The sequence below is a fragment of the Amia ocellicauda genome, chromosome 10 (genome assembly GCF_036373705.1).
Source record: "Amia ocellicauda isolate fAmiCal2 chromosome 10, fAmiCal2.hap1, whole genome shotgun sequence".
NCBI classification, from domain to species: Eukaryota; Metazoa; Chordata; class Actinopteri; order Amiiformes; family Amiidae; genus Amia; species Amia ocellicauda.
Window position 1 is genome coordinate 21,437,208 of NC_089859.1, and position 144,179 is coordinate 21,581,386.

Sequence of the window (144,179 nt, forward strand, 5' to 3'; positions counted from 1 at the left end):
TGCAGTCGTGTACGCTCTTAAACACTTCATTAAGCGTGCACTGATCCGCATCCCAAAGCTCATTTATGCTCCACATCCGTACTTTGTTATTAAATGGCCAAAGTATCAATACAGATTAATCCCAGCCAATCAGCGGCTGAGCCCGCAGCACCGCTGCCTCCTTACTCTCCGGCTCGGCCCGCTTACCATGTGGCCTGTCACTGCGGCCGCTTAGCCAATAGCCTGTCAACGAGAAGCACATGCCCCGCCTTCCGGAAACCTCAGTGAACCTATTGGCCACTTCTAGTGTCACTGTCCTCGGATCAGCCTATAGTCGGGCGTGCCGTGTGGACGAGCCACCAATCAGATCGTCACAGCCTATGATAGTGTCCCACCCCCTTGTGGCAGCGGCTGGGCGCAGCGGCGCAGCTGTCATTTGGAGTAAAGACGGGCAGAGGGAGGAGGGCTGCGCTGCGGACGGGAACACTGCCCGGCACTTCAACTCGAAACCTGCCCCCATTGACAGCGAGCACAGCGGGGGGACCCTGGCAGAGATGACGTGCGGGGTTGGGGCAGTGCGGACGCGCTCGCCACCTCTATGAATGTGCCAAAGAAGAAGGAAAAAAACAAGCCGCTGGCCCTTTAACTGTTGTTGATACACGCACACCTCTAACTCCAGCCCGTCCAGGGGAAGTTTCGATGCCCCCCCGCCGGCCCTCGGGTTCATCATCCTCCGGGCCCTGAGTGAGATCTGCCCACTGTGTCCCTCAAGGGGGGGACAGTACACATCATGTCCGCATCCACAACCAACCCGTCGCACCATCATCAGCAGCAGCAGCAGCAGCAGCAGAGGATGAGGCGCAGCAATGCGGGCTCTCCCACCTCGGCCCCCGCCGCCGCCGGCAGCGTCAGCAGCGTCAACAGCCGGCTGCAGCCCATCCGGGCCACCGTCCCCTACCAGCTCCTGCGCGGCAGCCAACCCAGCCCGACCCGCTCGCCATCGTCCTTCTCGGTTGGCAGCAACACGGGACCCACGTCGTCCGCCTCGTCGCGCTGCCCGAGCCCTCCCAGCCCGACCCAGTTGCTGGCCGCCCCCGGGGGAAGCGCCGCCGCGGAAGGGAGGCTCTCGGTCGGGAGGCAGAGACGGTCCCCAGACAGCAGGAGCTCCCCAGAGAGGAGCCCCAACTCGCCCGTCTACAGAGGTACCGTGCACCGCTTGATTTGTCGTTGTATGCGTGTTTTTTTTTAAGTCAATTTAAATAAATAAAGGTGGTAGGGAGGAATGGTGGCCACATTAAACGCCACTCCGTGCCGCTGAGCACCTGGTCTGTCGTGCCAGCTGCGCCTAATTGGTTTTGTGCGTTAATTGCGCGCAGGTGAATTGGACTGGATGCCTACGGTGTCCGCCCGGGGCCATTCGCGTTTTATGGTCTCTGCGGCGGTCCTGCGCAGCTGTCTGATGGGGATGAGACTCGGAGCCGGCGACCTTGCCGTGCAGTATTGATCCCCGTAAAGGATACAGCAGCGTCTGCTTCTCAGAGCTGATACAGTTTCGCTTCATATAAAGGCTACCTCTCTCTCTGTTTGCAACCCTACGATCCCGGGGCTGCACTCCGTCCCTGGGCATCAGTTGCCCGGTGTTAGTAGCAGGAAGCGGATTGTGGATGTGAGCTCATCCCGGGTTGCCAGCTTTGCTCTGCTCTTCTCGGGCTGAACCATAGAGAGGGAGAGCAGGAGAAGATGGGTTTACCTGAGGCCTGGCCTAGCATCCTCCCCCACAGCTCACAGGACAACCCAACCAAGGAAACTTATATTTGTATTATTGATTACTGCAATATTATCCAGTCTGTCTAAATGCAATTGTATTTACCCCATGCATTGTGAGATAGGAGTGTTTCACAGTCGCATGGAATTATAAATTAACTAAACTGATGTATCATAGATTGTCAGATGTGTTATGCATGTCAGGGAGATATTGACCAAGGTGGGCATCCTAAAATCATCTTAGTGGAAGATTATGCCCATGAACTAGTGTCAAGAACAGCAGCATGACTGGGAGGTGTTTTGAGAGATTTTTCACAATGAGAATAGTGCCCCCCCCTGCACACAAACACAATAATGAATGAATATAATGAACAGTTAATGTATGATTAAAACCCGATGGCTGTGCTTGTACAGTACATTACTGTTTGGAGCTTGTAGCAATATATCACACCGGGCTTTAATTTACTGGAGAGCAGCTGGACACCGACCTCTGGACGCTGCTGTGAATGAACGGCTTTCCACTAATGTGAATGTAGTCCAAAATGTTTGCTATTGTGAAAAAAGGGTATTATGAGTGACCAGTAACAGACTGGACCCTTTTGGATCGGGATCGGGACCTCATTCTTCACTGACAGCTGTGAAATCTGTGTGGGGGCGTGGGGGGTGCAGGGATGACCCATACCACATTGTTCTGATCTCGGACTCTGAACCCCGTTTTCGCATTGCGACATTTTTGTATGTTGGAGATGCTCCTGCGTCAGTGCGACGCGGCTGCGCAGGCGTAGGTATTTCTTCCCCCTCTTTCCCCAAAGACTCAACAGGAATGTAGGGATACTGTGGGAGGTGTGGACCGAAATATGCCCTTCTGTGACAATGACATGCCTAGCATTCTTCGGTGTGGCCCGTGACCTCTGCCTCATTGAGCCACTTGGGGACATGGTCCATTCGTGGCCAGATATGAGTGACCCCGAAGCCCCTCCAGGAGCAGGTTTGTAAAGGCGAAGTCGGGGCGGATGGTTGGAAGGAACCATACTGCACGAACGAACTGAACAGAAGCTGTTTTTAAATTCGGCACAGATAAGCGTACGTTCTTGGCACAGCCCTCGTGGTTTTGGCTTTTAAACTTAAGAAATGTATGTGCTCTGATTCTGTTCTATGAGGTAGATAGGTTGCATTTATCTCCGTGTACCCCTAGGGAATTAGCGAAAACAAAACTGTTTTATTCTTGGACAGGTGGCAAGGTTTTCAAATGTTGTTTTAATGTGAAACGAGTCTGATTGAGATGCTGCATTCCTGACCCCACACAGTGGACCAGGCAGGGTTGTGTAGGATGTGAACTCCAGGGTCAACCCTGTAAAGCTGGAATGTCACTGTGACATCCGTGGTGCTCAAATGCCACAATAATCCCCATATGCCATTGTAATTTAGGATTCCTGCACCCCTAGATAAACGGATCTGGCGGGATTTGCGGGGGGGGGGGGGGAATTTAAATGTTCCCATATCAAGTTCAATTTGGTGTTGTTATTAACATACTTGAATGTTTTCTGATGCCTATGCACCATCGGCTGTAAACAAAATCGATTTAAAATAAAACCACACAAGAATAAAACGATGCTATATTAATTAATACAAGATACTGTAAAACTCCATTTAGGTTCTAATTAGTATTTAAGCCATGCAGACGTTTTAATTACTTTGTTTTATTCAGAGTACTTGTACATATTGTTTACATACATTAAAGCATTCGGAAGTACAGCTTTGTTAGAATTGATGTGTATTTCAGTAGGTTTTCTAGTGCAAATAAACATGAATGTCAAATGATGCTCGTTTATGTGCGGTGCACCGTTGATAACTGGACACTGTGAAATGTGTCCCAGGTCTGCATCATGATTTGATTTACACTCTGCTCCAGGGTTCGAGGGCTTTGGGACAAGATGCTTTTCATCTGTCTTTCTCTGATGCCTCGTTAAATGTCTTGGGACAGCGAGTGAAATCGGAGATCACCGCGAAAATGTGACGGGCTGCTTTTGACATGTTCGATTTGTATTTGATAGTTTGTTCATCCTAGAGAAAGACATCCCCTGAGGTGGAATATATGCAGCCTATTTTAATCAGTATAATATATAATGAAATGCAGTTAATTTAACGCAGACATGGATGCTACAAATTTAAAAAGCAGTTGTGTTCTAAAAATGTAGAGCGATAGTCATTAAAACTTGGGTAAATCTGGGGGACCAAAACCAGACGGCATTTACAGAACTGCACGGTCTCATCCGGTTTGTTTCGGTGTTTGGATTAAGTTCCAGTAAATGTATAAAATAATCCTTCACTTCAACACCACAGCGGTTTAACAGCATTAGGCGAATGTGTCGGCCTGATCATATTAGTGATGCTTATTGGAGATTGTGACGATCAGTTCTGCTGGCTTCGCAGCTGCTTCATTAACTTTAACGGCCACCTTAAGATGATTAGGGGCCTTTTGCCGAATATGCAGGATACCTTACCTTAAATATGAATTAATGTATTGAGGTCGTTGCTTGTTTGTAATTCAGTAATCGAGTCAATTCACCCAGAATTAAAGTGATTTAAGGTTTATTTTGCGGCCAACTTTCCTACCAGCACGCTGTCCTGCTCACAGGATCGCTTTTGATCACAGTACGCTTTTGACATATGATTAGTGTCCTTGCAGTCCAGATGTTGGCAGATCCTCCGTTGGCATTCTTTTTAGGATGCGATGGTGCTTCCTGTGGCCTTCTGATTGGTTCAGCCTCTTCTCTGTGAAGGAGGTCTGTCTACTCTTGAGTGGACCCCCCAGCTCCTCAGGGTAGCTGGTGAAGTTGTCATCTTATATCCCTGGATTAAGACCTGGATATTAGGCCCCTATCTATCTATCTATCTATCCGTCCTTTGTCGTTTGGCCATAGACTTGACTGTGTACTTCGGACTGTTATCCTGGTAGAAGGTATATTTGCCTCCTGGCTTGAGCTTGTCTAGACGGTACTATTTTGTTTGGGGGCTAAACTACCCAGTGATCTTTGGAATCTGTACATTTGGATTCTGTACTTTCAGTTCGTAGTTGTTTAAGCGATTATTCTGCCCACTTTTTGCGTACCAGGTTGAGCTGGGGAGGAGTGGCAGGGTCGTGTGTCGGAGTTGTCGGTTTCACAGGATGGACTAGGAGCACATGGGACTTTTGGAGAACAGAACATATTATTTGTACGTTTTAATCTGAGAATATGATGATTGATAACAATTGCTCAAGCAGTGGTGCTGTGGTTTCTGTTTTCTGTTAATTGTAACCAGTGCCCCTTCTGTAGTGTTCATTATTTTTATCATAGAGGAAGTGGAATTGGAAGTGGAAGAAGAAACCGAAAGGTAAAAAAAAATAAAAACAGGGACTGGTCATTCACTTAGAGAGCCGATCATAAATACTAAGAGGGCATCCAGTAATTACTTAATATCGTAAATCCACTCTTATCAACTGTGAGTAAACATGGCTGTCTTCATCATTTCATTTCCATGTGAACATTCAGAGCAGTTCTGACGACACTGAAGTCATTAGTTTATATCCCTTCCCCAGTTGATGACTTCAGTTATAAAGAATTATTTGTGTTTCCTATGGTTTTGCATTTCCAGAGTCTGATGAGTCTGTTCATGATCTCTCCTCGCAGGAAGGTATATTTTATAACCTCATTAAAGTGTGAAACTAAACAACCCTAATCTAATGCACTAAAGAGTCATTATCATTTGCAGTTTTTAATTCTTATTGTGGAGACAAACTGAAGTCCCACAACTGATACAGTTAGAGACACATTAAATACCAGGCTGAGTGTCGTATCGAAGGCTGATGTGTGAATGGATGTATTTTGATCTGTACCTGTGGTCAAAAAAATATATTACGGTTTCATGAGAGGCAAGATCTTAACAATGATTTTTTTCAGCAATTATTGATTTAGAGCCGGGATCAGAACACAACTGGCGTACATAATCAGTGATGCCATTAGGAAGACTTGCCCTCAGCGATCTGGCGGATTTCCTGCCATCCATGTGTCTCCGCTTTATAAACTGTGGGATGCTTGTGAGGAAGAACCTGGGAGAGAAAAAGCATCTTTAATGATTCAATGTTCTTCTGTATGTGGAACCTAAACTCAGTCAGTTTTGTAACGATTGTAAGTCTCCCTGGATAAGGTTGTCTGGTAAGAAGGAAATCTGCACCAGCACAACTTACACAATCAATACTATGTTTTTTCTAGCATACTGTAGCCTGTACTCTCTTTAATGTTTTGTACAGTTGTATGTATTGCTTGTTTCCACATAGCAGAGTTAATTCTTGTTATCTCTGTGGTGTAGCTATGTCAGTTTGTACCCAAAGGCCACATGACACCGCCTGGATGAATAGTGGCATTTCTGTGTTTTGCTCTTTAGTGCAGCCTGATATTTTTTGACCAGATGTTCAATATTCTGGAGTAGCCGAGTATTGCGATTATGTATTCCTATAATGTCTGTCGTAAGTGTGCTGTGCTGCAGTATTCATTAACATGCTCAGAAGCAGGCCTGGTAATCGCTGATTAATTAAGATGTGCTGGATGGAAATCGTATATTTCCCTGTTTGCTTTACAGCGCCAGTTCAGAGTTAGAAACTGAATAAATGTAGTCGGTTTCCCTGCTGGGGGGAAAGGGTGAACAGTGGGGTTTTCTCTTCACCTGGATTTCAGATCTGGCAGCTCTTAGGCCATTTTGTATTTCCTGCCATCTAGCTGAGCATCAGTGGCCGATGGTTATTTGCATTTTAAACAATTCGCTGCTTACAAAAGGTTCTGCAGCATTTCTCCTGGTAATCTGCAAGTGAATGAAATGCACTGCTATAGATAAATGGTTTTGTTTTCATTGAAAGGTGTGTAGATGGATTTTGAGTAGGCTTAGTGCGAGAGAGATGGCAGCGGCTGCAATTTTAAAGTGTTTTCCAGGAAAAGAAAATGTTTTCTTTGTTCAGTATATATTTCACCTGTGTATCATTTAAGTTTTCTTTGCAGAAGAGAAATCTGTGACTTTGAATAATCCAAATTACCATTTAATCATTGATTTGTTCTCCTTATTTGAGTGGGTCTGTTTAAAAAGACTGTAATAATACTAAAAATAATACTTTTACAAACATCCAGATAGTGAACATTAATTTATTTCATTTTGAAATTGAGTTAATCTCAATTTAAACACTTTGTTTTTGTTAAGAGTTATGAAATAAGAATGATATATTGTTTTTCTTGCCACATCTAATTTTGCAAGATTTCCTGCCGTGTTAAACAGCCAAGGGATTTTCTCTGAGACAAAAGGGAATTTCAGCCTGTGAGACAAATGTAAACAACTTGCATATTTTGGTTGCATTTCCTATCTGCAAATTATGTTCCTGAAACATCTATAGGTATCTGCCTTGCTATTGATCCTGTGAGTATTGATCCAGGCAGATAGTGTTCCCACCCAGGCCCTACTTGCCTTAAGGCCTATTTGTCTGGTGGTTAGTATAGTGTGATACGTTATTCTGAAACCAGAGACACTCTTACTGCGCTGGTTTCAGCTAGTGACAGAAGACGCTGTTTTGCTGACAGAACTGTGTTTCTGAGGTGTCTGTGCCGAGCGTCTGAGAGCATTAATGGATTTGACCACCGCGTGCCGACGGTGCCATTTCAGCTGCAGGAACAGAGCTGAAAAGAAACAGTTTTGGATCCCGACTCTCTTGGCCCATAGGAAGGTATGTTGGCAACCCGTCACAGCAGTCTACTGTACCGCCGAGTTCTCAACCGTCTGCTCTTGGCACCGGCGCGCGGTGGACGCGGACCAACTGTTTCCATCTGCGCTGATTCAGAGATTCAGGCGAATTCGAAGACCGAGTGCCGTACTGACGAGGTGCACAAAATCTGCTGCTCTCCTTCTGTTTCTCGATAAATATTCCATCTCTGCTGTAGCTGATGAGAAACAATCAAGAGATTACAGTTGGTATGTTTTTTTGCAGGTCACAGAAAATGCCGAACCATATTGTTTTAATGTAGACTCGCTTTCTCAGCCAAAGTCTAATGCACCGATATGGTAAACGCTTCCAATGCACCTTTGTAGAAGTTCAGTCTTGAATTATAATGTTCTTCAGTTTTGGTTTGATTTTGTACGCATTTTGGCATTCACCGAGGATCTTCCACGTGAAAAACAGTGTCTTCTAGAGCAGTTAACACACAGACAATAGAAAGAACAGGGTATTCAAAAGACTTAAAATGATAAGTGTTTTTAAGGAGCAGGTGTCTACTGCACATGTTTGAGTCTCCTGCTTTAGCGCTTCACTTTATTTTGTTTTTCAAGCTCTGTCTTCCATGTTTTTGATTATTATTTGTTTGTATAACCCTATACACACAATTAGAGCAAAATAAATAGACTGTTTCTCACATGCTGTATTTGTTGGTTTGTTTTGGAGATTCAGGTGATGAATGGCATCCTATATTTTCCATGCTGGTTCGCCTTGCTCTCCGTAAGTCACTTTGCATTTTCCGAGACATGGGACCAGAACACTTCAAGAAAGCGAGTTTGTGGTTTTGAAGATTTAATCTGTCGAGCCACTGCCAGATGTAGTTCACAAGATTGTTTTTCAGGATGTCATGTCAAAAAAAAAAAAAAACACCCTTTACAAGAAAGGCAGACTGGAGTTAACCCTTGGGTAAGCAGTGGAACTGGCAGTCACAAGAATGACACACGCATGGCGCTGGCATGGGAGTCCTTCATTGAATAAAGAGTTGATCATATGTTCTGTTGGGTTAATTTGCATGTGTCTCGCATCCATAGATCTGTCAAATGTTTACGTGCTTTAATTAAGAGACCCTTTGCATGAAGGAAATAATTAGCCAGAGTATTTTCTGAGACTTTTGCAACTAATTCTACTTGGGATCAGCCGAGGGATTAGAGCAAACCTCCGAGTTCCTTGAAGTGTTTGTTGGTGTTGTTGATTCGGGGTCAGAGGTCGGCTAATTCCTGTACGCTGTGCATATTTGTAGAGCTGTTCTCCGTTACGGCTTTCATAGCCGCCTCTGCAGGAGTGGAGGAGATCTGGAGCCGAGAGCTCAAAGCTGCTTCGCTGTGCTGATTGTGTATTTATGTAATGTGTGTGTATTGACTGCAGGTCAGGGTTTGGGATGGACGAGGACTTGTGGCATCAATCCATAGAGTATTCGTGCTCTGTTGTGTAATAGTTAGGTTAGTTTGTTAAATAAAGTTAGCAATGATTTCCCGTGTGTGTCAGACCTCATTCTCAGTTCTTACTTATCGAATTATTTTTATTTATGCATTTAAAATTGGCTCTGTATGTTGCTGAACATTTCTTTCCAATGAGTTTTTTTTTTTTTTTTTTTTTTTTTTTTTTTCCTCTACAGCACATAGACCTAAATTATTACCATTAGTCATTGTTTGATGCTTTTATCCAAAGTAACTTAACATGGGAACCCCTTTGAGCAGGTAGGTTTGTACTGAGGAAATCTGCTCTACTGTTTCACCTAAGATCTGAACACAGGCCTCCACTTATAAGTCCAGAGCCTCTGCTCCACTCATGAGCAGAAAGCTTGAATTGAAACCTAAAAAAATAAAAACAGTCTAGTCTCGCAGTACCACCCGTTAGCTCTCTGATTGGCCCGTGAAAGGTCCGGTTTGTGTGCCAGGATTACAAGATATTTCCCCCCCGGCATGGCGGTCTTCCTCTGTTCCGGCTCGCGCTGCACTAATGAGGTGTTTTTCTTCACCTAGCTAAAACCTAAAGCACTGCTTATGCATAAATGGCTTTACTGTAACACAAAGCAATTGAAAGTGCTTTAGATTTAATGGCGGTTGGGTGCAGCTGGGATGTGAAACTGTGTACAGTGTATATATATACGTTTTCTGTTTTCAGTTTTTCTGTGGATCCCGTCTGCATTACTGGCCAGCAAACCCCTTTCCTTGGGGAAAAAGGAAATAAATAAGTGGTCTGGTGGATTGCCAGGGCTTCATGGGAGTGTTTTTTCTGTTGCATGCATGAATTTGTGTCCTTGTTTTTTTTCTTCTGGGCATATTTTAAGGAACACGCTAGTCATAATTGTAATATCCACTGCTATACGCACTTCCATTTTTATATTATGTTTGTTATTTGTTGTTACTGTTGGGCTTGTACACTTGACTGGTCTGAAATGCTCCTCCGTCGGTCTCTATTATGGTTACTCGTCCTCAGCTGTGTGCTCAAGGTGTGCAGAGGAGGAGACGTCAGCCATCTCCTGGCACCCAGCCCTGCTTTGTTTGCGATTACAGTCCAGTGCCTAGAAACCCATCCTGTTTGGTCAACCGTGGCAGGCGGCCTTTTATTCGAAGGGCCAATTTCGCTGGGACTGTCGTAAGATTAAGCCCATCTCTAGAATTACGACTGACGGCCCATTCTTACAAAATTATGTAGGCCCTCTGAGTGAAAACGCCTCTCTGTGGCATACAGTTGCCTTTGTCTAAGATGTGTTTTCACTGGGAATATGTCATTCTGAGGACACACACATTCCCTTGAGCCGCTGTGGCTATTTCTGTTCTACTGTGCTCTAATTAGAAATCTTGCTTCAGTGTCAAATGATGATTTGCTCTGGACTGGGCGATACTACAGTGCTTTATCCTCACTGAGGTGATTGTGCATTATGACTAGGGTGCCACATGCAAGTCTAAATGGAGCCACACAATAGTGTGGTATTAGAATTTGCCGTATACACATGTCCTGCTGGTTGAGAGGAAAAACTGGAAGATGTTCTGCTCAGAAATGTTGAATGGGACACCTGGAGGGGCGATTTACTCTCGCTACGAAGATCTAAGAAGCAGAGGTACAAAATATTTTTGGATGCATGTCTCAGAACTTGGAAATAAAGAAATCTGTTGAATCTGTCCCTTGATGAGAGAGACAATCTTTGATTCATACGTTGCTGTGTTCGATGGTCGTAAAAAGCTGTCACTGGGCACTTAGGAGATGCATGTTGTAGACTTAAAATCATTCACAGATTTATAATGATTCACAAACCGCCTCAGTTTATAGATTTTATTAGTCTTGTGCCAATCCCCCCGTGTGTTAATGACAGGTTAGTCAGAGGTGTGTGAGCGAGGGGGTGGAGGGGTGCAGGTCATAAGGACAGCTGCAGAAGAGCCCAGAGACCAAAGCGTTGGAGAACCAGTGCCTTCTTCCCATTTCCCGCTGCGTAATTATTTTCATACTTCTGGGTGTTGTAAGTTTCCTGCTGCACGAGATATTAAAAAAAAAAAAGGAAACGAAACTCAATACACAGGCTAGATGTGCTAATTCAATAACAGTGCCATTACTGAGGCCAGGCTGCTGTTTTCAGAGCCTCCTCCTCTTGCCACTGAAGGGGCTGTTGAAAGATCTCGTTGGCACTGGGGGACGTGGGTTCAAACCTCGTCCTGGTCTTATTTGAGGGCTGTTGTCCGGCAGCACCTTGGGGGAAATGGCTGATGTCTGGGGAGCCAATAAGAGGCTGCCGTTGAGATTTATAAGGGCAGACGTAGCTGCTGTTTGATCTATTTTAAGTCCGTCTGCGATCCAGACGAGCTCGGTCCCTGTTAAGGTAACAGAGTGAGTGGGGAGGCAGCATGGGGGGGTGTTTGTAAGTAAGCAGAGGGACGGAAGAGCCTCTCAGTCCATGTGTGATGCTATCTCTGCGCTTCAACTGTGTTTCCCCCCCTCGTTTCCACAGTTGAGAGAGCGAAGTCGCAGCAGATCCGGACAGCCAACACCATCCGACGGACCTCCTCCCTGGACACGATCACGGGGCCCTACCTCACCGGACAGTGGCCCCGGGACCCCCACGTGCACTACCCCTCCTGCATGAAAGACAAATCCACGCAGGTAACCTCCGACCCCCACAGCACACCGCCACACTCGCCCCCACTGAGACCCCGCGACCGTGTGTGTAAGGAATGTCAACCTCGGACTGAATCGGGTTGATTGACGGTTCGGCCGCTGATAATCGCTGACAAAATGGTTGTGTGTCTCCGTTTGTGGACGTGGTTTGTTTCCCAGGCAGCGTCTGCTGTCTCTCCTGTCTGGCGAGTGATTGTTTTTACTTCCCTGGAAATAGTTCTTTGTTCTGTGAAATGTTTTTTTTTATACTTTGATAAATAAATGTAGTTCTGATTGCGTTTATGCAAAACCACAAAGACAGGTCAGAGAGCCTGACTGTATGTATATAAAACCTATGAAAACATATTCCTCCGCATGGGTGTAGCAAGATACTCCTCGACACACAGAACATAGGGGGTGGGGGGGCACTGAATACCCAGCTTAAGATTAAATGAACAAAAAGACTGCCCAGCCTTTCTCTGTGTTTGAAATGATCAAAGTTGAGAGAACGTTTTCCACAGTGAAAAGGTAACGGACCCCTGAGGACAGACCCCCGAACACGCCTTGTTCTCCTCCACCGCCTCGACACCTGCCTGTCTTTGTGCGCTCAGCAGACGCGCCCGTGGGGGAGAGCTGTGGAGACGGGCGTCTGGGACGCCATGCTGTCCGTGGGTTTGCGTGTCCGTTGCTTTCAATAACAACACTCTGGGCGTCGGGAGTAAATGAATGATTACTGTAAATATTAATTGGCGCTTTCACAGTTTTACTTGTTCAATAAACAGTAAAGCGAAAGGGCGGCGGTGTTGTGAGAACCTCGGCTTCATGATATTCATACGACGATAGACAGGGAAACGGTCTGAACGCTGATATCTGTGGTACCGCATGTCTTCCAGTGTGCGCCATGCTATCGAACACACGTAGAAATAAGTAATCGATGACGTGAGTTCGGATACAACAATGGTTCGCCTGTGTTTGAGTCCATACTGTAACTGTCACTTCATGTTGTCATTATCAACACACGTAGTCACAGCTGCTCTCGTGATGGAAAATAATTACAATATTTCCCAACAGATAATGTGGAGGAACTCCTCGAAGAGCTTTATTGACAGCCCCACTCTGTTCCTCTTTCATAAAGCCAGAGAGAGAGTATAGTTAAACATGTTTCAAGGCTTGGCTAATAATACAACTAGTTAGGCAATGACCTGTTTTGTTTTTTAAAGATCTCCACATTGGAAATTAGAATTTTTAAGGGTTGTTGTTGGTTGTTGTTCTGAGTTAAGAATCTTTTGTGATTTTAAAAGCAATTTAAGAGCAGCTCAGAATCACGGACTGTGTATTTACACATCGCTGTTACTTAACTTTCATATACGTGTGTTAATAAGAGTGCACGGGATGTGAACGTGAAACAGTTTTATTACTTAATCCGATTCTCCAGACATCACCTTCAGTACAATTGATACTCTGCCGCATAAATGTCACAGTTCCTCAATGCACGCATAAACCGAAACTGCGTAGGCTGCGATACTGTCCAGAAAACCTCAGAGTGAGCGCAGTTCACCGTGCATCTCCATTCATCCCCGTGTGGTTTTGGGATATCTTTCACATCTAAAGCTGGAGGACGGTTTTGCACAGTTTCGACTCAAGTGTCAGTATGGCTTTTGGTGTTTTTTCGTAGGTAGGAAAGGCACTTCAAAGCATAGAATTGATTTAGACTCCCCATGTTTCTCTGACGTGCTGATGTGGTCCCACATCTGCCTGCGTTTAGGGGTCGGACAAGGAAATCCCCTTCAGCTTTGTGTAATGAGTTCCAGAGGACCGACGCATCCCAAGGCAAGCTGTGGAGCCTAGAAGTTTCTATGAAGGGTTAAAATGAATAGTTTCTTAAAGAACATACAGACCTGTACCCCCCTCCACTCTCCTTGCATCGAGGAGCTTGTTAGAATTGTATCTGAAGAGAAAGTAGATCATGCAAGAAACAAAAACGCTTCACACACAATCTCCAATCGTCTGTGGCACTCCAGGTTTTACGCAACATTTTACACGGTCAGCTCTGTGTTCAGGTCATGTGGTGAACCGCACTGAACACATGATCTGTACACATTTTCTCATACTTCATAGACTTTATATATTTTGTGTTTTGTTTTTATGGCCGGTGTGTTTGTCGACTGGACTATAGAGAAAGCATTGCTTGGAAGGAGTTGTGTGTGCCGCCTGATACCGATATTTGAGGGCTAGTTTTCCAAAAAAACTACAGTTAAAGTTATCTTTTTCCTGTCACCTCACGCTCTTAACATGGTCAAAAAAATGGATAAATAAATAGTTACATCAGTATTTCGAGGTCGAGTTTTTATTTTATTTCTCGCTTGTGATATGGGTATTTATAGTCTGCAGATAAAAGATGGTATGTGTCGATTGTGTGTTAATTATCTTCACGCACCCTTGCGATCAGATAAGCGGAGGAAGTAGGTTTCTCACCCTCCTTTTTAATATCTAATAAATAACTTTTTCAGTTTGACAGCTGCAGCTCGTTTTCCTGGTTGTGTAGCTGAGCAAGCCGTCATCTGCTATCAGTTGCGGCTTTGTGTTTGCCGTGTCAAGGACTCTGTTTCAGCGAAGGCCAATTCTGTATCTCCTCGTGCTGCCAATCAGCAAAATATCGCTTGCACTACTGTACCCTGGCAGTGTGTGAAAGGCGTTCTCGGTGTAATTATAGACTGGGTGTTTTTTTTTTTTTCTCCCCTCAGTCTCCGAAAATACATTTCAAAAACACAGCTCTTTTCTGAGGCCGAACGTTGTGATATGTAAAGCATCGGTGTTTCGTTAGAGGCCCACAGCTTTTCCGATTTGAATTTGCCCGTGTTGTCGTACCGGAGGCAGCCATAGTAACTAACGTGTGGTGTGGCGTGGTGCGGTGAAAACAGTCCAAACCGGTCCCACCAGTTAGTTTAGGCCGTGTGTGAGAGTAGGTCTATTTACTGTGTTTTGTCATGTAGTTTTGTAGAAAATTGATTCCCTTGCTTTTGTGTTTGAAAGCAGTGCAATGAATTTGAAACAAAGGTCATCATTTGATGAGGAAACACCCCATGTGATTGGACACTATTTAGGCTAGTGATGTCTTTCTTAGTTTGACTGAAATGCACAGAGGAGAGACTTTTGCATGAGTTTGATCACTGGCTTGGGGTGTTTCCCCCTCAGACATTGTGTGTATTTGATTTAAAAACAGGAAATGAATGCAGAAAACTTGGCGTTCGGTTTGGAAGTAGTCACAAACCAGTTATTGTTTTTAATTTGTGTGTAGGCCACGAAATAATAAAGTTCTCTATATTGTTTCACCGGGGATTACCCTATATAATGAGTCGGTCAGTTTGTTTTCTTTGTCTGTTGGGCGTAAGAGACTCTCTCAATATTGTCATAAGTCAATTGATACAGAACCGTGATACGATCTGAGATCTTATCAGAAGTCTGTCTTCGTTGTAGGATGTGTGTAGAGAGAAGTAATTGTATAACCTGCTGGCAACGGGTTTGTTTATGCGTTACAGGATCTGGTTTCAGCTTTTGCTTTTGTTGCTTTTTGTACTGAGGAACTGTTGTGTAATTATTCCAGCCTTGTGTTTTTGCATTCCGTGGAGGGTTGTTAGCTCTGAGCAACACACAGATACATTGTGGAGTTTCTTGAACGGAGTTTAAAATTGGTTTTATTGGGTGTGATGTTACATGGTTTGTTTCATGTAAATATTATGCAATAAGTTTCATTGTCTTTCAGAAAACAATCTCCACAAGTGTTTTTAGTGTGACGTTTCATTGTTATTTTTGTACTAATATAGGTAATTTGGGCCATTTGTGCTGCTGAAGGTCAATTTGTATCTGTCAAATTGCATCACGTATTATTGATGCAACCACAAGCATCCTGTTGTGCAGAGTGCATTCAACACCTTCTTTGTCTAAGAAGAGCTTTCGTGCAATCAATTCCCTTTACTCTACTGTTTATCCTTCAGTTACTGCAAATGTGTGTTTTTATTTTTAAAAAATGCATATACATTGGACATGGGCATGCTGCAATTCAAATGACACTTCAGCCAGGCTAACTTTCTATCTCATTATGATCAGTGAAGAGATTATAATTGTGTTTTAATTCCAAGGTGCCACACTCAGTTGTGGATAACTTATCAATATGCAGATGCATATTAGTCACACAAAACAATAGATGTAGCTGTTGGGGGCATGTCTCCAGGTAGGATCCAGCCACTGCGCTGAATGGGATGAGGAATTCATGCCGTTTTGCTGCAGGCGTGGCAGAGGGCTGCATTGAATTCTCTGAATGGAGATCTGTATACTGAGATTACTGAGGAGAGGGGGATAATGGACCAGGCCGCCGGCTGCAGGCTGGGGGAGAAGAGAGACACACACTGGTGCTTGAGGATTGTGTCAGTGTGTAAATATAGCTGCATTTGTCAAGGCGTTCATTACTGAACCAGGAATCATTTTGCAAGGGTATTAAAGTGCATCGACTAATATTTAAAATGTTTTCTTCTGGGGTGTTTTTGCTGGTATAAAATAGCCCACTGGTACTGAAGATATTGGAAACCTTGATTTTTCTAATTGATTTCCACCCCCATTCATAATGTTCCTGCTGAACTCCAGTGTTCATTATTTTGGAGCACACAGTTTCTAATCTTAGGACATGCATTTATAAAAATATAAAATCTGCATACTTGTGTAAATTGGGCAGAATTATGGTTGGGGTTTCAGTGATTCATTGTAAGATTTGTGAGCTTCGTTGACCAGTGACTGTTTCCATCCCCCTGCCCAGCTTCAGTGCCAGCACCTTCTCGACAGAACTGCATGTCCCTGCCGAGCGGCGTGCTATCCGGTGTGTGTGTTCTGTCCTAGATCAGCCACACTGGAGACAAACTGTAGTGATAGACTGTGTTACTGTCGAGTGAAGGATGTTAAGAATGTGTTAAACAAATAAACACATCAGAGCCATGAGAATTGTTAAACCTGTTTCACAGACCACCAATTTCCACTTTTTTTTTTTTTACCAGAATTTTCTGAATCTTAACCGTAAAAAGCTTAAATCGAACCTAATCTCTTGCTTTAGTTGTGCTCGAGGAAAAAGCTTTGCTTTTGTGTGAAAATTAAGTTGCGCTGGGTGAGAACGTCGGCTTAGAAACCAAACAAACAAGTAAATACGAGGAAATAAACTATTTAACCGAAGTTGTTTTCGGTCTGATGTGTTCTGATTAGCATTGGCGGTGGAGAAAGAACAGGTTTATTAAAAATAATAAAACCATGGGGAACTTTTTGACATTTTGCCAAAGTAATTTTGCTGTAGCTTACTGACAGAAAGGAACCAAACTGGGATCCGATTGCTCAATGGGTCTGGATTGAAACTGGGTTGAAACAAGTTTGTAGTTTTTCTTTCCAGCACAAACTTGTAAATTTTACTTTCAATGCCTGATCATAGACGGCACTTCCATGAAATTATGCACATTTGTAGCAAGACGGCTACACGCAGTTGTGTTCATCAGTCTGTACTATTGTGTGAGCTTAGTTTTCTCTTATTTGTTGCACTTTCTCGCATTTCTATAAAGCGCCCAGCCCTCACGAGCACAGTAAGCCGATTATTCTTAGACTTCACACATTTCAGGTCCGTCTAAACGGTGGTGCATTATAGATTTTGGTTCTTGTTGTGTTGTGTGCCAAGACTTGCATGAGTAACACATGCTAACCTTGGTGTGGCAACAGTGTCGTCTGTGGTTTTTGCTGACACCAGAACTATTGCCGCTTGCAATAAAAGTTGTTTCAGGCTTGTGCAGCAAACCTTCAAATGTTTTCCAAAGAGCCACTGACATCGATCGAATTTTTCACGGAACTGCGGTCGTATTCTGCTGGGTTTGCGTGACTGAACTCCTCAGTTTCACAGTACAGGTTCTTCAGGTCCCAAGATAACTGGTCCAGTCTTTTCCTCCTGAACTGTCTTGCTTCAGTACGTTGGCTTGGTTTTCTTGGGGAAAGTCGAGCGCTGAGGACAGTGTCTGCTGTGTCATGCCAGAGGAAAGCGTATCCCATTGTTTCCTTAATTCCTGGCCCTGCTTCAGTAGCACTAAGGTGCAGATGTGCTTTGAGGCACACAGGGGCTAGATCCTTGAAGCGTGCTTTCCTAACAGTCTTTGTGTTTCTCAACAAAGGCCTTGTACGACAACCCTGCAGCATTACTAGCATCCATATGTGGAATTAAGTCTAAAACGAAAACCCATCATTTTCCACTTGATCTAAAACTGCTTATTTTAATAGTGTAACTTTTCTCTCATAAGAAACCTTTTCTTTGTTTTGGTTTTCATTTGGTTAACGATTTCCTGTGTGACCAATCCTTCTGAGTTGTAAGACCTATTTTCCCTTTCTAGTACTCTTTTAGTTTAGCATGAATGTTGTAAATTACAGAGCAAATAAAAAAAGGGAATTTGTGAGGTTTATTTTTAATTTATTTAGCAGCTGCTATCCCAGCATGCATTGCCGTACGCAACCATCCGCTCCTCTATGCTGTTCGCACAGTTTGATGCGCTGCCACTCAGGAGGCGTTCAGTGCACTGCAAATTCTTTTCTCTTAATGCTACAGCGCAACATCAACCCCCATTTCCTGTGGCTTACCTTTCATATTCCTATCTCAGTCTTGACACGTACCGACACTGTGAGTAATCGCCCCTGCAAGGCAAGTCATAAAGCGAAAGGCATCGCTGGATTGTCGGACTTCAAGGCGAACGGAAAGCCGAGGGGCAGGATTTATTTACGAGTAATCTTTGCGAGATATTACCTGTCGAAGTTGCTGACCTTCGCGATATATAAGGCACGGCCACAGAGCGAATTTACAAAGTCAAATCTCCTTTAAACGGAGACCTGCACACAGCGCTGCCTTCCAGATTTCTGAAGCAATAAACTAGTATATGTCAACCGTAAAATACGAACCCGTAGAAAAACAACACAAACTGATTCTGCGAAGAGCATTTTTTGAGCATATATTGAGAATTTACAACGTGGCTGAAAACAGATCTTTTATTTTGTCAGTTACCAGAATCTTTGGTTAGCTTCCTCAAATAAACTGTAGCATTCATGCTTTTAAATGCAGTTTTAAAATAGTTAGACTAAAAAGAAACTGCCCTACTCGTTGATTCGGCCAGATCGGTGGGGAATTTAAATGCACAAGCATGCATACATCCTCGCTCAGTGTAAGAAAAGGCTTGTCACCTGATCAGGAAGCCGCAAAGGTAACAAACACTACGGTCTATTGAGTCGAGAACTGGCTTGGTGGGAATTTCCAGCAAATGTAAGCGCGTAAATTAACTGCTGAATTTAATGACCAGCCGGGGTCCAGTTTCACACTCTGGCCACTAGTTCGGTATGAAACGTGGCATTCGTTACCACCGGTCCTCTTAGGTTTGTGTGTTAAAAAATAAATAAATAAAAATCCCATTTCAGTGTTCCCATAACCATAGCGGTGACCCTAGATAGTCACGAGAGTGAAAAATCCTACAAATCAATAGCCTCCCTAACAGGATATGGCACATTTTCCCCTCTGCAGCCCAGGCTTGTTTACAGGCCGATCCCTTTACGGTGCCTAGCGTTTAGGCGGGCTGAATGGAGGATTTTGTCCGTTTTATGACACTGTTGGCAAAAGCCTGACTTGTAATTCCGTAGGTGCCACTGAAAACAGCTGGATGCGACGGGGTTGGCATTCATGCGGCTCTCCGGATCCCCAACGCACACTGCCTCCTTTGTGTAACTACATCCAGTCATTCTCCAACTCCACTGCGTCTACACTTTTCAGTTACTATATTCAGGGCTGTCTTTTGTGCGTTTGCTCTCGCCATTAAACATCATTCCTTCCGAGAGGTCAGCCAGGAGTCAGTTTCAGAGCTCTTCTCTTTTTTCCCTTCCTCCCTTGCTTGCATGTTCCTTTTCCCACTGATGAATCATAATTACATACGTGTCCAAGCATCTTTTGTTTAGCTACGTGACACAAACAACAGGCTCACAACATTTCCCACGTCCGAGATTCCTTATGAAGTCTGATCCGTACGCTAAGGGCGCAATGCCAGGTGCTGCCCACTGTGCCCGTTCTGTGGGCGTATCGGAGGAGTCCTCGCTTTTTGCACAACGCTAATGTCAGAATAGGACCCAGGAGGTTATTTTGTAACATTTGCAAGGTTGTGCGTTTGCCGTTGTCAAATTGAACCTTATCTCCCTCACAGATTAGTCCGAGCAACGCTTACATGTTCAAAGCTGCAGCGTTTTCAGTCTGCTGCTGTTGAGATCGCACACTGTGCTTTCCAAGGACTCAGCATATTGTGTGCGGTTTTTTTTGTGGGGTCATGCCGTGTTAAGGCCGATGTACTACGAGAGGTTTTGCACTCCTCTTTAGGCAGAATTCAGCATCTTCAGTTCTAAACTGTAAAGAAAAAAAAAGACATACTGCTACACCATTTGTCTCTTGATTTCATCTCTGTAATATGGTGGGGATTTTTCTCATGGGCTTTTGTGGCTGTCGAGTCTTTTCGCTCTGCCTCTGCTGCAGCACGTGTGAAGACGGCGAGAATGGAGGTTGGGGGGGAGGAATCGGGGTGGATGGGGTTTTTGTGACTCCTGTCTCGGGTCATCTGAGCAGGATGCGTTGTGTGTCTGTCACCCTGAACGCGACACCCTCCTCTCCTGCACTCTCTGCGTAGGAGTGAGTGACCCCCATAATGCAATATTTTATTCAGTATTTTTGTCGTATTTTTTAATTGTGATGTGAAAACTATTACATTTTGAGATCTGGCCTAGTCATTGCACTATTGGGCTGAATCCCACAAACGTCTGGCTGGGAGACCCACAGGAGGGGTTTCTGACAATCCCATTGACTTGGAGAGTGGAGGAGAGCCGGTGCAGCAAACCAGCCAAAGCACTGAAATGACCGCGATTGCGTCCACTTCCTGTCAAATGACTTCGCCGATCACATACAGACTGTTGGGTGACTTGAGCATCAGCGTATTTGTTTTAATCTATTTCGTTTTATTCCCCCAGACTCCCGGTCGTTGGACAGAAGAAGGAACCGAAAAGCGATGCACGCACCAGCGCTCAGCGTCCTGGGGAAGTGCTGACCAGCTGAAGGAGGTAAGTGATCGACGGTGATCACCACGGGGCAATGTTCACATTTCATTGCGTGTCCTCATTGTGTATCGACGTCTTAATCAAAGCAGACAAAGACTGAAGCGTGTCTATAAATAAAACCTGACTGTACCAGCTGTGATGACATCTTGTTGACCTGATTGGGGGGGTGCTAGGAATAGAATCAAAATCCAATACCCCAAACAAAAAAACAAAAAAAGAATCTAAATGGTAGACACTGACTTTTTAAACCTGCCCCCCCCATACTCCTCCACCTCTGAAGTTTGTGGGCAGCTCGAAACCACAGTGTGCTCGCAGCTCGTACCAAAACTGAAGTCTGTTTCCACTATCCTGTGTGACCAAGTCTTTGAGCCCTTCGGGGGGGGTGTTGCCAACAGAGTGACGACCAAGAAAGGTCTCTGTCTATCGTCTCTCTCTCACCTTGGCCACTGATACAGTAATCGGCCGCCCCTGTTGTGGGTGTATCTGCTCTAGCGGTCCTGTCAGATAGCCGTCACTTGTGGCCCGATCTTCGTACCTCCTTCTGGGGCTAATGGTGTGCTTCCAATACAGGGATTCCAGAACCATTTTAATGTCGCAGAATAAAAACGAAAAGTTTTCTTCTTCTTCTTAGAGTGTGACACTGCATAGATGGTCTTTCAAATAAATATCTGCATCACTAATGTATGTACCTTCAGCTCCCTGCTAGTTATTCTGCCAGTGGCTGTGAAAAGCACTTGTGGTGTCACTGTGGTGCAATGGCAGGTGCTATACTTCTCAGTTTCTGCTTTTAATCGACCGTGACGGTCATTAGCAGCAGAACGTGACGGTACGTTCTCCACAAGGCTTTTAACTGTAAGCGCTGGTTCTGTCCCTGCAGTCTTCCCATCGATCATCTGTTTTACCGGACGCACTGTGTGTTACTATGGCAGAAGTCGTGGAGGGTGAAATCTCGCTCGCTTCTTTCCCGAGAGAGAGACGTGCCCGGACTTGTTCTGGCTGAATTGGAAAGGCACTGAAAGCATGTCGGGGAATCTAAACAGACCATGCCGAAGTGTACCACTGTTTACACCAGATAAGTGCGGTCGAGAAACGCAGATAAGCCCCTGCCTTTACAGTTTGTCTTTGTTTGAGATATCGAATCACGTTTCGAAGGCCGGTGTCGGTTAGGAATATAACAGAGCATTTAAACCGTGTGTGAAAGAGGTGGTTAATCTTGAGGAAAAGTAGTAATAGTAATAGTTTTTACAGTAATAGTATTAGTAAGAATAATCATAAACCTACAATGATGAGCTGATGTATTTACTATGTCTTGGCTGTCCCTCTGCAGTACTGAGTTAATGGTCTGTTGTCTGTACTAGTAACAGCTTTGCAACCAGGTTGGGGTTCTTGCTCCTCCAATCCTCCGGCCTGTGAGTCGGTACTATACAATGGCTATTATGAAACCAAAGCCTTGGTAGTATCTGCTTCACAGTGCCAGCGATAGCCTCTGACGTCTCTCATTATTCAGACGGACGTTCACACGAGTCTAATATCCGTCTCCTCTCCGTGGCCGGGGAGAGAGTGTGCCACTTAAAGCAGTCATCTGAAAAATACAATCTAAAAAGGTATAATATCCAGAGGAGAGCACTGTGTGTGACACACATCTGCGGCCAGAGACCCCCTTTGTGTTGAGTCCCCTGCTCTCCCTCAGAGTGTGCGAGATAATTTATGCACCTTAAGCGTTTCAATGGTCTGTGCGTTTCTATTATCTGATGGATTTGCGCAGAGAACATGGCACCACCTGGTGGCACGACGGCGACATAAAGATCTCCTGCTCCTGCCCTGGAAGGAACTGTAAAGCTGCAGTCGTGGGTCTCTGTTGTTGAGCTGCAGGCGGCCTCCCAGCGCCATTGTGTGTGTGCGGCAGGGGGGGGATCGTAACCGTTTAGAGTCCAGTTTGCGAGTTCCGGTCCGTCCCTGTGCCGCGCTAAGGGCCTCCCTCTCCTCTCCCCAGCAGATTGCAAAGCTTCGGCAGCAGCTTCAGCGCAGCAAGCAGGGCAGCCGGCACAGCAAAGACAAGGAGCACCATTCGCTGCTGCACGGGAACCACGCGGCCACCGGCAGCCAGACGCAGGTGGGTCCCGGTCCGGGGTCTCGTACAGTCGTGTGACCCTTGCTTTTAATCTATATTTGTACTTGTATGTTTAAATGTTTTCAGCAAAAACACAGTAGGCCCATAGAACCTTAACATAAGGAATCTGCAGGACGACACAGTGAACGTCTGTTCTCCTGAATCTCCCTGTGTGTCTGACCAGCGTGGGTTTGTTTTGTGAATTAACCTCTTTCCTTCGTCCAGTTTTCTCCCATTGAAAGCTTTCTCTACCTGCCAGGACCCTCCTTAATCGTGATGACTTCACTCCATGTCCCCCCGCTCAAAGCAGCAGCAGCCCCCCAAAGCCCATTAATAAGGCACTTAATCGTGGCTTTACTGCGGCTCTTATTTGTGTGGAACTGATTGGCACGGTGTCAGGTTTTCATTAGCAGTGGTACGTTCCCTGTGACCGATCTGAGCCGTGAGAGACGTGTTGCGAGTCCAGGGGATTTAACTTTAAAAGAAAAATGAATTATTTGCTGCTCTGACAGAAGTATGTTTCAGTGTGCAGAATCACACACACACTGAAAGCTATTTACTGAAATCTCAAACGACAAACCTTAAGCCACGGTTTTTGCACGGAGAAGAATCCACCTCTTTTTAAAGCCAAATCTGTCTCGAGTTTCTGTTTCCAGTTTCCAATACTCTTTCCCGACTCAAAACCGCCCACGAAGGGATCTGCTTTCTTCCCGGCGGTTTCCAGGGTTCATGTTCCTCAGCTGTAGTCATACCTTTTGTATGATGCGTTTTTGTGTGTAAAAACCTAGTCTGCCGTCTTTTGTGCTGCTGTACAAATGATAGAAAAACTAGGAGAGAAACCGATCGCGTCCAGACCTGCCTGTTTTTGTTCGGAGACTCGACAGGTGTCCTTAGAAAAGTCCGAACTCGTTTCAGAAGCGGGGCCGAGTCCGAGTACTTGGGCTACATTTTCACATTTGACTTTGAAGTACGATCATCAGTTTCTGTTATTGTAAAATAGACAAATGGAATAGTTTTAGATTAGAACTGTATCCTTTTAATGTTTGATTTTCTCTTTTTAATTTGTCTCCTGGAGGTTGTGAACCTCTGAAAATGGGGTGTATACTTCACCAGTTGTGCAGACTCTTATCTGTCACGTCAGCACTTCTGCTCAGTCAGTCTCGTCTGTGTTCGTTCAGTGTCATTGTGTCGATATGCTGTAGGTCGTTAATTGTATGTCAGGTTCTCATCTGTGCTGCCAGATAAAACGGGCCTGTATTTGCTGAGGTAGTTAGGGTCGTGCGCTACGTGCCGGGTAACCTCACCTCTGTTCTGTCACTCTCTTGCTATTTACAGTTCCTCTGCTAAACCTGTGTAGGACCTTACCATTAAATATGGTATAGGGCAGGGGTGCCCAAACATGGGCCTGCAGAGCCCCTATCCAGTAGGTTTTCAGTCACTCTAAATTGCTAATTTCAACAGACTGGGACCACATGGAAGTTATTGATCAATTAAGCAATTAACATGCTCGGTTAAGGGAATTCTGGTCATTCAGGGCTGGAAAGGGATGTTAATTTTCTTTATCCGAAATCTCTACAGGACTTGCTTTGACAAATTGCCTGCTTAATTGATCAAGTTGAAATGGTTCCAGGTGTTTAGAAATTGATAATTAAAGGTTACGTATAAAACCTGTTGGATTGGGTTTAGGCAGCACTGGTATAGGGCATTGAAATGGTTCAATCCTAAATGCCACACTACATGCTCAGCCTTACAGATGTGGCAATTTTCTGTATGCATTTCACAAATATTATGAAATCTAGGTTTGAAAAAGAGAAACTAAAGATGTTATTTCCATAACAGAAATTACTACAAGAGTTCTGTTTTTGTGGAGAGTTTTGACCGCTCCATCTCCGTCTCTCTCCGCCCTCAATCTTCTTCCCTTTTCCTTCGAACCGTGCAGGCGGCTGTTTCCAGATCGGTCCCGATGCCATTGACAAACATTCCAGTGCCAAAGTCTGCGATCTCCAGGGTGCCCAGCAGCATGGAGGGCATCAACCACGAGCTTGAGAAGGTCTTCATCCGAGACGGCGGAGAGAAAGACGAACTCAAGGTAATATCCGAGACTTGTTTAGTATATAGGACTCCGTTCTCCTATGCTTTGTGAGGGGTGTTGGGCTATGTACAGTATCATTCATGATGCAGAAAGATAAACCTAATCCAGGGAAATGTGGTACCAATGTCATATTTTGTTTCGTTTTGCTGTTCTTCATTTAACTGTGTGGGAAATGACTGAAGTGTCAGGAAGTCCGTTTATATATTTTCCGGTTCTTCTCCGCCGAGACTCTTAAGTTTTCACCAATCACGAAGGGGTGGTTCGAGCACGGAGACCGGCGGTAGCAAGGCGCCACAAAGCAGTCTGTGTTGTGACGCCTACTGTACAGTGCGGTGCCGGCAGTACTGTGCTACAGAAGTGCAGGTTATCTTGCCAACTTCAAATCTTTAATGACTTTGAAGACAGTGGATTAATTGTAATAAATAGAGAGAGAAGAGGCTCGATGCCAAGTGGATTGAAAGTGTCTTCCGGAAGTTTATGCCGCAGACACGGAGGCCACAGTGCGTCTCGAATTTCTGGAGAACAAGTTAGGTGCTGTGAGTTGAACATCCACCCGGGTCCGACGGTTTTGTGTGAAAGCATCTATTTTGATTATCATGAAATTCTACGTATTTAAAAGCATTATTTATGACCAGGAGAGAGGCCTTCAGCCAAGGAATACCAGCGGAGTATTTATAGTCTTTTCTCTGCTGACAAGAATACTATTTTTATTGAGAATTTTAAGACTAATGTTATTTATTCTTATTTAATATTTATACATACATTCCTTTCCGTCTCTCTTGCTTGATACGTGTGAAGGCTTTGAGAAACGTGATTGATGAACTTATCAGTGTTGGGAGAGGGAGTGTGGGGTCAATCCCATGCTAAAGCAACAGCAGCTGTCAGAGGTGGTTTTAACGGCGTGTTAACATGTCTCGTGGCTCAGAGTATCAATATCCCTGCATCACTTCCCATCAGTGGAAGACGGAGAGCCACTGTGAACTTGTTGCAAAGGTTGCTTGCTCTTAAACCTGACAATATGATGAACGGCTTAATACGCCGCAGCAAATGACTTTCCCGAGGACCGGCACTTGGGTCATTTTCATATTATTCACCGGCTTTACGAGCTGCAAATGAGAAGATTGGTTTTGCTCCATTGTTATTCAAGGCAGGTCGGTCGTTTGCCTCCTGGTAACTAAAGCTGCTGCTGGTGTCTTTTCCGAACGGTCCACAGCTCATGTTCCTATTGTTCCTCAGAATGACGAGAAAGAGAAATATCTGTGTGTACAGGAAAGTGTAGAATTGAGAACAAGGGCAGTGATGTTCAGACTGTACAATGCACTAGTTAGAGCTCATCTGGATACTGTGTGCAGTTCTGGGCTCCACACTTCAAGAAAGATATCGCTGCTCTAGAGGCAGTTCAGAGGAGAGCAACCAGACTTATTCCAGGTCTGAAGGGAATGTCCTACTGAGAGACTGAGGGAACTGAACCTTTTCACCCTGGAACAGAGGAGACTATGTGGGGACTTGATTCAAGTCTTCAAAATCATTAAGCACATTGACCACATCAAACCAGAGGAGCTTTTCCAGATCAGCAGGGACACACGCACACAAATGGAAATTGGGCTTCAAAGCATTCAAGACAGAAAACAGGAGACACTTCTTCACACAGAGCGTTGTCACAATCTGAACAAACTCCCCAAATTTTCAGCTTCAACCACATCGCTGGGTACATTTAAAAATAGACTGGATAGGATCCTTGGATCACTCGGTTATTAATGGACACCAAACAAACACGATGGGACGAATGGCCTCCTCTCGATTGGACACTTTGTTCTTATGATTCACCATACTGTCCTGGACTTGTCGCCCATATCAGTGTCTGAGCTGCGGACGGCTGGGATTCCCCGAGAGGAACTATCTCTCCATTGTGGCATACGGCTCTGCTCATGAAGAATGGATTCACACAGGCGTTGCTTTTCTTTGTGGTTTTCTGTGGCACAGAGGTGATAAAAAGAGAACCATATTCGTGTCCGTATGTAACCCTTGAGTGTTTAGAGGCACTGTTTTTGTTTTCTTAATCAGTAATGCTATTTAATGTTGACTCAGCAGCTGTGTAAGTTGTGGATAGGATTTTTAAATAGGGGGTGTTGTTCCTGCTCGGACCGCAGGTTTTATCGCATCCTCTTTTAAAGTAGATCGGTTCGATCAGACCTCGTAGGGATCGGTCAGATTTGATGTGCGTTAGATTGATATTGACCCATGAAAAACGACGGGAAGACGTGGATCAGTGCACTTAATTTGTGTCCTCTGGAAAAGCTTATTTGCGTGTCTAACCAGGAAGTACGTGGCAACGACCTTTAGTCTGTTGAATTAAACTGTTTTATTGTGAGGTGAAAATCATGTCAAGTGTGTTTTGATTTCTTCTATAACATTACTATGAAATTAATCTCACAGATTTTACATATTTTTAAAACTTTTTTTTTTCGTACAACAAATGTAGCTATGGAGGCTTTAATTGTTATTTTATATATGCAAGTAGATAAGGTTTTCCCTGCCAGTTCATTATCCTTATGCAAGTGTCGTCATTAGTCATGTCCTGCTTTAAGACGAGCCCTGTTGTGCTTTATTTGGAAAGCGCCCAAACTTTTTTGGTGTCGTAAGACTTGATTAATTAAAACTTGGATTAAAAATGATCAAATGCATGATTTATTGCAGAGCTTCATTTTCAAGTTTTCAAGTATTTAATCTTGTAAAACAAAGACCCTGAATCTGTTTTAACTGCCTTTAATCAGTTCTGTAAAACCTCATGGAAATATGACCCTGTTCTGTGTCTGTAAACATTGTGAAAGTAACAGTGTATGCTTTGAGTAATCGTAAACTTTACAAATTGTCTAACTGTCTCTGCATGAATATATAACCATCTTAGATTCCTGCAGATGTAATTTTGCTCTCTTCCTGCCAGATCCAGACCTGGTTCTCAGGTGGGTTTTAAATCCAGGTCTGAATTGACATTAGAGGCCACCGAGCTCCGGTCTGTGCTGTGTGGCCTCCTGCAGTTCCGGTCCGGAGCGCGATGACGGCCTCCTGCCAGCGTAACACCCTTCTCTCTGCCCCCCCAGCCCCTGGACGTCCCGGACGGCCGGCGCGCTCCGTTCCCCCCACAGCACCGCAGCAGCAGCACGCGCAGCATCGACACGCAGACTCCCTCGGTGCCGGAGCGCAGTAGCAGCTGCAGCAGCCACTCGCCCTCGCCCTTCTGCCCCCCCGGCTCTCAGGACGGCAGCCCCTGCTCTGCAGAGGACCTCCTCTACGACCGGGACAAAGGTGAGCGCCGAACTCAGCACCGAACTCTCCCCGGCTCTGCCGCCACATCGGCGGATTAATTGGCGTGTCGGTTTTGTGTTGTTTTGGTGTTGTGTGAGCTGTGTTGCCGGGGTCCTGTACCAGGTTCTGTCATGTCTTGTGTGTGTGTGTGTGTGTGTGTGTGTATATATATATACACACACACACACACACATACACAGACATAGTGTGTATATTTCATAGATGTGGCGAGACATCACTGCTGTTCTTTCCTGTTATATCTGGTTTCTTCTCTGATCGGTGAAAACGTTCTTGGTTCGACTGGTTTTCTTTTGACAAAACCCAGATTACAGATAGACCCTCCTTGTCTACGTTAGAAAACGTGATCACTGTGCAAAGTGTGACGTCCGTACAGTGCCATCTGAGACTCTTATTTTGAATAAAGGTCCATGTTTTCATGCCATATGAAAGCCTTGATGCTTTTAGCAGGGTGACCAGTGTCAAAATGATTTAACTTCAGGATTAAATTGTCTTTACTTTTCGTTAGTTGCAAATTATACACACACCTACTATGTAAACCTCTGGCAGCGATTAGGAGTATCCAGTCCAACTCTCGCTGTGCCATTTAAAAACCCTGGCACTTTGTGTGGTAGAACATTATCAGGTGCTGAAGGCAAGGTTAGTCTAGAGGCTGAACACAGTCTTCCTTAGCTGATTGAATTAAGGGTTTCCATGTGCAAGAGAAGGAACCTACTTCTCACAAATGAACTCTCGAAGTGCCATCCACGTCTCACACTTTGGCTTCAGCAGTCCCAGTCGTGCAGTCCTGTGTGTGTGCTGTGAACCGAAAGAAAATCAAATTCGAAATAGACAAAACGTGGAACAGTTTGCTTCCATGTCGACATGCGACAAACATCTCTAACGGGACTCGTGCAAAGAGACTTAATGAGTGGCGAGCATGCTTTCTCAAAGTGGAGCTTTAGCTCCGCAACCACTGAAATCTCTGTTGAAATCTCGCATCGTCTGCTACCCATCAGTCTTCAAATCGCTGTGATCAAGGATTGGCAAGAGTTTCTATAGAAAGATTAATTGAAATGTGCCAAAAAAACAAGAGTCTGCTTGTAATGAGTAAATGTAGAAATGTTTCCCGTCAGCATTTAAGTGCCACTTCTACAAGAATTACACAAGCAATAATGTCTTCTATTCCTGGTACAGTGGTTAAATGTCACCCTTGTAGAGTTTTCTCAAAGTAAATGAGGAGCTAAATGTGTCTTATGGTTTATTATCGAAATGTATTGAATCTTCTGCTAATTTAGGGCTGTTTACGGTTTGCGTCATGGCAAACTTAAAATTATTGGATCCAAGCAAGCAGATAAAAAATAAACTCTCACAATGGATAGGATGGATAGAATGGATGGTAGGTGCTCGGTACTGTGGTGCTTTAGCGATCGTATCTGAGAAAGTGTGTAGAGGCGGTCTTGCTGACGGGTGTTTTGAGAAATGCACAATTGAACAGGTCCCATTGTGGGCCCATGGTGAACCCCTGTGATGACCTCTTGAAGGATAGTTTCAGCAGCAGGCATCCCATGTTCAATAGAGAAGACAACTTCCCTTTTATTTAGGTGTAAAACCTCACAGAAATGCAACACAGCAGTGACTTAACGTAGCGATTTAACCCTAGTTCTCTAGTGGAAGTTTCTGCCATATGTGTGGGCTTGAAGTTGTGGATTTTAAGGCCTTGGTTTGGACCCCTTTAGTTCCTGTTTTGTGGTGTTACAGCGCATGTACTTTCCCTGTGGTTTATCTGTCCTGACTCAGGCTTCCTAGACTAATGCTGAGCTCATATTTGTCGAAAATCGAGCATCTGTTTTGTGCTAGAGTGTTTGCAAGCACGTCAACACTGAGCAGTGCAGCCAAGTCAGGGGCTGGGTTTCATCATTAAAAACACAAGCTCCATTCCACTCTTTAGTCAGATGTTGCTTTCTGGACAGTCAAGAAGCTCTGGAGATTTATTTTTCTCTGTATAGCTGGAGTCTGGTGCTGTTTGAAGCTAAATTGGGACAGAATAGATTGAGTTGCTTGTGGAAAACCGTGAACAAAACATGCAGTATCTTTCATAGAAAGCCTTTTCTGTGAGTGAACACAGGGCATCTCTGGCAGCAGTACAGTGGAATAATGCTTCGTATAAAGATTTCTAACCTGCCCCACATGTCTGTGTCCGCCTAATACTATCACAGATATTGCTTTTAAATGCACCCTTTTAACTCCTCCTATTCCAAGATCAAGGTTTTTCAGGACTTGAGCTGATGTTAACTTTAACACTAGATTAATGGGGGTGATTTAGGAACAAAGGGGTATTTCTGTCTCTTGCAAAACATCCACCGAGGGCCCTGAAACATTGACATAAATTGTATTCTCTTTTCCTGTAGGATTGCGTAGTAACATCTAAAAGTTTCACAGTAAAGAACGAGAGCTGTGTTTGTGTAGTTCGTTGTTTATCCAGTACAGTGGGGGAGGTTAGTTATTAGTTATATAAATTATATAAGCAGAGTTTTACCAGAGAGGGGTAAGTTCCTGTTGTTTACTTTGTGTCTGTACACTTCTGACAGTCCCCTCCTGCTGCAGAACATTTACTGCAGGAGTTTTCTCTCCCTTTGTGGCTCAATATCTTCAGAAAGAGTCCCGATCTATTTTTATTAGCAAACGCTGACGTATTGAGCTTTTATAAATGTGGTGATCTCGCCATCTTGGTAAGAGTTCAACCAATGAGAGCAGCGAAGCTTGAACATGAAATTCAGAGAATCTAATCTCACGGAGCACTGAAATAATCCAATCTAAATCGACCATCTTGAGAATTGAGCGGTGCTGTAGCTGTAATTGAGAAGTGATCAGTGTTTGTATCGGAGTCCCTACAGCGCTGTGGCCTGCCCCGTCCATGGCACAGGCCTGAGTGACTCCACTGAAATGTGCTCCTTTCCATTTTCAGACAGTGGCAGTAGCTCTCCTCTGCCTAAGTTTGCCTCCTCGCCCAAACCAAACAACAGCTACATGTTCAAACGCGAGCCCCCGGAGGGATGCGAGAGGGTCAAGGTGTTTGAGGAGATGGCGTAAGTAATGCTTTGTGTGCCGGCCGTTCTGCAACCCAGTACACTTCACCTTCTTTCACCGGAGGCAGGGGGAGCAGGAACTGGTTTTAATATGCACCCCTCCTCAAGGCAACTTCACATGATTTTATAAATTATAATTACAAAACCTCATCAGATGTCCTTTGGTAGTTGTTAAATATGAACAGAATATGCATAGGACTGTAATTTCCACAGGCGAACCTTATACTTACCTGCACAGGTGCTCTTGTAATATTAACATTGTTTGTTGCTATTTAAATATGGCAAATATTGTAGTGTTTGTGCTGTCCGATTGAATTGTGCAGAAGCTGTACATTTCTATGAATCACACCAGTTCGCTTGTGGTTTGTAGTTCTGGAGACAAATGTAACTAGCAGTAATAAAGGCACCAGCCTATTAGAAATATGTCAGTGGAGGTCCCCAAAAGAATTTGGGTTCTTGTGTATAAGAATTAATGCGAGTGCACACTGGATTTCCGTAATCTGTTCAAGAGTCTTGAATAATGTGACTCTATATATAATATACAGCAGTAACTTTTTGTATTCATCCCAACACAGCAGTGAGTCGCGTGGAGAGACCAGGCCGTCTGCAGTGAAATGGAGGCCAAGTGTACAATGGACTGTAGAGTTAGACGTTTGTTGTGCTTCGATAGGTCGTGTTTTTAGCTCGAACTTCCTGTTCTGATCCCACAGACCCTGCTGTCCGTTTCTGTCTTGAACTTTTCCTTTTCCTTTTCCTTTTTTGCTGCTCTGACAAGATGGGCTCTTCAAAACTGCTGTAGTTGCAATAAAGGACTTCCCTTTGATCAAATACTTTTTTTAATTGGGCAAGAGCTCAGTTGCAGATCAGTTACCTTTTTTTTTTTTTTTTTTGTATAGTTTTTATAGATAGCCAAGTCTGCAACCCCTCCACTCAGTCTGTTTGGGATCATGCAGGTCAGACAGTTATTAGAATGAATGACTTTAAAGCTATGAATCTCCAGATCATGTATATAAAAAACGATTATTTGAATCGGGTTCTTACTGTACATATAGGCTATCAGACTCTATTATAAAAACCCTGTTCTTGCTATTTCATCACAGGCAATTGTAAAATGTTGATGTCCTTTTATTTCAAAAGCTTAAATTATGAGGCTTTTTGATCCATCGAGTGGTGCAGAATGTATTTTAATACTCAAAGGGATATGCAAAACCTTGCATTTGTGCAGCACGTCTCTGCTGGTTTATCTTGCAGTTCTGTGGTTTCTTGGGAAAATGTTGCTCTTAAATGAACATGGCATTGAATTGACATATGAAACCTATAAACTCTATTTCGTAGATATGGAATATCATTCGAGAGGCTTCCTGTATCGACAGCAGCGCAGTGAAATTAAGTTGCCATTTTTTTCTTCTCTCTCTCGTTCGTTTTCATGGATATATATATTTTTTCTTTCTCCCCGCAGCTCTCGTCAGTCCAGCTCAGTCCCACTGTTTTCGTGTCCCGACAAAAACAAGGTAAACTTCATCCCCACCGGCTCCGCGTTCTGCCCCGTCCGCCTGCCCGGCGCATCGCTGTCCATGTCGCCCCCCAGTGGCCCGGACCCCGCGGCAGACAACGGCGCCGCCTCGAGCACCGCGCCGGCTGAGCTGCCCCCCCCTCAGGTGTCCGTGTCCGTCTCCGTCAGCACCAGCACAGAAGACCCTGACGAGGCCGCTGAGCTGAGCCCCCTTCAGGACCCGGCGCCGGACGAGCACGCACCGCCCCCCCAATACGCGGTGCTTTAGTCCCTGGCAGAGCGGGCCTCTGCCCAACACCGGCCCGGTCCCGCTTAATCACCTGCATGGAGTAGCGGCAACATCCAGAACAAACCCTTCTCGAGTCGTTAGCATCGTTATAAACTGTTCTTAGCAGGGAATGGGACTCGTCTCTGAACTGTGTCTGTAATCAGCAGTCATGCTCGCGTAACAAAGAAAAAAAACATGCTTCATTAAGTGTTTGAAGTGGGAAGGCAGGGAGGGTCTGTGGGGAGGGGGGGAGGGAGGGAAACGCATCTCGTACTCATCGTGGGTCGGATCATTCGAGTTCTCTGTCCTGTGTCCCGTCTCCACATCCACAGTATGAATAAGCTCTATATCCAATGGCAAACAAAAACCTTAATTGAAATTGTGTATTGCTGTGTCATGTATGTAAAGAAAAAAAAATGCTGTACTCTTCAGGATTATGTTTACACTCAATCCAGGTTATGTTTCTAAACTTCAAGACATACAATGCAAAAAAGAAAAAAAAAGGCCACAACCATTTCACACAGACTGCCCTCAGACTGGCCGCTTCAGGTACTTCTCACGAAGTCTAAACTCAGGTAATCTGGAATGTATCGAACCCGTCCGTGGCTCCGGACACCGGGGAGGGAGTCCACAATAAGCACCGCTCTCTCTATCTCTCTCGCTCTCGCCTTTCCTCGTCTCTCGCCCTGACCCGTCTCCTCCTGCCACTCTGCTCTCCTGGAATAAGTGCTCTCTGTGTGTGGGGGGGGCGCTGCCCGGACTGGAGGCCGGCATGGCGCTGACCAGCAGGACCGCGCTGTCCGAACATCACAGCTACAAGAAGAAGAGAAGTGTGGCGTTCGGAGATATTCAGGTGTTGCTCATTCTATGACTGTTAAGACGTTGTGAATAAGTGTGCGGTACTCGGCTGTGCATTAAAACATTCCACGTGTGTCCGGTGTAGCTCGACATGACCCGGCTCGACGGAAACGGAGAGGTTTGGGCGCTCAGCGTAATTTCAGTCCTCGCCCGCATGCGACGACGGCCCCTGGAATTAAATGCTAAATTTCTTTAAAAAGACTTGTTTCTCAGCAGGTCTTCACGCCTGTTTCTCCGCCTGCAATGGTTCATATATCAGTTCGCTAATTGGGTTGCCGGGCCGTGAGACTCGGTGTCCTTGCTCAGATCTCCCCGTCACGACGGACTTTAAACCGACGGCATCGGAACTCGACACAGTGCTGACATGCTTCATAAGCCCCAACGCTCTCCCTGCACAAGACGTTGAATAACTGACAGTCCTGGGTTTTGATCTCGGTAGGCAGTTTATGAAATCTTCAGTCGTACCAGGTTAGAAATGGCTTTAAATCGGATCAGGCTGATGCAATTTTAGCGAGCACTTTCCTGTTTTCTCTCTCTCTCTCGAGTGATGCTCTGTTGTCCATTAACGTTTTCTCTTTCTTTGGTCAAGTAGTTTGTGTGCAATAAAAATAACGTTGTTCTGAGTTTTAAAAGTAACCGAATGTTACTCTAAATTGATAATAATGGATTTATATCAACATGCAGGAACTAAATAGAGGTTTTATTACACCCTTTCCTTGCTTATGTCTCCTTGGATGAATGGCAATGGATTTAGTTTGTCTTGCTCACACAGTTACATTTTCTTTTCACTAAATATAGAGCAACTTTGCTACAAGTGTCTATTGGCCACTACTTCACGTCCAGTTTGATTTTAGCGCACAGACTGTGAACCATATGCACGTTTTAAAAGTTTTATTCTAAAGTTATGATATGCAAATCAAATGAACTCACACAAGTGAAAAGCAATATGGTGTCGCTGCATATTGTTCCAAAACTTGAAGCGTTTCAGTCCCTGTTTGTGTTTCATTCATGTTCAGTCTCATAAAGGGTGTAATAAAGCAAACTACTCTTTATTTTTATTTTGGTGGTGGTTGTTGAGAGAGGTGGGTGTGTGTGTGTGGAGGGGTGGGGGGTATACAATTAGAGATTTGCAAACCTAAATTCACGAATATATTGGGCCCTTCAGCACAATTTGGTATCTTCTGCAGCCCAGCCAGAGACCTCCAAAACGAGTGGCTTGGTGACGATAAAGTCACTGTGGCGAGATTAATATCATGTCAGATCAACAAAACTCATAGTTTGTCCTCCATCAACCGAAGCTATTTTACGATGTCTCCTACATCAAGGTGTAGACATTTAAAACCCGATGTTTAAAAGCTTGTCTGGAGTCTGTATATAGTCCCACTGTAATATCAAGCCACTGTGCTGAACAGTATTGATGAGTTGCCACACAGCGCCGGTTTAATTAATGCCGTGTGTGGCTTTTGTTTTGTATTTTTCAGTATAGCGCTCTTGTGTCTTATTTAAATAAAGTTATTCGCAGAACCAAAACCACAGTGGGTAGATGAGTTTATATCACACCTTTCCACTTTCTATTTGATTTGTGTGTATGTGTCTATAGGCTACACACACACACACACAACAGGACAAATCATAGGCTGATTAACACACGTACTTTTCTACTACTTAAATGTGTGTGCATTGATCTTTGCAACTGGAGATTTGATTTACTATTTTTAAACCACTGTTGCTGTCAGACTGTGTGGAAGGTTTGTATCTCTTGAATTCAGGATTTAAAAACAATGTATAAGTGAATAATTAGGGAGATGGAATCTGAAAAGGCTTTGATTAAATTTCATTAAAAGGAAGGTCGACAGACCATGCTGCCAATTAATATTACAATTAAATGTGCTCTGAGGAAAACAAAACTCTATTAGAAACGTTTTTCAAACCCACTGTTAATTCAGTCAAGTGTTCTACCAAACAACAAACACAATTTTGAGCTTGTTTTACATTTAGAAATGCATAAAAAAACATAAAGTATATATATTTTAAGTAAAATGATTTATATAAAAAAGCAAAAAACACTATTTTTTTTTTTTAAAGTATGCATCCTGAGGCTTGCATATTACAAGTGCTTTAGATATTAATTTTTATTTGTTGTTGATTTGTTTATTTACACAAAGATATCTGGCCACATCATATATACATATATACACAGCTCTGGAAAAAATGTAGACCACTGCAAAATTATCAGTTTCTCTGGTTTTATATTTGTATTTGTATTTATAGGTATGTGTTTGGGTAAAATGAACATTTTTGTTTAATGCTATAAACTACTGACAACATTTCTCCCAAATTCCAAATAAAAATATGAATGGAGTGGAATGGCTGCCATACATGTAGAGATGCTGATTTAAAACAATTGCAGTGGTCTAAATTTTTTCCAGAGCTGTGTGTGTGTGTATGTGTATGTATGTATGATATATACACTCACCTAAAGGATTATTAGGAACACCATACTAATACTGTGTTTGACCCCCTTTCGCCTTCAGAACTGCCTTCATTCTACGTGGCATTGATTCAACAAGGTGCTGAAAGCATTCTTTAGAAATGTTGGCCCATATTGATAGGATAGCATCTTGCAGTTGATGGAGATTTGTGGGATGCACATCCAGGGCACGAAGCTCCCGTTCCACCACATCCCAAAGATGCTCTATTGGGTTGAGATCTGGTGACTGTGGGGGCCAGTTTAGTACAGTGAACTCATTGTCATGTTCAAGAAACCAATTTGAAATGATTTGACCTTTGTGACATGGTGCATTATCCTGCTGGAAGTAGCCATCAGAGGATGGGTACATGGTGGTCATAAAGGGATGGACATGGTCAGAAACAATGCTCAGGTAGGCCGTGGAATTTAAACGATGCCCAATTGGCACTAAGGGGCCTAAAGTGTGCCAAGAAAACATCCCCCACACCATTACACCACCACCACCAGCCTGCATAGTGGTAACAAGACATGATGGATCCATGTTCTCATTCTGTTTACGCCAAATTCTGACTCTACCATCTGAATGTCTCAACAGAAATCGAGACTCATCGGACCAGGCAACATTTTTACAGTCTTTAACTGTCCAATTTTGGTGAGCTTGTGCAAATTGTAGCCTCTTTTTCCTATTTGTAGTGGAGATGAGTGGTACCCGGTGGGGTCTTCTGCTGTTGTAGCCCATCCGCCTCAAGGTTGTACGTGTTGTGGCTTCACAAATGCTTTGCTGCATACCTCGGTTGTAACGAGTGGTTATTTCAGTCAAAGTTGCTCTTCTATCAGCTTGAATCAGTCGGCCCATTCTCCTCTGACCTCTAGCATCAACAAGGCATTTTCGCCCACAGGACTTCCGCATACTGGATGTTTTTTCCTTTTCACACCATTCTTTGTAAACCCTAGAAATGGTTGTGCGTGAAAATCCCAGTAACTGAGCAGATTGTGAAATACTCAGACCGGCCTGTCTGGCACCAACAACCATGCCACGCTCAAAATTGCTTAAATCACCTTTCTTTCCCATTCAGACATTCAGTTTGGAGTTCAGGAGATTGTCTTGACCAGGACCACACCCCTAAATGCATTGAAGCAACTGCCATGTGATTGGTTGGTTAGATAATTGCATTAATGAGAAATTGAACAGGTGTTCCTAATAATCCTTAAGGTGAGTGTATATGTATATATATATATATATATATATATATATATATAATATAATGATATTTGTTTACAAATTGCTATCAAATCAGGAATTCTGGTCATGTTTTGGCTGCATCATATTAATTTAATATACACTTAATAAAATAGTTATTAATACACATTATAAACCATAAGAAATTAAAATCAAAGATACATTTAATGGCAGGCAAAACTCATTTAAAGAATGATACAGCTTCAGATGAAAATGTCCATCACATGGGTGTATAGGAGAAATTAAATGCATTTTTGGCATAGTGTTGACATGATTAAATAATTATTACTCTTAATATGTATATCCTGTATATCCACATATTCACATCTCTTTAATAATATTGGCTCGAAATGCATCCTTCGAGTATTACAAACCTGCTAATTGACAGTTGGTGTTAAGCTGACATCAATGTGAATGTACACGAGACTATTCTAAAACTTCTTCTGATTTTACTGTTAAAAAAAGTAATGAGCCTAAAGCAAACTTACTGTATCAATGCGAGCTAAAAAACTAAAACTATAATCCATGCTTTTGGACATGCAGGAGGATTTGGTATTTATCACAACCTCTTGTTCACGTCTGAAACCCAAAAAGACTAGTTGTTCATGTAGGCACTGTTGTGGGACATTGTGGATTTAATGTCTTGAAGATTGAGCAGTTTTATTAATGAAGTGCATTTGATCTTTATACTGAATATCCTCAAAGTAAACCCACAGACAAAGTTCCTAGATCTACAATACAGTCAGTTCAGCTCATGTAAATTAGGGTCTTAAAGAATGGTTCCCCGTCGCGTCCCCCAGCTCTGCGTTGTGAATTCAAGTCTACTAGCATGTGTGTTAACAAACGCACACGAAATAAATTAATTAAAAACAGAAAGTGTGCAGTTAAGATGCACACATACAAACCTAACCTGCCGTCAGTTTGAGATCTAAGGAGCTATAACTTCCTTATCCTTATCTGAACATTAGGTTTGAACTTTAAGAAGGCGCTGCTTTAGAAACTATAACAGCAGCTCAATATAACTGACCAGGCCTGACGGACAGTGATGTCACACTCGCTCGTCTCCATCATCGATGTCAACGGCACTGAATTTCTCTCACACGAGGGGAGCCGACAGCCGGCCTACATCAACGCAAAGCAGGGGAACAGTATCGAGAGACAAGAAATGTATAATAGTGCAGACAAACATTTGTTTTAGGGAAGAACTGGGGTTATATTCATAAACGCTTGACTGCCGTGCCACGTCAACACCCCAATGAGGAATGAAAAGGCAACGCAGTGGCCAAGAGACGCATACAACTTTCAAACGCCAAACTTAAAAAGCAAATTAAATGCTTACGTTTTTGTTTGTGCTTGTGGGGGGTTGTTTTTCATCTTTTAAAAAACAGGTGCTAAATTGTACACGATGATAAAGATTTATGAATATGGGCATGCATGTCTTTTGACAAATATACAGGCAACAGGGTGAGAAGAACAGATTCTGCCTGTTCTGATATTCGGTGGTGAAACTCTGAAACAGTTTTGGGATGGGGGGTGAAGTGTGCTTTTCTCTACAGATCTCCAAAACAAAGACACAATGGCTTTTGTGGATGTCCAGTCATCAGTGATGCAACACCTGGATGGCACATCAAAAGTTTCCAAGCAATACAGGAAGTTGGATACGATGTTTCATTTGGCACTGGAAATACACTCAGAATTGTGCATCTGCTCTCCCTCCCTCAGAACATGTATTTTATGACATAACAGGTTTGACTAATGACCTTTATCTGTGTACAAATGATAAGACCCTCTATATCTTCAGCAGGAGCGGTACTTTTTTAAGTGACATGACATCAAAGATAGAGTTTTACCCTCCATCCCTCCTACAGCAAACACGGACATGGCAAGAACCGAGAGCGGAGGTCATGCGTTGAGCAGCTCGTGCTCTCGGTCAGTCCTGCCCACCGCGTCCGGGTTCGACAGCGGATCCAGGTCTGCGAACAGGTTGAACCAAGCCGACAGGTCTTTAGCCGGTTTGGGGGTTTCTAGAAGTACAAGGGAGATGCTGAGTTAACATTCATATAGGACTGGCACACAGTCACTTTTGCAGGACAGACATCTAATTTATTCCTCTCTAGATTGCTCTCTCCTCCTTAGAAGGTTCTCATCAAGGTCTCTGCCAGTGTGTTTTTTTTTGGAAATACATTCTGGCAGACCACCCTGCCAAAGTCATGCTGCCTTGTAGTGCTTCATCAGAGAGGCATCAAAAAACATTTAGCTGCGTAGCTGAGGCCTGGATTAAGAAAGAGTGCGGTAAATGGACTGTTTGGAAATTTCTTGTCCCCAGACTGTGCCTGAATATTTACATAAAAATAAATAAAATTGGGACAGAGCAACATGATCAATTCCAAGGTAAAGACTTGAAGAGCTAAATGTGTAAATAGTGGTGTCAGAATTCGCCAAACAAAATGTGTTTATGACACAGAGAGGACCATCTCTTCTCCTGGATTGAAAAGAGGCGAAACAAACATGCGTGTGTGTGTGATGGGATGAAGACTCATTACCTGGGAACAGATATATACACGCACTCACCTCTCACCGACGGCTTGCTTTCACTCTCATTGGTTCCCGCCGCGCGTTCGGCCGTCTGGGCCGCCGTCTCCGCGTTGCTCAGGGCCCACTCTGTAACCGAGAGAACGCACAGGTCTGTTTTATGATAATTTGCAAACTGCCCACTAACAGTTCCTTCTTCACGGAAACCTGGCCCATCCCGGTCTGGATACGGACCCTGACGGATGCTGCCAATACCGTAGTCCACAACACCACGGGGGCTGGATGAATGGCACTGATCTTGGGCTCTCGAGGGTCTCACCCGCGAATGAGGACTGCAGATTGTTCATGTTCTGGTCCAGGAGCTGCGAGGGCAGGAACCCAGAGGCTGAGTCCTCTTGCGCTGGGTCTCCGGCGCCGGTCGGGCCCGCCACCCCCACGCACTCTTCCTCCCCGAAGGCGGCCTGCCACTCCCGGCCGAAGTCGCCCTCCTGCAAACAGGAGCCGCTCAGGATCTCGCTCAGCAGGGCCATGTCGTCGCGCTCCCCAACGTCCGGCTCCCGCGGGTCAGAGAGCAGGTCCAGTGGGGCTGAGGGAGGGAGGGAGTGTAGGGTTATAAAACACTGCGATAGATCTTAAAACTCATTCAGCAATGTAATAAAGGAGGAACCCTGCTTGAGGACATTGCCTTGTGATGGGGTTTTGAATGGCACTTGAAGAGCAGCAGAACAGTTTTTTCTTAGAATCCATTCAAACTAATTTAGTCTCTTCAATGTCTGATCCACTGATGGAAACACAAGGTCTTATGTGGCAGGTAATGGTTGCCATGGAGCGTCCCTGTGCAGCAAAATGAGTTTTTGTTTTTAATTTCAGGTAAAATAGCAGAACTAAATTAATAAAGAAGCCCACCTAAAAAGAGTCACCGATATCGAAAGATTGGGGAGGCAGACGATATGAATCAGAATCTCAGGAACCGAACACTTGCTAGACATTTTAAAATGATTTCTTACAGATGCTGTGCTGCTCTCGAGGCAAATAAAGCAAACAACAACCCAACAACCATGATCAAGTTCAGCTTTTAAACAAAACCTGGCTTATTTCAAATAACCTGCTCTACTGTAATATATACAGACGGGTGACAAATTAAAGGAATAACCCACATAAAGTGTCTCAGTGAGGTGTTGGGCACCATGAGCCCCAGAACAGCTTCAATGCTCTTGGCACAGATTCTACGAGTCTCTGGACTCTACTGGAGGGATGAACACCATTCTTCCAAAATATCTTCCCTCATTTGGGGTTTTGATGATGGTGGTGGAGAGCACTGTCTAACACGTCGGTCCACAATCTCCCATAGGTGTTCAACTGGGTTGAGATCTGGTGACTGCGAAGGCCATAGCATATGATTCACATCATTTTCATACTCATCACACCATTCAGTGACCCTCGTGTCCTGTGGATGGGGGCATTGTCATCCTGGAAGAGACCCCTCCCATCAGGATAGAAATGTGTCACCATAGGATAAAGGTGATCACTCAGAATAACTTTGTAATGATTTGCAGTGACCCTTCCCTCTAAGGGGACAAATGGACCCAAACCATGCCAGGAAAATGCCCCCCACAGCATAACAGAGCCTCCGGACCCCCTCACTGTAGGGGTCAAGCAGGCAGGCCTGTATCGTTCTCTTGGTGTCCCACACATGCACTCGCACACTTGTCGAGAACACGAGCCAGTTGAGTGTCTGTGACTGAAGCTCTGCCATTCATGCCCCAATAATGACCCCTCTTTCAAAGACTCTTAGATCTTTCCTCTTGCCATCTTGATCCAAAATCGAGGTCAGCTGGGCCTGCTCAGCATTTGTATACATGCCACACAGCAGGATAGGATGTTAATTGCATAATTGTATCATGCAGTACACCTGTTTGGAGGCATCTGCATTCGTTATGATCCTCCATTCATTTATTCAGGTTTTTAATTTGTCACTCGCTGTGTGTCAGGAATGACTGGTTGTAAAAACAGCTTCACCTGAACTACATGTATTGATTCACCTGTATTTCTTTTTCCACTTAAATTAATCTCTTCAAAGCCGGGTAACAGATCGGTGCCATGGATCTTCTGAGCTGCAGAATCAAACGGAACAACAACATAATCCAGTTGCACAAATGTGTTAAGCCCTTGATACAATGTACCTTAATTACATTTTGACATCATGTTAGTAAACTTTAGTATTGTCTGTTTTCAAGTGAAACAATAATTTTCATTGAAATATTTTCATTTGAAGTGGGTGACAACATTATTTGTGTAGTTTGTGCAGATTAAATCATAATAAAAGGAAAATATTGATATGATCTATAATGCCCGATACCTGCATCATAAGTCTCTTCGTTGTGATTTTCATCATCTAATGAAATGAGTCTGAAGGAGGAAGAACAGACAGATATTATTATGTCATCAACAGTTAAGACATTGGACCCAAATATTCATATACACACACTTCTACCACATTAGGTTATCGCCATTTAATTATTGTCACAGTAAACAAATATATTGTATTTAGCTACACAATTACAGATAATTTGATCAGGCATCAATATGAGTTGACGGTCAGGATTAAAACGTACTTGTCATCTGTGTCAGCCATCGTCTCAGAATCATCTTTCTTGCCTTTCATTTTCCGTTTGCTCTTCTTCTTGGCCCCCGTCTCCAGCAGTTTGTTCACGGGCCCCTGCAAGTTCTGAGAACCAGATAACAGATTAGCACAACAAAACAAAGCTCCAATCATGTCAATCCTGTTTCCAATTCAATGCTTTACTCATATAATACACACTTGAAAAGGTCACATTTTGGTCAATTGTTGTTATTTTTAAACACGTTTACAATGACAAACATCTGTCTTTTTATTTCTCTCTGGGGACAAAAGAGTTTGGTCTTTTTCTCCAGAGAGACCAAACCCAGCAGTTTGCGATTACAGATCTCGAGTGATTTTTCCAGACAGATTCATTACCCGTTCATGCTCTCGCTGCTGTTTGCTGCTGGCAATAACACGCCACATGCTCCGCGCACCGAGACATTTCTGGATGACGTGAGCCGTGAACACAGCGGTACACGCCAGCATCACGCAGGGACCAGTTCAGTGCGCAGGGACAGGAATGAGCTTCATTTTCATCTAGACAAAACAGTCTACAAAGATGAAACTACAAAACCTCCACTAATCATTCTGCACCTAGTGGTCCTGGTTCAATACATTGCCATTTATCATTTTTACAATTCAACCCAATGTATCAATAATACTAATCTTCATCATCATCAAAATACAACATCTGTATGTACAAATGTGTAAGACTTGTTTTTCAACTTAATTTCCAACCTGCTTCTTCCTATCAAAGCGATTGAATCAGCTGCTAAAGACCAGCAGATTGCCAGTATAAGGTCATGGTGTTTATGCCATAACTATTTAAATAATCATAATCACAGGAAGCAGAATCTCTCAAACCCCAGGGAGATCATCAGAGGAAATCTGTCATAATATAATGCCATATGCCTTCTTTAAACAGTGATTATATATATATAATTTGTTTAAGAATTAATTGCACCCAAGAAAGCTCAAAAGAACTATGAAAGTACAGCCGTATCAAAAACTCAAAAGCATTGGTTTCTGCTGCACTTCCTGTCTGCATATCTTTGAGATGAATCGAGCAACACAGACCAGCATTACTGTCTGTCTGTTATATTTCACTTGACAGAAGCAAAACAAGCAGCATCATATTGGAATCTGGGCTCGATATCTTTTTAAATGACCTGTAATAATTTCTCAGAAACATCCGGAGCGAAGCATGTGGAGTCGACCAGTCACTGGACTATTTTTGTCACTTTAATAAGATTTCTTCTCATACAACTACCACGATGGAGCCTCACTGAGGTTCAAATCCTCAGATAATTAAGGAGACGGATTCTCCCAGTGTGAAAGTCGGGCCCAGTGAATAACGAATCCCATCCCTTTGAGCGTCTGGGACCCAGCAAAACACTTGTAGCGGAGGAATGTAGTTCATTTGGAAGCCAATGGGACAACAATAACCTAGAGGTCATACCTTCAGTGTGGTGAAGTCATACGGCTGGTAGCCCTTGAAACTTTCGTGGATGGCCGCCATGGTGTGAGACGTCTTTTCCCAGAAGTGAAGTAGTGTGGTCTACAAACCAGGACAAAAACACAATTAACTGGAAAAAAAAACACCTTAGCAATACCAATACCTGTAGTAACTGACAAAAGTAGAATCAGTGTCACATGATAATTCTGTAATGGATACATCACACTGAGAACATCCCTGGACAATATACATTCTAAATTGCTGGAATATCTGCATATCTATTGCCTGATAACAAATACACAATTACTGAATTACTGAAATTACTGAACCAAAAAGATATAGGTGTCTAAGACTTCTTGTTTATAAGACTCTCCAGTATCTGAGAATCGCCACAGTTTGTTTCCCATCTCTTTATCAACCATGGAAGACAGACCTCACTCAGACTCTCTTTCTTCCACAAAGTTCACAGAGATCTCTGAATCGTGTGTCTCTGATACCTGGTAGGTTGTGAGCACGTGAGACAGCAGGTTGCAGCGACTGGCGCCGAGGAGATCCACTTTCTGGCACACGTCGTTCTTCAGTTTGTCAAAGCTGGTTTTGGAGAGACGGACCTGAGCTTGGACCTGAGAGACGAAGAGAAGACATCGAAGATGATATGTGAGCGAACACGTCTATGACTCTTGTAATCCAGGCGTGTTTAACCAACTGCAGTTTTAACAGCAACATGAATAAACCGTGAGATGTAGGACTGATCCAACCGCACCGAAGAGCAGTGAAGCATCTCGGCGCAAAACTCTCCACCCTCTCACTCTGGTCTTAACAAACATTTATGATCTCTTGTTGAAAGGCAGAAGGTGTCAAAGGGTCTGGTAGTGATGATAATAACAATAAATACGTTGGTGCATCTTTATTTAGTTGCGATTCAAGTTGTGTACGAGAGGCGTTAACGAGGCCTGAAGGCAAAGGCACCTCATTTCATAATGACTATTTTTGCTGTGATTTTGACGGTGGGGAATTAATCATTTGCAGCTGCAAGGAGATACAATTCTGAGTGTATAATAAATAAATACATCTTGCCTACACTTTTAAAGTCCTGTACATCCAGTAGCACATCCATATTTTCTTTGTTATTTCCTTGTGTTTTCACATTGAAAACAAACACTCTAAAAGTCCTGCAAAGCTGAGAATTGTTTCTTCTTGAACCCTAACCTTGTTTTTTTCTTTTCACTTCTGTACTTCACTGTCTTGTTTTCCTGTATTTTTGGTCGGTTTGTTTGTTTGTTTGGCCGCACTGTGCCTTATTAAAAACGCTCACGATGAATATTAATGGCGCTTCTAACGAAGCAGCTCGCATTAATCAGCCCACCGGAGCCACAAGTGGCCTCTTTTGTTCACAAAATGTCAATGAGTGGCAGAAAACCCGCCTTGCGCTGCCAAAAAGTAGCCAGAAACACACAGCTTCCCCCCCACAAAGATCTACAAAACATGCCCGGCTTCGGCTCCATGCAGCTGAAACCTGTTAGAGGTGAATTCAGAGCTGACCTCAGTCATTAACTGCTCAAAACGCTTAAAACTCTCTCTGCCGCACATACTGTCTACTGTGACTTTATGAATAACCAATTTAGATAAACATGCAAAGGAAGGTCACTTGTTCTTTTAAACAAATCTGCAGTCTTTGGAGTGTTCAAATCTGCTGCCATTTCATCATACGCATTATAACATCCCTCCGATGTTCTCGGTTTCCATGAAAGTGGATTCATCTACACATAAAGCCAAAGTTAAGGAGCCAAATTGGAGCCCAGAACATGAATCCAAACAGACCAGAGAGACTCGTATGTTACTTTATGCAGAGTAACCTTTTTAGTGCGGAAAAACATCATCAAGACTTGGACTCGAGCCAGGCCTCAAGAAGTTACTATGAGTGCGAACAGATGTTGCGACCGAGTGTCACAATCTCTGGGTGAAACATTTACGCACTAATGTGTTACAGTTTCACTCCTCTGACGCACTGCTTGCACCCTCTAGTGGAAAGGACACACAACTGCAGCAGCACTCGTCTGCGGTAAACAAAACCTGTGCAGAGTGTAAAATCGGCACCGCAGAGCGTGTTTGATCTGCGGTTTCTGTACAGCTGCAGGGCTATAGACACGGGGGAATAGTGTTGAGCAGTGTGTGAACTCTACTGCTGTCTGGAGCTCCTCAGGCCACAATAATCAGGGGACGGGGGAGAGAATCCACACCTTCCTGAATTTCTCCATCTGCTTGGAAGTGTCAGGATCCAGTTCCTGGGAGACGTCCTTCATCCACAGCAGCGCCCCCCGGTACTCGGTGCGGCTCTGCTCCATCCTGTTCACCGTCAGCCAGGTGTCGGAGATGGCCCTGTACCTGAACGTCTCCACCTCCTGATACAGGCGGCACAGCGGGTTACGCAGAGACAGCCTGCGGGTTTCCCAACGCGAGGAAAATAAAGAGAAAGACAGAAAGGAACTCAGTGCTGGGGGGTTTAAATATTCGGGAAACTATTTAAAAACCAAAGTGCCCAGCGTGCGTCATACTGGGGTCAAGACACGGACAGTGTCGATGGGGGTGGGTTTACGCCGGGGGGCTCGGGGAATAGTTCTAGAGCGAGAACATCTGTTCATTTCTGGGTGGCAGCCAAGCGGAGAACAAGTTGCGATGATTTAAATACTTTTCTGGCTTTCCATTGGAGGGAGACCCTACAACCTTTTCATGCCCAGTGTGTCTGGGTTGGAAAACAAAAACTCAAATGAAACGCCGCGCTCTAAACATCCACCCCCAGGGCGAAAGCAGCCATCGCACAGGAAATGAAAAGCACTGGTCGTCCACTCGTGAGTTTTCCCTGTGAATGGAGACGGATAGTGATAAAATGGATTCTGTGACTTGATACAGAGTCTAAGCCCAGAGTATAGTGCACCCCCACAGGCAGAGATTTCTAACTCAGACTCATACGCTTCTGCCTTGCATAAAATACTTATGACTAACTGAAAATTGGACATTGTCACAGGAAGACATTAATAATCTCTCACAGACAGACTGAACACAATGATAAAAAGTCTGTATTTAAGCGAGGCTGCGGGACAGTTTTACGGCATTACTCACCTCTGCTGGGAAGAGAAACACAGGGCCTTCCCCGTGGCCTGCATGATCTTCCCGGCTCGAGTTTTGTCTTGTGTCCCCTGTGACCTCAGAAATCTTCCCAGTTCGTTTTCTTCCTGCGATAAAACTAGCAGTAGAAGACGATGTTATAGCACATTGTTTACTACAAAAGTACCGGATGATGAATTGCTTTCATTGAATAAAAACAGAAGCCTCTTCAATAAAAAAAACAAACGAATGATCTTGGCATTTCTTCTTCTTGTTCAGATGACTGCATCTGAACTCTAACCACTTACGGCTTTCCCTGAAATATTTGCCTAATGCCACACAAGGTAAACATACATTTATCTTGCGTAGGCGTTTAAATTCAAGAGTAGGGCTGGTGTAACACACACTACTCACAGCAAATCCTCCTCTGATACTGCTCAATGACTTTCAGAAGCTCCATACAGGTCCTTTGTATTGAATGAAACACCTGGAGTGAGAGAAAAATAAATTACATCCTCAGATTTCACACAGTAGTTAGTTGTTAGCTGTTTTTTTGGGGATCTCTGCCGCTGCCTCGATAAACACTGAAGACTCACCTCCAGCTTGGCGTCAAGATCAGCGTCGGAGGCAACAACGTGCTCATCCTCCTTCTTGCCCGTGACTTTAATGAGCGTCTGCTTGGTCTTCCAGTATTTCTGCTGAAACTTATTTACGACAGACGTGTCTTGGCTTTGGAGGTAGCGGTCGTAATATTCCCGGGAATATCCACTGCACAAACACAACAAAGGCACTTTCTGAGATCAGATACGCGCTTGGGACCAAATCCAAAACAATGCTCGATAATATTTGAGTTTCTGTATTGTATCCGTAGGTATTACATGTCAATCAATGTCCGATTTCACATCAATCATCACGGATTTTGCAAATTTGGCCACATTTCTGATTAATCTCTCCAAATATGTTTCAATGTAACCTTTTTGCATCACATGGGATACAAAATCTAAAGAAAAGCAAGCGAGAAGCATGCTGTGAAACTATAAAAGGAATTAAAATCTTTCAGGGCGTGATATTTATCCAGTGGAAATACAGAACTGGGTGCCACTAAAGCGGACAAACTGATAAGAGCGTTCAGCCAGCAGTGAACAATATTAGCTCTGAGAATCGAGGGCAATTAAATCAACTATTGACTTAACCACAATGACAAGGAAAAATACTGAATATGAGGAGTTGAGGATGTTTTCCAATTATTATTGTTCTCTTACTCTATATCAGGAGTGCTTTAGGGAATTTAAAAATCTTAATCCCTGTGTCTAATGCATCCCATATACATTATACACCGATCAGCCATAACATTATGGCCACTGACAGGTGAAGTGAATAACACTTATAATCTCGTTATCATGGCACCTGTCAGTGGGTGGGATATATTAGGCAGCAAGTGAACATTTTATCCTCAAAGTTGATGTGTTAGAAGCAGGAAAAATGGGCAGCGTAAGAATCTGAGCGACTTTGACAAGGGCCAAATTGTGATGGTAGACGACTGGGTCAGAGCATCTCCAAAACTGCAGCTCTTGTGGGGTGTTCCCGGTCTGCAGTGGTCAGTACTATCAAAAGTGGTCCAAGGAAGGAAAAGCGGTGAACCGGCGACAGGGTCATGGGCGGCCAAGGCTCACTGATGCACGTGGGGAGCGAAGGCTGGCCCGTGTGGTCTGATCCAACAGACGAGCTACTGTAGCTCAAATTGCTGAAAAAGTGAATGCTGGTTCTGATAGAAAGGTGTCAGAACACAGTGCATCGCAGTTTGTTGCGTATGGGGCTGCGTAGCCGCAGACCAGTCAGGGTGCCCATGCTGACCCCTGTCCACTGCCGAAAGCATCTACAATGGGCACGTGAGCATCAGAACTGGACCATGGAGCAATGGAAGAAGGTGGCCTAGTCTGATGAATCACGAGTTCAAGGTGTTGACTTGGCCTCCAAATTCCCCAGATCCCAATCCAATCGAGCATCTGTGGGATGTGCTGGACAAACAAGTCCGATCCATGGAGGCCCCACCTCACAACTTACAGGACTTAAAGGATCTGCTGTTAACGTCTTGGTGTCAGATACCACAGCACACCTTCAGAGGTCTAGTGGAGTCCACGCCTCGACGGGTCAGGGCTGTTTTGGAGGCAATAGGGGGACCTACACAATATTAGGCAGGTGGTCATAATGTTATGGCTGATCGGTGCATATACAGATGAACTATCCTATGTCAGTTGTATATCCCCATGTCGATTTAATCACACAAAAATAACTGCAGTCCCTTAATTTCTAGAGAAGCTTTAGTCAAATACATTCTGTGCACTGAAACACACTTACAAATTGCGTCTGTCCATATTGTCCATCGTTTTTCTCCAGACCTGAAACATAAGTGATTCAAATTATTATTTTAGTACAAAACCGCAGAGTGCCCAACACGGGTGACTCTTCACACTACAGAATATACAGGCCATATAAGGAAATTAATAAACACAAAAGGTTCAGCTCTTTAAACAGTCACAACTTTGATGCTCCAGCCTTTTCTCCCAACATAACCAGTCTCTGTCCTGACATTCAATACACAGATAATCCCACTAACCAGAGGAGGAACAAAGACCTTGTTTTTGCTTCATACTCTCATGAAGTAAATTATTTATTGGATGTTAAATACACACACACACACACACACACACACACACACAGGCTGATATCTTTCCCCAGTTTCTGTCAGCTGGTAAAGGTCAGAACAGTTAGTCACAGAGGAAAACTAATTCCATTTTTGAATAATTCATCCCTTTAACTCGATGCCAGTTAGTCAAACAGACAACTCGCCTCAACCGCAGAGAGCTGCAGTGCACGCATACGCACACACACATATACACACAGCTCAGTTGCGCTATCAATTATCTAGTTGCTTTCTAATAATAGTAATAATTGGAACAAACATGTGACCCATTATATTGGAGGGCCATCTTCCTGAACGACAATAACAGTCCAAAAGCTTTGTATGATTATTGAACAGCCTCATTGTTATGATCACATAAGCAGAAGTTTAGGAAACCTTCACAAAGCAAAGGCCCTGCATTGACCAGGAGAGATCACTTCTCATGTACGCCACACATAACAGATGTGAACAGTTCAGGCCTCACACCCTTGTGACACACACACTGCCCTGCCTCTGCCTCTGCCCCCCCGTCTGTAAATGAGAGTCATGCTACACACACAGTACAGTTCATTCGCATTAAAAACACTACAGCTATAGCACAGTAGGAGCAGGCCCGTCTATCTACCCTGTATAAACTCATTCCTACACACAGGTGTGCACAGAGACCCCAGCAGCTGCACTGCATCCATGCACGGCTACCAAATGCAATGCAAGGCCTCCTGCTGCCAGTTCTGCAACCCCCACCCCCAACACACACACCCTCCTCTCCTGCTTATGTCACATCAGCACTTGGCACACCATTGCCACATTGACACATCGGGGCATCGGTGTGGCCTGTATTGAGCCGCACCAAAACCAACGCAGAGAGTGGGCACAGCCTGGATTTCTGCAGCAGCCTAAATAAGGCCCCACCACAGTGCAGAGCCAAAGACACGCTAATTATACATATCTGTACAAGAGAACAACGACTCTGCTCTTCTCTCCATAACGCATTACAGGCAGACTCACCGGAGAGCGAGTATGAGCCCCGGAGACGCGTCCTGTAGGCGCTGCTAGCCGCCCTGCTCGTCCATTGCTGCGCCGCGGAGCTGCAGGTGATGCGGCGACTCTCCGCCAGCGCAGCGGTGCTGAATGGCTGCTGACGTCATCGTGACGCGGCGCGCCGTGGCTTTACCCTGGGAGGGACCCGGGCCGCACCTGGGCTGAGCAAACAGCCCGAGTGCACACAGCCAGGGCGGCTCTGCGGCACGAAAGCGGCAGTTTTGAGATGCTGGAGATAAAAGCACACAGAGATCCTGACAGGCTTGCCAGCCACTGTGCAGATGTGAACTCACATCTGCACAGTGGCTGGCAAGCCTGTCAGGATCGCGGTGCTTTTATTGAGTAGCGCACAGTGTAGGTGCTCGAACGACATGCCAGTGCTGTACAATTGAACTGGTTTGTGTGGAGACAACGCGTCCGGTTGTGTGTGTGTGTGTGTGTGGAAACTGGGTCTGGTGACGTTGCATCGTGTGTGTCTTTTTGCACGTTACTGCAGTTATGAAACATACATTAAATGCATTTTAATCTCCTCCCTGTGCAGCACTAGAAGGAAGCCATAGAACAGTTGTTGAAACATGGGGGTGCACCTGTCCTCATGCTGAATTACTTTTCAATGCGTATTAAATGACTTAGAGAGGTTGTAGTTTTGATATATTCTTGCAGTCAGGGTATCCCTTCTCTCAGACGGTAGGGGGCGCCATGTGGTTGTGGATCTTGGGAGGGTTGTGTTGGTTGAAAGTCAGACAGGGGGTCTCCAGTTTGCCACACAACAGACACTCCCCTGGCGCTGTGCCACTTCTCAACACAAGTGTGTCAGTTCTCTGTATATGGACATGGTGTAAATGTGTTTGGTTTGATATTAAAAGCATTGTCTTTAAGATGGTATTATACAGTATATCTTCAAAAGACAAACCAAGCACAATTAATGAAATTATCTATTTCAAATATACTGCTCAGTAAAGGCATGTATGGGATAACACTGAGGGTTTCATTCCTGTAAAAATGTGTGTAATCTATAATGTCTTACAGCATACATCTCTGCCTGTATTTGATATGCCCCCCAATGTAATTCGCAGTGCAACTCCTTGTGCACTTCCCTGGAAAAAAAAAAAACCAACAACTTAATAATGCATTATCGCAGTCAGAAAACATGTAATGTAAGCCCGCCAATAAAAGATTGATTTCCCTTCTTCAGCACAACCATTTTTCCTGAACAGCACTAATGTCATTTGAATATCTGCGGTCGGTAATGTGTGGGATCACTGTTTTCCGAAGGCAAACTATGTCAATGAAATGAAAAGTACATGCAACACGAAAAGGTCATTATTCCAGAAGAATGACTTTATCTTTAATTTCGTCAAACAAATTGAAATTGATATGTGGATAATGGAATGGATGCATATTGCGGTGGCGCATAGCTTCCATTTCATTTCAACCATGGCGAGAGAGAAGAGAGGTTGCAGGGAAAGTGGGCTACATTTCCCAAAAACCACAGACAAAAGCAACTATAGTGACTGGCATACTTGGGTTACTTATCAATAATTATTTTTCAGAAGTAAATTGTCAATACATAGATATTTAGTACAAATGCAATCCACACACTCTGTAAATTCTCCATGGTGCTGGGAGACCAATTTCCAAAGCAGAGCATTGACCACACTTGAACTGCTCTCCAAAAAGTTTTTATTATTAAAATCATTGAACTTTTGTCAAGAGGAGTTTGTGCATGTGTGTGCACTCAGGTGTGTTTAGGTGTGTGTAGATGTTTAATGCCAATACAATGTTTTCCCATGGGAACATGCAGGAAGTGCAGTATAAGTACAGATCAATATTTGTGATTTTATTTCAAGTGGAGTCCTTTTCTTTGAGGTTTTTCCCTTATTACTTGTCTGTATGTGCTGCGCATGATTCTCTGGTGTTTTTGGTCAGAGAGATATTTGCCAAGATAATGAACTCTTCTAGAGAAATATGTCCGGACACGACTTCTCCAGACTGAATGAAAGGAAAAGCAGTGGGAGTGCCTTCAGTTCATTATATTGACCGTATTGATCCCAGCGCCGCAGGACGTGACTCTGCTTCACTTCCTCCTCGATCCCAACTGTCCACGACTGGTAGATCTTTCTGTCTGTATGGATTCAATTGTATCTCTATAATGATTTTCTTACATTGTAACCGTCTCCTGTGCTGCAGTGGGAGGTGAGGTCAGTCCTCAGGGCCTGGCTCCTACCTGGACCACAGGTATCTCTCAATGAGCAACTGTTTATGATCGGGAAAAAGCAAGTTGTGTGAGTTTGAATCCTAAGAATCACTTCAGTCATCTAATGAAGACCTGACATGGACAGAAAACCAGAAGCCCTCAAAGACCCTCTGCTGGGGCCCGACCTGACCCTGTTGTGCTTCTCTTTAGCTGCGACTCAGTAGGCCGCAGGTTCAATTATCTGCCATTTGTAAACCGTAACACACCTGGGAAGCTTTCTATGCAATTCAAGATTACAATGTCATGGTCAAGATCCCCCCACTGGTACAGTATTTTTTTACGCACGCCTTCTTTCTCCAGTAACAGGCCTTTGCTTCTGACATGCTCTGGTTCATACTATAGGCGTGTTAGTCAGACAGTCATGGGTCTTGCCTCCTCCTGTTCCCCTTTGTTACTCGACACGTTTTAATATTCAACAGCGCCACCCAATACCAGTTAAAACAGTTAGACTGGTCTCCTCTGCGTTGATAAATGCCTGTCACTTGTTTGTAAAATTCACGATAATTCATACACAACACGTCCTCGTCTGGAAGCTCATTGATCATATTTATGGTCTGAACTGCAACGCTTGGTGCGTCTCATGCAAGACGAAGTGTCTGATATCATGATGTATGAAAGGGCTGTAAATCGGGTCATGCAAAATAAAATGTATCCCGTAGGCTCAATACCAGTACTCTCCGGAGTTTGATTTCCAAATGTACATAACTGCGAGCAAATATTTTTGTGTGCTATGTCTTCTGAAAAAAATGACAAAGTAATACAAGATTAGACAGATAACATTATTATTCATGTATGAAGAGCAGGCAATTGAACATTATCTTGAATATTTCAACATGAATAACTGTAATAATGAATATATGTGCATATTCTATCAGCGTTTATGAGTTATGATGCGTTTTTGAAGTGATTAAATCCTGCTTCCTTTAATGAAACACTTGTTTGCGCTGATTTCGGTTGGCAAAATGCATATTGACATTTGTAATTTTGATTTCCTCTTCCTTTCACTGTTTAAAAACGATCTGCTTGAGTAGCTTATTAAAGTCATTAAAATCTGGCAATCAATACTTTGCTATCTTGACTTATTTAGCGTAGCTTTAGTATTGGCAGAAAGCGTATTGGAAAGCAACAGTAATTTGATTAAAAACAAAGACAAAAAATGTATATGGCAATAACAGCAACAACAACATTAAACATTGGGAATATTTATACATGAAGAAATGTTCATAATATAAAAATAATACTAATAAATAAAAAGGGTGTCTTATTTTGACGATTGCGGATGGAAATAATATGTGTAACCACTGGGTGGCGCAAAAAGACAGCAAAATCGTTTTTTTCTTTTGCTTTAAAAAAACGGAAGCTTTAAAAGCATTCAAAAAACAACAACATATAAAGACATTATAAAGTTGAACACGTAAGCAACAATATAGACTCACATTATATCAACATTTTATTTGTATATTTTGGACTTTGATGTGATATCTGCATAGGATTGTCTGAAGGATTAAATACTGCAAAGCACTCTATATATGCACAGGAGTAACTGTGAGTAAATAATGGGGGGGGGGGGGGGTTATCAATATCTATTGTGACAAATAATCAATAATGTACATGCTTACTGTCACACCTACTAAATTATGGACAACAGTGTCAAGTAGAGATGGAAGTGTACTGAGAAGCCCTACCAGAAAAACACTAACACAACGCCATGTCAAGTGAGTAATACAGGGGTTCAAGGAAAATGTCGAAAACCTTAAATTTTCCGTGACCTCGACTCATCAGGAAAGAAGACAGAGATCATTATCTCTCACCGCACGGCAGCGTACTTCAGGAGGAGTGGTGCACACATCTTTCCCTCAAAAAGTCTGTGTAACAGAAGAGCAGGACAACCAAAAAGGAAGACAGAAGGAACAGAATGAGATGAAAAAGATACAACTACCAGATTCATACGATTCAAAACAAGTCACTTTATTTACTCTCTCTCTGTTTCTCTTTATGTCTCTCTGTATCTCTCTGTCTCTCTCTCTGTATATATGTACACTGAATATGTCATCTCTGTGACAGCATGTTTCGCTGGACCCTTGGAAACTGAAGAGGGACCTTCCAGAAACCATGTGAACTCCAGTCCATGTTGAAGTGTTTGAATGAAGATGTGGACTTCAGCAAAACACAGCTTTTCATGGTCCAAGCTCACGTCCTTGTACACAGGGCCGGACCTCTGCGGTGGACTGAAATATCTGGCACAGACGTGAACCGTTTTAGTTGACTAAAGCAGAAAGTGCAAAGAGTCACGTGCGCTGAGAAGCGAGATCCTCCTAAACCGGGGTCAGAGAGCGGAGGAGAAGAGACAGGGGGTCAAACTGTGGGACTGGAGAGGGAGGGGAGCTGTCAGCACAAATAAATAAATAAACAAACAAACATGAGCAAAACATATCGGCCCTGCCATCAAAGTAAGCACTTTTCTTTCTTTTTTCTACAGCATCTGCAAAAGTCTTACCAACACTAGGCAACAGAAATAATAAATATAGAAAATATGACAAGTGACTTCAGTCACCTCATCTTACTTAGTTACTTACTTCATTGTAAGCATCAGTAAATATGTGGAAGAAAATGCAATTAGCGACATTGACTTCTTGGAACCTGTAGCCATTAATCTTGTGGCGTTTGAAAGATAGAGCTCGCCTCGGGCTGGTCTCTAACTTTGCAAGGATTTACAGGCAATCATTTGAATTTGACTCCCTTATCAGTGACAGAACTCATGCATTTTAGGAATAATTCCAACTGATTTATTGTATTACTTGCATAGTTTCTTGTAATATGAAAACTAATACAATTAATGCAGTATATTATAAATGTGTTGACATAAACCACTGCCTGTTCCCATTTGTAGTCTACTGACATCAGTGATGTAGTGGTCTCCTCCAATAGTTGGTCAAGAGCAACCAGACTTATTCCAGGTCTGAAGGGAATGTCCTACTGAGAGACTGAGGGACCTGAACCTTTTCACCCTGGAACAGAGGAGACTACGTGGGGACTTGATTCAAGTCTTCAAAATCATGAAAGGCATCGAGCACATCAAACCAGAGGAGCTTTTCCAGATCAGCAGGGACACACGCACCCGGGGACACAAATGGAAATTGGGCTTCAAGGCATTCAAAACGGAAAACAGGAGACACTTCTTCACACAGAGAGGCGTCACAATCTGAACAAACTCCCCAGTGATGAGGTTGAAGAGACAATTTGGGAACATTTAAAAACAGACTGGATAGGATCCTAGGATCACTTAGTTATTAATGGACACCAAACGAGCACAATGGGGAGAATGGCCTCCTCTTGACTGGACACTTGACTTGTATGTTCTTATGTTCTTAAGATATTAAACTATATGATCATACCACACTAATATCTATCTATCTATCTATCTATCTATCTATCTATCTATCTATCTATCTATCTATCTATTTATCTATCTATACCTTATCCTTTAGCTCTGATGTTTAATTAGGTGATCAAATTCCTACATAGGCTAAGATGACCACAGCAATACAGTAAAGTCTTTTGAAAATGACCGTGGGCATCATGCTGTTTTATATTTTATTCTGTATTTTATGATTTACCTTGTGATTTCTGGCTGCGTGAAAAGACGAGTGGCACCAGAAACAACCCTCTGCCACATGAGTTTCTGTCTCATCAGGACAAATAGTTTTGAACCTTTCAGTTTCACTCCAACGTATGAGCTTTCGTAGGAAAAATACATCACATCCCAAATTAAATCTGCCGAAGGCCCGGGCGCCCAAATCACACAGCGTGCATTTTCTCTCTAACAAGTCAGTACAATTCAATAAGTGTGTTTTGCTCAGCAAGTCAAGTGGATATAGATTCCAGTGGAATGGGCTCACGTCTGTGTTAAGAGGTAAATAGAGAGCTGAATAAATTAACATTTGGCTATGTGACACATACGTAATTAATTGCAGATTACTTGCTGATTCCTGAAGGAGCCAATATGATTCTTAATAATTACATTTGTTAAAGGATATTACCCACAGCACAGAAAAGGGAGGAGGCATAATTACCCCTTTCGAGAATACATCCCCCTCAGCTTCTCAACAGGGTTAACTGCCACAACGCTGAGGACTGTACACCGATAAAGATGGATTCCCAAATAGTATAATTACACCATGATGAGTAAAAACAGTACTATGAAGAAATATAAGTTTAATAAGATTTAAGAATTAGTTTCAAGTATCAACCCACAGCAAGTGTGCCTCCTATAGTCAATGATGAATCTGCTTTGGATTCAGTTGGAATAACATCCTTAGGGTCTTGATTCCTTGTGGGATTTGGATAATAACTGCTTGTAGGTTTTGAAAATCTCACTCCGAACCTGTAAGAGGCTTTCCCATTGTAACCGACACAGGTTCCCATTGCCTAATCCACTCCCTGTAATTCTCACTCATCAGCAGGGAGACTCCTCTGCTTGGCCTTACAGCTCTCCGGAGCTACCCTGTCTCTCAGTGCTATACTAGATGACTTTAAAACAAAACACGAAACCCAAACCAGAGAAGCCCTGCGGTCACAACGAGGACACAATGACCTGCTTGGGATGAACAGGTACATCAGAAGATGATTGCTCATTCCCAAAAGTCTCCTTCATCTGTGCCACCCAAGGTCGACAGCGCTGGTGGCTCCTGGTGGCTCTCAGGACAGTGGGTGAGATGTTTGGACACCAGTTCTCTTTTCACAGCTGCTGTCTCTGAATCCTCTCTGGTCTCCAGGAAGTCACATGCTTTTCCAGTGAAGCACAGAGGAGCAGAGACCTATCAGACTGAGATCTGAATTACAGTGCGACAAGGCAGCCGCTGAAATGCTCACACTCTCTCTGCTGCCTGGATGGATCGACCACTAGAGCTGGAGGATTTTGCTATATTCCTCCTGGAGGTTTCAAAAAAAGACAACCAAAATAAGCTAAAGAAAAGAAAACGAGATGAATTGAATCTGTTGTAAACATTAAAGACACAACTTAATCTGTGGTGCCGGAGCAGAATGTTTTTCATTATTAACATTATAATGTGTGTGATTTACTTTCCTCTGATACATATGTTTTGTTTTCCTGCTTGACCCATTTGACAGCAACCCTACATTGAGCAGACTCTCACACTCTCAAGCAGAGCTGTGAGCGTTGTGTAGGTGCACATCCACAGACCGAGTCGAGGCAGAACCCTTAGACCGATAAAAGCTGATCATAAATCTGCACACGACAAATGAGACACACACATTGTAGCAGAAGTGAAGAGCAAAACAAGAAGAGACAGAGACCGGTGCAATCGCAGTGCGTCAGGTTCAGCCCCCAACTACAGCTTGTCAGCTTGGTAACAGATGTGCCAAGATACTGCTACACTTTATTTCCCTTTTCACCCGCAGAATCAGTCAAGTTTTGTTATACTGAACTGCAGGCTTGGTCTTAAGATCTCCCTTTAGAAAGGGTTTCTGCTCTGAACATGGCACTTTAATCCTTCAGAGGAAGGGAAGGAGAAGCATTGAACTCACTGACAAAGAGAACTACAGAACGACACGAGCTGCATCTTCAAAATATCACATTGAAACCATGTTCACTGGTTGACTTTTTAAAATTGACATTTAAAAAAACAAACCACCACATGAGGAAAATATAAAACATGGATCAAACCTTTCTCTGATTACTGTTCCCTAAAACACATCTTCATAAACCTTGTAAGTATCCTTAATTCAGATTTCTTTAAGTTGCAATTGTGAATGAAGTGTGGAGATTATTGTGTTAATGTTCTGGATCATATTTTGTTACTGCTCTCATTTAAGATACAATGATTGTTGATGACACACAATTGCAATACAATAAAATACCTCATGGATTTCTTCTAATAAGGGAAATAAACTGTATTATTGTTTTCTAAAATATATCACTCTACAGTTCAAATAACTCAGAGCTACTTTAATTATAATTTACCTAATAATAATTATAATTAATTGAGGCCGACAACCTTATAGCCAAAACGGTCCCGTTGCAATGCGTTTTTATTCTGTTAAAAGGTGTTATTCACATTCATTTTCAGGTCAAGGATCCAGTTGTGAAAAAATGATAATTAAAGCTGTAGCTGTTGCATGGCAAAATTAAAATATTGTTCTGCGGTTTTATGTTTAAAAAGTGCTGAACCGTTTAAATACCTTCAATCTTGCAAGCTTGTCAACCAAAACATATGTCTTTTTCAGTGCTGTTTGCAAACCCGACAGTGGTATAAAAACATGCATTTAAAAAAAAACAGTGTTTAAATGTCGGGATTCGTGTGATAAACCGCTATAGCTTCAGCTGCACACATTGTGAGCCGGGTTCATATGTGCGGGTAGAAAACGTTGTCCTTCCAGATTTGTAAAGCATGTCTGTGGTGCATTATTGCCTCTCACAGGTCTCTCTCGGTCTCTGATCTTTACGTCTTGAACAAGTCTCAGCCTGCTCCTTAATCCTGTCCTCCCTGTCTCTCTCTCTCCCTCCCTCCCTCTCTCTCTCTCTCTCTCTGCCCCTCTGTGTGTGTGCAATGGTTTATCAGGATGTGCTGGCAGTCTGCATGGCAGTGTGCGATATAAAACACTAAGGCAGTGCTCGCTCTCAGTGCCACTAAAGCTCTGTCCCTGTCAGGAAAGGACTGCACCTCCAACCCTGCGCCTCGCCACAGCAAGATCGCGACAGATCCTCCTGAACTGAATCTCAGCTCCCACACAATTATGAGATTGCTTCACTCTCTGTCGGGATCTATTCGTATTTAAGCGCTTAGTTTGTTTTTTCCTCCCTTTTCCTTTGTCTTCACACATATAAGCTTGCTCTCTGGCCATGGGGTCTATAATGTCATTTTTGCCCAGGCTGGTGAGTGTTTTCCCTGTCCTGTAAAGCGGATGCCAGGTGGATCTATGTTCTTGCAAGACAAAAGACCAAGCGAAGGGAAATCAGTGGAAGTTTAAGATCAAGGAGGATGCAGGCTACGTGTTGGTGCACAGTCCTTATCCTCTTACCTGCGGTCTACCTGGTAAGTTTGTCTTTGTTTGATAACTTCTTGATATATATCCATACAATATACATATCTACTTTTGGGAGGATGCTCGTGTTGGGCGAGCAATTCATACGAGATCATTATGCATGCTTAACACTTGTCCTGCCATCCATGTGTTTTAGGAAACTGCTAATGGAATTACCCAGCTTCACGAATAAGAGGATGCATGAAAAAACGTTTTCTTACTGGTTTCAAATACCCACACGCTATTAGTGAAAATGCGCCAAACTTTCATAGATTGTATACATCGACTATATATTAATAATATATACATATATTGAGGGTTTCACGCCTGTGCCTGAAACACACAGTCGGGGAACAGAAAGTTAGTGTAAATGTAATCACCACACTAGGACTAAACAGATGTATAAAGATCTCATTGTTTTGCATTTATGGGACAAGTATGTACATATCGTGGCATTTAAACGCAATTGCCAAGGTAATTGGGGATATTGTCTCAGAAGAGCTATACCAGTCTGCATACTTAATTCCGTTGACGGCTGAGCTCCTGCCACGGACACGCAGGACAGCCCGGCTTCTGCGTTTTAAATGGAAATGATTGCATTGCGCCGCACACACGGAGCTCTACCTCTACCTGACAGGTCGGTCCAGGGTGCAGGTAACACGCAGCTCCTGTAGAGGGCGCCCCGCATTGCACTAATCGCCCATAGGGCTGCACTGGACAGGATTGGGCAGCTCGCCTGTTTAAATCGTGTGCAGGGTTACTTTGCGTCGTTTTAAAGAGATATGAAAGTATTTCATTTATTGTACAATGATTTCCCTCAAAACGTGGTTCTGAACCAATACTGCGAAATATATATACACTGAAGACCGAAAGTGGAGGCAATATCTCAGCAAAAACAAGCCGTTTAATGGGAAGGAACGGATTAATTTCTCAAACGTGTAAAATGCTGAAGTGCGGCTTCTATTCACCACAAAGTAGTAGTAGTAGAAGAAGAAATGTATGAGTTTATGTTTTTAAAAAGCTATAGGAATGAAATATCCAGATATGCCAAATCTTGAACAACGTGCGTTCATTCTGCCTTTATCTTATCATTGGATGGATAAACCGCTCTATAGCACAATACACTTCCACACTTCATTCCCTGAATCCCTTTGGCTGCTTTCACAGACCCAGATGAGCACTAGTCCAGCACTACTCTGCCTCAAATCACACTGGGTAGTGCACAACTAATGTGGGTCTGTGAAACCAGCCCTTTATGTTAGGTATTGTTTCATACCAGCTATACTATATATCTTCTAATGGGACAAGTTCATAATTACATAATTACAATTCAATTAAATTGTAAATTAAAATAAGTCAATTGAAATATGATTGTGTTAGTTTGGATTCCCTCAATAATATGTAATACTACGTGAATGAAAACAACTTTATATTTTCTTACGCTCAAAGATACAATTTACAAATACACATGAAAGATGATTCACCCTAAATCGTACAAAAAGCAGCCATGTGCGGTATTTATATTTGTTGTTTTTTCTTAATCTGTGTGGCAAATGCCGTGATACAGCCACTGGAATTCACAAGTATAAGTTTGAAACCATTGACCATCAAATACCTTAATATTATAACAGGCCCTCAAACAGATTTTCATTACATTTGTTTTACAAAATAATTCTTTAGTCTTATTCGCCTGGATTTCGCAATATGATGAGATTAAAATGACTTGTGTGCTACAGCTAACTCAACGTCAAGCGTTTTAGCTTTTAATCAGTGATTTTAATATTAATAATAATATTCAATCATCATCATCGTCGTCAGAGAGTCAATCCCTTTAGCAGAATATGCGACTATATTCTGGAGTTGGAAAGTTTAAAAAGCAGTCTGTCTTTAGGCCCGAAAATATAATCCGTGGCCAACCTGCCAATACACAACACAACATCATGCCAGACGTGTTGAGGCCAGTATAATGTGAGCGTTTTCTGTTAAAAACACACCAAGAATACTTGCTAAGTGATATCAGTGATAATAATTGTATAGGGTAATTAAGATTGGTCCAAGTTTCTTTCCTTTCGCTTATTGGAGTCTGTTTGTTCGGGTGAAATAACGGTACAATACAATGGACAACTAAAGCTTTTTATTGAGACTATAACAAACCAAGTGCGTTATGAAGGGACAAAGGAGACGAGGAATAGACAGTTAATATGAAAGGGCTCGGTCAATATGAAATGTCCCTCGGTCTGCATCAGAAAATTAGGAAAATGCCATTATAATAATTACATGCAGTTATTTAAGATGTAGGATAATAATAATAATAATAATAATAATAATAATAATAATAATAATAATAATAATATTTTCACATAAGAAAATATCAATTCAATAATAATAATTATTATTATTGTAGTCATTATTATGATAAAGATGATTTGAAATGTAAGCCAAATAATCAATCACACTCTGTTAGTGTTTCTAAACTAATTTGGATCAAGTTAGTCAGGACAATATTAATAAATGAACCCCACAGACAGCACTGCAGCGCTGGGCACAATACAACCGTGCGCCCATTGCTGTGGGGAAACGAAGTCACCAACATTTAATCAAGTTAAACGCACAATTTTAACGATGGATATACATTCAAAATAATAACTATGATGAGAAAAATATATAAAGGTATTTACAATCTCCATTCAAAATGACCCAGCCCGCTTATTTGGAGATGGAAAAGCCTGTGTCTCCGACAACACACACACACACACACACACACACACACACACACACACACACACACACACACACACATATATATATATATATATATATATATATATATATATATATATATATATATATATATATATATATATATAAATATATACCACATTTCTGTATGTGTTCTTACTATATACAACTCTGGTTCAAGTAATGTGACAACAGTATGAATCCCTCATCCACCATAAATATAGTGCAGTGTTAGGGTGTCACTCACTTTATTGTTAAAGTCGATTGAATAACGTTTAATAGAAGTGCTCCCCAGACGAATATTACCACCGGTTTAGTTCGCCGACCCGTTCAGTTTGAAGTGAGGATGAATTATTGAATATGTACAATCCACACTGTTATAAGTGCTTTCCAATAACCTCCGAAGATGAATTTTAGGCATTGTTCGTATTAATACACTTCATACAATCTGACGTCATCCCCATCCTTGAATAATATTCTCATATATGTTTCCCTCAGCATAACAAACCGCCCAACCAAGACACATACATGAACAATAATAACTCCTATAATAACTTTTCTCTTGGAAAGAACAGTATTGGAAAACCTAAATTCACGCACAGTCGCTATTAAACTGCTGCGGGACTGTTCTGTCCGTCAGTAAAATGCATGTTGTAATGAAGTGAGAGAGTCTGGTTAGATTAACGCATTTGTTTCTATATCGATTCCCAGCGCTGGACAAATCCCGACAAAACGCAACTTCCAATAGTGATATTAGGATTTTTTTTTCTTTAAACAACAGAGTCATCTACACTTTGTTACCCATGCATTCAGAGGATGGTACCTAAACAGAAATATGTCAGTCTTTGGGTGTGTATGTATGTATATATGTATGTATGCATGTATGAATGTATGTATGTATCATTATTATTAATAGTATGATATTTGTAACCACTGTTTCTAGTGGCAAAACATCGAAACATCAACCAAAGTATATTCTACCAATGACGCTTATTGTAATTCAGAAATATTTAATATACATTATATTTCATATAGAATATAAGTATACAAATTAGTATAACGCTGTGTTAACAATGGGCTATATTATTTTAAATACAAACATTTTAAATAACTTATTTGAGCCAAGATATAAGAACTTGTCATTGCCCTTCGTTTTAAAATGTTTATTTTCAAACGGTCACCTTGTACACAGCTCATAAAACCCACTAGACGTTCAATAATAATAATAATAATAATAATAATAATAATAATAATAATAATAATAATAATAATAATAATATACAGTTTGGTTTCATTATTTCACAGTAAAGTAATGAAAGCAGACTACAGTAATACTATAGAAAAAATAAAATTAAGGCGGAGATTATTTCAGCACCAAGGACAGCGAATTTAGGGCAACCTTTAGAGACCCTGGTTTTTCACCTGTGATTTGGCTCTCAAAAATATTTAATTACATACAAACATACGTACAAGCATACAAACATACATACATACATACATACATACATACATACATACATACATACATACATACATACCTACATACATACATACATACATACATACACAATGAGTACTTTTGACAGTATGTATGCAAGTAAACCAATTTGCATCCCATCCTGTCCTTACATAAACTAAAGCTAAAGTTGTCAGTATTGATGAAATGATGTGCATTTTCACATAGTCTTGCAGGATGTAAGGGAGAAGATATGATTACTATTCTGGTCTGTCATATGGACAAGAATTACATTTCCAAAATCACTGAGACGCAGACCTTGCTTGGACAGAGAGTTTAAAATTATGGTTTATTTATTTATTTATTTATTTATTTATTCATCTATCTATCTATCTATCTATCTATCTATCTATCTATCTATCTATCTATCTATCTATCTATCTATCTATCTACGCTTAACACCCATTAATCATAACGGAACCTTCTTCAGGACTTTTATTAAACATTAAAAAAGCACACTGGTTTGCGTAGAACAAAAATATAATTTCCATTTCCGTGTTTTCTGCCTACAGGTCTGTACTGTGGTCTGTTTTCTTTAGTAACGTTTGACCTTTATTTCTTTCTGAGAATTAAACGCGGAATTATTGATCGATTGACTTCAAACAATGGCGTTTCAGAATAGATTACTTGACTGGAAGTTTCCTTTGCATTTTTAAATAAAATGACAGTTATATATTTATTAAAGGAGGAGTGAAACATACATTTCGCAGTACCAATGCAGCAAAACAAATACAAATTGTGACAGAAGCCCGAGAAATGGCCAAGGGTCGTGTTGAACACCTGCCTCATATTCGATGTATTTATAATATAAAGATTTTTTTCTGTCTTCTATTCAGCCTTTTCTTCTAAGAAAACAAGGTAAAATACAAATATTTTATGTAATTTGTCCTCATGTTATTTATGTTTCAGTGGATCGTTGTGACACTTTCCTGTATTTACAATTGTTTAATGCTGCGATGCTGATCAGCAAAAAGGGCTTAGCCAATAAACACTGATGGATAAGGTGTTAAAATATGATTGATAACCGTCAGCCAATCCATAGGGGTGATGAGAATTGATTATCTCATAAACACACATCAACTCTTTTATCCTCATTAAGAACAACAGTTTCGATTGTGTGTGCCTGTCTAATGCTCTACTTCTTTTCAAACATACTATCAGAATTAAACTGTTCTTACTTATAGAGAAGTCACTAATATAGCAATAGTAATTTGCAACTGGCTACATACATATATTACATGCTGTATTGAGTGATAGCTTGTTCAAATAGTTAATTTCCCAGTAGCAATTTAATCCTTGTATTAGAGAATAATACATTGCATATATAAAAAACATTTAGAAGTATTACTAAGGAGGTTATACTCACCAACATGTAGATTTGAACATATATGTTCTTAATAAACAATGCATAGGAATCATGCAAACTGTATTAACATATCCAAACTGACATGCTTTTAAGCGGTCATCTGACATATTTGATCTATTGTAAGACATACTCTGCAACCAAGTCTTACATTTTGCATTAAGTGATGTTTACATTTAGTGATTAATACTACATATAATTATGGTAATTAAATTATGATTTAATTATATCCTTCAATTCTGTGCTGGGGGCAATTATTGAATCTTATATATCTTGTGGATGTATGCTAAAGTTTAGGTTTTAAAAGCGATGTTTACAATCCCACTTTTTGAGTTTAGTTTCCAAAGCTGCTGAAGATGTAAGAAAAATGAGCAAACAATCAAGCAAACAAACAAACAAACAAAAACCACAAACTGTGTTGTAATCAAATGCAATTACAGATGCCTAGATCTCAAGACTCATCACACAGTAGCCAGTTTTAACATCCCTAATTCGGGTGTTAGCGCAGATGAGAAGTGCTTACGTTGGTGTCTTGTAAAGAATATTTGTACTTTCAAAGAATGGACCTTTTATGAAGATAAGGATAGGGATCTCTCTGAAGCAACAACGTAACACCTAGCATGACAGACTGAAGGGGGTAATTAGCAGTTGTTTACGAGGAGTCAACCCTCAGCCTAGTGCTTGTAGCCTATGAGGTGAAAGTATAACTTTTGCTAGATGTAGCAAGTGGGATTAAGTGGTGTAAGGGGTTGTGTGGGGCAATCAAGTGCATGACAAAAAAAACAACAACATGAAATCTGATGCTGGTAAATACAAACAAACTCAGCTGCTCTCTGGGTTCGGTGCTGGAGTTTCACCTGCTCTCCTATCATATAACCTCCAGGTCTGTGGAATTACAGTAGGAACCCCCGTCCTGAGATAATTAGGAGCTCCAGGCCACCCCATAGAGTTTGAGTGCATCGGCAGTTGGAAATACTGTGGCCTTAACCCGCCTGGCTGATGGAATAGCAGCCCGGCCATGAGGACAAGGCAATTGGAAACCCCTCCCCCAGTAGGAGGAATGAGCCGAGGAGATGCGGCAGGACAGTGACTGGGGAGGAGGGATGGAGGGATTTGGAGAGCAGGAGGGATGGGAAATGAGGAATGCTGGGCTGGGGAGTTTGTCTCTCATATCTATGCTTAGGTTAACATGCAGCTGTGGGCGAGATGGTGCTTGGCTTCCCTCCTGAAGCTCTTATACAGTACGATACAATAAAGCCCTTGAAAAGGAATGATAAATTATATAGCACAGTTACCCGTACGCTTCTGGAATAAGGAATGCAAATGGAATCCACATTTGATTTTAAACATTTCTTAGAAGCACCAGGAACCCAAACTCAAACCGACTCTTTTCCTGGGAAATAAAGTATTGTCCATCACTGTGACAAAAACATCCCAGAAGAACCCAAACTGAGACGTATTGCCACAAACTCAGAACAAGAATATTGTGGCAAACATGCCCACGTAAGGTTTGAACTTAGTCTTTAAGGGTAATGTATGTGCATTTGTTGTCTTATTGTGTTATTATTGTATCTCAAGCAAATTCCATTCATAAAAACCATTAAGGTAATTTCACATTTGATTTATTCTTTTAATCCTCTTAAAAATGCGACAAGAGAATGAATCTTCTGAATTTTAGAAGAAAATTATAACATTGACAACCAACAGCAGAGAACGATATGTCTTCTTTATGTATTTGTGTATTCATGGAGGTGCAGTTTACATTGGATCGGATTATAAGGCAGCTTCATTTGCTCATTAGCAAGAAGTCTCTGGCAAACTCTACCGTATTTGTTATGTGGGAATGACACAACAGTCATGCTTTCTGGTGCTGGAACTTAATTATTATTTTTAAATTGAAGTTGTTGATAATACTGAGATTAATTAAAAAAGCATATGTACTGTATATATATAAACTGCAACAATCTATACTTAAGACACCACATCTGATCGAAAGATTAATTAGAGATCATATGCAATGGATTAGTGAGTGTGAAATGACCGAACACGATGGCGTTACCTTCCTATATGTCGAATCGGCTGCAAAGATAAAAACAGCACGGCGCTGACATGATGTTTTTCTCTCCCATTCGTAACATGAAATACAAGCAAGTTAAAGCCCATAACGGACACAAAGACACAAACAGAAACCTGACATTTTCAAAGATGAATCTTGAAGCTAAAGGTTAGGTTTCAGACACAAATTCTCTCATTTGAAGAAGTTTGTGAGACATATGCCAGTATGACATCTCCCATATGTCTTAGAGGATTGTGACAAAGAAAATGAATTTCCTCTGTCTGTTCCTCTGTCTTCACGTGTCACTGTGTGCTCCTTGTTCTTTGGGCAACATGGTGGAGTGCAGCCTCTTTCGTTCGATTGGAAATTATTTTAGAAAATGTCTGTCCTGTTTACTTCTGAAGGCCCCAGTCTTCTGTTCTGGGGAAGTAGACCACATGACTTTGCTCCTGATGGCCATTAGAATGAATAATATTGTGATGGAAAAGTCTTAAAGTCTAAGTAATTAGTTCTGTGTTTTTTGTTGTCCTTTTTCTCCTGCATCATTGATTATTTAGCGTTTCAAAAGGAGGAAGGAAGAATTGAAGTGCTGTTCCTCTGAAGGTCGCTTTTTCTTTTGGACTCGGAATGAGTGCCTGGGTTGATGTCAAACATCCTGGACGAGATGACTTACTCGGAGCCAGATTTGTGGCAGAATGCAATTATATTGGGCTTCAGACAGTCACAGGCAGCTAATGATGTTTAAGGTCACGCTGAGAAAATAAGGGTAGTGAAATAATTTGGGACTGATTCCAGATCAGTGAAAGTGCGGTTTACATCTGACGAATTAATATGAGTTTCTGGGGTCCCATGTTTAAAGACATATGCATTGTTCTACCTTTATTTAAGTGTCTAGGTAACAGGAAATGAATTGTAATGCTAGATTGTCACCCTGCCCCACTTTAATGCTGCCTTTGTTAAATGTACTAGAGAAATCAATTTGTTCAATCTGAGTGAAAAATGTAAAACTACTCTTTAACAATCAGGGCCCCAGTTATGATTATGGGTATATATTAAGATGATTTATATTTCTCTATGAAGTCTTACATTTGATTAGATAATGCTTATGCAAAACACACACATAGGAAATGGGATACTGTTTCTGGGGTCTGTAGTGATTCATTTGGAAACATAATTGTCTCTGGCTCTGATGAGAAATGTTCCTGTACTGGTCAGATATTCCCAGAGAAATATGCATGTATTGTTTAATCTGGCTTTGGTGTCCATTGGTTTCAACAGCATTGTCAGACAAGAGAAGTTCTTGCTGTATCATTAAAGTAGGGAGGCATGAGTGCTTTTCACAACCTTTTTGGTGAATTAATTTAGGACTAGACCAAATCAAAACTTTGACCCAGCAGCGAACTACAAATTTTGTACCCTTTCACATTTTGATTTAGAAATAGTATAAAGTGTCCACTAATGATAAATAAAACCATGACTGGGGACAGATTTGTAGTTTGTGATTTATGCGTAGGTCAGAGTTTTGATTTGGTCAAGTCCTTGGGTTATTTAGCATGGCATTCCATTCAAATGAAAATTAAATATGCAAATGGATCCTGTCATCCGATTGGTAGAGCTCAAATTAATTTAATTTAGGTCCACGTTTGGAGGTCTCATGCTTTGTTTTATACATATTCAACTTCACAAAGGAGAAATGCCACCGCAGTGAAGATGCCAGCTGTCTTTCTCATGATGCTCCCATATCTGACAGAGTTCCTCATTAAATAATCATCTCTATTTTTAACTCTCATGACCAGAGGTTTCTTTAAAACAGCCACACGTTTCAGCTCTTCCTCCACTTCCACCAAGCACCTTTTGCGAGAAGATCGGTGGGTCCCTTAAACACCCCCCCCCCACCATGCACGAGGTCAAGGTCTAAAGTGATTGTTAACCTGTTAACACCTGTTTTCTTGAAAATCAGCAATCCATCTTATTAACACATGCCATCATATTCATAGCAAAAGTTCATAGCTCACAGTTCATTATATTTAATTGATGTCTAGATCTGAGAGATTGATCAGTGAGGATGTACGAGCCGGGTAATTGTGAAGGCCAAGCTCTCAGCTATATAACCAAACCAATTATTGGCCTAATTAGTCAGGACAACTGCAATCTTTAGCCACTGATTGGAGACAGCGTGTGATGCCTTATGGAGTGGCTCTTTCAGGGACTAGTGTTGGAATCAAGTGCCTTAGAACATGGAGTGTGTCTACAAATGACTTCTTGATTTCAATTTTATTTGATTTTATATAAGAAGTCCTAAATCTAAACATTGAAGATTAAAGGCATCTCTACCTATAGGTTTCTATAACTTAGTCCCATCAGCAAACAAGAAAGCCAAGTATGACTATACTTATATATAATCTAGTTGTTCCTGCCTCTAATTTAGTTTAACCACGGCTCGTTCTAATTAAAATAAAGATTGTGATGAATCTTCCTTTTTGTGCTCGGGATTCACAGTTATTTAGCAGAGGTAATATATTCCATTAAATATCCCAGGGTGTCTGCCTTGAACAAGTTAAACACTGTCACCATCTAAATTTAATGTTGTGAGATATCACAGGTCTTTGTGTGCTTGTGCGTGTGTGTATGTGTGTGTAGGCACTTAAGCATGCATTCAAAAAATATTGATGTGTCTTTAGGTGTTCCTGCTGGACATTGTTTTAAAGGTGACAATCCTCTTCATATTTTATATAAATTACAACCCCCACCCCAGTGATATTTCCAAATATTTAGTAGGCCACCTCTTGGCTCTCCATGACCTCCAGAGATCTCCGTGGCATTGAATTTGCAGTGTTTTTGATGGGATGTCATTCTGCAGTCGGGTGATTAATTTCTCCAGCTTTCATTTTCTCTTCTATGTACTTCCAGAGATTTTCAATTGGATTTAGGTCAGGGCTTGGGCACCCCATCGAAGGACATTGATTTTTTAAATAGAAGACGTTGTGGCCTTCCTTGTGTTCGGATAGTCACCTTCCAAATGTATATATTTTTAATTTAATCTATATATCATTTTATATTCTATATGTTTTAGCATTTGATTTAGTGGTTACCCTTATAATAACAACCTCAAATTACTAACATAGTCTGACTTATTTTCACAAGATTAACACTGATGATCTCGTACAATTCCTCTGAATTACGTGGTAAATCACACACAGTATAAACCTTGACTCCAACTCTAGTCAATATGCTGATCCTCAACCCAAACCCTGTCCCTGTCCCTGTCATATATTCCCCCCACAGATCGGCTCCAGAGATCCCTGTCTCCCTAATTCTAGTTACTTTTGCTCCTGGTTTTCAGCTCTTCTTTGCCTTGTTACTTAATTAGTCAGGTTAATTATTTTTTTTACCATTCTTGGATTCCCTATGCTGACCCGTTTGCCTGATCGTTGACCAGCTGCCTCTTTGTAAACTATGATTCTCGAACTCGCTCTTGTACCTTTGCTGTTTCCTATATTTTACTATCTGCTTTATATTTCGCCCTGTGCTTGGGTCTTAGACCTTTCACTTCAAAGGGCTTCTGTCTAGGACCTTGACTGTTACAGTCCCCTTCCTAACCTGCTTTTTACAATAGGGCTGATGCTTGTAAAACACCTACACCTACACCAGGACACAAAACTGAGATTATCAAATATTTTCTCAGTGTTTATGGAGAACTCGTGACCACTGTTTAAGAGTGTGACAATTCTGTCTTAGTTCTACAAGATTTATCAACAAAAACAACAACAATTTATACAAATGCCCTTCGCTGAGACCTGTGTCTGAATAGATTCAATCTGTGCCCAGTTCTCCGCTGCTGTGTTTTCTCATTTCAGACTCTCCGCCCTACGTGAGGAGAAAAGCACAGGCAGCACATTAAACCTGTAACAGAGCGGTGCAATAACGAACCCCAACTCATAATTGTTCTGTAATATATGCAGACCCCCCATGTCCCATTATAATTGCCTCATAAAATTACTTTGTAATGCTAATAATCCAAATGTACGATTATACAATAGGCTCAGCAGGGTATGAGACCGGGGCCTCGATTGGGAGACATAAACCGGAACCTCCCTAAAGTGAATTTAGCCATAACTCCAGTTCCGTTTAAATGCATCTTTAAAATATTAATGTGAAGCCATGAATAGTCTATTATTGGTCTGACAATGGAAGTCCTGTGCTTGATAAAATGTCAAGGTGACAGAAAAGACCAAAATGCGAAATAAAGTGGTAAGTTAATAATGCCACTAGTTTGAAGAACTGTTTTACAATGTGTAGAAAAATACACATTTGCAAAATATCAAAACATAAGTACCATATGTAAGCCAAGTTCCTTATACTACCTTCAATCTTTTATATTCTCAACTACAATCATCTAGCTGCAAATTCAATCACACATTATTATTATTATTATCCAGATTTCCCCTAAATTGGATGCATCATATAATTTTGGTATGTGAAAATGAAGGATTTTTGGAAACCCAGGACCAAACAAAACAACCCAAAACAATCAATGTATGTGTGTATCTTTGTTTTAAAACCTCTAGAAATTCCTTCTCTTCTTGACAATAGAAAAAAAGCCTTGGAGTCTGGAGACGGCCTTCATTCTTTTCTCTGACATCGTGTGGGATTTATTTCTATATTTATAGCTGTATTTATTTATTGCCTAAGCTCACGCGGAGCACATTAGCCCTCTTGCAGTTTAAACACCGATAGCCAGGCCTTTAAATTGTGAGCACATTGAATATGACAATATATATTTTATGTCCTCCAGTGTACAGAGTCCTTTAGTTTTGCACTCCGGTGATTAACGGTACGAGTCTGGAGGTAGTTTCGGCTGTGAGTGACCAGTGAAACAGAGAGAGAGGGGTAATTCTTTCAAGCTTGGGTGACTCTCAGGCCCAAGTAGAAAGGATGTCAGCAAACTGAGCCGTGATTGATTGGGTGGTGTTTCCCGCAGCATCTAAGTCACACCTGATACTAATGTGAATAATGTCTGACATGAATAGTTTGCGCTCAATCTCGGGGCTGTAGCTGACTAGGATGTCTTGTGAGATTTCTCTAGCCTGCAAGGAATGAGATTTAGGACAGGAAGTGGCACACTGTTACTTCCCACGCAACACAAGAGCAAGGTATACAAAAAAATGAAAATAAGTGCTAGTACATTCAGGCTGGGGGTCTATCCAAATTTCACAATTCTACGAGCACCTCTGGGAGTCTCCCACATCCTTGTCCCGCATTTGACCTCCTCCAACCCTCCTGCACCCCTGACCCTTTCCCCCTGGAAGTCTGTCTGTCACACTTGGTCTGATTGAATTGCTCAGTCGTGTTGTGGATGACAACCCTGCATGTTTTCACGAATCTGCTAGAGAGCGAATGAAACCGATTCATAACTTCACTCAAATGCTTTCTCATGCTCTTACATTCATATATTCATTTCACAACCAATGCCAGTTGTGCTTTAAACGACTTAATACTGAATAATGCTTTCATTTATTGGCGGGGGTTACGTTTTTTCAAGAACAATGAAAAGGCGGCAATGGGCTGCTAAAAAGAGAAATATTCAGTTATTCAGTAACTCTTTGTGGATGAAATGCTCGGTGAAACAGAATTTGAATACGATGTCCTGAGACGTGACATTGCGGGGAGACAGAGAGAAACCCCAAAGACACTGAAACTAAGAGACTGAACACGGTCAAATACGTGATGCAGGGTTTTTAATCATAGCTTACATTAAAGAATGTCATTTTTTAAAGTTAAAGTTTACCAGATGTTAGTATCTAATGTAAAAATGATTGTAGCAGAAATCATCCCCTACATTTCATTAAAACGTTTCAATTAACTTCTATGTTAAAATTCACGTTGTATAACCAGCAGTAACATACTTCATGTTTTGTGTGTTATAACAGGATAGTACACCTTCACAGTGCAGCCAAGGTGTAGCAATATCTCACAATAAAACATACACTGTGGTGTTTTATTGCTTCATTAAAATGTTCAGTGAGGATTCTAACAAGTAAAAAACCTAGACTATGTAGACAGTACACAAAACAAAACTAATTACGCTGCAATTAGTTGCCCCTTTTAAGAAGTCAGTGCAAAGGACAAATGAGTATCTCTGAGGAGGAGCAGGGATATGATCTTATAACACAAACACAATCCTGCAGGTGTTCGGCACAGGGGCGGCTCAAATACTGGCTCTCAGAGTCGCTGTGAGCAGAAACGGGCTCGTCGTGCCTTCGTGCACAGGGGGCGCTTTCGGTTTATTATTATGCCACTCAAGTTGTCACAATTCCTTATTTAGCAATGGCTTGTGGGCTATTTTTATATAATCCATTAGATCCATTATAATGCAAGAAGCCTAAGCCATAACTCAGGGAGTGTTTAATAAGTGACATTTTCATCTGAAGAAGTGACAGTTTCTATTTCTGTGCTGCAGACACACACAGTTACCTTCCACAGCACGCTTTAAGAGTTTGGACTCTTTCACGGTGTCAGTATTAATAGTATCAGTGGGATTATTGATCTCTTTCTGGGCTTTTACTCAGTAATACAGTGTGATTGGTGCTGGTTTCCTTGTAGGACCTATTCTGAATATTTCGACTCTGTTCCACGGTATTACACGTATCATGCAGCAGATGGTATGGTGATATAATACCTTATTTTGTCAGAATTAATAAATACATATCATAATTAACATGTTGTTTGTATCAGTGTAATTGTGGGGCAAACATCTGACTGGTAAACATGTATAGTTTGAGCGAATCTAAAATGGTCAAATATTGGACAGGCGCTTAATATTAATAGAGAATCACCGTGAACATTTTCTAAATGTTTTCAAACATTATCCTCACATGTCTGTAATAATGGGGAAAGTGAGGATCAGTGCCTTTACCCCAGGGTGTGGAGCAGATGTCTCTCACAGTTAATTTCACAGAATCTCGTCACTGATGAGGTTCTATGGAAAATGAAGACCAGGCTGATAACCTCTGTAATCTGAGATAACGCCACATCTCCCCATGAGATAATTATCCACATTGTCTTCTAAAGGCTAGAAATACTTCTAAGCTCTTTCATAACATTATAAAAGTTGACCTTTTCACCACAGAGGACAAGGTTAGAATGAGCTGTATTCTCACATTTTCTTTGAGTTTATTTAAATCATTAGGATTACTGAGAAGTAATGGCGGCTGCTGAGACATGTTAAATCACAAGTTGCCTTTGACAGCTGATGTTTTTTGTTGCTCTGGGCTATATCTGTTGGCACTAATTATAGATGGGGGAAAATCATAGTGTAGGTAGCTGGAGTGAATATTATACCATGCTTGTCATTTGTACAGATTATTTAGAGTTAGAAATCCATGTTTTGCTGATTTTAAATGTCATATATTAAGGCCAGCCTCAAAACCTATGAAGGAATTATTTTGCATATTTATGAGGAAATAATACACACAGCTTCATTGACCAAATATAAGAGGTTCATAAGATGATTTTGGTTACAGATACGAACACACTGGGGACAGTAGATGTTCTGGTGAGTGTTTGGTAGATCTTACCACCATGAGCCCTCAATGCCGTTGGCTGTTGTGAGGACAGGACTTCCTCACTGATATTTTGACTGGGATTATACATTTTAAAAGGCAATAGTTCTTCAAACCTAGATATATTTGGAAACCTGAAAGAAGCTCTGTTGTTCTTGGTGTGCAGTGGCCATTCCTCTAGGATTTGTTGTCAGTGTCTTGAGGATTCCTCTAGGATTCCCCCTCAGTCCACAGTGTTCACGTCTCCAGACACAGTATTCAGCTGGTGCTTCACTGAATATTTCCATCCTAAGCTTTTGTTAATACATCTTCATGAGACTAGAATGTCCTTACAGTTACTGCAGAGGCACTATGTCACTCATGTTGCCCCGAATGGTCATCCGAGGCATTACTGACTTTTGAAAACTACCCTGTGCAGTCCGAGACGATACCCAGGAGAAACGAATCCCTTCTGGTCACAATTCCCCTTTGGTTCATAGTTACAGTTGATCACTCAGTTAAATAAAACAGTACAACCTATAAGACAGACATGTTGCTCCGCTGAAAGCTCAACAACTCGAAGAGAACAAAATTAAACAGGATTTTTATGGGATTCGGTGCAGGTCAGTAAAAACTCTTACACAGTTTTGCAGTGGAATACAACAATGTACAGATGCCTATCACTTGTCTTGCAGAACATTGCATCATTGCATTACATCTGCGAGCTCCAGACATTGATTTTAAAAATGAAATTTCAGAACTGCAATGGCTTGCAGTCATTGCGAACACATGCAAGGATTCACATTGTCAGCAAAGCGCTTCATATTTAACTTTTCTTACTGGCAGACAGCAATATACCGTGCAGAAAAAAGAAAATAAAAACTATTAAATGGTATTTTTTCAGTTATGGTTTCTCTTTGTTCCAGTTGCAGGATCTGGTCTTATATACACACTCAATTATAACACAGTAGAACTATTTTGTGACCAGGAGGCATGTTCCTAATGAAACATTTTAAACGTCATGCGGAGGGGGTGGCCAAGCAAGGAGAAGCAGTTTGGCAAAGGGAATAATTTACTGTTGATCTTTATTAGTAAATTATTTAATTATGCACACAAATAGGGCACAGGGTTGTGGGGAATGTGTGATGACTCTGTCAAACAGGCCTACAGATTTCCTTTATTAAGTTTACTTTACCTTATTGTCCTCTCTCATTGTAATTCGAATGAAACAGTGCTACAGGGTTGTGGTAATGTTTGCCCATGTAATGGCTACTTTTCCCCCAACAACAGAGGGTCTCTACTCCTAAGAGTAATGGGCAAAATGGTACATTTGCATAATGCCATATTTAATTTAATAAGGGTTATTAAATATAATTACATTCTGATGGAACTTGACATAAATGAAGCTAAGCAGTCATATAATACAGTGCTGAAGAAATATGGTCAGCTGGTACTTAAGTACATATACATATATAACACTTTAGTTTAGGTATCCATTATATTTTTTTCTATAAACAATCTATTAACATGCTATCAATTATGTTATAATTGGCTATATGGCATTGTTAGAATTATACATTTACTATAACATGTTATACTATGTTAAATAACATACTTTATAACAAGTTACTATACATTTCCATGATCCATAATCTGTCTATAATCTGTCCTTGCTCTTGTTCTCTCAGGTCTGACTTCTCCTCACTGTGAATACTGAACCCACTCACACGCAGTAACAGTTTCATGAATTTAGCAGCTGAAAACTTTTCTCTCTGGTAATAATAGTAATGGTAGTTACATTTACCTAAGGTCAGCACTTTGCCCCGTGCAGTAATCCATCTCGTGTATTTATTTTACGATTACAACTCTCCATGCTATGCTTGCCTGCAATACATTTCTGTACTGTTCTCATGCTTAGAAGAGCATTACTCACCCCCTGAACGCACAAGTCCATCTCTGTCATTTCCCTCTGTGCTGGCACACCACAAGAACAAATTATTAGCTGAGTATTCACCTCCAGCTTCACAAAAACATCGTAACTGTTGTGTACTGTATCTATTGCACGTTAGAGACAGCATATTGTGCAACCACATTACACCAATTTTAAAGATCACAGCCAGTGTTTTTAATACATTAGTGTGGATATCAGTGTATTCTAGGTGTGTACCTTGTTATCAGCTTATGTTTAACAATATCTGTAACTGAGATATTGTAACCCCCAACAGTTTGGCCTGAGAATCCAAATGACCCTACAAGAAATGTGCCATTAGCCAAACACATCCCAAATCTGGAATGCCTTCGCTTCTATATTAAAAGACACACCATTTTTTTCTCTTGCTTAAACAATAACAAACACGTGAAATGCAATGAAGTTTAACATGAAGTTCTTATATTGAATGTAAAATAAAATTCTAAATTCTAAAGCAGGGTATCCGACGATCATAAACTATATTGCAAATTAAATTGGCAATGTCTATTACTGTCCCCAACAATGACTATTTCAGTGTGACATAGAATAAGTAAATAATATAATTTATAATTATTATATTTGATCATTAACTAACTACACCATTAACACTTGATAGTGAGGTTCTCGTTATTGGTGTTTTCATAATGTTTAATTAATATGTTATAGACACTTAATAATGAAGTCGTAAGTCTTAATACCATGTAATGTCATAAATACACCTGCAGTTTTTGCACTTTTGGTCAAAGGATTATATCTATAAGGTGGTGTTACCACTGCATTTTAAAAATAGTTTTTTTAAACAACATTTGCTGACATTCAGATTAGTTAAGATAAATAAAACAATTAAATAAAAGTACTTTTGGTGACTAAACTGAGATTGTGCATGCTTATGTCTATGTTAAGCAACAGATATATAGATATTATATAGAGTTTTGCATGTTCAGCATCCAATTATATATCCACAATATATTTATAAGTAAGACTGAATTGGGAAAAATATCTACACCTCTACCATCTGGTTTTAACCGGTCTTAGGAATGATCAAGGGTACTAAATCTCAGAGGAACAGTGCTAAATAATAACACTATCCGAAGGCTAAACAGCCTAGGATCACACACGAGCGCCCGGATAATCTTCAGAATGATTAATTAAATTCATAGGAACCAAGTGCAAGAGACATGCTTTCGTGAAGACATAGAGACATGTGGTGAACACTTCCTCATGAAGTACAAATTAATGCTAATGCTGTGCGAGGGAATTAACAAGATCTAAAAATACAGGAGACAGTGTTATAACTACTGTAAAAACAAATGTGTGCAAATGCATTCTGATCATAGTGTGAATGTTTAGGATGCATTTATGTACATATGTGTGTGTTAAATAATCACAACATCACCAGAAACTGACACTTCGGCTTTGACCCTGTCCTCTAAACGATGGTGATTACAAGGTCACAATTTCCCCTAAACTTAAACAGAGGTACAGTACTTCAACTTTCTTCAGAGGCAGTGTGCATATTGATATTATAGTTATAATTTATAATCAAAAAAATACTCAAAGAGGGCAGGTTCCGGTTTGTCCTCAGGACTGATTTAAGAAATGTAATTTTATATTTATCGCTGAAGGAGCACATGAGAGCCACCTTTGTGTTGAGATATAGTGTTTCCTGCAGGACCGCCGCCCTGCTCGGATTACCTCCATGTCACTGCCTTTATTGATTCCAATTATATCATTCTTAAGGAATTTGTGCAGCTCCAGCTTGACTCCTCTGGTGCCTCAATAGTACTTTAAAGCACTTCCGCTTAATGTCCCATGAAAATACCTCAGGTGTGAGGAGTATTTAATTAAACCTCATTAACAGTTTACAGGGGTCTGGAATATTCTGAGACAAAGATAATAAACGCCTGAAGAGATGCTCAAGGCATCACCGGTGATATGGTTGTCTGGTTGTCTCTGGTAAGCAATTTCCCACTTGAAAAAGGGCCAATAAGCTCTTTTACAGTTATAAATCTATATGTATGTGGGCATTTATTCATACCTTTGGTAAAGTATTACATATACAAGAACATATGCAAGTGAACAAGTTTGTTTTAAACAAATCTACCCACATTTTAATATATATATATATATATATATATATATATATATATATATAAACAATTACAGATTTGTAGCCGAGTGCGGCTACAAAATTTAATTTTCTTTATATATATAACTAAACCCATTTTCACATTACCAATGTCTGCATTATATTTTTTAAAAGGGAAAAGGAGATTTTGAAATTGAATCCTGTTTGAATTCAGAGACACAGTGTGCGTTTCTTTAAAGTCCAGTAATGGATGGTTTGCAGGATGAAAAATTAGTACTTGTCATCATACAGTTGTTAGTTTAATGACTTAAATTTTGACAAAAGTGAGTGTGTGTTTTTTCAGTCAGATATAAATGGCAGCACGCTATTGTCACACTGATGACTTCTCCAAAAATTCTCCGTATGGCTATCCTTACAGATTTTTAAAAAAGAAAACAGAACTGGGTCGTTAAGAAAGCTCAAAATGATCTTTGCTGGAGTTTGTCAGTTCATTCAGCCACGGTACATGATCACTTTATTCAAAACATAGAACACTGTCTTGCAGAAATAAATGGATAAAATCTAATTTTAACTTTTTCAAATGATAAAATGATAGATAATTGATGATTCTGCTGATTGAAAATCACTTTTTTCAGATTTTCCTAGTTTAAGTTATGTGTATTAGGGGAACATCTTATTCTTTTGTTACTGTAACTGTTAAAAACATAAATCAAGTTAAAAACTACATCATGTTTGAGAGAAAACAGATTTTCAGAATGAAAGTGCCTTTAATTCCAGGTATGTTTGCATTAGGCTGTTTCCTTCCTTCACGATGACAGTTTTTGAGTTTTCAGTGTGTTGTACTGGAAGCTTCATATGACTTGTTAGCTTAACAGTTTTGAAATGCAGTCATTTTAACACCTACTTCATCATATATTACACATGAATGCTGAAAGTAGAGCTGCAGCATTTTGAAGTTTCACACTGCTGACAGTAATTTGTCATACTTAATTATCTATGCTAAAAATCACGTTGTCCCCAGAAATCAGAATACAAAAATTACTAATTTATTTTTAAGAAAGCATGTATGTACACATCTTGCTATATGATTGCTATACTTTTAGATAAATAAATAAAACATAATACACAATTAGAATTGATAAAACATGTATTTAATACAAGAAAGGTCCTCAATTTGACTTTATGATTCAGGTTTGACTGTCAGTAAAGATATAACCCAGACATAGGCACTTATTTGTGCTCAGTCATCACATTTGGCTTATAAAGCAATACAAGGTTCATCAAAAGCCAGGGCGGCCCACAAGACCATTCGAGTAATAGGCAGTCGGCTCTTACCCTCCTGAGGGAATTTCAAGGAGATGCTTCGATGGGCAAATGCAACATTTCTATTTTTTGTGTGTGCCTGTTAATAGCTCTGAGATGTCGCCGTGAAATGTACTGCCACAATCAAAGCTGCCTTCACTCCCCAAAGAAGTAATTATTAACCCACACATTTTAAAGCTGCAACATCCTATTCATTTGTACAACATAATACAGGGATATACCGCATCCCCGTTAATGGTTTCTCACCATGCTTTAGTGGCGCACACCACTCCCTACAAGGTGTTCCTGTGTTGCGATTAACACGGACAGATCATGGGTAAACACTACAACATGACACTCATCTTCCAGGAGTCACGGTGTAAAGATACTGACTAATTCCACTGTAAGATCATGTGGAACTCACTGAACAGTGTCTCTGCATTTCTTATTTTACATCACAATCATTTTTTATCATGTGGTGGTTTATTGTTTTTCATCCTATTTTTTTGATTATTTTTATAATGGTTCCAATCAATATGACACCTGTAATTAATATTAAGGAATGGTACAATATACACATTTTAAAGCTTGCCTAGTATTGAAGTAGTCTTACATTCCGGAAGCCTTTTGGAACTTATAAAAAATGTGCAATTTTATTAGTGTTAATTACAGTAGGTGATTAAAATGCATTGACATGACTGGGATAAAACTCACTTTAATGCCTGATATTTTGATATACAAAGTATGGCTAGTTTCTAAGCTACTTGATATCGTTCTCGTGGAGGCAGCGATAGTTCCAATCTGTGAAAAATGCACTTGTGAATACACCGTAATTAAACTGGCAGTGGTGACAGATGAAAATGAATTAAAACCAGGTGTCAGTTATATTCTCAAGGGTAACTCTGAAATGTTACGTTCAGAGTTATTAAACTGCTCTCAGCTTATTCACAAAACATAAAACTGTTGTAAAAAGCGTTGTTGATAGATATATTGTGAACACCGCAGCGAACGCTCTTCTTGGGGAGTTAATTGTTTTCCTTGACAGCTTTGCTCTCTGTCTCTGCGCTGCCTTTGACTTGGCTGTTGTATACAGTTTGTGGATGTTGGCAAACTCTTACTTTGCTGGGAGAAGCGGGTGGCACACAAACAGAGTGGCCTGTATTCATATTCGCATTGCCTCCACTGAACAGCTGAGAGATAAGCTTCCTGCAAATGTAATGTGTTTAGTTATGGCCAGAATATTTATGCTTGTAAATATTTTGATAACAATACGGGTCACATGTTCGGTGGCATTCTCCAGGTGTTAATTCTGTCGGTATCCTGCACACAATTGCGCAAGATTACTTCAGCTTTATGAGAAAAAGCTTGGGAGTCGATTCTCTGTGACAACACTACAGTGTGGCCAAACCATTTAAACTTAATTCCAGCACATGAAATTCAATTTATTGTATAATGCTGCTGCATTTCTGTACCTCATGAATTCTAGAATAATTTAAATCAAATACCAGGGTAAGCTTTTAGCTTGTCAGCATATAATACTTTGGTTAGCATCACAACTCCACGGTGTGGGGTTCTCATACACACATTTTTATAATCTTGCATGATTTATAATCCTTACATAATTGTGTAATGATCTCATATTACAGCAGGGAGTTGCTGCCAAATGTATTCATGCTATTGATAAATGCAGGCTGCACATTCAATATTTTCCACATAAATAAATCAGAATCAGAAAGCAGTGAGACTGTCAGTATTGTATTGCACACTTGTGAATAAAATACAAATTGTTCTGAATATGCGATATTCAAATGTGTTCACATCAGGACTGCATTGGCTTTGTTAACTTTAAGATGGCATTTCCTGTTGCCTTTTAATAGGTTATGTTTGGCAGCTTCTTCGTGCACATCCTTGGTGTTTCCTTACTGGTCGAGAAACTGCCATCTTTGTTTCACGGGAGTGGATGGTGGTCTGGAGGTGGTGATGGACATTATTTTCCTTTTTTCTAGAGACAATTGAAATCAGATTAAGAATCATTTGGCCTCATGCTGTAGCACTGTTGCAAAGATCTTTGACCAGACTCAACCAGTGAGTTTAGCTACAGCAGACTTTGAAAACATTTCTATGGTGGAGTCAGTAGATTAGGTGTCTTCAATTCAGTAAAGGTCTGGAGATACTGGGGTGGTGTTCTTCTATTACGTTTGCCCCCTAAAAATAGACAGAGACAGAACAGGGATAAAACTGTCTGACACATTATTTCTTGGGATGCTGGTATCACCAGGTGTTTTGAAGGTTTGGGGCGCAGATGGATTTCCATGCATGAAGGTTGAGTTTATATCCTTCATTTTGTCAATGCATTTCTTCACTGGAGGTACTGGAGAAAAGGAGCCAGTTGGCAGACAATACTTCCCTTGCACTTTCTCAGAAGATAATAGATGTTCTCCATTGAATAACTACTTACCCCTTTTCTTTTTCAGGAATAGAAACAACAATATCTGTGTGGATCGGAATTTAGAGACAGAGTGCAGGGAGATGTTCTGTATTTCAAGATTTCATTCATCCACCCGTGGATTGTACGTTTTTAATACTTCTACCTCTGTGGGATAGGTCGTTTATATTAAGTTTATCACAAACAATTGTCTTCGTATCTAAATAGGATGGGCTTCTAGCATGCCCAGCACACCAGGAAGCACCAGAGCGGAAAGACTAAACAGTAAAGACAGAAATCTAGTGCTGATAAACCTCCTTGAGATTTCGATTTATTGGAGTTTTGCCAGTTTAATTATTTTGTTGTTGTTGAGGTTTTCACTCTTCCAATATAGTTTATTTACTGCCCTGTCCAGTTTGCTGAACCACCCCATACCGTGGAGCAGACAGGGATCATGGGGAGTAAGTATTCATCTGCAAAACACACTCTGCTGCAGCTCATCTCCTTAGAGATCGTGGAAGATGGGTTTATCTTCCAAGATATTGGGTTATTGTTTTACTTAAAAATGAGGACGACAGTTAAGTTTATCCAGTTCACTCAGTATTTAAAAAATATTTTGTAGATTGTCAATACATTTTCTCATTCCTTTTCACTCCAAATTGGAACTGTCAATTATTATCTTCGACCCATTCACCTTTATGAAGGAGGAGGGAAGACCATGTTCTAGGTTAACTCAACTTAGCATAAAAAGGCTGCAGATGATTAGTTATTACTTATTAGTGTTCGTAATTGGAGAGATATCACCCCCCAAACAAACCATCAATCAATCAATCAATGAAACATTTTAAATTGTACATAACATCTTTTGACTGAGGATCTCAAAACGCTGTGCAGTGACCCTGTGATCCAGATTTACTTCACATGTTTGCTCATTGATCCGATGGACATAGGAGCTTAGGTTCCTGAAGGACAAATTACTGCGTTTATATTTATGAGAACGGGTTTTCAGGGGCTGATATACGGCTCCCTGGTGTACAGTAAAGATCTGAAAATGAATGGATTCTGATGCATAATAAGATTTATTTAATTTCTCATGTCTTTGAGGGAGCGAATCTGAGCCGTGTTGAAACAGCACTGCTTTCTGGGGACTCAATAACATCCAGATGATGCAAACTGTCATATGGCTCCAGGGTCTGCTTAGAATTACTCAGAAGTGTGAATGTGGGAATTAAGAATCCCAATTAAATTGTCATTAAACAGAAGAGACAGAATTCCTTCTGTTTTCTTTGGGATAGAATTGGAATATTAATGACATATCTTCATATTAATGACGATCGTTTAACGGAGACTGACACTTTCTATCTCTTGAATTTCCAGTCCAAATATTACTCATATAACTCATATCTCTGTGAAGGAATTGGGTAAATGAAATACAAATACATTTCTTTAGAAGTATTACAGGTTTTCTCCTTATCCCCAGTCTCTGAATGGCAATCAATTCCTGTGAACCTAAACTTAATGTGAAGTTATTTCCTGCACTCAACGTATATGTTAAGGCGTGAATCTAAAGACAAATCCCATCCACATTTTTGGGCCTTCTTCAATAATGTGATATGGATTATATATACAAATCTACTTGCATTAGTATTCAGTCATAGTGATTACATTTGAAACTTGCATGACATTTTTTACCGGTTGATCGTGCTTCTGGCAGAAATATTCTTGAGTATTTCCTGCATCACGATTAACAAGCATCTCCTGTTTTATTACCTGTAACAATAGTATTTATAGAGTTCAATACTTACAGATTATTCTTCATATACCCCATCACGAGATGGCCAAGCATCAGCAGCTCTCACCACTTACACACAATCTCATTAAAATGTGCGCTACGACTGCGGTTTCTCTGATTATTTCCAGTTCAGGGTTACTTTTTCTCAGAGAGGGACCGGAAAACATGAATTTATTACAAAACAGAAACAAAAAAACCCACAAGAAAAAACAAGTTGTTCGTAGTCTTTTGATAACGAATGCTACAGAACTTTTCCAGCGGTTTTGTCAGCACTTTTCCTTTGCTGTGTGCATCCATGTGCTCTTGGACATGTGAGAGAAATGTAGCTTATTAAATGGTGAGTAGCACTACTTGACATTTCGTTTCATTGATGAGCGGATGGGAAGTGTGATTTGCTGTCGAGGGGATGGGGACATGTGCTCTGTAGTGGCGCCGAGGTCTCGACTGAACCCTAGATGTGCCCTTGTGTTCCTCTGTTAGTCTTGATTGTTACATTTCAGAACAATACTCTTCATTCGCATGAAACAGTTAGTGTTGTGCAGTACAGTTAACTGCTTAGTTGTTGTATATGTGTGTCTAGCAGCTGTTGTGTTTTTTTTTTTGTACGCAGGGGCTGCCTGCTTGGTCCCTCCCAACACACAGGCAATTAATAAGTGTTCTAATTAATTACGCAGTTTGTCACAAGAGGTTAACTAGTTAACCATGGTTTTAATTAGAAAATGACATAGCATTATATGTCAGAATATAGCAGGATCTCATGAGGTATGAATACTTTTTCAGTGTCATAATTGGTGTTAACAGAAGGTCAGACTATCAATCTGTCTATCTATTTATCTATCTGTCTATGTATCTGTCTGTCTGTCTGTCTATCTGTTTGCCTGTAAATGGGAAAACTATCTAAACAAATAATCTTGACACAAATCATGGCCAAGACTATATTTTCATATCTTCCTTCTGAGAGTTCTCATTCACAAAGCATTTGGATTTGCTGCTGTTAATTGTATATTCCTTCTAATTTGTTACTGATAAAAAGAGAGTTGATGCAAGAGACAAATTTGACTGAGATGTGTAATTTCTTAGCCCTTTCATCTGACAGCGTGGTTTTAAGAGCTCAAATCAATCTAAAAGCCAATCTGAAATGCCACATCAATCTACTAGCAGCGGAGCATTAAAATGATTATTTAACTGATGCGCTAATTGACTGCTTGTCATAAATAGATTAGTAAACTAGTAATTTAGAACACAACACTGCCAAACACTTTCACATACTTTACTTCAATTAAGTCATTAGTGCTTTTCAAAACAGCCAGCCCTTGGTTGGAAATCTATGCAACATCTTAAAGTTGTGATGATGTTTTCACTAATTTGTAGCATAGAGAAATCTGACTTCCCCAGCACTTTACAAGGTACTTTACTGACACTGTATAGATCTAAATTTGTTGCCAGATAAGTGCATTGATTATATTCATGGCGGCAAATATTCATTTTCACCTGTGGATGCGGCCGAGTGATTCCTTAATAAAAACCTCATTCTTTTCTTGATGTGACTTTGTACTTTATGACCAAAATCAATGAAGACTGAAACTACCCTAAGCCTTTCATTTATTAAATACAATTACATGTACAAAACACAAGGGGAAGGCTCTACGGTGTATTTTCCAATGAAATAATTTATGCTGCTGTTAAGTCATATTGATTAAGCAAGACTCGCACTTTAAATTAGGCCTCTTGGGTCAGCTAAGCAGAAATACGAGTTTATTGGATTATAGGTGTAATTTGATTAATGCTGACCCAATGTCTTGATCTCGGTCTTACCAGAGGAGCTCACTTTTGCTTCACCTGACTTTTTAAACCTCTGTGAGCTTCAAAGACGAGGCTTAGCACAGATAATATTCACTCCAGTGCAGCATGCAAAACAATTTCACTTCGCAGCTTTGTGCAGTTTCTGAGTTTGTATACCCAAAGGCAACAGAATATTTTCTCTTTGTCTGTTTTACTGCTAGCTAGTTACACATCCTGTACGGCAACATCGTACTCAAAAGAAGGGTTTAATTATAGCAAACAAATCTATTTCAATATTATGGTGTGAGAGAGAATTAATATAAACTATAAACTGTTACTCCTACACTCTTTATATGATGTTACTGATAACGTGATCATCTTGTGTTTTATACTGTGTGAATAAAATATGGTATAAAATAGTTGGATAATGACCAGACAAACTATAGATGATGTTAAGTTGAAGGGTCTGGCCTTGGGCTCTTGCCAGTAGGATCATTGTCAGAATTACTAGTTGCATTTATTGGTGGATTACATTTATTTTCTGCCATCACCACCATGTCTGCAGAAGAGGCAAGGTGATGCAATGTTCAGAAACTCACGGCTGTGTTTTACCATTTTTGTGGATGAGAAAACATACAAGTGATCACATACCATTAGTTTACTTTAGGGCTTGGAAACTCACGAGTCGAAGCTGGAAAGGTTTGCAGGGAGGACTTAACCATTCTGCCCTCGGGGAGCCATTTTGCTGGGCTCCTTGCCCAGACCCTAAGCTGCCATCTTTCGCTCTGCTGTAGGGCTGCGCCTGTGTCTGGCCAAACACATCACATACATCAGTGGCTCTTCCTACCCTGTTCAGCAGCTTTACAAAAGTGTTTCACATGAACTGCTATTCTTCTGTATAAATCTGCAGCAGCACTATCTTGAAGTCATTGTCATCCCATTTCAGATGAAAAACAAATAACAAAACATCATGACCTGAACCAGTTGAATTGCTGTGCTATTTGTTTTCATAGCTCACCAACATGTTTTCTTCCACTAAACAGCTTAGAAAACGGTGCAAAAACCTCTGAAAGTGTCTGTTGTTGTGCTCGATAACCACTGAAATTAGATTATACTTCACCCTATGTTATTTAATGCAATTGAAAAACCTTTCCTTTTCCACAAGACAAATAATTAGATTTAACTTTGCAAAACCACTTCACATTATAAAATCATCACCAAAATCCTGTTCCCTTATATTCACTGGTGCTTTTGTATCAGTTGATTGTATTGCACGGTCTCCATTAACTCGACTCCATATACACTTGTTGTTCAGGCCTAGGGTCCGCTCACGCAATCATCCTGGAGAAGGTTTCCTCACTGATCTATTATGTATATCTCTGCGGGGTGATTCAACGCACATTGGGTCAGGTCGCTGGCGCGCCCTCGCTCAAGCCACACAAGGGGTGAGACTCCTGTGGAGAACGTACAAGAGAAGAATGAGAAATTACTGGAGCTTGACTAGTGGGTTTATCAAGAGGAGAGACCGCCAGTGAGACAGGGTAATCCCTGTGTGTAGGACCTTTATGGAGTGGATAACAATTGTGAAAAACACCTCCAGTGAGAAGATTAATGGAACAGGGAGGTGTGTGCTGTGGAGCTATGTTCAAAACCAGTTTGCTTTTATGAGAGTATTAGTAAACACCAATGAGCGCTGTGGCATTTGGAGTAGAGGGAGTAATATTGAGCAGCTGTTAATGTTAAGATGCTCTGTGGTAAATTGTGGATACAAATCCTGCCTCTCCTGATTCTATTATAAACTAAGTTGACAATAAAGAAAGAAGCCCAGAGTTTTTTTCACTTAGCAGGGAAGACATCTATGTAGTATTGGCTCCATCAGGTCACATGACCAGCAGGTGACATCAAGAATCAACACCGAGATTAGTGAGTAACATATTGTGAGTAGTCGTTCTAAAAGCTGTTTCAAAATATTGCATACGGGAGAAAATATAATACAACACTGTGAATAAGAGTGTTCTGCTTTGATTTGAGCAATTAAAAAACAGATTGGGTGAACGCAGGAAGACTATCAATTATTATTTCCCCCCTCCAGAGTTTCTGTCTGCTAACATTAAAAATCACCTGAAGTGAACCCAGATAAAGTAGATACGAGACTCGCATCAATATTAAAATACCAGTCTATAATTTGTCTTAAATTAATTAAGGGCAATTTGTGAAAATTGTCCACACAATTACACAGAAACCTAGATCCTGATTTCATGTACAAGTAGAATTTAAATGGTTAAGATTCAAACAATTGTAAACTGCAGTCAGATAAAGTAGAACTTCAATCTAGTGATGCTGGCAAGATTCATAAGTCAGTCAACAAATACTTAAGTCATGATAAATTGGAAAGCTGACCAGCATATTTGTCTTGGTTTGGTCTATTTACTTGAAGTTAAACGCTCACATTCCCTAACTGCTGGCAGGCCGGGTCACAGACTGGAAGATGCTCAGCTATGACAGGGGAACAGGTGCATTTGCAATCTTGAAAAGCTTTTCTTTCATTCCACTAGGTTTCAACTGGGCTTTCTCTGACATTAAGAACATGACCATCTGTGGCTGCGTCACAGAAACTGATTTGATTTATGAAACCTCAAGAAAAATTAAAATCAAGATTTGAAATTTGACCTAGAACAGGAACACATTTCTGCAATAATCTGAAAGTTTTCGTCATGGGCACTTTATTAAACTTGTGTTTGCTTTGCCCCTGGACCTGTTGAGGACGGTGTGTGTGCAGATCGCGGTATAGCATCGGCAATCATAAAACATATATACAATTAAACTATACTTTCCTAAGAATACCGAATAAAAAACTGAATGTCCCACAGAGAGTATGCAAATCTCTTTACACTATTACCTTTTGGAGAAAGACACTGCATGTGAATAAACCAATGTTTCACTTTGGAAAAATAACTCCCCAAAATACAGAACATTGAACAGGCGACTTCCGAGGGGACCTTCGAAAGGCGCCGTTTCTTTCTTGGTCCCCCTGTCAAGCACAGGTCAGAGGTGTACAGGGCTGCAGGAAAACCAATTTCACCTGGATGAGGTGTGCTGGCCTCGGTGATGCGAGATTAAAACTACAGGGGCTTCCAGGTGGAAAAGCTGCTGCCAGCGGAACCCATGTCCAGTCTTTCTCCGTCATCATCCCTTCATCAAGGACAGATTTACCGACGCTGTCCGCCTGGGTGTTTGGCACGAAGACGGGCTCTGCATGTAACTCATTATGTGCGTCGTAGAGGACTGAAGAGAAATGTAATTAATTGGTTTTACGGGGATCAATAAGAGAGAGCACTAAGGCGTGTCAGACTGATTAGAGTGTGACAATCACACCCCCGATGGAGCGGCTGTCCCTGGCACAATATGTCAGCAGGTGATTTTCACATCTGCACCCTCCAGAGACCTTTTTAAGTACGGTTTTAAGATTGCATTAAGGATAAAGTATATAATCCTGAAGAACTTCCTCTCAGCACTAACCAGAATTCCCGCTGTCCCACTGAGCACAAACAATTGATTGTGTTGAGAATATATCAATTAATTTCATTTTAATAGTCAGAGTTGAAACTGAGACACCAAAAATCTGTAAATAGCAAACATTATAAAAATCAACTACATGCAGAAGTGTAAACTATGTATGACATATGTTACATTGTAATAAAGTGTAGCTGAACTGTAAATACACAAGTAATGACTCTGTAATTACATTACATACTGAGTAGTGTTCTTATTTTGTCCTCCTGTACCATCACACCATATTTATTTAATTTTAATGTTTGGAAGTAAAGGGAAATGTTTGGTAGTGCTTTGCTTTAGCTAAAATTACCCATCAACTTTGTAGACCAAACCAATATTAATAGACCATTTAGGTACTTTGAGACCACGTTCATAGTGAATCTAGAAGCTTTGCGGCAAGACTATTAAAGAGTTCAAGAGCAGGCATGAACAATACGTCAGTTTTACAGTGTTTGTAAATACCAGTGTTTGGTAATCTTCTGCTTCGGTCTGAGTATTAATTAATCAGTTATAAACAGTGTCTTAGTGTTCATTTATTGATTCATGAGGAATTCCTAGTTGTATTGCTTGCTGTTAACTGTCACCCTCATGATATTGCATGTCTTATAGTTAAATAAATGTAACAGTTTGCGATGGTAACATGTTGCTCTTTAATTATGCCTTCCAGGTTATGTTTGAGATTGAAAATATTCGTTATGCTCTGGTTAAATAAAATATGCACAGTAATGTTAAGTAATGTTTGTAGTAATAGTAACATTAGCCCTTTTTCAGAAAGGTTTTGATTCCTTACAAACAGAAAGCAGATTTATGTATCTAAATTAACGTATCATTGATGATACCAGTCCCGAAAAGAGAGACTTGTTTAAACAGTTGCATGAACACACCACTTGTTAGCTTTGAACTTGAAGTGCTATTAGTGAGAAGTACATTATTCAATGTAGAATAAAAATAAAATAAAATGTGGATGTGGATGACTTCATGGCACACATTTCAAGATAAAGTTGGTACAAGGGTTCTAGCAGTTCTAGAGTTGATTAACAATTGGCTGATCCAAATTGGCAGAGTGTAAAAGAATATATAATAATAATAATATTACAACAATCCAGCCAAATCAAAAGCAAATGAGAGGTACAAACAAGGGCAACTTGCCGTCTGTCCTTCCTGGTCTGACTGCAGCAGCACACAGAGAGCTGCATTTGAGAGGAGCACTCCTGCAGACACTGTGCACAAAAGCCAAACTCTTGCATTGATTTTAACTCAATGGTTATCACTGGCATCTCAGACTCAGGTGGCAGTGATGGACAATATTTTGTTCTTCAGCTGCTTCACTAAGCAAATACATGAACATCTAATGGAATGAACTGTGTAGCAAAAAGACAATGCTGCTCCATCAGACACCCAGAATAGCACTGCAGATAGGAAACGCAGGGCTTCCAGTTTATACTATACGACTTATCTTTCTGTATTGTCGAGAATGTAGAAAAGGTGCCGTGGTGCCATAGGGGGGTGAGAATGATGCTGGGCTCAATAGGTAGATGGGGTCTCGGAAACAGATACACAGAAGGGAGGGATATGGTGCAAAGGCAGTTAATTTCTTATATCCAGGTGCAGGTGGTGAAATAAAAAACAAAACACAAGAAAACCCCAACTCCTTTAAGGCCTAACTAGACTTCTGTCTTTCTCTAGAAACAGACACTAACAAACAAAGCCAGCTAATAGTCTGAATCACAAATCCTAATGTCCAAGTCTATAGGAAAAAAGGCTCTCTGTCTGTCTCTCTCTCTCCTTGGCTCTACCTGGCTCTCCCTGGCTCTCCCTGCCTCTCTCTGTCTCTCCCTGTCTCCCCCCATCTCTCTCTGTCTCTCCCTGCCTCTCCCTGTCTCCCCCGTCTCTCTCTGTCTCTCCCTGTCTCTTTCTGTCTCTCTCTGTCTCCCCCTGTCTCTCTCTGTCTTTCCCTGTCACCCCCGTCTTTCCCTGTCACCCCCGTCTCTCTCTGTCTCCCCCATCTCTCTGTCTCCCCCTGTCTCTCTCTGTCTCTCCCTGTCTCTCTCTGTCTCTTCATGTCTCTCCATGTCTCTCTCTGTCTTTCCCTGTCACCCCCGTCTTTCCCTGTCACCCCCGTCTCTCTCTGGCTCCCCCTCACCCTTTCTTGCTCTCTCTGGCTCTCCCTGTCTCTCTCCATGCCTCAAACCCCAACTCCTCTGCTTCCCCAAGAGAAAGGCAATCCAGGGAACCCTGCGGATCAGGTGCTTCCCACTGCTGAGTCAACCCCAGGGCTTCTGGGGGATTTATTGACTTTCATGGCAGCCATTTTTCCCGCCTCCTGGCACTGCACCACAGGCGTTGTGTATTAAGAAAGAGGACTAGAAAGGACAATGCATCCCCATTTCTTTAATCTATAATCACTACCTGCATACATGTATCTATTGACAGCTTTGCTATATTTTCACAGACGTGTTGCAGTTTCTCTCCAAGCTGTCTGAATATGATATTGGTACAACTAAAACATATTCCTCTGTATCTGATGACAAGTGAGAATATTAAAGTATTCCCACCCCATCCCTCACCCTAATGTGTGCCTTAAACCTGACCCCAGCTGCAGCCTCACGCCTCACTATCTGTGCATCTATACGTCCATCTTCCTGGGGGTCACTGTAGTGCCACCAGTACCGACTGCACCACGAGCTTTAATTACAATCTCTCTGCGCAATGTCTGGAGTCAAAGTGCAGCATTGTGTAACACCCTGTTGCAGCAGTACATTAACACTTTACAACAATAGGCAAGTTAATATAGATTGGGAATATATTCTGACGTTTTCCCATCTGTAGTTCGTCTGCCCTTTATCGTATCACCAAACTTGACAGAAATGTCAGATTCCCAATTCCTTCCTCAGCCTGCTGAACAAACCATTTTATTTCTTTATGTCGGTCGTTTTTGTTTTCTTGTAAGAGTGCAGTGGCCTCTCATGCATTACGTGTTTGCCGCAGTGAAAGGATCCATCTGTTTTTTTACGGTAGACCACCGTACTGACATTTCCAGGGTCTTCGCCATGCCTCTTCTCAGCCCTTCTTCAGTCGAGTCTCTGTCTCTGTCTTTTATTTTTATAAGTTTTATAAGGTTTCATTTTATAGTATCCATTTCACAATGGCCTTCTCCTTTTTTCGATTATATCTCAGTTTTTTCCATTTACTTGTATTGAAGATGATGTGATCAAGAGTTATAAAGAGGGACATCTTTCCCTGATGTGGAGATCTTCACAGTTTGTCTCCGGTGTAATTTCAGTATGTAAAACATTCAGCCACACCTTACGCCAGTGCTGTATTCTGAACAATCTGCTGCCCTGATGTGGTTTGGGTTATTATTCCAAATCTGACAGCTAAAACCTTTCTCAGTGCATTGCTATTTCAGAAAATAAAGCTAATTATAGTTTGTATATTTATAATTTATTTTCCTGAAAGATCAGTCCCAAAAAATATAATCACGCACTGCATCACAGTTTAATACTTCTACAAATGGAATAATGTTCATAATAATAATAATAATAATAATAATAATAATAATAAATCAGAAGTGTATATATATGCTCATAAGAACTATTGCAATGTGTAAAAATGTTTCAAAATGCATTTTTATTAAGATTATTTTAGAAACCTTTTGTAATGACTGGCTCTCACTGGAAATGATTTAATTAGTGGTCTGTTGTTATTGTCGAAACTTTGAAGTCATCCAGCAAATCTACATAAGTGTCCACAGAAAAACTACAGTAATAATTACAAATAGGTAGAAGTTGTAGAGGATACTGTGGGACTGGGGGTCAGATCTCAAATCCCCCCAAATTTAGTGTCAGCCTCCAGATGCAAGCACTCTTTACACAAGAGAGATTGAGCACTCAGATCTGGCAGAACGACATAAGCATCTGTGTAAAGAAAGATTTGAATTTCTTCACAACCTGACATATCAAAACATTTTTACTCGCCACCATTTCTTCCTTTTCTCTTCTTTTCTCGCTCCAGTGTTCAGTATTTTTTCGCGTTACCTTCGACTAACATCAAATGACGCAAAATTGCCAAGGCAACGGTGAGGGCTATCTGAGCTGGAGGACAAATCTCCCTCTGTGTTACTCTCGTTTCTGTGCCATTTAAGGAGACAAGATGAATTAATTACATCAGTTCCAACCGACTGTTTTTCCCATCTGTGGGAGCTGAAAAGGCAACTATACACATACTTATATTGAAAATAAATGCTGATTCTACACATAAGGCAGATCTCAGTTATTGTGCCTCACAGAACACATTGGCTGTGGCTGTAAAATAAGTTTGATATTTAATCAGTTGTTTCTTATAGTAATTATAATTCATTAACTTTAAATGCCAAAGCAATATCTCTTAATGCTTACTGATATACACAATCTGGCTTTTGTGTAATTAATTCCTGCATTTCCGGGACAGGTGCTGCTGCACAACATAGCACACACAATATGCCTGGAAACCCTAGGGGTACTTTTCAGATCCGCTGCAACTTATACAAATCCTCAAATTAATTATTCCTACATTTCTTTAGTTCTTTCTTTTTCATATTTTATTACTGGTCCTACTCCTACTACTCCTCCTCCTCCTACCACTACTACTACTACTACTACTACTACTACTACTACTACTACTACTACTACTACTACTAGGTGAACAAATGCTGAATAAATAATACAATTTGTTCAACAATTTAAATCTTGGTGAAAGTGCAAAACACATGTTCCGGAATGTTGAAAAAATAAAAATTCCTTTTAAGGAAGCCTGTTCATGCCAGCCAGCCAGATTAATGAGAGCCAATCTGTTTTATTTCTTTTGAGGAGGAGGGTTGGTTTGATACCCTGCTTTTCCTCGGGGAAACGCTAGACGTTTCTGAGCACCATCTGGATTGTGTCAGAAGATCCGCCAAGGTCTCTCAACCCGAGTGCAGCACTGGTGTGGGTGTGAGATTCGCTAAAGGATGTTTTCCCATTTTTAAAATACAAACAGTGCTCAGTACGTCAGCTGGCCACGGATCTTTATAAGAGAAACTACATTTGACGGGCGATGGCAGTGAATGCTGCAGGAAGCTGTAGCACATCGAGAGCCGCTCATGGGGGATAGTTCGGCTAATGTCTTCGCCTAATGTCTCTGGAGGAAACTTTTATTGGTATATCCTCTCACTCTCTTATTGATTCATGCTCATTATTTGATTACATTATTGCCCAAATGTGAGACCCAATAAAGGTATGGTAATATCATAATTGCTTTTTTAATTGATTTGATTTGTTCCTTAATTAACTGGATTTAATTAAAGAATGGCAGCGTCTCGCACAGAAGAGCTGGCATCGGACTCATTCTGGCAGGTTTTTCACACTGAACTCCCAGAGAATATAGAAAGTAGGTTTTTTGTTCCCCACCTAAGTCACAGGAACAAAGAAATGAACACCAGAGAAAAAATGCAGTTCATGTTTTTATTTAATATACATATTTACTCAGTGCTAGTTTGTATGCTGGCATCCGACAAACAACATCAACATCAAACTGGTAGCAGTTACTACAACAAATTAATTAAGTATATAGTTACTTTGTAGTGGTAGTATTTGTCCTGCACTTCTCTGCGGCTGTGTATCAGAAGACACATACAAAATTGAAAATGCGTTCATTAGGAACTGTTCAAAGGCAGGTGGGATAAAACTTTAACTATCAGGTCTCTTTCAGTTGTTATAGATGATATGGGATTAATCATTTTGTATTCAGTGTTTAGTACAGGTCACATCTGTCCATATTCCTTTGAATGCCGGTCAGCCAATAATCATTAGATGTTCTTGTTTATCACCAAATACAAATGTTAGCAAAGGAAATGGGGAAATGTTCGGGAAATGGGAGCCAATGAAAGCCTCTTCCTTTGTTTAGGTTTATTACAAGTGTTATCTGTAAGAGGGAACTCATGACAATACACACCCCACTGTGTCTTCGGAAATACCATTTATCTTACACTAAGTGGCATGATTGTGGAAGATGGGAAACACAGCCTTAAAAAACAGGAGGATTAGTTTATGGGTCTTGGCAGTTTTCCCAGAAGTCAATTTAAAATGTTAAATTTAAATGAATACAGAAATGTGCCTGGTAAAGCTGTGCTATTAAGGCAGGCAGTGCAAGTGAATAAAAGTGAAAGTTATGTCGTGTTAATCCCAGAATTATAGAGGGTCATTGTATTCAGCACAGAGTTATTATTCTCCTGTTTAATTTGCTATCGAGTCTATCAGTTTCCTATTGTATGTATGAATGTGTGGATGTATGTATGTATGTATGTATGTATGTATTTATGTGCTAATATTTGATAGTCAATATCTTTATTGATTACACTCAACAGAATGGTTCCACTACCAAATTCCATTTACCTTCTAGTGTAAATTAAACTTAATTATTAGGAAGACTGACTCCTGCTAACTGATGTGTATATTTGTAGTATAGTAAATACAGTGTATATATATATATATATATATATAGTACAGTGGCCTCCACACATATGCAAACCCTTGATAAATTGTCACAAATAAGATGATTTAAGAGAAGAAGTGTGCAATATTTTCCCCCACGTCAAATAAAGCTAAATATGTACAATTGTGAGACACTGAGCAACACTGAACAGAGCAACATATTGTATCCTAAATAATGACACGTGTTGATAGTATTAAAGTATTGAACATTTTCATTTATTTGAGAAAATAAAGATAGTACACTTGCATTTCTTCTGTTACTCATTTATAATTTTGTATGAATATACATGGAGGGCACTGTGTATAACACTCTTAAACAAGCGACAAAACTTCAAACAAACTGATTGTGCTGCCCTGTTCTCTGCCCTTGTAGAAAGCTGTCTGTTTGTCTCGCCCAGTGTATGAGTTCAGTACCATCGAACACGCGTGGGCTGTCCTTGCCTGAACCCCTAAGAACAGGTCCCTGTACGCTAATCACAGCAAGGTAGAAATGCAAGACTTTGATGTAAAGAGGGCATAGCAATGCAAAGTCTTTAGTTCTACTCTAATTACCATGCAACACCAAAAACAAACAAAACCAATATTAGCAGAGGAGTATAACACACTGTTTTCCTATTTGCTATTGACACCTCTCTAATGCGACACATCCACTCCTCGCAGATCAAACGCAAAGCACTCCGAGTCCATTTGTTGGTCATTTAAACCACAAACATTGCCACTGATAAAATAATAAAATCAAGCCACTCCAGAGAGCAGTGGAATCTGGCACGGTGGACCGCAGTTTGGCACGACGCATTGCTGATACTTCACAGATGTCAGAGCCCTAAAACCTACAATAACAGCAGCAGTTATTGCCATTGCAGTCATTAGCTGGCACATGCAACAATGTGAGAGGTTTGCACTGCACAATCAAACTAAATTTACTTGAAAAGACCAGATGTATTCTGTATAATACAAATAATGGCAGGAACTTAGGCTGAATATTACTGTGGCACCATCACTGTAACCTAGATCTTTTGAATTGTGGAGACCAGAACGACGCAGTGCACTGAATGGCAAACTAACTAGGATTGATTTCTTTGTTTGCAGTTATTACAATTAAAATGTGTAATTGGCAGGGTAAACTGGCATTATTTGTTAAACTGAACACTGACATGTTTTAAGCATATTTCTTGGCTGTTAAAATGTAATCACTGAGTCCTTTGTGATTCACAAGGCCCTTATACTGAGAAAATAGCCAATAGTAATTGCTTTTCGTCCACAGAGAATGTAACGGCTGATCAAGGTATATTCTTGACAAAGAGTTGGCAGTAAAATAACATTGGTGTATCAAATGTCTGGCTGCAAGGCTGTGCTCTGAAACAGTGCACTGTTACAGTCCTGTTACTGTTACAGATTCCCTTTACTGTCAAAAACACACCATTCATGTGTTTCAGTGTGTCTTATGTTTTTGAAATCACTGCTTCCCCCAAACTGCACTTTTATTTGTCTGCACTGTTCTGGGGTTGCAATTGCATGCTGAATAACTCAGCATAAGTCATGCATCTGTTTTCATTTCCTCTAATTCTCATATAAATCCACACACGTGCAATATATTTCTCATAAAACTGTACATGCTGTCAACTTTTAGGGAAACATTGCACGTAGGACGACTGTTTGTAATAATTACTAAAAAACTCAATAATAAAACTAAAGTAATCCAAGGCATTAAACAGATTGATGTATCAATTTAATCTCCATGATTCATCTGTATAGTTTTACGAGACTTGTCTGCATAAACATGCAAGTATTGATCAGCTTGATGTTTTATTCATAAGAACGAACATCCAACAAATGACAAATATGTTTCTTAACCTATAATAACCTATATATATATTGTGTTTTTGACCTGAGGCATTAGTAGAAAGAGAATTATAAAGATCTATCTATATAGAAGATTTTCTATTACTGCCCTAACATTGAGGTAAAATGTCTAGTTCTCCCAGGTTGTATATGAGACATGACTAAAATCATATATCTGTTTATATGTTTAAGTTTAAATATATGTTTTAATGTTGATATATGTCCTATAGCACTATTGCCTGGGCCATTGATATGCAGTTTACTCTGACTAATCCCCATGAGTAGCAGACAATCAATCAATTTAGCACACAGACATTTGAGCCTGGTGTGGCAGGAAAAGTTACTTTCATTGAAGTGGCTCTGTACAGTCTATTGATTTCTCTAATGCCTCATTCACACACAACATGCTGTTACTGACGCAGCACAATGGCCACACAATCCCAGCTACGCAGCACAAAACTGCAGCACGGCGGCCTCCATACAGCCAGATCACACTGGACAGGAAGATCCCTCTGCAGACGCAAAGACGGCTGAAATCTTGTGTTCGTTGCTCACATATTTACCAGATTATTCAATTATTTTTCATGTTAACAATGCCAACGAGGTTATAGAAAGGCAGATATTTGATTTTATTATAGAGTCCTATTGTATATTTGGGTGATCCATGGAAAAAATATTATTTATGGTTTATTATTTTTATTTTTGCACATTAGATCTATAGAATACTGCTCCCATCAAACCAATGTTATGACACTGACCACAGTCCCATTAAAGGATGAAAATATTTACTTAAAATGGAGGAAAATCTGATTTGATCTTTTAAAAACTAATGGTTATTCCTATCTTATTTTTTCTTAAGTTTTTAACGTACAAATATTTTAATTCTCAAGTGTTTTTACATGAAGGCAAATACTACTTAAAAAAAATCCTGCATCTATTGAATGTATTAAGATTATGCAATTTTTTTCATTTACTTTTGTTCTTTTTTAAACTTTGAGAATTTCTCTTTTACTGTTTTTTACACTATGAAAATGTGCATCATGAAATAAAAACTGGTTGTTGATTGACAGATAAAGTGCAGTTAAATGGACTGCATAACCATTTCTGAAATGAAGTCATAACCCCAAAAGGCAGCACTGTGGCAATACTGACATTTCTCACATTTTTAAACGACACTTTCATGAAACAATTCTGCATCCATAACATTTTTACATACATTACTCTGTAATTCAACTGTTTTTCCTTTCCAATTAAGTTCACATTGTCTCAATAAGCTTAAAAATCTATTTTATGGGGAAGAAAATACCATGACCTTCTATATACGATTTAAAAATAATAACTTAACTCGGGAGGAAGGAAAAAAAGTACACGGCAAAGCAATATAACAGATATAAAGGTCTCACTAGGCGATTTCAATTTGCTGTCTGTGGAAATGTGTCAAAGTCTTACATTACATTTTATTAAACTGCAGTGATCCATCAGACACAATTATTTGAAGATATTCTACCATTCGTGCCTAAAGGCATGGTTTCCATAAGATATCCTGTTTGAATGATGTTGCATTTCACACGTCGACATGTCCTGTGAGGTACTGCTGTCCAAAGACCTTTTTGATTGCTGGCAAAACCTTATTTTCTAAGTATTGATCTTGGGGCAACCTACAAAATGCAAAGCCTTACCATGATAGATCTGCTGTCATGTTTTACAGTAGGAATCAGGCAATCAATGTCACATTTTTCCATTGAATGGTGTACAAATCTGGACTCATTTATCTGTATTAAACAGGGGCAAAGAAATTGGGAGTCATCAATCATCAATCCAGTGAACATTGTACCATTGATTAATAGTCTGAGAGTTTTACTCATGAGTCTAATGAATAACCACTGTATTTGACCGTACTTACTGAGCAGATTCCTCTAGACAAAACCGTTGGACTGCGATTCTCTTAGACAACAAAAATGAAAAGAGGGATTGCTGAATTGTATGAATTCCTCAATCCTTTTTATCTTTTTTAAACAAAACCATGTAACTCATTACATTTCCAGAGTCTTGAAAAAGAACGCCAGTAATTTTGAGAGTGAATTTACTTTACAAACAAGACATAACAGATACACTTCTTTTATAGTCACCATCTCTTGTAAATCTCTCAACGGAAACAAAAAGAGATGTAAACAAAAATATGTATCCATTATTATTATGATTATTTATACCAGTATTTGTGACGTTTGTTCTTCTTGTCTCCTCCATCCTAACAGGTCTCATGTGCTCATGCCAGCAACCCAGGGAAGTCAGATCTTCTTAAATCAGGAAGCCCCAAATCGACCTTAAAACACATATGGACAGAAAGCAGTAAAGACTTGTCCATCAGTCGACTGCTGTCACAGACTCTACACGGCAAGGAAAATGCCACGGCTTTGGACCTGCGGTACGATACCCCGGAGCCTTACTCCGAGCAGGACCTCTGGGATTGGCTGCGAAACTCCACAGACCTCCAGGAGCCGCGGCCCCGGGCCAAGAGACGTCCGATTGTCAAAACGGGGAAGTTTAAGAAAATGTTCGGTTGGGGGGATTTTCATTCCAACATTAAAACTGTCAAGTTGAACCTGCTGATAACCGGCAAGATTGTGGATCACGGGAACGGGACCTTCAGCGTGTACTTTCGGCACAACTCCACCGGCCAGGGGAATGTATCCGTCAGTCTGGTGCCGCCCACCAAGATCGTCGAATTCGACCTGGCGCAGCAGACTGTGATCGACGCCAAAGATTCGAAATCGTTCAACTGCCGGATCGAGTACGAGAAGGTGGACAAGGCCACGAAGAACACGCTTTGCAACTACGACCCGTCAAAGACGTGCTATCAGGAGCAGACCCAGAGCCACGTGTCCTGGCTCTGCTCAAAGCCGTTCAAAGTCATCTGTATTTACATCTCCTTCTACAGCACCGATTATAAACTGGTGCAAAAGGTGTGCCCCGATTACAACTACCACAGCGACACGCCCTACTTCCCCTCGGGCTGAAGGCGGACGCGTCTGAGAGGAACAAAGGTCGCTTCAGAGGGTCCACGGCCCCTGAGGAATCTGTACTGTCCTGAATGTGTCCACAATAGAATGACGACGCTGTCTAAACCAATGGTTCGTTAGTGACAGCACCCAATATTATAATATAGAGAATAACAATTAAACACAGACAATAAAACAGAGACGGGAGCCTTACCAGAATGTCCCAAAGACCAGAGACAAGCAGCGGAGACAGGTTACAAAATAACCATCCGCCTGGTTAACATTCTCAAGTGCTTCCTAGCATAAAATACTAATCACCAATCATGGGAATTTATTACTGAATCATGGTGCATACAACCTAGCGGAATGTGACATTTCCAATTAGACATACAATATAGAAAATTAGATACACTTCCTCAGTATACTGTACTATATTTTCTTTATTTTCATTTTCTTTGACACAATTCATATGTTTTTTCTCTGCCATCCAAAGCTTGCAGAGGTGCCACCCCATCACTAAAGCAGCGAGTCTGAGATGTCTTAATGTTTAATAATTACCATATAATTTGAGTTTTCTTTCACAGAACCGCATCATAGACAGTAAGATGCTTCTTGCAGCCTTTGTTTGCACTCAGTCATGTTTAGCTTGCGGCATTCCCACTAGATTTATGATTGTTATTATTATTATTATTATTATTAATATTATTATTCAATTCCACTGGTCACAGATATGCTGGGATAAAGGCCATTGTTCACCCACACAACCCACAAGTAAAGACTTCCAGTATTGAGCTGATTTCCCAAACCTTTGATCAAACCACGAAGACGCTATATAAGACAGTATGCATTCCACAGACAGGTAGACGCATTCAAGGCTTTTGAGTGGCATCCTTTTCTGAAAGGGTCGGCCTCCAGGTGAGCAAGCCTTTTCAATCGGCATGTTTTATACAGCATTTTACACATTCAAGAGACTCACTCAGGCCGCTAATATTTTTGTTTCTAATCCCTGGCTTGAAGTGTTTAGATGACAGCATTTTGATTTGGTATCGGTTTTCCAACATGGCCGCTTACAGAAGGTTTGCTCACCCCTATTATATAAATGTAATGACTTCTATATCCTAGGCTTAATTTGTATGAATGGTTTGTATTGTATATAGTTTATCCTGTGTTAATTGAGCTGCTTCTGAATATTCTCTTGTATCTGTCAAACTTCTCCCCCATCCCCCTCTCTCCCTTTCCTCTTCTCTTTCTGCTTGTTATTGGTTAACACAAAAAAAAGAAATGACTGACTCGATTTTATCAATGTAGATGTGGACTCTATGAAACAGAATTATGTACAAAGCAGTAAATCTGTCAACAGATATAAATATAAAAAAATACTAGTCATCTGTATTAAGACATTTTATTTCCGAGGGAGGGAAGGAAATGTACATAAAAATAAAACACTGAAAGTTTTTCAGTTTATCGTTTCAGATGTGTGAGTTATTAAACCAGGGGGAGGAAGAAATGCTTGCAATGCCTAAACCTCACTTTAAAGAGACCGGCTTCTGGTTTGTATTTGTATTTATAAAGCAATACATCAATAATCAAGAATGAAAGACTCAAACATGGACGTGAATTAGGAACAGCATTACATATAATGTAATGATTATGGTTCTGTTGTGAAAGATATTGAGTTGGATATAAAATAAGCATGAGCAAATCGGACACATGATCAGTAATATTCCCAAGACCTTTCGTTGCCTTTCAGGTGAGACGACTCATCATGCCTTATCTCCTGTCCAATAAACCGCATTGTCCGCACATTCCACGCCTTTTGAAGTTCCTCTAATTAGAATGAATAAAAAACCCAGTCGAACACACAGAACGTACTGTACAGCAATTTGGCCGTGGCTTTACTTGAGCAGCAACGTGATATTATTCACAGAGTGACACGGCGACACCTCTTGAATGCAAGAGAAATTAAACAAGCTTAATTGCTTTACAGGTCTGTAAATCACTGTCAGTTCCTAAGCACGTGTGATCTAATAGTTTCTTCATCTATTGAATAAGGAGGTCATAAATTTCCCTGCAAATTACATCTCTCCACTAAAGCCCCCAGTTGAAAGCGCCAGTATGATAATGTCTGATACTCGAGTGCTCCACACACCTGCTGTACCATTCGGAAACCAAATGAGCAGCAGTTGGCTATAAAGTGATTAGGCATCCTGGGGGTAAAATACAGTGTGTTTAGCTTGCTCACAACTTATCACTAATTAAACTAGATGCTATCCTTGCCAAGCTAATGCGTCGGTTGCTCGGTCTACGGGGGATTTTATTACTGTCCTCATTAAAGTGTTGTTTTCAAAGTTTGCCCTAAATGCTTACATTTAATATGTGCAGAGGGATTGGTTTTTATATTTTCATATCCCCTCGTTCGAATGAAAATGTAAATGTGGACACAAATGCAAGAGTTAGGGCATACCTCCTCCAGACACTCAAATAGCTTCAATGAACTTGTTTCCACACGGTTTTCAGCAGGATTGAGTAATGTGTTACTGTTGACTGGGATTGTTTTGTGTACCTCAAACTAAAGTTATACAAATGTGTTTTTTTTTTACTCAACATAACCCAGTGATTAATATTTCTGTCAAGATAGGAAAGGGGGATTCAATTGACAGGTTCAAAATGGGGTTGATGCTGTATAATAATTTGACTTAAGGCTTGTGATTGCTCTAAGAACGAATACATTAATAACTGAATGAAAAAATAAATAGATAAACAGATATATAAATAACTTAACAAATGCACACACATGTGGCTCTCTATATCCATAGGCTAAGGATCTGCATATTCTTCATATCAGTAAGCAGTGCTTGAAATGAATTTGTGCGAATGCTTGTGTATACAAGGAGAGAGGATGTGATTTTTTGATAGTTTTTCAGAAAGCAATTTAAAAGCAGCAGTATAGTAATATTACACCACGTTCACGTTCACAGTTTCATTAACACACAGTTCGTACGGAAATGCTCCAAAAATCTCAAGATTGTAAATGCCTGTTTACATTGAATTGTAGATCCTAGACACGCAATATTATTTACATGCTTGTATTTTCTGCATATGAAGCACGGGATGTTTCGATGTGCAATACATTTCTCTGTCAGGTCCATATTTTCACATAAAAGAGCAATGTGTGAAGTTTACCAACCAAAAGCCTGTTTATTTACAAAAGCCTCATAGCGTTGTCAATATTCAGTGCACATACATTATTCTGGAAGATAGCGGCTGACACCACAGAGGAATGCTACATTGACTGCATGAAAACTCTGTTATTACACATCTATTACACCTGTATAACAGTCTGAAATCACTGTAGTCACACTGAAGAATCAGTTGGACAAAACTGTAGACCCACTGAGAACATTCAACACTTAATACATTTTGACATGTGTGTGGAGGGAGTGTGAAGGCATAGGCCAGTATATCTTTACTGTCTTTGCCATAACTGTCTCACCTGTCGTTTTACCAGGACGATGGGATTTTCAGGCGTTGTGTAATTTTGCAACTTCTGCCTTCTACCCGATTCCTACAGTCCACTGTGAAATCACAAATATGTTACTGTAAACATAAACATGATGGTCAAAGTCAGGTTTCAGGGACACCCTGATAAATAAGCAAAGGGTTTTCTTGAGTGTTGTTCGGCTCTAATCTTTGAACTTGTCAAGATTGCCCCCTGATGACAATCAAACCAAAGATCATTCTGTTCTGGCCAAGGTAACTCACTGCTGAGTATAATGCAGAATTGCTCACACTGTCTGCTTTTGACATTTTTCACAGAGGCAAATTCATGTTAAATTATTGATGTAACCCCCTATTGCTGATTTCCCATCTTGTTGAATGAAAAGGGAACCACATCCCCAAGGGGGTTCGAAGGTCAATCCTGACAGGTAATATCCTTGCTGCTGTGAAAGAGTTATATTTGCAGTCATATAAGGACAAGTGTAGCTTCATTCTTAATCTTTTCACATAATATTTTGAGCTTTGATTTAGTCTTATTGGAATATTTTTAATTTATATTCAGCAAAGACTGTATCGCCTATTGACTATAAAAACGGATGCAGTATGTAATCACATGTTCAATGTAAAAGGTAAAACATTGGGGAGTTTTAATATCAAATTCCTAATAGGAAGCATGATTAGACCAAGGACCGATGGGAAAGCCATCAGTGAAAACAGCTTTCTTAATTCCCTTGACAAACACAATTCACATACACAATTAAAGTGGCATCGCAGTTAATATTATCTGAGTTATCTCCACATTACATCATACACTTTGCCTCAGGTTTAAATGAACAGTTTCCATAACTTAAATGTAATTAATTGTAATTTTAGAGTCTCTGTGAATGTTGGGGAAGATGTAAATGGCATCTATACCATTGCCTCTGTACGCGTTCATCTCAATTAAGAAATGAAACTAAAAGCTAATGCACACACATTCAGTACCAAATGATCAAAAATATGTCTATTGATCATGTGTATCATTAGCATATCTGTCCAACATAACTACATACATTTCAATGATACATGAAACCTGTGGTCACTTATGAAACACTTGTGCAATTCACCTCAATTGCCTCACCACGAGAGAGCAGGGCAGGCGCAGAAGCAATCCTGTTGGCATCATAAGTCACCATGCTGATCGTTCCCAGGATGGGGATTGTGCAAATAGTTATTGACCTGCAAAGGTCTGGTGGGATCTGAGAAAGCATTCAGTAGGACTTTCCAGTTTCGAATGAAGTGCCCATCACCAAAACAGTTTAGGCCAGTGTGATGCGAGTGTCTCAGGCAGTTGCCGCCTTAGAAAAGATGTGTGTGTTTGGTGGGCACCAATACCTCCCAAACTCATTGGGACCATGAATTGTGCTTTTGATATTAAGCATACAATGACCGTTTTGTTCGGCACAGGCAAGGTGATTCTCACGTTGAGAATATCATCCTCTCTGTGAAGTGTGGTGCTAGAGCTGGACTCCAAAATGCACCTGGATATGTGTCCCCACCTGGTAAGAAGTTCAAGTTTGAAAAATGTTCCTGATTGACCATCACAGTGTGCAATCCAATGGTATGAACCGATGGAAGCTCTTCACAAGGAGAACCAATGGAAGCTTTAGGAGTTGGCGAGGTTCTGCATGAAGGAGCCTGTCGTCTTCCTGAGAAACACCTGAATCTATTCAAATGCTACATGAAGTGACCTTGCAAGCCTATCAAGGATCAAGGAAGTACATGCATAGATTACCAGCGTATGAATTAGAGTAGAAACGATCCATTTCGAATTATATCTTACTATTTAAAATACAGAAATGTGTGCAATATGATACTGTCTTCTCTAGTGAATCCACTGGGCCATCACACACAACACAGAGGCCAACACGAGGATATCTGTCCTTTGCTATTTACTGCAATATACATTTTTAAAGTGGATAAATGAGAGGATGATTCCTCAGGCGCCCTATTTATCTGATATGTTATTTGGCACATTTGTGTCGTAGAACGGCCTGGAGCAGAAATCTAGTTAAATGACTGAAAAATAAAACAGGACTTTCTATTTATTCAATTACGTTTTTGCTTGACGTTTTACAGGAAATCTATGAATAGAATTTGCTCTTCATTAACCAGCATATGATAATTTGTATTTAATGTAAAGTATTACGCTATGCGACATATTTTATATGAAGCAGCCTAAATGATAAATGTTTTTAATACAGCTGGACTCGCGTCAAATTGAGCATTTTTTTATTTTACACAATGAAATCTAGGAGAAGGCTACAATGTGGGGATTTATTTTCTGAGGCATCTGCAATATTTTTTGGGCAATTCTATTACCGTAACTTACCGATTTGTTTCGTACTCAGTTCACATATTTTTAAATTTCACTTTTTCCTAAACAGAATTTTAACTTTAATCAAAAGTCAAATGAAAAAAAGGCCAGTCTGCCTCGGGGATATTTTTCCATTAACCATTTTGACACATGAGTGACCTTAGGGGATTATTGGTTTTTGAAGAACTATTAACAGCTGTACATTTGCATTTTAATACAGTTCTCTTCAACTACTAATGCAATTTTAGTTTTCAGCTTCGCGACTGCCTTTTTCCTAAAGCAATTCAGGCAACATTAAATTCCCTCAGGTTTTAATAATTTTAATTGCCATATAAAATTAGTTACATTAATCACCTCAGAATCTGGGTGACTGCTAGTACTTCTGGTTTCCTTAATAATTCCCATAATGTTTATAATTTATACCAGCTCACTTTCTTATATAATTCTTGCTTAAAATCGAAATGTTATTGATTAGTTTTGCAGATAACCTATCATTTGACCTTTGTAGAAATCTGTGCTTCTAATCCAGGTGCAATACAGAAACACTGATGAAATGATGATGACTTGAAGAAATTTGAGATGCTATACAGTTTCCATATTTGTTAATGTAAATGTTAATTTAAAGTTGTGACACTTCTGTGCACTCACTGTCATTCTTCAGAATTGTATTAATGTAATTACATGCACACACACACACACACACACACACACACACACACACACACACACACACTCGCAAATATATACAGTACATAAATCTGCTTTCACAACTTTCATGAGCAACTATTTATACACTGTGCCTGTTGATTCTCAGCTACTCATTATAAAAAAATAGATTGTCAAATCAGGAGCTCAGGAGCTGTTCCCTTGTTACAGATCATACATTTGCAGGCTTTTATGCCAGAGATGAAAACCCAACATGTAAAACCATTAATGAAAACAGATTAACAGAAAATAAACCTTAAAATACTCAACATGTCCCTGCCTCTATGACCCAGGCAGTCCTGTCCTTTTTAGCACAATTTGATGATTATAATGGGTTAATTAATGGCTTAACACTTAAATTCGAAGCATCTCATCCAGTAAATACAATACGTATTAGCTCATTGAAAACTGGACACTTTCACAGTCTTAGTGGTTAGCCATGCTAAACATTACTTAGTTTAGTCTTTGTGACAAAACATAGGAAATGCTTCTGAATAGAGAACCTGCTATATATAGTGAAGCTGTGACGTTGATATTGTAATAGGATTGAGGCAATACCATATTGACCTTGACAGAGCAGATGTCTGTAAAGCCAAGCTAATAAAACCATTACAATACAGATACATTTATTAACATCAAATAATTAATGTATGTATGTATATGTTTTTATTTCATTAATTATTTGTTGTTCATTCACTTAGCAACATTTACTTATCATATTAGTAGGGCGAGAAACCGCATGTGGGAAGAGATGGGAAAACAAGGGTAGAGAAAGAGATGGATTGGACATAGCTGATTCATTTCTGATGTCCAACTGTGAAGAGAACTGCACACTGTGCTGATAATGCCAGGAGCGATGGCAGGACTCTTACCGATGTAACAACGGTTTGTAGACGGTTTTGAGTGTACACATGTTGAGTGTAAGTATGTTGGAGGGATCGTATGAATGGGTTCTGAATTTCACAAATGTGTCACCTGCCAGCTACTCCTCATGTGAAGTGTGAGGTGTAACGTGTGTTACAATCTTGATTAATAAATGGGATGCAAAAGTCGGGTTTCGGAAACATCACTCCCTTCACATCAGTAACACTGTAATCTTTGGGGGTGTTGAGATTTGATGTACTGAAGCAGCTTTGAGGGAAAGTTGGCAGCCACATGCTAAGCTACAACAAGCAGTATAATTAATAATGCTAGACATTTCTTTATTATTATTACCTAATTTCTTAGCAGACACCCTAATCCAATTACAATTACAATTGTTACAAGACATCACATTATTTTTGTACATTTACTTGAGCAATCTAGGTAAAGTAGCTTGCTCAAAGTACAGCAGTAGGATTGAACCCATGCCCCTGTGCTACAGAGGCCAGAGCCCTAAGCACTACTCCACGCTACTGCCCTTTTGATAACACTTATACAATTCTGCATGATATGACATTCATTTCTTCTTCATTGTGTCCCAGAGAACTTGTTGTTACTCTTTTCTATGGCGCAGTGGTGTTGGAGCACTATGGTAATAAAACCATTCGTATGGATCCATTTCATGAGAGAGCCACTAGGAAACCGGCACAAATCTGTTTCACGCGGCAGCCACAGAATACAAATAGCCCAATTCTAGAGGTTTTATGGACCTCTTGAACAATTTGTCTTCCTGCTTTTATAGGTATTTGAGCTCAGTAACACGTTTGAAACATTTAGTTATAGAATCAGAGATTAATGATACTTTTGTTCACTCTACGTCACTAAGTCAGCTCACGGAGACAGGTTGAAATTTAAGATGTATTTGTGTAATTTAATGAAGGTAATTTATTTGTAAGTGCTTTGAATATTTCTTACTCTACTTGTATGTAACAAGGTACATTTAATTATATTAAACTGCAAATTAAATTGTTTTCAGATTTGAATAATAATGTGGGGGATACATTATTACATTCAAATTAAATTCTTAACCCCCTCCCCAGAAAAAAAAAAAAAAACTACAGTGGACATTGGAGATCACAAAATAGCAAATACACTGTTGACTATATATATTCTAAAAATACTTTGAACACTCAATCTTCATGGAAGGAGGGGAGCTATGGAAATCAAGATAATTAGTCTGTTTAATCAGTCCAAAATCTCAAGGTACAATGAACAAGTGAAAACATAATGTAACAATGCTTCTACTTACGCCTTTAGCACATAACTACCTGTGATGCATAGCAGCACTTACTCTTGACAGGTTTATTATTAAATGTTTATTTAATTATGAGTGCTGTGTCCTTGCCTGTTACAGAAATAATATGTCGAATTGAAAAGAGTCGCCCTTGTCATTCGATACACAGAATGGTTTCCAAATGGGAAAAATTAAATGCTGGTCAGACACTAATTTCTAAAACCTATTTTTTGCGGGGATTCCCTTATTAAACTCTTTATAAAGGGGTTGTGTAAGATGCTTCATGTAACATCTTTCTTCACCTTCAAAAATGTGGCTGGACCGATTTGGTTATGGAAGTTCTAAAAACCTTTTTGTGACCAACGTTTTATTTTGTTTTTGAAATTCATGCTTCAAGCGTTTCATTGGATCTCATTTGGATGGAGGGTCTGACAGACCAGACCAGTAACAGTATGTACAGACTTTCACTGTCACCTACTATACAGTTAGGTCTCATCTGTCCATAGGATGTTCTTCAACTGTTCAGGGTTCAGATGTTTTTTGGCAAACTCTAATCTGGTCTTCCTGTTTCCTGTTTACACTGGTGGTAAACCCTCTGTATTTACTCTGGTGAAGTCTTCTCTTGATCATTGACTTTGACACAGATACACCTACATTCTGGGGGGTGTTCTTGATCTGGCCAACGGTTGTGAAGGGGTTTTTCTTCACCAGGGAAAGAATTATTCTGTCATCCACCACAGTTGTTGTCCGTGGTCTTCTGGGCCTTTTGGTGTTCCTGAGCTCACCAGTGTGTTCTTTCTTTTTAAGAATGTACCAAATTGTTGATTTGGCCACACATAATGTTTTTGCTATCTCTCTGATTGGTTTGATTTCTAAGGCAAAACTGAAGGCAAAACGCCCCAAGAACAAGCAGGAACTAAAGACAACTGCAGTGCAGGCCTGGCAGAGCATCACCAGGGAAGAAACCCAGCATCTGGTGATGTCTATGGGTTCCAGATTTCAGGTGTCATTGACTGCAAAGTACTGAAACTCACAATTTAATTCATGATTATGTTAGTTTGTCCAAATACTTTTGAGTCCCTAAAATTGGGGGGACCACATCTAAAAATGGGTATAATTCCTACACCGTTCACCCAATTTGGATGTAACTACCCTGAAATTAAAGATGAAAGTCTACACTTTAAGCAAATATTGATGTTTCCTTTCAAATCCATTGTGGTGGCGTACAGAGCCAAAATGATGACAATTGTATCACTGTTCAAATTTGTATGGACCTAACTGTATGTCTGGAATAGCAAAATAGCAAAGTCTTTATCTCCAACTCATGTGTCAAGGCAGGGGTGAATCATGGTGGCTAATGAAGACAACTAAAAATGTTTAAGACGTTTCTCAGCAAAGGCCTGAGATCAATCTTCACAAAGCACTGGCCTTTTATCACAATTGATGATCAATGGGAAGGGGATGGAGTAAAAGCTTACAGAAGAAATGAAATGAAGAAACTGAGGCTGGGTTTGACACAAATTTGATTAGTTTCTATGTGTGTGTGTTTTTTTAATACAATGAACAATTGAGCCTGCCCAAGCCAAATACACAAGAACTTGTTTTGTTATTATTTTTCAAGGTCGAGAGTTTGTTTTCCCTGGGAATTTATCTCACAGAGTCAAGTAGTTAAAGAGGAGGTAGTTGGATATTTAAATTAGTCATGCATTGGTTCTTATACAAATTCCCATGCTGTTTTCACAGGTTCCCCAAACATATGCTTCCATGCAAAGTAAACCCATGAGAACCTCACCTGGACCCCTCAGTTTGTTTTATTTTTCTTCGACTTCTGTTGCCAAAGAAAACATGTTATGCACATACAATTGAGCTATTATGCTACAATCGAGTAATGCTTAGTTGTTTCATGTTTTGTGTCATTGCTGTTGCCCTCAATATTTTACAAACGTTGTGGCTGGGGAATATGTCATTAGTAATTATTCATGCTTCAGCTAATTTATTTGAGCTATTTCAGATTTCCAGAGCCACATACAAATGCTTAGACACCAGTCTGGATTGGGAAATGGAAAGCCATGTCTTTGCATTGCAAAAATTGCTAGACGTCCTCTATCAACACATCCCCATGCGTCAGTATATAATGCACTGGGATTTAGATACACTTTGATACTGTAAAGCCCGTATTCCCCTGCAAGTGCTATCCAAACATTGTGTAAGGAACCAGCACAAGATAACAAACCTTGTCATGTGCCGTCGGTTCCTCCTTGTGAAAACGGGCATCACGATCGACAAGCACACGGGTTGTCATTTCAGATGAAAGATAACCTCTGGGGGAAACTGGCCTATCGAGAGAATCAAAGACAAATATCGCCAGCGATGCACATCATTGGAACCCTGGGGGGAGAAGGAAGCTGAGGACGACCGGAGGCAGTCTGTTGAAGCAGAGATAAGGGAGATGGGGGCATCACAGACACATCTTTGAGAAGGCTTCCCAAAATGTAGTTCAACGGAAGTTTCTGTCGAACATAGGATAACATATGATGTTAGCGGGTGGGAGTGAAACATGAATCAGCGAGTTGAGTGCTTGACCACCAGTAAGCTATTAAAATAAGTGTACAACTGATAGCCTGGAAGGTACTGGTAAGGACACATTTTTCATGTGTGTTTAAGTTATTGCATAGATTGAACCAGGAGAAAGTGTCATAAAGGTGGCAGGGCGATGGATCCAGTTCCACAGTATTTTGCGTTTCAAATGAAAATAACTGACCTGGTGGTAATTAACTGAACACATGCCCAGTAGAGAGATATGTTTGATATGTTTTAGGGTGAAAAGAGTCATGTGAATTTGAATCCTCTTCTCCGTCGCTTACTTAATTTCATTTTAAGTGCCAGTCCTTTCCTTTTCAATTTAATCAACAACAAACACTATTTCACCTCAGTGTTTCACCACTCTTCTGCACTTTGATGGTTCTCCAATACTAGTGGTGTAAGAAGTGGTGTGCCAGGTGTGTTATCTCCTTTAAAACTCAAGTAACGCAGAAAACCTTCATTTCGAGGTCTGCCGTGCTTCTGTACCTCTCGTCAGATTATTTTACTGCCCCCATGGAGTAATGTCCCAACAGACAGTGCCTATTGTTTGCAATATGGTACACTCAGTTCTGAATGTGTTGTCATGTGTCGGGATCATTGGCAAAGATGACAAAACACATTAAATAAACCCTGCTGCAAAATAAAAACCATCAAAGCTTCATTGTGAATATTTATAACCATTAACTCTTTTAGATTCGTACATTTGAACGAGCATTTATAAATCAAACGTAGACGATGGCGAATATAAAAGGCAGAACTTCCAACAGGGCAGTAGACACAGATTGGGCATCCGTCATCTCTAGATATAGCTGTCCTGGCTATTAAAGAGGGTTCGGCTCAGGACTGGTAATGAAATTTGTTCTTGCTGCAGCAATAGGGTTACTGCAGATCCTTTAAATAAATTAATGTCACCATTTGGGAGGTGAACTCCGCACTAGACTCCTGCACAGCTCTGTTTCCTGTTCATTGTGCACAACATTAAAAATGTAGTATCATATTTTATCTCCATCACCAGGTGTCAATCTGTTTTTTCTTCCATTTGCCCTGAGCAGGATTAATCAGAGGCTAATACATACTGGAGCCTGTGGGTCTATTACTGTCTGCCTCCAATGATACCCCTGGACTGTATAAATCAATAATTTGTTCTTCAGAGGCTTTTCAATGCAGGGGAAATGGGATGGCATACTTGAAGCAAATGTTCTCTACTTGTGTGTCAAATTAGTAGGAGTAAGTCTATCACGGTCTAAGCTTTGGCCTTTTTTTATTCCTTCCAAATAACAATTTAAAATGCATTAAGAAAAACATGCTTTTAAAATGGATAAGGGCTTCTTTTTAACATCACCAAGAGTAAGTCTGCTGTTACAGACTCACACATACACAATTTATACACATGTAGAGCATAATGAACTTGGGCTGAAGATATTATTTTGCGGGAATCATCTGTTCCGAGGCAAGAGATCAAGCAATGACAACCGCATAAGTAATGATGCTGCTAAAAGCTGTGTGCTAGATTCATTCTTTATTTAATTTAGTCTGTTTGCCACACGGGGAAAGTGTGGGCTTGAGACTCATGTCACAGCGAAAGGTTCTGAGGTGCTCGTGTTAATGCATTTATCCTCATTAAAACTTCAATATCTGAAAAATAGATTAAAACACAAACAAAACATTTTGATTAATATGGCTTTCATGCGCAACATCGCCTTGAGCTCACAACTATATAACTTGATGAAATGTATTGCCATTTAATCTTGTTACTCGGAATCAATTACTTTGTTACAAAAAAGAGTAAGTAAACATTTCATACATAAACACATGTGTGTACCGGGATATTATTTATTTCTTTATTCTGAAATGTTAATTCGGTAAATGCCATTGTGTATCCGTGACTTATGAATCTAATGGAACGCTTCCTTTATGCGATGACTTAATTCCCCTTCGTAAATCCAACTGAAAAGCAGTCACACCTTTTTTATATGATATTCCCCCTGATTTCGTGAGCCGGGGCTTTGAGAGCAGGCTGTTGTTATTTGCTTTCGCTGTGCATAAATATGGTCAAGAAGTAACTAATGTCATGGCAGAAGTGTCATTCTTTTATTAAGAAACAGCTGTGCTTTGGCCAGGTTTTTCTTTAACCATTGTGATAGACCCATACATTTGACCGCTGTAAGGAGGCCTCTGACTGAAGCACCGGACACCTCTACAGTTAGTCAAGTACAAAACACATTTCCTTGCTCTTAGCTGACAATGCAGTTGCATAAGTCTTTTCCTGAATAATGTTATTCTAAGCTTTATCCAGTTTACAACACATGTAAATCTCACAGATTACTTTTTTATATGCCTCTGTTTGGGTGCATTTTAATTGCTGAACCATCTGAATGCAAGACACTATAAGGATTCTATGTGACATAATTTGATTGACTTTGGAATTATTTTAGGTAATTCAATGCATCTATATTTATGAACATATACACTGAAGTCAAAAGTTTTTGAACACCCCCATTTTTCCAGTTTTTATTGAAATTTAAGCACAGTTTTTAAGTACAGTTTCCTACATCATCAAAAGGCACTTGGAAGCTGGAGGAAACTCTGACAGGAAGAGGTCTGGCAGACCCAAAGCCACAACAGAATCAGAAGACACGTTTCTGAGAGTCAACAGCTTGCGTGATAGGCAACTCACAGGACAACAGCTTCAAGCACAGCTTAACACTGGTCTCAGTTTCAACTGTGAAGAGAAGACTCGAGTTGCAGGTTTGACAGGTCAAGTGACAGTAAGAAAGCCATTGCTGGTAGTGTATATATAATTTTATATTCCTATATATATGTTGTTCTTTATCATAAGAACTTTAAATTATCTACATGTTTACCCTTCTCTTGATTGCTCTAACACATAGAGATCTTGTTTCTCCTGGTGTAATTCATCTGAAGTTAACCATTATCTCTTGAATATCTGATTTAACAGAATACAAATAATTTACAGCACCCAGTTTGGTCAAGCACCCTTTGGTTTGAATGTGATAACTATTGATTGTAATAAATTGGTCATTTTGCCACATCATAGGTTTCTTTTTTGTGACATTTAATTTGCCATCGATCTGGATTAATGGACTGAAAGGACAAAATCTTTCCACAAGCTCGACGCCAAGAGAAAATATCAATTTGACCCCGGGCTTCACCCATCTGTAAATTACAGCCTAAATATCAATGCTAATATCGGTGTGGAACACATTTAAACATGGTGAGATTTAGATTCCAGTTCATTTTGTTAGGTTCAATTTATCTGTAATGTGCTTTTTGGTCAATAATCAAATTATCACCACTATATAGGAGGTTAAATGTATCATAAACAGTGCTATCTATTCCCTTTCACTTTACACTTGCAATTTCAGTTGTTTGATTTTGTCATGATGCTCTCCATTTAAAAAAATAAAACATTTGAGGTGAATAATAAACAAAGTCTTCTCCTGGAAACAGAAAGAATGAATTCCTACACTATCTACTAGATGGCAGTGCTGTTGTCGTTTAAGTAGAATATATTGATATTTATGACAAAGAAACACTTATGTGAATAAACATACTTTTTTGTGCATATACACAACACAGCTTTGGAGAATTGAACAGGGGTTGCAGGTTTATTCCCAAAACCTACATGTTGTGCTGTTTTTGCGATGTCACCTGCATCTCTCAGACAGTTGTATTAAAGTGGTTACACACAAGGATTGCACTTACAAGACAAGCATATTAAACAGGACAAAATATAATATATTTTGCTAACATGCAATGTTCACTTTCTACCATATGTTAGTATGTTAGGCACTTCTGTAAACTATGCCAAATAAATATCTTATTAAGTGTGCAGTTTATCTTGGAGTTTAATTCAGGTCGTGCCGGTGAGAATTAACGAGATCTGTAACTTTTATCAGGGATTGACATCATATAAGCAATGCTGAACCAAATTGCCCAGTCATGCACTTTGTGGCACAGGCTGTGCATAATAAACAGGTTACTCAATATGTGCAGAAGACTAAGGTAGGAGATTTCTCTGGAACTCAATTGATTAATGCTAAAAATCAGATCAATCACATAGCTTTTTTAGTGTACAGTCATTTTGCTCTGATAATGGTCTTGCTGTCACAGATTTTAAAAAAGGGAGTTTATCTCGAGCAAAATCATCGCTAGACTGATTGCAAATAGTACGGCAAAGAGCATTTCACATTTCTCTTAATTCGGAGTGGGAAGAATTCAAGTGCTTTAATTTGAAATGATGTTCCCATAAAGTTAAAATATACATCTGCATATGTTTAATGCCAAAATAAATGGAAAATAAAACATCAACTTTAACCACATTAAAAGAGAATTTAAACTTTTGAAACTAAACATGAGAATATAGTAATACGAATATTAAGAACATAAACGCAAAAACATTACCATGAATATAATTACATGAGAATGTGTACATACTGCTGAAGTCAAAAGTCTTCACATCTTTCATTTGAAACTAAGTTATTCTGTGATTCATTAAAATACATTAATTTCTCTGCAGTGTTTATGCCCCCCCAGTCTTAGTTCAATCAACTGAAATATTTCTCTGGGCTGAATCAACTCTGAACATATAGAATTGATAAACAGCTATAGTTTAACAGCATTTATTTAACTGAATGAACTGTAGCTCGGGTTATACCTAAAATAATTGTTTTTGAGAAATGTGTTAATTTATGATGCCCTTTGGTCAAAAATATTAATTTATTTATCTACTAATGTCAGTAGACTTACACAAACCATGACTGCATAACTGAGGGCGATGATTGAAGACAGTTAATGGTTTCCCGTAGCCATATTCAATGTATTTGGTCAAGGCAGTGTTAAGATCTGGGAATAAATTAGATGACCTTGAAAAAATGTCCTGACCGCCGTCCTTTACAGCTCCTTGCGGTAAAGTTGCTTTACAACTGTGGGGATGGTATGGAAATCACAAGCAAGATAAAATGGGGAAAAAAGCAAATATTTTGATGTAACCATTGGTATGCACAACATCTGTGTTGCAGTCTCACTAATCCTCAGCGTGTTGTGCCATGAAGGCATTTAAAAAACAGAGAGAGTAACTGTGCTGTACTATTGGAGAGAAAAAAAAAGGGATAGATGCATCTCGGAGCCAATCTATGTCTATTATTAAGGCCTCAAAACAGAGAGGATAAATTTGCGGCAGACAGATGGTTTTTGTCTCCTTTCAAAGTGCTTATTAATTACAAACAATAACACTAAAATGCAGCAGTGAATAGAATTTGAAATAGTCTTGTGCTATATGGCAGAGGTAATAATAGGATTAATGTAGCCGGTGGCGATGCTGTTGTGGCTGGCAATGGATCAATCCAAAAAGCAGAGCATATTAAAAGGATTATAGATTAGCAATTAGATGTCTTTTTTTTTCCCCCCTTCTCGAGGAAGGAACTGCTCTACAAGATTTGCTAGAGGTTAAGAGAGATGGCTCGTCGATTTTCCAGTTTATAATCCAGTAATGGTACAAAGATAGGGGGAGAGCAAGGGATTTCTAATATGATAAGAGTGACCTGGCCAGACAAAACAAGGTTTGTACATTAGTGTAGGAGTGCGGAGTCTTTAAACTGTCCTTGCACCGGGAGAATGACAGATGTTGTATATTAAAACCATGTACGTCTCTTCCATTTCTGACACAAAGTAATTTATGATGTTCTTTGGAGTGGGAGGCAGACCAATGGGAGGTTTAACCTACAAAGATAATGAGTATCTTGCAATTAAATTTTTACCAGAGTGCAGAGAAAGTCCTTTGTCCTGAAGATCCAGTTGAAGTGGTTGTGACCGGACAGACAGACTGCATAGAAATGCCTCAATGACAAACAACAGCAAGATTGTGTTTCAGTGTCTTTAGCTGCCCTACCGTCTTTTGGGGGAGTTCTTCTAACTCAGAGAAGTGGATAAGCAGGGTTAATGTAGTAGAGGATTGCGGTTGTCATTACTGTGTGACAGTCTTCTGTATCAGTGAGTTTTGTGCGCACAGCTGCTGTGGATCTCCCTCTGCTGTGTGCATCGCACTGTACAGAGAACAAACACAAGACACACAACCACTGCTTCGTTATAAATAGCGCAATCTGGATACATAGACTTTGTGTGATGATTGTGACCTGAAGCTACAGCCTTGCGTTAAAAGAAAAAAAGAAAAAACGCAAGGACAGGGTATACAAATTGCACGGACGTTATCAGAAGCTGCTGAACTAATTTCATAAAATACAAAATCTAAAATGCTTTGTAGTGTAATAGTTACAATTTGTATGGTCAGGGGAGGTAATTTAATTGCTAAGGATTTATATTTGAGCAATTAGACCGAGATGTGAGGTTCTGGAGGTCGTTTGGTGGCCTTCTACGATTCAAATAAGATTTTTCTTTTAATGCATGTGTATTTAACTTTGTGTATTACTGCACTTGGGTCCAAATAAACAGACCCTGTAATCCGAGAAACAGCAGTAGGAACTGGACTGTGTCCAATGTATATTGATTTGCTAAGAATTCACTGTGGCACAGTTAGTTATTAGGTGTTAATGCAATGCTAGAAAATGTCTACAAACAAATGGAGTTTATTATTGATTGTGACAGCTCCATTGTGCTTGATGGACAGGAACTAATTTTTCCATCATAAGGACATATAAAAGCAATGTGACAAACTAAAAAGCTTATTACGGGCAGGTGTATAGCATACTCTTTAAATGCAAATATTTTTGATAATTGCAAAGTATATCACAGCGCTTGTATTTGTCGGGATCACTGGGAAAGAAAGAGGGAGACCTCACCTGTGTCTGCAAGCCACTCCACTGCAAGTGCAGGATGGCTGGGATCACGGTATAGGCATGGCAAACAACAAGAAAAAGCACTGGGCAGTAAGACCTGAATCACATTCTGCATATAGAATATTTATATGGTTATATTATGCTCCTGGGCATTTGAGAGTGGGCAAATCAGGTGTTTAAGACAGACAGACAGACAGACAGACAGATAGATAGATAGATAGATAGATAGATAGATAGATAGATAGATAGATAGATAGGTAGATAGATTTTTTTACAATATGAAAAATGTAATAGAACAATATAGAGTGTACTGGACCTTTTTTGCCACACGGATAGGTAGATAGATAGGTATAGGTTCTAAAATAGACTTTATTTAACACATCAAAAAACTATTAACACATTTTACCAGCAACTCAACAAGAGATGCTAACAATGAAACATTTCAAAACCACCACCCCCACATACTGCCGACTATTTACAAGCAAAGGTAAGGGAAACAAAATGAAAAGACAGACAGACAAACAGAGTTTTAACATAAAATTTATTTAACAGATCCAATAACACAATTAGCACATTGAAACATTTTACACCAAACCAAAACAGTAGAAAGAGAAACTAGATAGAGAGAGAGAGACAGACAGACAGACAGTGGATAGATACATAAGGATGTTGACACTGGTCAACTAAAAACCATTAAAAATTCAGCCTTTCATCAGTGCGAACATCTACATGGCACACACACACACACTCTCTGGCATGTGTTCATACCCTGCAAGTTATACCTGGCTCTCCTGCAACAAATGCTTTGCTGTTTGCTCTGATTCATGTTCTTATTTATGTACTGTTTTGTTAAAATGTACATTTAGTCAACCTAAGATCCAGCTTTCATCAAAATGAGACCATATACAATAATAATACTTCCCAAATAATGTGCACTATGCTGACCTAGAGTTTTCCGTTGCCCAACTCTGGTGCCATTTTATAACACTGCGATTATGAGACGGTGCCCTCCCAAAGGTGTGGTAGTACATTTAGTAACAGTAGCATTTCATTGTCATCTTGAGTTTTAAAGACTGGCATTATAATAGGCGCCCGGGGAGGAAGTGCGAGTAACACCCACATGCCATTACAGTGACAATGATGTCTGCTATCACAGGGACACAGACGCTATTATAAGTGGCTCCAGTAGCTGAATGCTCACACAGACAGAGAGAAAGTGTGGCAGAATACAGCTGAGACCTCTGCAATGTGGGAATTTCTTAAAAAAAAGTATAGTTATTAAACTCAGCATGGGAGACAATCTGAAATAGGATCTTCATCAATCAGATTAACTGCTTTCCAAGATGAAGCCAGATGAGGCTCTGTGTGAGCCCCAGCAGATATTTATCAAAAGCTGAATTAATAACTACTTTCAGCCTTCTCCTGACAGTTTCATCTCAGCTTCCATGTTTAACATTTGAGCATCATATGTTTTTGTCAGGCGGAGGCTAGTGAGAACATCAATTAATTAATTCCACCCAAGTAAGGTTCAAGAAAGGTAATAAAGTAACATCCCCCGAGGCTGCTACCAAACAGCGAGTTCTGCTCGAGCGCGGAATGCCTTTATAATTGTACGTTTCTGGAAAAAAAGACGAGAGAAAAAATTGAAAAGAGCGTCCCTTGAGCATTAATTGCACTCTATGAACGGAGAAAGCATTTCCATAAACGAGAGCCCATCAGCTGTGGTCACGAGGGCAGCGACCCAGGGGGGCCATGGGTCTGATTAACTCACTACCTGCTTTAAACCCAGGAAAAGGGGTCCAATTACATTAATTATTGCTTAAGTTGTGTCATAAAGAGGTCAACTGTGCAGTTGTCATATATACAGTGCAGAACACACACACACACCCACACACATACATATATATAGTATTGCAGAGTAACATTATTTTCTCTACAAATATGAACTTTTGTGTTGGATTTTTAGTTTTTTCTGTCAAGAATTTGTGTTTCTGCCCATGATACTGGAATCAGCTGATCTAAGTCTAAGTGATGTAGGGGGATGGACAATACCTTTTACATTTCAAAGCAATACTTTGCAACACTAAAGCTATCTGCCACATGTGTTAATTGTACTAGATGGATATTATACAAAAAATAAAAGATAACAAGATCTTAAAAACGTCTTAATGGAATTCTAACTGGTCTTGTGTTAGTTTGTTTCCGTTTTAATAAGAAGCACTTTTTCACTCGACGAGTGTGTTGGCAGGTTCAGTTTGAGGTTCAGTGCTCCTAGTGTTCGTGGGAGAAAATTAATTTCTCCCTCTACATGATGCCAATTAGTGCCGAATCCAGATCCAGAGAAAGGGTGATGAGATTGTGGCTGATGACAACGGCAGGGATGGGATTGTTGTGCTGAGATGCATTATTAATGGCAGGTAAGAGAGAACGTATTCTGTCTACTGGAATTGCTCTTTACAGTAATGCACCTTTAAAAAAAAAAAAAATTAAGATTCCTGCGGGGGTCTCTCAATCCGCTTATTAACAATGTGGTGAAAAGAGGATTTTTCTGCTGTGCAAATTGGTATGTAATTGTACTTTTGCAACAACATTTTTCCTCATTTGGCCATCAGCATGCACTAGGTAAGAGACTGCGTAATAAAACCAGCGCAGAACTCCTTTACACCAGTGGAACAATCCTGCTTCAACCAGAGGCCCCTACTTGTTATTGAGTATCTTTTATTCCAATATCAAATGTCAGGTGCGAAGATATTCATTTTATCCACTTCCAGGACTGCTACTATTGCTGCTACTCTCAATATTTACTGTTATTGCACCTTTTCAGTACTGTAGCATTTCAATCACAATCTCGTTAACCATTACAATGTTTTTAACTAGTGGCACTTTCAGTTCCACTTTTTAATACTTTAGTCCTGAATTCCACCGACAGAAAAAATGGCCGAAGGAAGGAAACCGACTCTATAGCTCAGAATCTGTTTCAGACTTTAGAGTTTTAAGACGGAGAGAAACACGATTTTAGAGGTCTGTTAGATCCCAGCAAGCCTGTTCAATCACAACTAATTTCAGCGGAAGCTATAGAGAAGCTTAATGAAGCCCAACAAGGCGATAATGGGAAATAAATGTTTATGATTCTATGGTTGATGCACACTGTATCTGAAGAATGTTTTGGGGGGTTAAAAAGTTATAGAATGCTAATATAATTCTAGAAATGATTTTGGTAATATAAATTAATTAATCATCATGACCATTTTATTATTCATATTAATATAAAATTGCTTACAACACTGAGGTTGTGATGTAAGCTACAGTATTATACAACGTAGCTCCGGTCGTGTAAATGCGCACTAGAGGGTCACGTCGAGATTTATTCTTTATATACATTTTGTAAATGAGAAATCGATAGTGGGGCTAGATGTTAGGGAGGAAAATAAACCGTGATAGATAGATAGATAGACGCGTAGGCTGAGCACGGGCCTGTGTGGAGGTACAGTATTTAACTGAACCACTTGGCTCAGCATCCTTGTGTTCCGGCGCAATTTGTGCCTCCTGCTTTGTTTCCTCATAATTCATGCGGTGGCTCAATAATCGAGTGCTCTTTAGCTCTGCATGTAACAGGGTCTTGATCCAAATCCTCCCCTGTTCCACATGGCTTCCTCCTGGAGATTACCAGGTCAGTGTGATGAGAAAATGAGTTGTAAGGTCAAGAGATGCTCACTGTGAAACAACTGCTAAATTCCTGTTAGCTCTGATTGCTTCTTTCTTTTGTACTTTAATCATGATCTGTCAAATTCCCACTGGGGATTAATAAACCAATGTGAGGAATTCTAATGCCTGCAATAAAAGACAATAAAACAGAAACAGTATAAAATAACCATATACTGATTAAATATACCTCACAGCAGTGATTAGTGTTATTAATATGTATTATTAGGTTTAAGGTGGAGAAACATTTGACAGCAATAGGGTCTTTAAGTGGCCTCTAGGAACAAGACAACAAAATCATCATCTTAAAATCTTAACATAGTTGTTTTACTAGTGTATACATATACATGCACCAAAGACAAGTTATAGTGATGCCCCTCCTAAGGTTATTCAAGTTATTCAAAATGGCGTCCAGAAACCGCAACAGAGATCCACATTGTGACACTGTCAGTTTCAAATACTGTGGGCTGATAAATCTGAGAAAATGAACCAATGTATAGTACTAAATGAAATAATAAATGTGGGTTTGGGTATAGAAGGTTTTGTGGGTCAGTTCGGAAAGATGTTTGGAGTCATGTGAAACATGTCAGAAATGTAAGCCTGCAAACCAAAAGCCTGCAAAACATCTTCCTTCTGGTCATTGTGGACTACTATACTAAGTGGGTGGAATTGTTTCCTTTAAAAGACTCACTGCTATCCTTAAAGATGAGATCTTTACACGGTTTGGAGTGCCGAGGCAGTTGGTGTCTGATCGCGGTCCACAATTTACTGGTCAAGTCATGGCTGATATTTGTAAAACCTGGGCGGTAATTCACTACAAGTTCACTACAAGCTATCATCCTCAAGCAAATCTCACAGAGAGAGTCAATCAGTAGAGTTGACCATGGGAAGGAAACTAAAAAGTCCGCTGGAGAGGTTAATTTCCTCTGCTCCAAGTCCACAACAGCTGCCATACAACCTCATCGAATGACAACAAAGGTTGGTAAAGAGGTCAATCAAAGAGTAGGATTGTGTCAAGCCAGACAAGCCAAGTATTATAATGTCCATCAGAGAAGTGTCCAATTCCACCCGGGGGACTTGGTTTGGGTCCGAACACATCCTCTCTCCAAAGCTTCTGATCATTTCTCATCTAAGCTGGTGCCCAAATGGTCTGGTCCAGTCCCTGTTATGAATAGATTAGGCCCCATCAATTATCAAGTGCAATGGAATGATCAAACCCAGAAAATCGATACTATCAATGTGGCTAATCTGAAATCCTACTTTGGGGTTCAGCCTCCGGTCCCTCCAGCTGGGGTGGGGGATCTGTGACATTGTCACTTTGAAATATTATTGGTGGATAAATCTGAGAAAATTAACCAATGTATAGTACAAAATGAAATAATAAATGTGGGTTTGATTATTGAAGGTTCTGTTGTATCACAAATGTATGTCCTTTTGATGTATGACACTATAATGTTGGATGGTTGTTAAATATGATCAGATGAATATGGATTATTAAATAATGAAATCTAAAAGCTTAAGAATCTGTTAATTGAATGAAATATAACACCATCTTCACACGTTGTATCAAGTTGTATCAACATAGTTTTATAGATATTCTCATAAAAGATCCCTTTATTTTCTATAACTCGGATTCAGCAATTAGCTATTTGATTGTTACAACATCCTACAGACAATAGGAAACACTCCTCTCCTTCTATTTACAGTTTTGAAGAAGAGCATCATCACACAAAACCAACTCAAAGTATGAACCCAGTGATTCATGCACCCTTGGCCTCTGTGTGAATGTCTTTATTGTGTTCTTGTGTGGCCTCACCTGAGCCTTATATTGTAGAAAATAAACACAGAATTGACAGTTATCCTTGCACCCTTGCCCCCAATTAGAAACTGCTCAGCCTTGCTTCCTTGCACTGACCAGGAACTAGAAGCACAAGCATCAGAGAGGTGCTTGGAGGCCTGTAGGATATTTTGTGCTCCGGGATTTCAGAACATAAATAATGGATCTCAAAACAAACCCACTCTCCGCCGGTGCCACAGTGAGATGCAAGATGAGATCCCCCGGATGACTCGTGCCTTCCCAAGGCGACTGCGCTTGTTTACCCTTGGCAGACACTTTGTTTCTGCTCGGGATTCCCGGCTCGAGTTCAATGGAGACACAAGCCTCATTTGAACCAACTTTCCCCTGACCTCAGAGCCTATCTTGCAGCTCTGGCAGAAGCTTACATAGGAGTATAGGAGGAGCCCTTGATGGATTGTGGCTCTCCCAGGCTGCAGATGTGCCATCATGTTAAAACTAGAGAGCGCTGTAATTTAGCTTTCAAAACTGAGGTCTTAGTATTTTGCTTGAAGAACATAAGAAAGTGTCCAATTGAGAGGAGGCCATTCGCCCCATCGTGCTCGTTTGGTGTCCATTAATAACTAAGTGATCCAAGGATCCTATCCAGTCTATTTTTGAATGTTTCCAAATTATCCCTTCAACCACATCTCTGGGGAGTTTGCCCAATTTCCATTTGTGTCCCCGGGCGCGTGTGCCCCTGCTGATCTGGAAAAGCTCCTCTGGTTTGACCACTTGTCGCAAATGGCCAATACAGAGTGTCAAATAAGACTTGGCATTGCCCTGTCAATTGCAACATCTTCTCATCACACCATTTTATTTAGTTATATATTTACAAAGCCAGCTGTGTCAGAGACTGCTGAGCAGGTACATCATGGGACCAGGGTGAATTGATGGGGAGTTTTGAGAGCTTATTTTAACCTGACATCACTGAAACACAGCGACTATGTAAAAAAAAGTTCTGAGCATTAGGGGAATGTTTGTATATGAGCCATACTACTGTAATCTACTTAACGGGGCTTCATTGATCCTCGCTCTTGGAATACTGATCTGTCCCCTGTAGAATTTCTTGTCTTAAGTAATTTGTTGCTCGCCTTTAAGTGTTCCTTAAGCACTCCAGAAAAATGACATTTATTTACTTCTTGTTAAGCCTTCAGCTGCACAATTAATTGAGAGAAAAGCTGACATTCCAGCTTTTAGGTCTATTTCTAATTTGCTAATATTCTCTGATCGAAGAGGTCAGGTTACAGCAGGATAAACAGGGTTCCAGCATTACCTGTGTGGAATTTTAATTAGTGAGGTTAATCTGATTTTATTTAGATATTCTTCAGGCAATGATACTATGCCAACAATGTATTACTGACTGATGCTCCACAGCCATGTTTTTACTTTGTGATGCTTTAGATAAGTCACTTCATGCATTTATAACTGTAACTTAAATATGGGCTCAGCAGAAAATATAAATCCCTGTGGACTCTGTGATCACATGATGAGCACAGAGTGTGATATATACAGCTGTGCCCACCTTTTCCAAAGACATTAATTCCACCTGTGCCTAACCAATTCAATTAACACATCGTGTTGTGAAGCACAGCTCACAGGAGGCCATTTGTGATTGTGGATCAAATAAATAAATATTATCAACAACTGTAAAAAAGTACAATATAAAGGCCACATTGCTCAGTGCATCACCATTTCAAATGTTAAAAGGGGGCTTGTCAATGGCTGCAGAGTGAAGGACAATTTGTACAATGGAGTCTTAACTTAACTGAGACATCGCTCAGCATCGCGAGGGGCCGGAGTCCTTTTTAAGTGCAGACCTCGAGGAAGCAACGCGATCAAACAGCAGATGACTGGTCTCCGTTTGACAGGTCAAACTCAAGAACCACTGGAAGACTCAATTACAGTAATCCAGGGACTGGCTGTTCAAAGGTGGGTGTGACACCAGATGACTTGTCAACGACTGCAGGAAGTGGACTGGTTTCTGTGAGTCCAGGAGCTTTTTGCCTTTCATTGTTTCTAGTTATGCAGCCTCCAGGTCTTCTTCTAAACTATGTCTAGATGTGCAATGTGGTACAGTGTGACAGAAAGACTTCTGGGGCCCTAATGGAAGATCACTACTCTAATTCCTTAATACACCTAGGTTTCATCTCATCAAGGCAAAACATAGGATAGTTAAACAGCACAGAAAATAAGGGGTTCCCATAACTTTCACCCTCCAAACCTAGAGCATATAAACAGCAAATAAAAGAAAACTAACAGTAAACATTAGAGCACACGCCCTATCTTCCCTCTCTCCCCCAAACTGGGACCCCTTTGTACACCTGTCTGTAAGTGTTGGGAAACTGGCAGCCATTTTGTCTCTAGACCTTTCACCTCTTTGCCTGTGTGGGGGAGTCAACATGGCTGCTGTCGCCGGTTTCAAGGTCCTAGAGGATGTAGGTTACCCCTGGACATACACACCCTCTCAGGAACATATCCAGAGTGTTTGTCTTTTCTCCAGCTCAGCCCCTAAAAGTAGACACGCACAGAAGCAGTGGCACAGCAGGGTGGAGAGGATTAATTGTGGATTGAGATGTCTTTGATAGAGGCAGGCAGAATACCATTTTTGAGATGCCGGGGTGACAACTTCTTTACGCATCGTGGACTGACTGCGGCAGCTGCGGTTCCAGATTTACTTTAAATGGATGATCGGACTCATCTTGACTGAGCTTGGCTGGTCAATCACAGCAGCTTCTTGGAACCGAACCCAAGACGATCACTGCCAGAACAGAGGGGAGGATGCAGTGTGAACTGACCCATCTCCGTGGTTGGGCTGGTGCCAGCTCATTGTTGGACTAATGCTGAAATATGCATAGGTTTTACAGATGTTTTAGTTTACTTAGTATCTATGCAGATTCTGTTAAAGTCTAAATATTGTGGTTAGTGTTAAATCAGTCTATTAAAACAAAAACAAAACAACTCACACTTTGGATAAAACCTTAAGACCAAGATACAGTTTCTACAAGGATTGATGTTTCCTGTCATTACCTGTTCAAGATTTGAACAGTGCATTTGAATTATTAACTTGTATTAGTCCCTCATTCATGTATACATGCTGTATCATTCTAAGATTTAGCCATTCTTCAAGCACACCATTTCTCACAGAGATTTTTCTTTTTAAAACTCCCTTTATAGACATTATATGTGTTATTTTAACAGATATATTTTAAGATGTTACCACACTTGTGGAGGTGAATAATCGTTTGCCTGAGATGTTCACATAATTCCGTGAATTTTCCCAATAGATGATGTAGCTATTGTGCACACCCACCTTTTAGACGTAGGCCAATCAAATCACAATCCTGACCTACACACGCAAATTACAAACTTTTACACAACCACAGTTTATCTTGTTGTGAGAATCTACGTTCTATTACAAGTAGGTCAAAGTATTGTTTTTTTGCTACACAGTTTATGGAGGGTATGAATACATTTGGAGGCTGGTGAACAGGGATTTACTTATATGGATTTAGTTACCTTAAGTATTTTAAAATGACACTACTCAAGAGCGTCAAGCTTCCATTATGATGGCAAAGATATTTCACAAGATTTTTTCAGCATTTTGAAGTATTAAAAAAATGTATCCTGTGAATGTGTACTGTCAATGCATAGTTATTGTAACTGCTTTATCTTTTTCGACTGCCTAGCTATGATGGCTTCGTACTAATCCTCCCACAACATCTTGATTGCACTGAGAGAGCCAGTCAAGTACCTTGACACAGGGCCGCTTAGAGAAATATGTGGCTGATTGCACTCACTGATGTAAAAGGAAGCAATAAAGAAATCACTACATTGCAGCATTTTTATGATCTTCTCTGGAACAAAGCTGACCAATAGCTCAGGTGACAAAACAAATTCACAAAAAGCATTAAATCATTATTATCAGATCAAAGTTGAATTCCTTTTTGTTTCATGTTATTTATTTACTATGTTCAGACTGAAAAGTTCCATTCTGGTTTCATCACAAGAACAGGACATAATAAAATAAAAAGAAATGAAAAAAAAACAAAATATATATATATTATCTAGATTGTGTGTAGTTAAATGTATGTGCATCATATCCCACAGTACTTAAAACATAAAATGCACACCAAAGTTAGAAAGGAAATAAACAGCATGGATTTAATATTCTAATGTAATCAGAGTAATTTAGCAGTATGTTGAGCGGGCTTGTCAAAAAGAGGACGATTTTCCGACGAGCCTTACAGCTTACGAGTTGTCAGCTACAAAGACAGCGTTCCCAAGCTGTGGTGTCAGAGCCAGATATGTTGTGTGCAATGTGAGAGCAACTAAAATAGACATAATTATGAAAGCAAGCAGAGCTGAGCAAAGGAAACCGGGGAGTTTTGTAACTATAATATTCTTGAGCCCACTCTGCTTGTGCCTGGGACGCACCAGTCCGCCGAGACGTGGCCCAGGATCGTCCCATTTGGGCTCATACAACGCGGGACAGGGAGGCACGAAAGGGTGTTTTGCCCAAATAATATACTTACAGCTGTCAAATAATACATCCTGGTGATTAATAGAGAAATACAAGGGACATGTATGTACAAACTAATGTATACAGCTCTGGAAAAAATTAAGAGACCATTATCAGTTTCTCTGGGTTTACTATTTATAGGTATGTGTTTGGGTAAAATGAACATTTTTGTTTTATTCTATAAACTACTGACAACATTTCTCCCAAATTCCAAATACAAATATTGTCATTTAGAGCATTTATTTGCAGGAAATGACAACTGGCCAAATTACAAAAAAGATTAAGTGTTGGCAGACCTCGAATAATGCACAGAAAATAAGTTCATATTCATTTTTAAACAACCAAATACTAATGTTTTAACTTAGGAAGAGTTCAGAAATTTGGTGGAATAACCCTGATTTTCAATCACAGCGGTAATGCGCCTTGGCATGCTCTCCACCAGTCTTTCACATTGATGTTGGGTGACTTTATGCCACTCCTGGCGCATAAATTCAAGCAGCTTGGCTTTGTTTGATGGCTTGTGACCATCCATCTTCCTCTTGATCACATTCCAGAGGTGTTCAATGGGGTTCAGGTCTGGAGATTAGTCTGGCCATGACAGGGTCTTGATCTGGTGGTCCTCCATCCACACCTTCATTGACCTGGCTGTGTGGCATGGAGCATTGTCCTGCTGGAAAAAAACAATCCTCAGAGATGGGGAACATTGTCAGAGCAGAAGGAAGCAAGTTTTCTTCCAGGACAACCTTGTACATGGCTTGATTCATGCGTCCTTCACAAAGACAAATCTGCCCGATTCCAGCCTTGCTGAAGCACCCCCAGATCATCACCGATCCTCCACCAAATTTCACAGTGGGTGCGAGACATTATTATTTATTTTCTGTTGATGTGCTCATGGTGGTTAACATTATTGCCCAAGTCATGTAATATGTTTAAATGCTAACATATGTGGTTTGAAGCCGACAATTGGGAACATTCAAAAATAGACTGGATAGGATCCTTGGATCACTCAGTTATTAAACAAACAAGCATGATGGGGAGAATGGCCTCCTCTCGTAAACTTTCTTGTTTCTTATGTTTCTAAAATTATTGTTTTAAGACATTAACAAATTGGCCAAGCACATAAAACGCGTAAGCAAAGAGACGCACACAAAAAAAAAAACACAAATTTAATTAGCATTAATTGAAATGGGAACATTGAGAAAAATCCTTGAAATCTGTTCAAAATGACAAGTGTAGCTACTAAATAATCTAATTGAGATAGGACCATTATCTCAACCCACTTATTCCTATTTGATTATTGTGTCTAATTCTGACAGTGATTGATTCAGTATAATTACCTAAGAAGAGAAATTAGATTATGAAACAATATCAGAGATTAAACAGGAACCTATCTGCCAACTGGTTGCCCTGATGTCTAGTTTCCATCACGCTATCAGATCTGAATTCCTGCGATGTGGTTTACTGAGCTGTCACACTTCATGTGCTTCCACACAAACACTCTTTAAGGTTCTGTAATTTTCAGTATATTTCAACTTTTTGTTTTTCGTTTATGTATTTTATTTATTCACCATGGATGCAACTCAAGAGTTTAACAGTCTAAACATAAGTATATTATTCATGTATTTACTCATGCATTTGTGCATTCTGTTGTCAGTGTCACAGTTATACGAAAGTAATGTATGTAACATTTATAGACTCAAACATGATTACTTGACATAATTCTTGCTTTATTTATGCTAAAGGGAATCAACAAACAAAACAATAGACTTCTTCTATTAAATTAATTTAAGGTTATTGTAACATGCTGGGTAGTATCTGGAGTCCTTGTGGAATATGGATCTCAAATTAACTTCCTTTATGTTTACAAATATCTCAAAATAGTTAATTTATATATTTGTGGTTTTAATGGTTCTAAATGATTATATTTAATACTACTTGGTATATCTGTTGACTTATTCATGTTCAGTATATGTAACATATTTGGAAAGAAACGTCTTTAATTCACAATTAAAAACCTCTAAATGACAAGCCACTCATTTGCTTTTAGAAATCTGTTTAATTCTCCAAACGATATATTTTAATGAATTATTGTCCAGATAAGAGTGAAACAAATGAAAAGTAATTTATAGATATCCATCTGTAAGTGATAAGTGTTTTTATCCCATAACCCATGATAATATTGGTATCACAATTAATATCCTCTTTCTGTGCTGTGTGAGGGTTTATAGTAAAACATTCCCCGTGTCTGCCTTGAATTAAAATAGAAAAACCCCAAAACACTCCTCCATGCCAGTGTGAAATCATTGCCGTAGCTGCGGGGGCCACTATACTCTTAAAATACTTAAAATACTACACTGTTATACCCAAGAGGACTCCTGGTGAATAGCTGCTTAGTCCCCTTGTCCCTCTCTGTCTAACAGTCCTGTGAGTTATTAATCGAGGAAGCGATAATTTACACAATTTACATCAGGAACACTGATCACGGGTGAGAGAAAACCCCACTTTAGGAACCATTCAAGTGGCCCCATGATTATTTTAATTAAACGAGCATTCATGTGTCAGAAATCTTCTATACAATTCCTGTTTCCACATATTCCTTCTACACTAACTTGAAATATTTCAAACAGTGTCAACTATTATGTAAATAACAGCAACTTAACTGTGATGCTTCCTACAGATGATTGTAGTAATTGGGATGACTGTGATATATATATATATACACTCACCTAAAGGATTATTAGGAACACCATACTAATACTGTGTTTGACCCCCTTTCGCCTTCAGAACTGCCTTAATTCTACGTGGCATTGATTCAACAAGGTGCTGAAAGCATTCTTTAGAAATGTTGGCCCATATTGATAGGATAGCATCTTGCAGTTGATGGAGATTTGTGGGATGCACATCCAGGGCACGAAGCTCCCGTTCCACCACATCCCAAAGATGCTCTATTGGGTTGAGATCTGGTGACTGTGGGGGCCAGTTTAGTACAGTGAACTCATTGTCATGTTCAAGAAACCAATTTGAAATGATTCGACCTTTGTGACATGGTGCATTATCCTGCTGGAAGTAGCCATCAGAGGATGGGTACATGGTGGTCATAAAGGGATGGACATGGTCAGAAACAATGCTCAGGTAGGCTGTGGCATTTAAACGATGCCCAATTGGCACTAAGGGGCCTAAAGTGTGCCAAGAAAACATCCCCCACACCATTACACCACCACCACCAGCCTGCACAGTGGTAACAAGGCATGATGGATCCATGTTCTCATTCTGTTTATGCCAAATTCTGACTCTACCATCTGAATGTCTCAACAGAAATCGAGACTCATCAGACCAGGCAACATTTTTCCAGTCTTCAACTGTCCAATTTTGGTGAGCTTGTGCAAATTGTAGCCTCTTTTTCCTATTTGTAGTGGAGATGAGTGGTACCCGGTGGGGTCTTCTGCTGTTGTAGCCCATCCGCCTCAAGGTTGTACGTGTTGTGGCTTCACAAATGCTTTGCTGCATACCTCGGTTGTAACGAGTGGTTATTTCAGTCAAAGTTGCTCTTCTATCAGCTTGAATCAGTCGGCCCATTCTCCTCTGACCTCTAGCATCAACAAGGCATTTTCGCCCACAGGACTGCCACATACTGGATGTTTTTCCCTTTTCACACCATTCTTTGTAAACCCTAGAAATGGTTGTGCGTGAAAATCCCAGTAACTGAGCAGATTGTGAAATACTCAGACCGACCCGTCTGGCACCAACAACCATGCCATGCTCAAAATTGCTTAAATCAACTTTCTTTCCCATTCAGACATTCAGTTTGGAGTTCAGGAGATTGTCTTGACCAGGAACACACCCCTAAATGCATTGAAGCAACTGCCATGTGATTGGTTAGATAATTGCATTAATGAGAAATTGAACAGGTGTTCCTAATAATCCTTTAGGTGAGTGTATATATATACAGTGGGGGAAAAAAGTATTTGATCCCCTGCTGATTTTGTATGTTTGCCCACTGACAAAGAAATGATCAGTCTATAATTTTAATGGTAGGTGGATTTTAACAGTGAGAGACAGAATAACAACAACAAAAATCCAGAAAAATGCATTTCAAAAAAGTTATAAATTGATTTGCATGTTAATGAGGGAAAAAAGTATTTGACCCCTTCGACTTAGTACTTGGTGGCAAAACCCTTGTTGGCAATCACAGAGGTCAGACGTTTCTTGTAGTTGGCCACCAGGTTTGCACACATCTCAGGAGGGATTTTGTCCCACTCCTCTTTGCAGATCCTCTCCAAGTCATTAAGGTTTCGAGGCTGACGTTTGGCAACTCGAACCTTCAGCTCCCTCCACTGATTTTCTATGGGATTAAGGTCTGGAGACTGGCTAGGCCACTCCAGGACCTTAATGTGCTTCTTCTTGAGCCACTCCTTTGTTGCCTTGGCTGTGTGTTTTGGGTCATTGTCATGCTGGAATACCCATCCACGACCCATTCCCTCCTTGGGAGGTTCTCACCCAAGATTTGACAGTACATTGCCCCATCCATCGCCGCTTTGATGCGGTGCAGTTGTCCTGTCCCCTTAGCAGAAAAACACCCCCAAAGCATAATATTTCCACCTCCATGTTTGACGGTGGGGATGGTGTTCTTGGGGTCATTCCTCCTCCTCCAAACACGGCGAGTTGAGTTGATGCCAAAGAGCTCGATTTTGGTCTCATCTGACCACAACACTTTCACCCAGTTCTCATCTGAATCATTCAGATGTTCATTGGCAAACTTCAGACGGGCCTGTACATGTGCTTTCTTGAGCAGGGGGACCTTGCGGGTGCTGCGGGATTTCAGTCCTTCACGGCATAGTGTTTTACCAATTGTTTTCTTGGTGACTATGGTCCCAGCTGCCTTGAGATCATTAACAAGATCCTCCTGTGTAGTTCTGGGCTGATTCCTCACCGTTCTCATGATCATTGAAACTCCACGAGGTGAGATCTTGCATGGAGCCCCAGACCGAGGGAGACTGACAGTTATTTTGTGTTTCTTCCATTTGCGAATAATCGCACCAACTGTTGTCACCTTCTCACCAAGCTGCTTGGCGATGGTCTTGTAGCCCATTCCAGCCTTGTGTAGGTCTACAATCTTGTCCCTGACATCCTTGGACAGCTCTTTGGCCTTGGCCATGGTGGAGAGTTTGGAATCTGATTGATTGATTGCTTCTGTGGACAGGTGTCTTTTATACAGGTAACGAGCTGAGATTAGGAACACTCCCTTTAAGAGAGTGCTCCTAATCTCAGCTCGTTACCTGTATAAAAGACACCTGGGAGCCAGAAATCTTGCTGATTGATAGGGGATCAAATACTTATTTCCCTCATTAACATGCAAATCAATGTATAACTTTTTTTAAATGCGTTTTTTTTTTTGTTGTTATTCTGTCTCTCACTGTTAAAATACACCTACCATTGAAATTATAGACTGATAATTTATTTGTCAGTGGGCAAACATACAAGATCAGTAGGGGATCAAATACTTTTTTCCCTCACTGTATATATATATATATATATATATATATATATATATATATATAATGTGTGTATGTTTTAAACCTGTAGTTATTAAGGTTTTAGTTGATAAAATTATTTCTAATCAGAAGGAAGTATTGGAGCAAAGAAATACATAGATTAATACTTACTCTCATCTGTTTGTATCATTGTTAAATAACAAAACATGTCGTATATTTTTTGAAGCTTCATTTTTCAAGCCAACAATGATCTCTTTGGACTGTGAGACACAACTCAAACTTTAAAAAGAATCACTGGATGTCTGTGCAAACTCAAAAGTGAAATCTTTGAACGTAAAGGTTGATTTAATTAAAGCAGCCTTGTTAAAATGGAAATTCAAATCCAATGCAAAACAACTGAAAACAGTCTATTAGAATTTGCTCAATTTTTTTTTCATCTTAACGGCATTATCTTTAAATTTTTCAGTTAATAAAGGCGTAATGTGTTCCTACCTGTTTGTACCCTTAGGAGATTGTACAGCATAATGAAAATATTTTATTCGCTTTCAAATTTTAATCTATTCTATCACAAGAAAGTCAGAACCCATGTATATTATCACATTTATGTTCTCTGGGGACAGCAGTCACTATAGCAATTGTAATTACAAGGGGTTCATTAACTTTCTGCAGTTTACCTGTTATGGGGGTTTCACATTAAGGAAATTTGCATATTCAGGAAATTAATACCATTTGCAGGAAACTAATGTCATTAAATATTTAAACAACCTCTAGCAAGGGATAATACTGACAATATACAGTTATACAGAGTATGTATAAACAAAGATAAAACACAGTCTTTCACATTTTCACTTTAATTGATGACTGTAGGATAATATGTATATGCTTTAAATTAAATTATTATGAATACATAGCAATAAAGACCTGAATGTGTTTAAAAAAAGATTTGTATTTAAATAGAAAACCTGATTATTGAAATATATATTTTTAAAGGCATTAAATATCAGGCTCATATGATTTTTAGGGTTTTTCTCAATCCCCCGACTCCTTTTCGACCTCTGAAGTTGCCAACTGCGCTACTCTAAAGGTTAATTTAGTAATCTACAATTCATCATTGTCTAATTACAAAACTCTAATAACAAGAAACACTTCTGGCCTTTCTTTGAATGGCGCTTCTGAAGGTAAAGCTGAACCACAAAGCTAAAATACGGCGTGAACTTTAAGGTGTCCTAACAAATAAGAAGTAGCCGGGTATCCGATGGCAGATTGATTTGGCAAAGGTTAGATGGTTTGTTTTCACTCGTTCATTCCCTTCATTTGCCTGGCACTAAGCATTCTGCTCTTGTAAGCCAGCATAAGCAATTATTCTGAAGACTCATACTCTGCGCCTCTTTACTGGTCCTGTCAAGAACAGCAGCCGTCTCAGGCCTTTGCAAAATGACCTTGAGAACTTCATGTCTGTCAAGTACCCATTCACGTCGAGGGATCAGTTTCACCGAAGCACAACTCTTGTTTCATGCTTTTTTCATTTATTTTCTTTTTTTCCCCCGCTCATCCGACTGGTTGACAAAGTGAACCTTGTGTACAGCAGCACATCATCCGTAAAGCAGTCCTTTGAGGTGACAGGCGCAGACGCTGGCAGCTTCCCGCTATTTCACACGGCTGAAGGGTGCGAAACAGGCGGCGACGACAGCTCCCGGTATGAATGGAGAACGCCTCGACTCGGCACTCCACGAGAAAAACATTCCCTGCAAACTGGCTGGTATCCTCTGCATCTTCCTTGACAAATGTAATCAGTAATGTATTTTTTTATAACTGTAGTCTTCCAGCCCATGAGAGCACAGAGTTATACTATGTAAGTTGAGTGGTTTACGATCCCCTTGCAACGGGAAAAATAAACTGTAACGTTAATAAGATATGAGCAAGATTTTTGTGACCAATCATGATTAAATGGTTCATATAAGTCTACAAGCATGCACACAAACATATGTAATTAAACATTAACTACATTGTAACTACACTGTAGGTTCACTTCTTATTACTCAGTACTTATACCCATTAATTGTCTACTTACTGTAAAGTGTTACCCCATATTCTCATATCTTAAGATATATATGTACACAGTATTCCAGGATGCCACATGGGGTTCCAGGGACATATGACAAGCCTGGGGGGGGTGAAGCTCACATGTGTTAAATATCCGTGAAGCCACAAGGTCTCAAGTGTTTTTCCTGCTTAAAACACAGCTGACTGACACTAGGGGGATGAAAACAGATAGAGAGAGAGAGAGAGATACAACACATCGTATTTACGTCTCACAACCTGGGCATAATGTCTGTCTAACAAGGTAGCAATGTTTCTTCTGTTGCTTGTTTGTTTTGATGACACCCTTTCTCTGTTGTTTCCACACGTGAAGGTGAAACTTGGTGACTTTAATAGACTATACAAATAGTGCCATAGTCATATAACCCATGAGATTTACAGATGCATAATTAATCTGGTTCCGCATGACATTTGATTTTGTGTCCAGGTCTAAACGGACAGACGTGTGTCGATCATACTTGTGTTAGTTCACACATACAACTGTCACCTTGCTGTTACAGGCTTTCAGTAATTTAAAAACAAGTTGATGCCACTCATTTGGAAACGTGCAACATCATAAATGGCAATCTGATTGTGCTTATTCAATTGAAGTCACTTTCTGATCATATTAATGAGATTGCTTGTGTGCAAGCAGAGCGCTTTCGCCCATAATATCTTGCTGGGAGAAGCAGGTGTGTTTTCATTAAGTAGCAATAAGGAATCAAATGAATGCAAATTTGTTAAATGAATATAAAGTATTAATATAAAGTATTTAAACTAGGGACCAGGGGGGCATGGAGCTCTGACAATGGGAGATGTTCCACAAAGGAAAGAAAACAAAGGGAAAGACCTCAGATGTAGGTAAGACCTCAGATGTTTGTACCTCAATGCCAGGAGTATAAGGAACAAGATGTTAGACCTAGAAGCCACAGTGCTGGCGGGCGACTATGATGTTGTAGGAGTGACAGAAAATGATGGGGATGAATACAAGTTGAAAGGATACACACAGTTTAGGAGGGACAGGCATAATCAAAGCGGTGGTGGGGTAGCATTATATGTCAGAATTTACATTGAGGCAGAAGAACTCAGATTAGATCCCAGTAATGAAACAGAATCTTTGTGGGTTAAACTTTTGAATAAAAGATCTGAAGGTTTAGTGGTAGGAGTGTGTTACAGACCACCCAACTCAGATATTCAGAAAGATGTTGCATTGTACAATGTAATCAGGACTGCATGTAGCAAGGATGTGGTTGTTATAATGGGGGATTTCAATTTCCCAAACATAGACTGGGAAAGCCCAGTTGGAAATACAGAAGCAGAAATAGAGATGGTTGAGATGGTAAATGACTGCTTTCTAACTCAATTTGTCAGAGAACCAACCAGAGAGAGTGCATGCATTGACTCGATCTTTTCAAATTATCAAGATTGAGTCAGAGGGACACTAGTTAGAGAACCAATGGCAAATTGTGATCACAATATGGTTAGCTTTGAGGCATTCTTTCAAAAAACAAGCACCAAGTCTAAAACAATTGTCTACAATTTTAGAAAAGCAAACCTTGAAGGTATGAAGCGGCACTTAGAAGAGTTAGACTGGAGCACACTGGATACAGATTCAGTTGAACATGGATGGTTATATTTTAAGAATATACTACTTGAGGCTCAGGAGAAATTTGTACCAAAACTTAGCAAATTGAGGACCAAAAAACATTGGCCAAAATGGTTTAATAGAGGAATGCAAAAAAATATAAAGAGAAAGAAAATATTGTATAGCGCATACAAAAGGGATAGAGATTAAACAAAATACAAAGAATATGTTGAGCTGCAAAGAGATCTTAAGAAAGGGATCAGGAAAGCAAAGAAAATATAAAGAAACATAGCTCTCGGAGCTAAAACTAATGCAAAGAGCTTTTTTCAATATTACAACAGCAAGCGGTCAATAAAGGAGGAAGTGATACAGATAAAGGGCAAAAATTTAAGTATCTTGGAAAATGAACAAGATGTGGCAAATGTTCTAAATCAGTATTTCACAGAGGTTTTTACAAAAGAAAAGACAGATAACATGCCACAGGTTAACAATCAGTCCAGTCAAACCCTGAGAGAGATCAGAATAATGAGGAGGAGGTACTAAAGGGACTAGCAGAATTAAAAACAAACAAATCACCTGGGCCTGATGCTATATTTCCAACAGTACTTGTCCAATCGAGAGGAGGCCATTCGCCCCATCATGCTCGTTTGGTGTCCATTAATAACTAAATGATCCAAGGATCCTATCCAGTGTGTTTTTAAATGTTCCCAAATTGTCTCTTCAGCCACATCGCTGGGGAGTTTGTTCAGATTGTGACAACTCTCTGTGTGAAGAAGTGTCTCCTGTTTTCCCTCTTGAATGCCTTGAAGCCCAATTTCCATTTGTGTCCCGGGTGCGCGTGTCCCTGCTGATCTGGAAAAGCTCCTCTGGTTTGATGTGGTCGATGCCTTTCATGATTTTGAAGACTTGAATCAAGTCCCCACGTAGTCTCCTCTGTTCCAGGGTGAAAAGGTTCAGTTGAGAGATCTTGCTCAGTAGATACCTGAACCTGACATCAGAGGTTTAAGGTCACATGGAGAGGAACAAATACATCAATGACTGTGTTTGGATTGTAATCAATTTATAGTCAGGGAAAAAACTCAACATGAATAAGTAGTTGTAATCTGACTTGGAAATCACTACATCATTATCATGGAAAAACAGATCTGTCAAATGCTAGAAATGTATTAATCTGCAGGCGTTATAAACTGTCCACCTGACAGAAGTCATGAGGTCACTCAAAGGAAATACATTTTAAATTCCTTGTTCGTACAGTTCTTATGCTCTAATTCGGCGACACAGTGAATCTTCAGGAATCGGGTTCTGAGAGGCATCATCAGTCAAAGATATGGGTTCATAAATCATGGAGTCAGGAGAATCTGAAACAGGATTTTTGCTATTTCAGCGGAGTTATTGCATTTCTGCTGTTAAAAGAAAAAAAGCACTTTACATACAGGTCCATAGGTTCACAAAATCCTGTTTTTTTTCCTGCCCTAAAGTGAGAGGAGAGTAAAATATCTGTGACAGCCTGTCTGTGATAGCCTTCCCATGAGAACCAGATCAGATATTTGACAGCTGCTGGTGACAGGTAGTCTGGTCATTTACCAGATTGAAAGCCTCACTGTATATATTCTGACTTTTCCTTTTGTCTTCTGTCAGAAACCCATTGCAGATAGAGAGATAGCAGGAGACAACAACAGAGACATCTGTGTGGCCCAGCTGAGAGAACAGAGGACCAGCGAACAAGATGTCTGACCAACCAGCTGATGGCGACCACCTCTGCTGCTGGAGCAACAAGTTTTCTCCTACAAGAGGAGAGCACACATGACTTCCTACAGGCTCAGGGCAAGAGACAGCATTTAATTTCACTGGTGCCCTGTAGAGCTAAGTATTTGATAATGATAGGGAGAAACATACTTCCTCAATAGATAGGCGGACGAGGAACAGTCAGGGCCAGATTTAATTAGAATAAAATAAAAATAGTTGAAATAGCGCTCCGGAGACAGCTAGTCGGGAAGGTTTTTCTAAAGAAGATACTATCATACAGAAGATTAGTCATTTGGTTGCTGGCAACTACACGACGTACCCTAAACTATATCACAGACTTAGTAGTGTCCTTCTGTCTATGGCCGTGGATGAAAATGTTTTTCTGACCTCTCCCAACCTTGCTACAACAATGGTGCAAATAGAATATCGTTGGCATTTAGATAGATCCTAACATTTCATCTGCCAGGTGTCTGATATTTCTAATAGTCTATTTCTTTCTACTACTTAGCAACTCCAGCTACTTTTGTGTCATTTTCAGATTTAACACATTGGCTAACGGTGCCACAGCACAGACTGATTGATGTAAATGAGGGAGATCAATGGACCTGAAACAGATCCATGTGGTAGGAACACTAATGGCCATAACTTAAGATGAATCCCCCCCCCCCCCACCTTTATCAACACTCTTCAGTTTCCACTCCTGAAACAACTCCCAATAAATGCAGATATCAAAAAAATGTATGTATTGGTGGATTTGCATTAGGGAGAAAGCAGAACCAGTTGGCCAAAAAAGCTCCCATCAAACATCGTAATAGCATCTGATTTGGTTAGGGCCAATATTTCGTTTCTAAATACATGCTGACTATTACTCTCTCTTTATGGAAGGATATTATATGAGCAATTTTTCAAATCATTGAGTCCATCCTCTTTCTTAAATGAGAAAGCTCTGGAAAGATCCCAGTTAATGGTCTAGGAAATATATGTTTTATATAACTATATATTCATCGAGTGTCTTGTTTGTCCCTGTGAGACGTCATTCTATCAGCATGTTGATAACAGTCGATTCTACTCAGTGCGTTGTTGAACCTGGAGTGTATTTAAAAAAAAACAACAGGGTGAGTTATAGCCACCTTATTGACTCTCTGACAGAAGAAACAAACCACTGGATGACCTTGTGCTTTTTAAAGATGCTTTGTCTTGAGCTACTTTGCACCACAGGGTTTTCTGGGGTTACTTTAAGGCCCACCCCCACCGTTCCTGGCCCTGACCCTGATGTGTACAATAGCTGCTAAGTGCCTTTATAACATATAGTCAGGCTCCTGTGATGTGGGTTATATAAAGGCCAAGAGGTGTCATCATAGGGGGGCTTAACACACTTATGTCTCTTGTCTCATTGAGTGCTCGACAACCTGGGATTGTGAATTCAAATCGCTACCCTCTGGCACATTTTTAACCTTCCTTTAAAATGATAATCCTTTAGTGCTGAGATAAATCCTCTGCCGATAGATTGATATCTTCATGTGTTAGATTGTTTTGTTTTAATTGGTGGAATTTGGTTTCTACACTATAGTAAATCTGTCCCGATTTCACTGTCTCTCGTTGGCTTTGAAATGACGCTCGCCGGCAATATATAAACTAAAAATGGGCCTATCACGCTTATTCTTCCTGGATGTAAACTGTGTGGCGTACATGTTAATGGGAATTGACAGACTGTGCCAATGAGCACTTTGATCGTTCGTCTGAAAGTTTAATCAATGATCAATGTATAGATTTTACTATTCTCAGATTTCCTCAAAAACTTTAAAGTACCATCGGAATTGATCACACATCTTATCTCTTTATTACTTTAATTAAACTTTTGAAGCCACGATTAGGAACAAAATAATGGAAACATAACACATATGTATATATTAATAATGTGCTCAGATTAGCAAAATGGAGCTGCTAATGTAGATTCTCCTCCGAAGTTAATAAATTACATTATCTCCCTTCATTAGAGTCCTTATCACATTTTCATCTTGACTTTAGGAATAAAAGCTAACAGCCAGATCGAGAGCATCAGAGGCGAAGCGGCATGGGGCCCTGAGTCTGAGGCACGGCGAGCAGCGTGAGGCACAATGAACCTGGAGCGACTGCAGCCCACTGATAAACACTGCCGAGCAAACTCCATTATCACTCGCTGCACCGCAATGCTGGTAAATGTTGACAGTGGAGCTTTTTTAACCCCATGTTTTAATTAAATATCCTGAAAGCAACAATTCTCCATCGCTGTGTCAGAGCCGAGCCGGGGAGCACATCATGTTTGTAGGGAAGCGCTTGCTGAGAAGTTCGCAAACAGGGCTGCGAGGAGGCTTTGGCTCAAGTGCCGAGATCAACAAAGCACAAGTGATTAGCGACCAACAGCACGGAGGGAAAGGAATCAGAAGAAGGTTTAATCCACCCAAATGTCAGTCTAGCGTTTACAAGTTGGCAATCCCATCTTCATCTGCAGACAAAAGGGCACTGGTTAGTCATCTGTTTAATTCTCTTGCTGCTGTATGTCATTTGAATGTTGAAGGAAAATCCCCTGATTCAGTCTGCCATTTCTGACAGGTTCCCTCTAGACCACATTAATCAGCCTCTTCCAGAGCAGCATGCAAAGCAGGCGCCAGGCGGCACAGATAGCGAGCGCTGCTGCTGCTGCCGCGCCGGCCTGCGCCGATAACGCAATTATCAACAGACACTGATATTAATTATTTCTGAAATTTTATCTAAAACACTGGGCTACATGCTAATGTTATCTCAAATCTCTGTTATAGAATTTTTATAATTATCGCTTAGCATCCCGCGATTATTAATTTAGAAACAAAGATTCGGATGCTGCGTGTGTTCACGCATGCGCGGAGCTGCCGAACTCACGGCTTGGTATCTGAACACGGGAATGACGTCATCAGGACAGATTCTTTTTAAGTACCTCGGCTCATCAGTCTGATATTAAAAGTTACATACATGTGTGACGTTCATTGATTCTTCTGCAGTGGTATAATCAAAGTCTTATTGGTGATGATTGCTATACATTTCTTAAAAGATTCATTTTGTTACAAGAATATGCAAATATGGCGTACAAAATATGCTTTATTGTATTAATTATGTAGAGCTTGACTTCCCTGCTAACACACAATGTTGCCAAGA

At 40.4% G+C, this 144,179-nt stretch overlaps 3 protein-coding genes across 5 annotated transcripts; 2 read left to right on the plus strand and 1 right to left on the minus strand.

The window, feature by feature from the left end:
* Positions 1-308: 308 nt before the first annotated feature.
* On the plus strand, positions 309-35,536 carry glcci1a (glucocorticoid induced 1a). Of its 2 annotated transcripts, none has more exons than XM_066715520.1 (8): positions 309-1,181; positions 11,481-11,632; positions 20,687-20,776; positions 22,767-22,886; positions 24,823-24,972; positions 28,077-28,281; positions 31,247-31,367; positions 32,827-35,536. In XM_066715520.1, exons 1-8 carry the CDS (start codon positions 770-772, stop codon positions 33,146-33,148), a joined length of 1,572 nt encoding a protein of 523 aa, XP_066571617.1. In that variant the 5' UTR covers positions 309-769; the 3' UTR covers positions 33,149-35,536. The 2 variants fall into 2 exon arrangements, with proteins under 2 accessions (XP_066571617.1, XP_066571618.1); XM_066715521.1 differs by having other exon boundaries at positions 310-1,181; positions 22,770-22,886.
* Positions 35,537-37,862: 2,326 nt separating this feature from the next.
* Positions 37,863-51,269, minus strand: ica1 (islet cell autoantigen 1). 2 transcript variants are annotated; one of them, XM_066715522.1, is made up of 14 exons: positions 51,124-51,269; positions 49,791-49,831; positions 48,029-48,200; positions 47,847-47,919; positions 47,448-47,571; positions 46,568-46,766; positions 44,825-44,950; positions 44,331-44,429; positions 42,864-42,976; positions 42,608-42,657; positions 42,291-42,362; positions 40,568-40,834; positions 40,288-40,377; positions 37,863-39,740 (listed from the first exon to the last, which is right to left on the minus strand). In XM_066715522.1, the coding sequence occupies exons 2-14, from the start codon at positions 49,814-49,816 to the stop codon at positions 39,619-39,621; spliced, it is 1,533 nt and encodes a 510-aa protein (XP_066571619.1). In that variant the 5' UTR covers positions 49,817-49,831; positions 51,124-51,269; the 3' UTR covers positions 37,863-39,618. The 2 variants fall into 2 exon arrangements, with proteins under 2 accessions (XP_066571619.1, XP_066571620.1); XM_066715523.1 differs by lacking the exon at positions 42,291-42,362.
* An 8,729-nt stretch (positions 51,270-59,998) lies between these two features.
* On the plus strand, positions 59,999-103,398 carry LOC136760222 (neurexophilin-1). The gene is made up of 2 exons (XM_066715525.1): positions 59,999-60,468; positions 101,193-103,398. The coding sequence occupies exons 1-2, from the start codon at positions 60,415-60,417 to the stop codon at positions 101,952-101,954; spliced, it is 816 nt and encodes a 271-aa protein (XP_066571622.1). The 5' UTR covers positions 59,999-60,414; the 3' UTR covers positions 101,955-103,398.
* Positions 103,399-144,179: the final 40,781 nt, after the last annotated feature.

What these genes read in the sequence shown, in the direction of transcription:
- glcci1a (XM_066715520.1), top strand. Translation starts at nt 770, where the DNA reads ATGTCCGCATCCACAACCAACCCGTCGCACCATCATCAGCAGCAGCAG. An exon ending in TGAAAGACAAATCCACGCAG is followed by an intron (nt 11,633 to 20,686) that starts GTAACCTCCGAC and finishes TTATTCCCCCAG; the next exon opens with ACTCCCGGTCGTTGGACAGA. An exon ending in GAGAGAAAGACGAACTCAAG is followed by an intron (nt 24,973 to 28,076) that starts GTAATATCCGAG and finishes CTGCCCCCCCAG; the next exon opens with CCCCTGGACGTCCCGGACGG.
- ica1 (XM_066715522.1), bottom strand. Translation starts at nt 49,816, where the DNA reads ATGGACAATATGGACAGACGCAATTT. An exon ending in AATATGGACAGACGCAATTT is followed by an intron (nt 48,201 to 49,790) that starts GTAAGTGTGTTT and finishes GTGTTTGTGCAG; the next exon opens with TGGATATTCCCGGGAATATT. An exon ending in ATCTTGACGCCAAGCTGGAG is followed by an intron (nt 47,920 to 48,028) that starts GTGAGTCTTCAG and finishes CTCTCACTCCAG; the next exon opens with GTGTTTCATTCAATACAAAG.
- LOC136760222 (XM_066715525.1), top strand. Translation starts at nt 60,415, where the DNA reads ATGCAGGCTACGTGTTGGTGCACAGTCCTTATCCTCTTACCTGCGGTC. An exon ending in TCTTACCTGCGGTCTACCTG is followed by an intron (nt 60,469 to 101,192) that starts GTAAGTTTGTCT and finishes CCATCCTAACAG; the next exon opens with GTCTCATGTGCTCATGCCAG.